The sequence below is a fragment of the Hyla sarda genome, chromosome 3 (genome assembly GCF_029499605.1).
Source record: "Hyla sarda isolate aHylSar1 chromosome 3, aHylSar1.hap1, whole genome shotgun sequence".
Classification (NCBI taxonomy): Eukaryota; Metazoa; Chordata; class Amphibia; order Anura; family Hylidae; genus Hyla; species Hyla sarda.
This window is the reverse complement of record NC_079191.1, coordinates 422,111,864-422,256,042: the sequence shown is the minus strand read 5'-3', so window position 1 is coordinate 422,256,042 and position 144,179 is coordinate 422,111,864. Positions and strand designations below refer to the sequence as shown.

The 144,179-nt window shown below is 45.7% G+C and overlaps 1 long non-coding RNA gene across 2 annotated transcripts; it reads right to left on the bottom strand.

Annotated features, from left to right (window-relative positions):
* Positions 1-27,909: 27,909 nt before the first annotated feature.
* Positions 27,910-109,614, bottom strand: LOC130363054 (uncharacterized). Of its 2 annotated transcripts, none has more exons than XR_008891704.1 (3): positions 109,442-109,614; positions 70,979-71,135; positions 27,910-28,516 (listed from the first exon to the last, which is right to left on the bottom strand). It is a non-coding gene; the product is annotated as an uncharacterized LOC130363054 (long non-coding RNA). The 2 variants fall into 2 exon arrangements; XR_008891705.1 differs by lacking the exon at positions 109,442-109,614 and adding an exon at positions 74,986-75,292.
* Between the last annotated feature and the right edge of the window lie 34,565 nt (positions 109,615-144,179).

The following is a 144,179-nucleotide window of genomic DNA, read 5'->3' as shown; positions in this document are numbered from 1 at the left end:
GACTATAATACTGCCACACACTGTACCTATGAATATAATACTGCCACACATTGCACCCTCTGAATATAATAATGCTACACACTGGGCCCCTGGTATATTACTGCCACACACTTGGCCCCTGGTATATTACTGCAACACACTGCACGCCCTGAATATAATACTGCCACACACTGGGCCCCTGGTATATTACCCTCACACACTGTACCTCTGAATATAATTTAATATAATCCTTACAAACACTGGGCCCCTGGTATATTACTGCCACACACTGTACCCCTAAATATAATACTACCACACACTGTGCCCCTGAATATAAAACTGCCACACACTGTGCCCCAGGTATGTCACTGCCACACACTGTACCCCTGAATATAATACTGCCACACTGTACCCCTGAATATAATACTGCTACACACTGTACCCCTGAATATAATACTGCCACCCACTGTACCCCTGAATATAATACTGCCACACACTGTACCCCTGAATATAATACTGCCACCCACTGTACCCCTGAAAATAATTCTGCCACACACTGTACTCCTTGAATATAATACTGACACGCCCCTGGTATATTACTGATACATACTATGCCACTGGTATATTACTGCCACACACTATCCCCCTGCAATATTGCTGCCACACGCTATGCCCCCAAATACATTTTCTCTGTTCCCCAAAGAATTATTGATGCCAATGTGCCCCCAGAATTAATGATGCCGCTGTGACCTAAGAATGAATGATGTCCCTGTGCCCCCCACATGAACTTTGCCACTGTGACTCTCCAGCTGTTGCAAACTACAACTCCCATCATGCACAGACAGAAGGTCATGATGGGAGTTGTAGTTCTAAAACAACTGGAGAGTCACAGGTGGGGGAACACAAATTTTTACCTGAGCTTTGGCTTCTGTCCGAGGTCTCACACTGCTCTGTTGCTCTGGCCTCTTCTAGTCAGGCCTGGCCAAAGCAGATGATGCAGGCAGTGCTAATCGCGCCGCCTACATCACGGGAGAAGCGCCGGGCGGCCGGACAGGGAGCACAGTATTCCCTTGTTCCGGGCTGCGGCTATTCCTTTGTATCGGTGTCTTAGAGACATCTATACAAATTAATGAGAGGAGATCCAGTGGGAAGTCCTGGTGACTGGCGGACGCGGTCCGGATTTGGAACGTGGTCTACCAGTTGAATACCCCTGTCATATAGGAACACTGGGCCCGCTGCCATATATTAATGAAAGCTCCTAAAACATCTAAAAAACATCTGTCAGTGTTAATTTCCTAATGATTTACAGTAGGGGGCAGTGTCAGACTGGGGCACAGATAGCCCATCAGTAAATCTGATTACAAGGGCCCACAGTAAGGCATGGGAATTTATTAGCATTTTTAAAAGTATAACTAATATATATATATACATATATAACAAGATTAAATATAAAACAATAAAAAAAAATATATATATATATAAATATTTATATATATATATATATATATATATATATATATATATATATATACAGCACATACACACACATATATATATATATATATATATATATATATATATATATATATATTCTTTTTAATTTTTTATGGTTTTATATTTAATCTTGTGTTCATGTTTCAGACACTATATATAAGCATTCACTTACACTGAACTAACATAATAGTTGGTACCTACTTAACTAAGTACAGTGAAACCAGAGCCATAAACACATTGGCCAGTCCAGTGCAATGGGGTGCGCAATGACACAGTGCAGTGTTTCCAGACCAGGGTGCCTCCAGCTGTTGCAACACTACAACTCCAAGCATGCCTAGACAGCCAAAGGCTGTCTGGGCATGCTGGGAGTTGTAGTTTTGCAACATAAGTGGCTTCTAAAAAACAAAACACTAGAGGTCCCCATACCAGCCAGAACATAATCCTGTCCAGCTGCAACATCATCTTTGTCCCAGCTGAAGCACAGACTGGGACAAAGTCCAGGAAGTGAGGGCGGGACTAGCACTCCTGTGTGCTCACTCCTGTCCTATCAGACTGCATCATGAAAACAGAGAGGAGAGGGTTACAGAGCAGCCTGCAGTGATTGGATGAAGAAACCCAGCACAGCAGACTCAGGGATGAAGTGAATGCATGGTGAGTGAGGGCAGACTTAGTGTTGGCAGGTCAAAATGCAGCCAATCAGCTGTACTCTGCCTAGGTGACTAACAGCAAGTGTTCCGTTTCCCTGCAGCACCCCCGCAGGGCAAATGGAGTGTTACACAATTGTTATCAAAGTCAGTGGTCTGTAGGTGTAATGCATAGACATGGTGAGTCTTCCTGCTAGAACGAATTGAGGGAAGCCCCATTTATTTTTGTAGAATGTTGTAATGGGGTATTACAAGATGGATTTTCTAAACCAGACAACCCCTTTTAGAATTTATTATAGTGAACAATTGAATTTTGTTCTATGTAAGTGTTTTTATGTTTGTTTTTTACAGTTTCTTTTGCTGCGATCTACTTAAACTGCCTGGAATCCGGATATTAAACATTGCTCTCATCATCATATTTTAACAATGTAATGAAAAAAGATGGCCATTATTTGGCAGATTTTGTTCCCAGAATTCATGCTTCGTGTTCCAGCAGGATGTCATTAAATCCACAAAAGCCCAGCCTAAAAGTTTTCAGAAGGATTAACTAAAGCAGTTCTAACAAAACACTAATTTAAACATGAAAACATTGATTTTCTTTTTCTTTTTTTTCTTTTTTATTCTTTGTTTTTTAATGAGGCCATAAGGACGGCTGATAATGAATGTTATAATTGTTGCATACACGCAATGTCATTCCATCGCACGTACGCTACAGTTTGTATAGCTACGAATGCATTGAGAAAAAAGGATTTTTTTTTCATCCTAAGACCGGTTTGGTTTAATGGGGCACTCCAGAAAAAAATTACTTTGAAAATTACTTCTATGTAAAAATCTTAACCCTTCCAGTACTTATCAGCTGCTGTATGCCCTACAGGAAGTTGTGAAGTTCTTTCCAGTCTGACCACAGTGCTCTCTGCTGACACCTCTGTCTGTGTCAGGAACTGTCCAGAGCAGGAGAGGTTTGCTACGGGGATTTGCTCCTACTCTGGACAGTTCCTGACACGGACAGAGGTGGCAGCAGAGAGCACTATGGTCAGACCAGCCTACCTCCTTCCATGTACATCTTGGTCCTGTCCACACTGCGGACATTCCACTTGAACATACTCCTATTGTTTTCAATGGGATTCTACTGACTTGCGCACACTGTGGAATCTCCGTAGCGGAATGGATGTCCACCCAAAGAATAGACATGTTTATTCTTTGGGCGGAATGCCACCAGACTGCATTGTCGCTTATGAGACGGGACACGACCGCGAGGTCCTAGCATTGATGATTGGCGGCTGATGAAAGATTTGACCAACAGCTATTGTATTTGTATGATCATTTTTAGACAGAATTTGGAAGTGGTTGTATGAGACATAGTCTGCCATTCCAGAATGGGAGAGCCGGTAACAACGTTCTGAAGATTGCGGAGAGGATGATTGGTGGGGGTTGGTGGTTTGGATGGTCCTTAAAGGAGTAGTCCAGTGGTGAACAAGTGGTGAACAACTTATCCCCTATCCTAAGGATAGGGGATAAGTTTCAGATCGCGGGGGGGGGGGGGGGTCCGACCGCTGGGGCCCCCCCGAGATCTCCTGTACGGGGCCCCGACAGCCCGCGCGAAGGGGGCGTGTCGACCACCGCACGAAGCGGCGGCTGACACGCCCCCTCAATACAACTCTATGGCAGAGCCAGAGCGCTGCCTTCGGCAATCTCTGGCTCTGCCATAGTGATGTATTGAGGGGGCGTGTCTGCCGCTGCTTCGTGCGGTGGTCGACACCTGCTATCTGGCCGGAGGGCCTGGCCCCTGTACAGAGAGATTGCGGGGGGCCCCAGCGGTCAGACCCCCCGCGATCTCAAACTTATCCCCTATCCTTAGGATGGGGGATAAGTTTTTCACCACTGGACTACCCCTTTAACCCCTTAACGACATGGACGTATATATACGTCCCGTTATGTGAAGAACTCTCAGGAGCTCAGCAACCAGGACCCGCGGCTAATACCTGACATCGCCGATCTGGCTGATGTCCAGTATTAACCCTTTAGACTCTGCGATCAAACTTGATTGTGGCGTCTTAAACAGGAGAAAACGCTTGCCGGTTACCTCAGCGGGCTGTTCAGTAGCAGAAATGAAGGCACAGTGGTCGGCAAAATAAAATAGACTACACACCTGCGGAAGGATTCGCAGAGCACAAAGGTTCATACAGTTCCTTTAGAAAGCGCCGATAGAATACTGTATGTAACGGGTACTGAACCAATCAGAGAATACAGTCCATGCAAAATTCCGTAGAAGAAGAAGATGGCAGCACTCACCGATACAGTAGAGAAATATCTTCTTTATTTCAAAGTGCAGAAGTAAGCATTATGTGCGGCCGGACACGGACGCCAAACATCGATCAGCAGAATGGGTGACAGGCGGGAGCAGCAGAGCACCGATAACACTGATCAATGCTATGCTATGGCATAGCATTGATCCATATATGCAATCTAAGAATTAGATTAAAAATAAAGTTGATAAATGTGATTTAACCCCTTCGGTAATAAAACTTTTAATCACCCCCTTTTCCCATAAAAAAAATGTAAACAACAATAAAAATAAACATATGTGGTATCGCTGCGTACATAAATGTCCAAACTATAAAAATATAATGTTAATTAAACCGCATGGTCAAATGCGTATACGTATAAAGATTCCAAAGTCCAAAATTGTGTCTTTTTGGTCACTTTGTATACCCTAAAAAATCTATAAAAAGCTATAAAAAGTCCAATTAAAACAAAAAGGGTACCGATAAAAACTTCAGATCACAGCGCAAAAAAATTAGCCCCCTCATACATCCCTGTAAATGGAAAAATAAAAATGTTACAATTTTAAACATACTAACTTTGGTGCATGTGGTTATAATTTTTTTTAAAGTAGTAAAATAAATTAAAACCTATATAAATTAGGTATCCTTGTAACTGTATGAAACTACAGAATAAAGATATGGTGTCATTTTACCAAAAAGTGCACTGCGTAGAATCGGAAGCCCCCCAAATTTACAAAATAGTGTTTTTTTCCAATTTTGCCCCACAAATATTTTGTTTTTCTGGTTTCTCTGAAAATGTTGTGGTAAAATGATTGAAGTCATTACAAAGTACAATTGGCAGCACAAAAAACAAGCCCTTATATGGGTCTTTAGGTGCAACATTGAAAGCGTTCTGAATTTTAGAAGGTGAAGTGGAAAATACAAAAGTGCAAAAAATGAAAAAACCTGTGGCCCAGTGAAAAACTTTTTCATATTTTTTAAATCAACTGGTGCCAGAAAGTTAAGCAGATTTGTAAATTACTTCTATTAAAAAATCTTAATCCTTCCAGTACTTATCAGCTGCTGAATACTACATAGGAAATTCTTTTCTTTTTGGAACACATTGCTCTCTGCTGACATCTCTGTCCATTTTAGGAACTGTTCAGAGCAGCATATGTTTGCTATGGAGATTTTCTCCTACTCTGGACAGTTCTTAAAATGGACAGAGGTGTCAGCAGAGAGCACTGTGCTCGTGATGTCATCAGAGAGCTCTGTGTTCCAAAAAGAAAATAATTTCCTCTGTAGTATTCAGCAGCTAATAAGTACTGGAAGGATTAAGATTTTTTTATAGAAGTAATTTACAAATCTGTTTAACTTTCTGGCACCAGTTGAAAAAAAAAAAAAAAGTTTTCCACCTTCCTTCTCACCTTAAGGGGTTAAAGGGGTTCTCCGCTGCTCAGCGTTTGGAGCAAACTGTTCCGAACGCTGGAGCCAGCGTCGGGAGCTTGTGACATCATGGCGCCGCCCCTTCATGACATCACGCCCCGCTCCCTCAATGAAAGTCTGCATTGCATTGAGGGGTGGGGCATGACACCAGGAGGAGGCGGAGCTATGATGTCACGATCTCCCGGCGCCGGCTTCAGCGTTCGGAACATTTTGCTCCAAACACCGAGTAGCGGAGAACCCCTTTAAGGATTAACTTTCTTCTTTGGTTGTTTAGCTTAGTTATTGTTACACCAGGCAGCACCGTTCTGTATACACTTTATTGGCTTAGCCCACCACTATAGGTTGTTTTGTACGGTGGACCCCGGCCGATTGAAACTTTTGACATGTCCCTGCGTGCTGGAGGTGCAATTTTGCAACATCTTTAGGGCCAAAATATGGAGACCTCTGGTCTAGGGGGTTTCTTGGATTTCAAATACCTGGTCCCTTTGTTCTCGGGAAAATAATCCACCACTATAGGTGCCTGGCAGCAGCTTACTACTCCTCCTTTTATTGAAAACACGTGTACCCTTGGCTGAGCTGAGCATACTTGTACCTGGGCAACACAGCTGTTAGCTGAAACTCAACAGACCGACAGCTGTTTTGCCCACTTGTCCCATAGAACCAACAGCTTCTGTATCTAATCCGTATGGTTAGCTTTCGTGGTAGAAGCAGAGGACAATATTTTGGCTACTGTATCTAATGTCTATGATCTTTATTATTTGTAGAATATTGAACACAATTTTCGCGACATTCTTCGTTGCTATCAGTGCAGTCTCGCCCAAGATGGGAGGTCTTCATCAGATGGTAGAATAAAAGATAGGAAGAACTAGGATTCTTTCCAAGGGCCTCAAAAAAAAGTATGTACACCCTTACAAGAAAAAAAATGAATGACGGAGCGATTTGCTAGGCAAATGCCCACCGTGAATTTAATAGAAGGAAATAGCTGTATAGTAAATCTCCCATTAGAGGAATTCATACCCCTGTACATTAGAGGGCACTTTGCCTTCGCAGGAGTGTGAGATCCATATTTACTTGCTAAAACTTGGCACATTCCTGTAAATATTGACATAAAAATGTTTTGAAATGTTCAGAATTCTTGGAGATGAACCCATCTGGAGCTGCCAACTTCTTCAAGAATTTCGTGCAGCCTGCTCGTCCAGTATCTATGGTTTACATCCTCGCATAGCTGAAGTTCTAGGATCATCTCACACCATAGGTCCATAAATTACACCAAAAACAAACAAACTTATTTTTTTGGTATTTCTGAGATAAAAATAGCTCCTTAACTTGGGAAATTATTTAATTAAATTTTTTTAAGCAAAAATATGTGATATATTTGGAAATCTGAATCTCAAAATGTCATGTCCGCTGTATATTTCATTAAATAATTTTCCTTTAAAGGGGTATTCAATCAACTGGTGTCAGAAAGTTAAACAGATTTGTAAATTACTTCTATATAAAAATCTTAATCCTTCCAGTACTTATCAGCTGCTGTATGCTCCAGAGAATGTTGTGTAGTTCTTTCCAGTCGTACCACAGTGCTCTCCGTTGTCACCTCTGTCCATGTCTGGAGCTGTCCAGTGCAGGATAGTTTTGCTATGGAGATTTGTTCTCCGGACAGTTCCTGACATGGACAGAGGTGTTAGCAGAGAGCCATGTGGTCAGGCTGGAAAAAACTACACAACTTCCTCTGGAGCATACAGCAGCTGATAAGTACTGGAAGGATTAAGATAGAAAGTTATACAGATTTGTGTTACGCCGAGCGCTCCGGGTCCCCGCTCCTCCCCGGAGCGCTCGCTACACTCCTCTCACTGCAGCGCTCCGGGCCCGGGGCGCTGCGATACCGCCTCTGGCCGGGATGCGATTCGCGATGCGGGTAGCGCCCGCTCGCGATGCGCACCCCGGCTCCCGTACCTGACTCGCTCTCCGTCAGTTCTGTCCCGGCGCGCGCGGCCCCGCTCCCTAGGGCGCGCGCGCGCCGGGTCTCTGCGATTTAAAGGGCCACTGCGCCGCTGATTGGCGCAGTGGTTCCAATTAGTGTTTACACCTGTGCACTTCCCTATATCACCTCACTTCCCCTTCACTCCCTCGCCGGATCTTGTTGCCTTAGTGCCAGTGAAAGCGTTCCTTGTGTGTTCCTAGCCTGTGTTCCAGACCTCCTGCCGTTGCCCCTGACTACGATCCTTGCTGCCTGCCCCGACCTTCTGCTACGTCCGACCTTGCTTCTGTCTACTCCCTTGTACCGCGCCTATCTTCAGCAGCCAGAGAGGTTGAGCCGTTGCTAGGGGATACGACCTGGTCACTACCGCCGCAGCAAGACCATCCCGCTTTGCGGCGGGCTCTGGTGAAAACCAGTAGTGACTTAGAACCGATCCTCTAGCACGGTCCACGCCAATCCCTCTCTGGCACAGAGGATCCACTACCTGCCAGCCGGCATCGTGACAGTAGATCCGGCCATGGATCCCGCTGAAGTTCCTCTGCCAGTTGTCGCTGACCTCACCACGGTGGTCGCCCAGCAGTCACAACAGATTGCGCAACAAGGCCAACAGCTGTCTCAACTGACTGTTATGCTACAACAGTTACTACCACAGCTCCAGCAACCATCTCCTCCGCCAGCTCCTGTACCTCCTCCGCAGCGAGTGGCCGCTTCTGGACTACGACTATCCTTGCCGGATAAATTTGATGGGGACTCTAAGCTTTGCCGTGGCTTCCTTTCCCAATGTTCATTACACTTGGAGATGATGTCGGACCAGTTCCCCACTGAAAGGTCTAAGGTGGCTTTCGTAGTCAGCCTGCTGTCTGGAAAAGCCCTGGCTTGGGCCACACCGCTCTGGGACCGCAATGACCCCGTCACTGCCTCTGTACACTCCTTCTTCTCGGAAATTCGAAGTGTCTTTGAGGAACCTGCCCGAGCCTCTTCTGCTGAGACTGCCCTGTTGAACCTGGTCCAGGGTAATTCTTCCGTTGGCGAGTATGCCGTACAATTCCGTACTCTTGCTTCTGAATTATCCTGGAACAATGAGGCCCTCTGCGCGACCTTTAAAAAAGGCCTATCCAGCAACATTAAAGATGTTCTGGCCGCACGAGAAATGCCTGCTAATCTTCATGAACTTATTCACCTAGCCACTCGCATTGACATGCGTTTTTCCGAAAGGCGTCAGGAGCTCCGCCAAGATATGGACTCTTTTCGCACGAGGCGTTTCTTCTCCTCGGCTCCTCTCTCCTCTGGTTCCCTGCAATCTGTTCCTGTGCCTCCCGCCGTGGAGGCTATGCAGGTCGACCGGTCTCGCCTGACATCTCAAGAGAGGACACGACGCCGCATGGAGAACCTCTGCCTGTACTGTGCTAGTACCGAACACTTCCTGAGGGATTGTCCTATCCGCCCTCCCCGCCTGGAAAGACGTACCCTGACTCCGCACAAAGGTGAGACAATCCTTGATGTCCACTCTGCTTCTCCACGTCTTACTGTGCCTGTGCGGATGTCTGCCTCTGCCTTCTCCTTCTCTTCTGTGGCCTTCTTAGACTCCGGATCTGCAGGAAATTTTATTTTGGCCTCTCTCGTCAACAGGTTCAACATCCCAGTGTCCAGTCTCACCAGACCCCTTTACATCAATTGTATAAACAATGAAAGATTGGACTGTTCCATACGTTTCCGCACGGAGCCCCTTCTAATGAGCATCGGATCTCATCACGAGAGGATTGAACTTTTGGTCCTCCCCAATTGCACCTCGGAAATTCTCCTTGGACTTCCCTGGCTTCAACTTCATTCCCCAACCCTGGATTGGTCCACTGGGGAGATCAAGAGTTGGGGGCCCTCTTGTTCCAAGGACTGTCTAAAACCGGTTCCCAGTAACCCTTGCCGTAACTCTGTGCTTCCTCCAGTAACCGGTCTCCCTAAGGCCTATATGGACTTCGCGGATGTTTTCTGCAAAAAACAAGCGGAGACTCTACCTCCTCACAGGCCTTATGATTGTCCTATCGACCTCCTCCCGGGCACTACTCCACCCCGGGGCAGAATTTATCCTCTCTCTGTCCCAGAGACTCTTGCCATGTCTGAATACGTCCAGGAGAATCTAAAAAAGGGCTTTATCCGTAAATCCTCCTCTCCTGCCGGAGCCGGATTTTTCTTTGTGTCCAAAAAAGATGGCTCTCTACGTCCTTGCATTGACTACCGCGGACTTAATAAAATCACGGTTAAGAACCGCTACCCCTTACCCCTCATCTCTGAACTCTTTGATCGCCTCCAAGGTGCCCACATCTTTACTAAATTGGACTTAAGAGGCGCCTATAACCTCATCCGCATCAGAGAGGGGGATGAGTGGAAAACAGCATTTAACACCAGAGATGGACACTTTGAGTATCTAGTCATGCCCTTTGGCCTGTGCAACGCCCCTGCTGTCTTCCAAGACTTTGTTAATGAAATTTTTCGTGATCTGTTATACTCCTGTGTTGTTGTATATCTTGATGATATCCTAATTTTTTCGGCCAATCTAGAAGAACACCGCCAGCATGTCCGTATGGTTCTTCAGAGACTTCGTGACAATCAACTCTATGCTAAAATTGAGAAATGTCTGTTTGAATGCCAATCTCTTCCTTTTCTAGGATACTTGGTCTCTGGCCAGGGACTACAAATGGATCCAGATAAACTCTCTGCCGTCTTAGATTGGCCACGCCCCTCCGGACTCCGTGCCATCCAACGTTTTTTGGGGTTCGCCAATTATTACAGGCAATTTATTCCACATTTTTCTACCATTGTGGCTCCTATTGTGGCTTTAACCAAAAAAAATGCCGATCCCAAGTCTTGGCCTCCTCAAGCGGAAGACGCCTTTAAACGACTCAAGTCCGCCTTCTCTTCGGCTCCCGTGCTCTCCAGACCTGACCCATCTAAACCCTTCCTATTGGAGGTTGATGCCTCCTCAGTGGGAGCTGGAGCTGTCCTTCTACAAAAAAACTCTTCCGGGCATGCTGTTACTTGTGGGTTTTTTTCTAGGACCTTCTCTCCGGCGGAGAGGAACTACTCCATCGGGGATCGAGAGCTTCTAGCCATTAAATTAGCACTTGAGGAATGGAGGCATCTGCTGGAGGGATCAAGATTTCCAGTTATTATTTACACCGATCACAAGAACCTCTCATACCTCGAGTCTGCCCAACGGCTGAATCCTCGTCAGGCCAGGTGGTCTCTGTTCTTTGCCCGATTTAATTTTGAAATTCACTTTCGGCCTGCTGATAAGAACATTAGGGCCGATGCTCTCTCTCGTTCCTCAGATGCTTCTGAAATTGAACTCTCTCCTCAACACATCATTCCTCCTGACTGCCTGATTTCCACTTCTCCAGCCTCCATCAGGCAAACTCCACCAGGAAAGACCTTTGTTTCTCCACGCCAACGCCTCGGAATCCTCAAATGGGGTCACTCCTCCCATCTCGCAGGTCATGCGGGCATCAAGAAATCTGTGCAACTCATCTCTCGCTTCTATTGGTGGCCGACTCTAGAGACTGATGTGGTGGACTTTGTGCGAGCCTGCACTATCTGTGCCCGGGATAAGACTCCTCGCCAGAAGCCCGCTGGTTTTCTTCTTCCTCTGCCTGTTCCCGAACAACCTTGGTCTCTGATTGGTATGGATTTTATTACTGACTTACCCCCATCCCATGGCAACACTGTTATTTGGGTGGTCGTTGATCGATTCTCCAAAATGGCACATTTCATCCCTCTTCCTGGTCTTCCTTCAGCGCCTCAGTTGGCTAAACAATTTTTTGTACACATTTTTCGTCTTCACGGGTTGCCTACGCAGATCGTCTCGGATAGAGGCGTCCAATTTGTGTCTAAATTCTGGAGGGCTCTCTGTAAACAACTCAAGATTAAATTAAATTTTTCTTCTGCATACCATCCTCAATCCAATGGACAAGTAGAAAGAATTAACCAGATCTTGGGTGACTATTTACGACATTTTGTTTCCTCCCGCCAGGATGACTGGGCAGATCTTCTACCTTGGGCCGAATTCTCGTATAATTTCAGAATCTCTGAATCTTCCTCCAAATCCCCGTTTTTCGTGGTGTACGGCCGTCACCCTCTTCCCCCCCTCCCTACCCCCTTGCCCTCTGGTCTGCCCGCTGTGGATGAAATTTCTCGTGATCTCTCCATCATATGGAGAGAGACCCAAAATTCTCTCTTACAGGCTTCTTCACGCATGAAGAGATTCGCGGATAAGAAAAGAAGAGCTCCTCCCATTTTTTCCCCTGGAGACAAGGTATGGCTCTCCGCCAAATATGTCCGCTTCCGTGTCCCTAGCTATAAGTTGGGACCACGCTATCTTGGTCCTTTCAAGATTTTGCGCCAGATTAATCCTGTCTCTTACAAACTTCTTCTTCCTCCTTCTCTTCGTATTCCTAATGCCTTTCATGTTTCTCTTCTTAAACCACTTATCATTAACCGTTTCTCTCCCAAATCTGTTCCCCCCACTCCTGTCTCCGGCTCCTCGGACATCTTCTCCGTCAAGGAAATTTTGGCATCTAAAAAGGTCAGAGGGAAAACCTTCTTTTTAGTGGATTGGGAGGGTTGTGGTCCTGAAGAGAGGTCCTGGGAACCTGAGGACAATATCCTGGACAAAAGTCTGGTCCTCAGGTTCTCAGGCTCCAAGAAGAGGGGGAGACCCAAGGGGGGGGGTACTGTTACGCCGAGCGCTCCGGGTCCCCGCTCCTCCCCGGAGCGCTCGCTACACTCCTCTCACTGCAGCGCTCCGGGCCCGGGGCGCTGCGATACCGCCTCTGGCCGGGATGCGATTCGCGATGCGGGTAGCGCCCGCTCGCGATGCGCACCCCGGCTCCCGTACCTGACTCGCTCTCCGTCAGTTCTGTCCCGGCGCGCGCGGCCCCGCTCCCTAGGGCGCGCGCGCGCCGGGTCTCTGCGATTTAAAGGGCCACTGCGCCGCTGATTGGCGCAGTGGTTCCAATTAGTGTTTACACCTGTGCACTTCCCTATATCACCTCACTTCCCCTTCACTCCCTCGCCGGATCTTGTTGCCTTAGTGCCAGTGAAAGCGTTCCTTGTGTGTTCCTAGCCTGTGTTCCAGACCTCCTGCCGTTGCCCCTGACTACGATCCTTGCTGCCTGCCCCGACCTTCTGCTACGTCCGACCTTGCTTCTGTCTACTCCCTTGTACCGCGCCTATCTTCAGCAGCCAGAGAGGTTGAGCCGTTGCTAGGGGATACGACCTGGTCACTACCGCCGCAGCAAGACCATCCCGCTTTGCGGCGGGCTCTGGTGAAAACCAGTAGTGACTTAGAACCGATCCTCTAGCACGGTCCACGCCAATCCCTCTCTGGCACAGAGGATCCACTACCTGCCAGCCGGCATCGTGACAATTTGTAAATGACTTCTGACACAAGTTGATTTAAAAAAAATATAGGGGGATATTTATCAAAGGATTTAGACTGTTTTTTCCTGTCTACATTTGTCGCACAGAAAGTCGCAGTCTAAATATGTGCAACTTTTCTGCGACTTTTGCACTAAATGATTTTTAGAACATTATGCATTGGTGCTGAATTTATCAAAAGCGACTTTTCAGCGAAAAGTCGCATCGGCTGAAAGTACGCCGAAATGTCAGACCATGTTGGAGCAGGTATAAATACAGTCTAAAGCATAGATCTCAAAGTCTGTGCACAGAATTTATCAAGAACATTGCGCCTTTTGATAAATTAGGCGCACAATAGATTGGCCAAACACTCTGTAGTTTGGTCTATATTGATGCGAGACATAGACAGCTTTGATAAATACAGTAACCCCCCCGACATGCGATGGCCCTGACATATGATCAAATCGACATACGATGGCCTCTCAGAGGCCATCGCATTTCTATGTCAGCATCGACATACGATGCTTTTATATGTCGAGGCCATCGCATTAACTGCTATCCGACAGTGCAAAATGCTTAAGCTTCTGTCGGAAAGCAGTTTAAGCATCCCAGACAGGTTCGCTTACCTATCCCCCCTGCTCCGGGTCCACTTTGCGATCCTCCAGCGTTTTCTGCATCTTCTCCAGGGTCCGGGCCTCGCTTTCCGGCACCGTTATTACGTCGCTGCACACGCCGTCCCGGCGCCGCAACGTAATAACATCACCAGAAAGCGAGGCCCGGACACCGGAGAAGATGCGGAAAAAGCCGGAGGATCCCAAAGAAGATGCCGGAGCAGCGGGAAAGCATCTGGAGCCCCTGGGACAGCATCGGGAGCGGTGAGGATGCGATCCGGAGCGGCGGGGACAGGTGAGTATAACTTCCTATACTTTACATTGCACGAATCCCTCAACATACGATGGATTCGACAAACGATGGGTCGTTTGGAACGAATTACCATAGTATGTTGAGGGACCACTGTATCCCCCACATAGTTTTCCACTGGAGTACCCCTTTTAAAGGATTTACAGTACTATTACCTTTAAATATGAATTATGAAGTTTATCGGACAGTCGTAGGAAATACGTAAAACTCAATTGTAAGGATGGAGAGCTTTCATTAAGGGTAGGGTCACCTGGGGCTCATCCACAGCGTATTTGATGATGCGGATGCACCTACAGCAGTCACAGAGGGACTGCAGAGCAAGCTCCCGGCCTTGGCCAAGTGCTGCCATCGGCGCATCCGCAGCATCAAATATGCTGCAGATGCGCCCCATGTGACCCTGCCCTAAGAAAGACTATTGAGGGAATAATTTGTCTTATCACCGGTGATAGGGGGCAATTCACTCCAGTGGGGCCAACTATGCTGCTGTACAAATTTATGGCTCAATATATTTTTTAAGAAGAATCAACAGACCCTTGTATGCCGTAAAAGAGCCGCTTTGTAAGCAGGGAAAACCCAGGCCAACATATGGTGCCCCACAAAGAACTATGTGGCCTACAACACTCTCCAATACAGTTCCTGTACTTACCAACAGTCCTGATTTTTGGCTGGAGATTCCCACAAAGCAGGGTAGGGTTGATTAAGCTCCTCCCAAAAGTGGGTGTTTTGGGGGCATTTCCAGGATCATTCTAGGGGCAGGGCTTAAATGTCCTGAATTTGGTGACTAAATGTTGGTTGGTCAAAATGTGTTTCAATTCTTTAATGTGTTTTCTACTTCTACTAATGAAACTGTATGTGCAGTCCTATAATGTTATAGTGTGATATATGCTTTAGTTTTATGTCAGTAAATTTTTAGTATAACTTTTATTTTTCCAATACACAGAAGCAAAAAAGTCCTTGTTGGCACTGCCACAGGAATCTATGTGGATATCCAGCACTTAGACAAAGCTACTCACGGACCCCCGCTGGTTCCTGGTGCTCTTCCAGATGATAAGAGATCCATAAAACAAAGAAGATACGGAGGCACTCTGAGCATTGCTGTATGACCTACGCACAATAAAACATTCTTTATGTTTAGGAGTACAGTGGGAGGCCCCACTTAGTGATTGACAGTCTTTCCTATATTACCCCACATTCAGAGATAAATGTCTGTTACCAATAAGACCAAACCACTGGATTCCTAAGCATAGAAAGGAATTTAATGGGTGGTCTTATCAGTGATTGACAGCTATCTTTTTATTCAGACTTAGATAGAAGACTGTCAATCATTGATTAGGACATCCCACTGGACTCTTAAGTAGGGATGAACGAATCGAATCTTATGAATCTGAATTCATTACGAATTTCAGGAAAAATTCCATATGTAACGAATGCAAAAATCCCCGGGATTTGATCACGCAAATCGCTTCATTAATCTCCATTTAGTGCGGTCCAGGCTCCAGGGCATCTAAAATGACGGATCCACATGTGAGGACATGGGCCAAGGAATCCAGGGAAGGCAGGAACAAGGGTCGGCGGGATGACCCCAAATCACATGCAGCCTATCAGCAGCCACCCACCCAAGTGATGTCACAGACCTATATAATCGGCAGCCATCTTGCGGCCAGTCACATCAGCATTCTATAACAGAGAGAGAGGGACAGACAGCAGTGTGTGTTGCACAGAAAAGCATTTTTACAGCAGCGATTCACCTCAAACCAAAATCCAGCCTAGAAGCACTGATAGGGAAGGAGAGAGATTGAGAGAGAAAGTGCAATTTTGGGTGTAGTACACAGTGACTGTGTGCGGCAGCACTGGTGTGTACAACAACTGAAAAGCTTATAGTAATAGCCAGATAGGGCGAGCAGAGCACTAAAAGCATATTGTCCTCTAATAAGTGTAACCTGTGCGTACATCTAAGTGGTGTACCATTTTGTTCCTGTTAAAGTCTTAAGGGCCTAGATACTGTGAAAGGCCAGGCAAGAGTAAACACCTGCTGGTGTTGTAGGCAAATACTGTTTTAAGCGTACTGGAGCGTATTGTCCTCCGCTCATAAGTGCGTACCACATATGTACATCTAAGTGGTGTACAATTTTGTTTCTGTTAAAGTTTTAATGGCCTAGATCAGGGGTCGGCAACCCGCGGCTCCGGAGCCGCATGCGGCTCTTTTACACCTTTGCCGCGGCTCCGCGAGTCTGTCCCGGGTCCCAGTCACCCTCATTCCGGGACAATGCAGTGTCCCGGTATGATCTGAGCCCGTGAGCCGCCGTCACGGCGTAGTTGGTTTACTTACCTGCCCTGGTGCCATCGGAGCGGAGTCTCTTCTTCCGGGGCCGCGCAGATCCTCACTGTCATGTGACAATGTAACGTCACATGACAGTGACGTCGCCGGCCTGCGCCTCAGTCAAGGAGCACCGCCAGGAGAGTAAGGCGCCACGCGAGGAGCTGGTGAGTATGTAAAGTACATTACTCACTTGACAGCGGGGCGCTAACCCCTCATCCTGTGGCAGCGTTAATGCTGCCAAGGGGTGAGGGGTTAACGCTACCGCTGCCATGGGGTGAGGGGTAACTTAACTCCTCACCCCATGGCAGCGGCAGCGTTATCGCTGCTGTGGGGTGAGAGGTTAAAGCTGCCGCTGCCATGGGGTGAGAGGTAACTTAACCCCTCACCCCATGGCAGCGTTATCGCTGCCACGGGGTGAGAGGTTAACCCTGCCGCTGCCATGGGGTGAGGGGTTGAGTTACCCTTCACCCCATGACAACGGTAGCGTTAACCCCTCACCCCGCGGCAGCATTAACCCCCCTGTCCCCAGTGCATTAACCCCCCTCTCCCCAGCCCACCCCAGGCCTGGGCCCAAAAAAAGCCCACCCCAGGCCTGGGCCCAAAAAAAGCCCACCCCAGGCCTGGGCCCAAAAAAAGCCCACCCCAGACCTGGGCCCAAAAAAGCCCACCCCAGGCCTGGGCCTCCAAAAAATTATGATTTATGGTACACTGGGGCCCTGATTAATTTTCTATGGCATTTTGGGGCATTGATTATTGGGCATAGCAAATTTTGCTATGGGGCCCTCTGATTTCTAATTACGTCCCTGTTTTGGACCCCTGTAGGCCAGCCATGGATTTCTTCAGATTGACAGCTGACTGCACGATCCTGTATATATAGCATTAAGGTAAGAAATAATATATGCAGTGTTATATTTGTTTTAAATGTTGCAATGGTTTTGCGGCTCCCAGTTTTTTTTTTTCTTCAGAAACGGGTCCAACGGCTCTTTTTGTCTTAAATATTGCAGACCCCTGGCCTAGATACTGTGAAAGGCCAGCCAAAAGTACACACCTGCTGGTGTTGTAGACAAATACTGTTTTAAGCATACTGGAGCACATTATCCTCCCCTCATAAGTGCATACCACATACGTACATCTAAGTGGTGTACCATTTTGTTCCCGTTAAAGTCTTAATGGCCTAGATACTGTGAAAGGCCAGGCAAAAGTCCACACCTGCTGGTGTTGTAGACAAATACTGTTTTAAGCGCAGTGGAGCGTATTGTCCTCCCCTCATATATGCAATAAGTATGTCAGGCAGAGAAGTGCCAGGACATGCACAGTTGAGTGGCAGAGTCCTAAATTCATTAGATGCAGGCAGAGGTCGCAGCAGACTAGGGGCGAGTGGCAGCAGGAGTCGCAGCGAGAGGCTTTAGTTCCCGGTATCAGCTAGCGGTCGTGTCTCGACCAGCAACCCATCTGCCATCGTTGATTGGTTAACACAGTCATCCACTTAATCACAAGTGACATCTGACACCCCCTGTCAACAGTCGGTGGGTTCCTCAGGCACTACCCTCAGTTGGCATGGCCTTGGAGCAGTCCCTGTCCTCCCATTGCCTCTGTCCTATGCTGTTCCCTCCCCCACAGAAGTATCTTATGCTGTGGGTTCAGCTCCTCTATTTAGTGAGGACGATCTACTAGAGGACAATCCGCAGCTACTGCCCAGGCAAGAAGTAGAGGAGACATCCGCCGCTTCCTACGCTAGGCGGACAAGTAGTGATGAGGAGAGTGGCGAAGGTTCATCTTTTTGAAATCTTCAATTTAAATGTTAAAAATATCTTTAATCTTTTCAATTGTGAGGCCCTATGGTCTCGCCAGGCTGTTGCCACCTCCAGGCTGAGTAATTCAGCCACTATATGGTCTCCTCATGCTGCTGCTACCTCCAGGCTCTGTCATCCTGCGGCTCTGCGACGGTGATTCTAATAGCAACGCCTCTAATCTCAATGTCATACTGAATGGAAGACTGTTAGTCATTGATTATGACTGCACACTGGACTCCTAAGCATAGAAATAAGTTTAAGACCACCCACTTAACTCCTAAGCATGTAAAGGTTTAATGGGTGGTCCTCCTAGGGATTGATAGCAATCTCTTTATCCAGACTTATATAGAAGATTGTCAATCAGTGATTAAGGCTACCCACTGGACTCCTAAGCATATAAAGAAAGAACATGGTGCCATGTTCAACCAGCCATATTCCCTTTAAGGGGAAATGCTTTTTATAGGTGAGTTGTAAGTTTTACTTAGGGCCTATTGAATCTCTGAAAAAAAAAAAAAAGGTAATTTATGATAATTATTATTTACATCTTTATATATTTGCTAACACCCATGCTATGAAAAGTTTAAAAAATAAAAAATAAATCTAACAAAAAATAAATAACTAATTAAAAAAATGAAAGTAATGAAGGAAGTAGGGTAAAATATACTACGGAAATAATATAATACAAAAATTATATAATATTTTACAACTTTTGGTATATTTTACTTTTTACAACTTTTATTATTTAGATATTTTATTATTGTTGTTATTATTATTATTATTATTGTTTTCTTTGTATTAATATATTTTTATTATAAACAATAATAATAAATAATGATGGGGGCGTGGCTTGGCGCGCTCGCGGGTGGATGTAACTGTGCTGTGCTCTCCACTCCCTCTCCTGACATGCCTTCTTTCAACCGCACTGCCCCGACTCCCGCAAGACACTATCCTCGCCGTTGAAGCCCCTTTTTCACAGGAGGAACTAGACTCAGCTATAACAACATTACCCTCGGGTAAGAGCCCTGGGCCAGACAGTTATACGGCCAAATTTTATAAGACTCTTAAGACGGAACTACTGGCCCCCCTCCTCAAGACATTTAATATGATATCTCATGATTCCCATCCCCCTCCCTCATTTCTACAAGCATATGTGACGGTCATATCTAAGGAGGGTAAGGACTCTTACTTTGTCCGAGCTACCGCCCCATATCATTGATTAATGTCGATGCCAAACTGTTTGCAAAATTACTGGCGAACAGGCTGGCGGACCATCTGGGTCCCTCATCCACCCCGATCAGGTGGGCTTCGTCCGGGGTAGAGAGGCGAGAGATAATACTTTGAGGGCGTTTTCTTCGGTCCATTGTGCCCGTCGCCTTGGAACTCCCCTCTTACTTCTCTCCCTGGATGCAAAAAAGGCATTTGATCGGGTGGACTGGGGCTTCCTAGAAGCCACGCTTTCCCAGATTGGCCTAGGTATGAACATCATGGGGAAGATCATGGTGCTTTACTCTTCACCTAGAGCGCAACTCCGAATCAACGGCCAATTATCTAGGCCCTTCCTCATCCGTAATGGCACGAGGCAGGGATGTCCCCTGTCTCCACTTCTATATGGTCTATTCATGGAACACCTCCTTTCAGACATAAGGCATAATCCTGACATACGGGGGTTATCCCTGTCCTCGTCCCATTTTAAGTGCTCGGCCTTTGCAGATGATCTGCTCCTGTTTCTCTCCTCCCCTATGACATCCCTACCCTCCCTTATGGCTACTATACGGACCTTTGCTGCCTATAGTAACTATAAGTTGAACACTTCTAAATGTGAAGCCTTGCATTTATTGCTACCAACCCGAGTCCAAGACTCCCTTAAAGCCTCCTACCCATTCCGGTGGCAATCACAATCACTGAAATATCTGGGAGTACAAGTGCCCAACAACCTTACAGATACTTACCGCCTTAACTTCCCCCCTTTCTTACAGACGCTGCGCTCGGACTTGGCCAGGTGGGAACGCAGAGACTTCTCGTGGCTGGGCAGGATTAACATATTTAAGATGAACGTCCTCCCTCGTCTGCTGTATCTTTTTTCTGGTATACCAGTATTCCTGCCATGCTCCTTCTTCCGGGAGGTATCTGCGGCTCAGACTGGCTTTGTTTGGGCGCAGCGCCACCCACGCCTGGCCAGAAGGACGCTATACAGACGTAAATTAGACGGTGGGCTAGCCCTACCGGACATCACTTCATACTGTCACGATGCCGGCTGGCAGGAGGTGGATCCTCTGTGCCAGAGAGGGATTGGCGTGGACCGTGCTAGTGGACCGGTTCTAAGTCACTACTGGTGTTCACCAGAGCCCGCCGCAAAGCAGGATGGACTTGCTGCGGCGGTAGTGACCAGGTCGTATCCACTAGCAACGGCTCAACCTCTCTGACTGCTGAAGATAGGCGCGGTACAAGGGAGTAGACAGAAGCAAGGTCGGACGTAGCAGAAGGTCGGGGCAGGCAGCAAGGATCGTAGTCAGGGGCAACGGCAGGAGGTCTGGAACACAGGCTAGGAACACACAAGGGAACGCTTTCACTGGCACAATGGCAACAAGATCCGGCGAGGGAGTGCAGGGGAAGTGAGGTATACATAGGGAGTGCACAGGTGAACACACTAATTAGAACCACTTGCGCCAATCAGCGGCGCAGTGGCCCTTTAAATCGCAGAGACCCGGCGCGCGCGCCCTAGGGAGCGGGGCCGCGCGCGCCGGGACAGGACCGACGGAGAGCGAGTCAGGTACGGGAGCCGGGGTGCGCATCGCGAGCGGGCGCCACCCGCATCGCGAATCGCATCCCGGCTGGAGGCAGTATCGCAGCGCACCCGGTCAGTGGATCTGACCGGGGCGCTACGGGAGCGAGAGTGTAGCGAGCGCTCCGGGGAGGAGCGGGGACCCGGAGCGCTCGGCGTAACAGTACCCCCCCCTTGGGTCTCCCCCTCTTCTTGGAGCCTGAGAACCTGAGGACCAGACTTTTATCTAGGATATTGTCCTCAGGTTCCCAGGATCTCTCTTCAGGACCACAGCCCTCCCAGTCAACCAAAAAGAAGGTTTTTCCTCTGACCTTTTGGAGGCCAGTATCTCCTTTACAGGAAAGATGTCTGAAGAACCGGAGACAGGAGTGAGAGAGATAAGTTTAGGAGAGAAACGGTTGATGATGAGTGGTTTAAGAAGAGAAACGTGAAAGGCATTAGGAATACGAAGAGAAGGAGGGAGAAGAAGTTTATAAGAGACAGGATTGATCTGGCACAAAATTTTGAAAGGACCAAGATAGCGTGGTCCCAATTTGTAGCTGGGAACACGGAAGCGGACATATTTAGCGGAGAGCCATACCTTGTCTCCGGGAGAAAAAATGGGGGGAGCTCTTCTTTTCTTATCAGCAAACATGCGTGATGAAGCCTGTAAGAGAGAATTTTGGGTCTCTTTCCATATGGTGGAAAGATCACGAGTTATTTCATCCACAGCGGGCAAACCAGAGGGTAAGGGAGTAGGGAGGGGGGGAAGAGGGTGACGGCCGTAGACCACGAAAAATGGGGATTTGGAAGAAGATTCAGAAACTCTGAAGTTATACGAGAATTCGGCCCATGGTAGAAGATCTGCCCAGTCATCCTGGCGGGAGGAAACAAAATGCCGTAAATAATCACCCAGGACCTGGTTAATTCTTTCTACTTGCCCATTGGATTGAGGATGATAAGCAGAAGAAAAGTTTAATTTAATCTTGAGTTGTTTACACAGAGCCCTCCAGAATTTTGACACGAATTGGACGCCTCTATCCGAGACGATCTGCGTGGGCAACCCGTGAAGACGAAAAATGTGTACAAAAAATTGTTTTGCCAACTGAGGCGCAGAAGGAAGACCAGGAAGAGGGATGAAATGTGCCATCTTGGAGAATCGATCAACGACCACCCAAACAACAGTGTTGCCACGGGATGAGGGTAAGTCTGTAATAAAGTCCATACCAATCAGAGACCAAGGCTGTTTGGGAACAGGCAGAGGATGAAGAAGACCAGCGGGCTTCTGGCGAGGAGTCTTATCCCGGGCACAGACAGTACAGGCCCGCACAAAATCAACAACATCCGTCTCCAGAGTCGGCCACCAATAGAAACGAGAGATGAGTTGCATGGATTTCTTGATGCCCGCATGGCCTGCGAGATGGGAGGAGTGACCCCATTTGAGGATTCCGAGGCGTTGGCGTGGAGTGACGAAGGTCTTCCCTGGAGGAGTTTGCCTGATGGAGGCTGGAGAAGTGGAGATCAGGCAGTCAGGAGGAATGATGTGTTGCGGAGAGAGCTCTACTTCCGAGGCATCCGAGGAACGAGAGAGAGCATCGGCCCTGATGTTCTTATCGGCAGGCCGAAAGTGAATTTCAAAATTAAATCGGGCAAAGAACAGAGACCACCTGGCCTGGCGAGGATTCAGCCGTTGGGCAGACTGGAGATAGGAGAGATTTTTGTGATCGGTGTAAATAATAACTGGAAATCTTGATCCCTCCAGCAGATGCCTCCATTCCTCAAGTGCTAATTTAATGGCTAGTAGCTCTCGATCCCCGATGGAGTAGTTCCTCTCCGCCGGAGAGAAGGTCCTAGAAAAAAAACCACAAGTAACAGCATGCCCGGAAGAATTTTTTTGTAGAAGGACCGCTCCCGCTCCTACTGAGGAGGCATCTACCTCCAATAGGAAGGGTTTAGATGGGTCAGGTCTGGAGAGCACGGGAGCAGAAGAAAAGGCAGACTTGAGCTGTTTAAAGGCGTCTTCCGCTTGAGGAGGCCATGACTTAGGATTGGCATTCTTTTTGGTTAAAGCCACGATAGGAGCCACAATGGTGGAAAAATGTGGAATAAATTGTCTGTAATAATTGGCGAACCCCAAAAAACGTTGGATAGCACGGAGTCCGGAGGGGCGTGGCCAATCTAAGACGGCAGAGAGTTTGTCTGGATCCATTTGTAGTCCCTGGCCAGAGACCAAGTATCCTAGGAAAGGAAGAGATTGACATTCAAACAGACATTTCTCCATCTTGGCATAAAGTTGATTGTCACGAAGTCTCTGAAGAACCATGCGGACATGCTGGCGGTGTTCTTCTAGGTTGGCAGAAAAAATCAGGATATCGTCCAGATACACAACAACACAGGAATATAAGAGATCACGAAAAATTTCATTAACAAAGTCTTGGAAGACGGCAGAGGCGTTGCACAGGCCAAAGGGCATGACCAGATACTCAAAGTGTCCATCTCTAGTGTTAAATGCCGTTTTCCATTCATCCCCCTCTCTGATGCGGATGAGATTATAAGCACCTCTTAAGTCCAGTTTGGTAAAGATGTGGGCACCTTGGAGGCGATCAAAGAGTTCAGAGATAAGAGGTAGAGGGTAGCGGTTCTTTACCGTGATTTTGTTAAGACCGCGGTAGTCAATGCAAGGGCGTAGGGAGCCATCTTTTTTGGACACAAAGAAAAATCCGGCTCCGGCAAGAGAGGAGGATTTGCGGATAAAGCCCTTTTTTAAATTTTCCTGGATGTACTCAGACATAGCAAGAGTCTCTGGGGCGGACAGAGAATAAATTCTGCCCCGGGGTGGAGTAGTGCCCGGGAGGAGGTCAATAGGACAGTCATAAGGCCTGTGAGGAGGAAGAGTCTCAGCTTGTTTTTTGCAAAACACATCCGCAAAGTCCATATAGGCCTTAGGGAGACCGGTTACAGGGGGAACCACAGGGTCACGGCAGGGAGTACTGGTAACCGGTTTAAGGCAGTCCTTGAAACAGAGGTACCCCAACTCTTGATCTCCCCTGTGGACCAATCCAGGGTTGGGGAATGGTGTTGAAGCCAGGGTAGTCCAAGGAGAATTTCGGAAGTGCAATTGGAGAGGACCAAAAACTCAATTTTTTCGTGATGAGGTCCGATGCACATTAGGAGGGGTTCCGTGCGGTAACGCACGGCACAGTCCAATCTTTCATTGTTAACGCAATTGATGTAGAGAGGTCTGGCGAGACTGGTCACTGGGATGTTGAACCTGTTGATGAGAGAGGCCAAAATAAAGTTTCCTGCAGATCCGGAATCCAAGAAGGCCTTAGTGGAGAAGGAGAAGGTAGAGGCAGATATCCGCACAGGCACAGTAAGACGTGGAGAAGCATAGTTGACATCAAGGACTGTTTCACCTTTGTGCGGAGTCAGCGTACGTCTTTCCAGGCGGGGAGGACGAATAGGACAATCCTTCAGGGAGTGTTCGGTACCGGCACAGTACAGGCAGAGATTCTCCATGCGGCGTCGTGTCCTCTCTTGAGGTGTCAGGCGAGACCGGTCAACTTGCATAGCCTCCACGGCGGGAGGCACAGGAACGGATTGCAGAGGACCAGAGGAGAGAGGAGCCGGGGAGAAAAAACGCCTCGTGCGAACAAAGTCCATATCCTGGCGGAGCTCCTGACGCCTTTCGGAAAAACGCATGTCAATGCGAGTGGCAAGATGAATGAGTTCATGTAGGTTAGCAGGAATTTCTCGTGCGGCCAGAACATCTTTAATGTTGCTGGATAGGCCTTTTGTAAAGGTCGCGCAGAGGGCCTCATTATTCCAGGAAAGTTCTGAAGCAAGAGTACGGAATTGCACGGCGTACTCGCCAACGGAAGAATTACCCTGGACCAGGTTCAGCAGGGCAGTCTCAGCAGAAGAGGCTCGGGCAGGTTCCTCAAAGACACTTCGAATTTCCGAGAAGAAGGAGTGTACAGAGGCAGTGACGGGGTCATTGCGGTCCCAGAGCGGTGTGGCACATGACAGAGCTTTTCCAGACAGAAGGCTGACTACGAAAGCCACCTTAGACCTTTCAGTAGGAAACTGGTCCGACATCATCTCCAAGTGCAGGGAACATTGTGAAAGAAAGCCACGGCAAAACTTAGAGTCCCCATCAAATTTATCCGGCAAGGATAGTCGTAGGCCTGAGGCGGCCACTCGCTGCGGAGGAGGTGCAGGAGCTGGCGGAGGAGATGATTGCTGAAGCTGAGGTAGTAGCTGCTGTAGCATCACGGTCAGTTGAGACAGCTGGTGGCCTTGTTGCGCTATCTGTTGTGACTGCTGGGCGACCACCGTGGTGAGGTCGGCGACAACTGGCAGAGGAACTTCAGCGGGATCCATGGCCGGATCTACTGTCACGATGCCGGCTGGCAGGAGGTGGATCCTCTGTGCCAGAGAGGGATTGGCGTGGACCGTGCTAGTGGACCGGTTCTAAGTCACTACTGGTGTTCACCAGAGCCCGCCGCAAAGCGGGATGGACTTGCTGCGGCGGTAGTGACCAGGTCGTATCCACTAGCAACGGCTCAACCTCTCTGACTGCTGAAGATAGGCGCGGTACAAGGGAGTAGACAGAAGCAAGGTCGGACGTAGCAGAAGGTCGGGGCAGGCAGCAAGGATCGTAGTCAGGGGCAACGGCAGGAGGTCTGGAACACAGGCTAGGAACACACAAGGGAACGCTTTCACTGGCACAATGGCAACAAGATCCGGCGAGGGAGTGCAGGGGAAGTGAGGTATACATAGGGAGTGCACAGGTGAACACACTAATTAGAACCACTTGCGCCAATCAGCGGCGCAGTGGCCCTTTAAATCGCAGAGACCCGGCGCGCGCGCGCCCTAGGGAGCGGGGCCGCGCGCGCCGGGACAGGACCGACGGAGAGCGAGTCAGGTACGGGAGCCGGGGTGCGCATCGCGAGCGGGCGCCACCCGCATCGCGAATCGCATCCCGGCTGGAGGCAGTATCGCAGCGCACCCGGTCAGTGGATCTGACCGGGGCGCTGCGGGAGCGAGAGTGTAGCGAGCGCTCCGGGGAGGAGCGGGGACCCGGATCGCTCGGCGTAACACATACTATATAGCTACGGCACTCAACAGAGTATTAGATGAGTTCCACCATAGGCAGACCAAACAATGGGTATCCCTTGAATCTGCTACCTCTGAGCTTGACATTAAGTCTATCCTCTGGATGCCGAAGGGCACCCTGCCTAGAAACCCAAAACCAGACACCCCCCCAGTTACATCTACCCTTATCAGGATATATCACTCTTACCTTGCTCGGGGGTCGATTGTGTCTCCCTCAGGCCCGCTTTCGTAATCCAGTTTTTCTGCCAGCCTTCCGGACCTACACCTTCCTTTCCTTCCGACAGGATGATGCCCCCTCCTTCAGGGACCTCCTGACCCCTGAAGGATTACTACCCCTCCCTGTCCTGGTCAACACCCCTGCACCTACTCCTACGAATACATTCCAACATGCACAGCTCAATCATTTCTACAGAGCGCAGCGAGATCACTTAGACCTCCACAGACAATTGACACCCTTTGAGAAGCTCTGTTCCTCTTCTGCTCCAGTTTCTAAATCTATAAGTAAGTTATACTCACTCCTCTTAGAGAGGCACTCTGCTGAACCCCCAATGTTCTGTGCAGCTTGGGAGAAAGAACTAAATACCCACATCTCACTGCCGGAGTGGAATCAGGCCTTCTCTTGGTGCCACAGGTCCTCCACCTCTTGCAAAGCCCAAGAGACAAATTATAAAATCTTGACCAGGTGATACCGGGTACCTTCATTACTTGCTCACATCTACCCGAATGGTTAGGATGTGTGCTGGAGATGTTGAGAACCTGGAGGCACAATGTCCCACATCTGGTTAGACTGCCCCCACCTAGCCCTGTTCTTGACCCAGGCCCTAGACATCATCTCCCGACTGACCTCGACATCGATCCCCAAGTCACCTAAACCGATCCTCTTATCTATCCTCCCCAGCAATAAGCCACAACCCTCTACACGCCTAACACACTTTCTCCTCTTGGCAGCTAGAACAGTGATACCAAGATTGTGGAAATCCTCAACGCCTCCCTCAGTCTCCTCTTGGCTTAAAGAAGTTACCTACCTTTGCAGAATGGAGGAACTACTTGCAGATTCCCGGAAACAAATTGATAAGTTTTATGCAGTTTGGCGCCCTTGAATGGAGTTCGTGTCGACTAGCGACTTTGAGACCCTGCACTTGAGTGATTCATCACTATAACCCAAGATAACTTGCTCTCCTATGATTAATTGTGGTGGCCCATATCGCCCAGGGGTTGCGGACATCAACCTTACTATGAGGTAACTGCGCTGTTTATCCTTGACCTATGACCTCTCTCTTTCCTTTCTCCTTTCTCTACTTCTCTTTTTTCACCTACCTACATGTCCGCCCCGCTAGTTGTGAGATTGTCCGACCACACTTGTAAGATGGACCTTAGGTGACCATACACTCAAAGACCCGCATTGGTGTTCATTAGTAATCCATTGTCACCTTTCTAACCACCCCATACATATTAATCCCTGTACCTACTTGATTCAGCTCTATTTGATAGGAATATGAATGCTGGGCTTGAATTTAGCTTTATACTGTACAGCCGATCATCTATATGGTCGCATTCCGACCCCTTGATTTGTATTCTACTGTTTCATAACCACGGATTGTCTTAACAGTGTTAACGGTACTTGATGTCCAATTTCACGTCTATATTTTGATTGGGGTCATGTACCCACTCCTAATTGTTTGTGTGAAAAATTTCAATAAATTTGACTTTGAAAAAAAAAAATGATAATAATAAAAATAATAATAATAACAATAGACAGAATAGTAACAGTTAATTTATTAATTTATTTTTACTTATATTTTTACACTTAAATGTCAATTTTTTTTTCTTTAACGCAAATAAGTAATAAAAAAGCTCACGCCTGAGAGAGACTGATTGGTAGCCGTCTCCTATGTCACTGCCTCATCTCTTTATATAATAAAGTAAATTCTATACCGTACATCTGTAACGTGTTAGGTTGGCAAATTTTTTGTTTTTAAACATTATTAGCAAAAATTTTAATCTTTTTTTGGCCACGTGTCGATTTAATCCTTCCAAGTGTAATCATGTTCTCCTTTTATCTCTTTTTTTTCTAGAGATTTTATATTTTTTCAGTGTGTTTGACAGAAATTCCCAAAGACGCAGATTAATTTATAGCTTCGTGTCCTCTTCTCCCCTTAAAATATCTATGTGATGATATCATATACTGTGGGTCATTTATGTCTTTCCAGCTATCCTGGGGAGCGATGCTTATCATTCGGTCTCATCTTCGCATGGTACTTGTGAGAACTGCGTTGCACAGAAAGATTTGGACATTTTACGCTGTATAAGTGCAGGTCACGTCAGGTGAATTCCTGTTCGCATTGTCCGGGATTGAGAGAGAAATAAAATCTTGTTTTCCTGCCGGATTCTGTAAAACAAAGTCAGGAAAAATATTAGATTTCCGTTGAAGAAAAAAGGATTGTGCAACATGGATGTTTTCTTTCAAAAACAGCGCCACACCTCCCCATGGGTTGTGCTTGGTATTGCAGCCCATTGAAATGAGTAGCTTAAAGGGGTACTCCATCCCTAGACATCTTATCCTCTATCCAAATGATAGGGGATAAGATGTATGATCGTGGTGGTCCAGCCGCTGGGATCCCCCGCAATCTCCGTGCAGCTCCCGGCGTTCTGAACAAACGCTTGGTGCCGGTGACCTTTTTATTGTCAGCCTCAGTGTATAGTCTTTTTTCCACCATGGAGACCTTGTTGTAGTGGTTGGAGAAAAAGTATCTGGCAGCCAACTGGTTCACAAAAGTTTTGGAAGGCAAGACCAACTCATAGGGTTGAGTTCATGGTTGCATCTGACCAAAACAGGGTCAGGATAAATCAGGAGGGTATGGGACACTCAGAAGCCCATAAGAAGTTTTCAGTTCAACCTCCTGATTTCTTTAATCTGAGCATCAGACAAATGTTGGAATTCTTCACTTGTTGCATCACCGTTTCACAAATATTGAAACTTGCATACTGCGTGCCACCCAGCTTTCCTAGTCCCCTGAAGCCCCATCAGGGAAAGACTGCTCCTCCCCCCTCTCCCTGCCCCAGCTCTGTTGTCTCCTCTCCCTCGTCTTTCTTCTCTTATCCCGCAATAAATCTTCTCTCCCCCACCTAGCCCATCCCCTCTCCCTGCCCCCACACTAACTATTCTCTGTACCTGCCTGACAGACAGGAGATGTTCCTGTACAAGTGGAACAGCAGCCAGCACTGGTTAAAACTCGGGATTATTGATACCTTTAAAAATCCATATGGACAGCAGTAAAAAGAGAGTATACTAGGGCAATCAACTGTGGTTGCAGCATAAAGAAAATCCTCGTATTTCCAACGCGTTTCAGGTCTACTGACCTTTACTCATTGCCATGAGTAATCCATATGGATTTTTAAAGGAATCAATAAACTCGAGTTTTAACTAGTGCTGGCTGCTGTTCCACTTGTATATGAGTTTGTTCTGAGGATTGCCGTGCACCGTTGACCTGGTGAGCTGATTTAGCTTTTTCCTTCTCCTTGGTCAGGAGATGTACTGGAATTCCAATAGACTTGCATGGGCCTTCTGGTACATCTTCTGATCCCATTACTCTCAGGCTATGGAGATTGTCTGAAAGTTTTAAACATCCTGCTGCCAGACCAACATCATGGTAAAGTATGATTTAACTGTCCAAGCTCTGCTGATTTAATCTCAGGCAGAGAAGATTGTCAGTATTGATACATCCCTGAACTGTACTATATTTTTAGTTGACAATTAAGTAACATGTACCATGTTTAATCAAAGTATATCCAGCCGTTCAGAAATTTAGCTGGAACGTACATATGCACGTACAGTATACATACACATACATTGATGATGTTTTTTTGTAGCTCACAAAGCTTTACTTCATAGACTGAGACAGTATGAGCAGAGTCATCTCATTATCATAAAACTAAGTCCAAAGTGTGGAAGGCTTTAAAGATGGCGAAGCATTACACAATGATTGACGTTCATATTGATCCAATCTGTAATATAAAACTAAATTTCTTCTAGTTCATTGAGGAGACATCCAAAAATCTGTGTAAAAAAGAAAAAAATTTGAATAATTTGTGAAGTTCACACATGTAACCTGCTGATTTTCCAGCTCGCAGTGCAGCTGAGTTGACATAACCCTGTACAGTTTATACATAGATAACAGTTACAGCTTTATATTGTTTTGTGGGAAAATATGGTATTGAACCCCACTGAGTCTAATGATGATTAATTGCTGGAATGTTGCTTATTTTTTACAGTCTAGATCCGGTTTCTTCGGTTTGCACATACATTGAGGTTCTATGAGTTTCTGTCATTAATATTCATAAATCATCTCACTGTTTATCACCATTATAGGACTGTCCTACGATCAGTCATCTTGAAGTATCATGAAATGAACGTTTCTAAAAATATCCCAAATTATTTTAGTGTCATGGGATGAATGGTATGAATTAGTTATTCACACTGGGGGGAAACACTTCCTATTCTCATGTATCCTGCGCCTTCACATTTCCTCACTTGGGAAGAAATGGAGAATAAGCATTTATGATGGAGAACTCTACTTATTAGGGATATTTTTCTGATAACTGACTCAAATAGTTGGAAGCGCAAATTTATCATCCTGAAATAGATGGGAACCTTGGGATTTAAAGGGTAGCTCCCACCATACTATATATTTTTTTTCTGTCTCATCTCTCCCTATCCCCCTCCCTTTTTTTTTTACTATATTAAAAAAGGTCTTTTTGTCTGCCTGGTTGTGTGCTCACTACCAGGCAGACTTTCCCAGCAGGCAGACGTCACTGATGCCTGCTGGGGCCGGCACTTCCGCCCTTAGTTCACTATACAGGGTGCCTCCAGCTGTTCACCACTACAAATCCCAGCTTGCCCTGACATCTATTGGCTGTCAGGGCATGCTGGGAGTTGTAGTCGGGAAACAGCTGGAAGCACCCTGTGTTGAAAACAATAAGTTAGGGCCATGGGCGCAGTGCGGCGCTACCCCGTTTCCTCCAGTGCTAAGCAGCCCCCCCACCGTGTTGACACCCCGATCCTCACAACCCCCGTGTTGAAACCCCAAGCCCCACTCTCCCCGCAACCCCCGTGTTGAAATCCCGATCCCCATAAGCACAAACTGCAGAGTCCTGCAGCATCAGCGGCGTGCAGGGGCAGTATCAGCGGCGTGGTGTGGGAGGAGTGGCCGGCGTCTGAGGCCAGGGGGCCAATGCGCGCGCTCCCTGCCTGTCTGATTGACAGGCAGGGAGCGAGCGCAGGCTGAATGAATTAGGACCGATGCCCGGCCGGCATCAGTCCGAATTCAGGCGTGACGTCACGCCAGCCTGCAGCCGGCCACTAGGAGGGAGACCCCTAGTGGCCGGTTTTCAAACGTTAATTTAAACATTTTAATAAAAATAAAAAAATACTGAAAATATATTAGAGATATGTTGTAGTACATATGTACTACAACATATCAAATAAAAAAGTTGATGACAGTTCCCATTTAAACACCAATGTGTCAGAAATGTTATGTTGATATGTGTCTGTTATGAATGATCTTACATTGATATCTGTGGTAGCGCCCCCTGCTGTTCCTTGTCCTGTTGATTTGTATGACTGCCTTCTGCAGTGTACAGTGGTCAAACACGTTCCATTGCTGACTTTCTCAATGTGCATTGATACCAGGATAGGAAGAGAGAAGGGAAAGAGAATGCATCTATATGTAGTACTATTTTCTCTCTATTTACTTATAAAGGCTTATAGATTTCCATGAGGGCCCATGCACACTGCTGATATTCCCAGTGAAATTCTGCTTGGATATTCCAGTGGACGTCCCATTGCTGACTGCACAGTTCACACTATTGAAAGCGGAGGAGCTTTCTGCTGCTGAACTTTATCTTCTTTTGGTTTAATAACAGGCTAAATGCATTGCCGGCTATGTGGACTGGCAATATCCGTGCGGTCCTAGCGCTGGCTGATTCAGTCAACTCCAGCTGCCCTTGAAATCACAAAGCACAAATAATAAAAAAAGAAGAATAAATTGGTGGGGACAGTGGAGAAGAAAGTACAGGGGATACGGTAGTATTATTTCATAGTGAGATCTCTAGAGTTCAATTTGGAGGATAACTTTCTGTGCAGCTTAGTGGAGGAAGACAAGAGAACTGCTTGATGGTCACATGGTTCACACTGGTGCCGCCCACAGGAAGGGGAGAGACTAGTGCTGCAGAGGGGAGGGGAAAGCTAATAAGAATGAAAAAAGACAAAGTCCACTCATGAAGAGATCAATGTGGACTTTGCAAAGTAAAAAGTCTGAGCGACAGCCAAAAGAGGTCCAATGATGGACAACCAGTAAACCAGGGACAAGACTGGGAGAGCCCATTGTTTTGTTTATTGCTGCTCATCGGTACTGAAGGCTAGGTTGTCCGGTCTGATCCCACAAAAAGTGATACTTTAGCACTAGTGTTGCTCGCGAATATTCGCAATACGAATTTTATTCGCGAATATCGCATATTCGCGAATTCGCGAATATTCGCGAATATAGCACTATATATTCGTAATTACGAATATTCGTTTTTTTTTCCACAGTACACATAACAGTGATCATCCCTCTCTGATTCCAGCTTGTGTAGTGTAAAGAAGGTTCTAATACTACTATGTGAGACTGGTGTGCGAATTTTCGCATATGCGAAAATTTGCATTTGCTAATTTTCGCAGATGCAAATTTTTGCTTGTACGGGTTTTGTATATGCAAATTTTCGCATATGTTAATTTTCGCACACGCGAATATTTGCATATGCGAAAATAAAACGCGAATATTCGCGAATATATGACGAATATTCGTCCATATATTTGCGAATATTCGCGAATTCGAATATGGCCTATGCCGCTCAACACTATTTAGCACAAGAAAAGCCTGAGCTGACTTTAATAGAAAGATGTTAGGCTAGGTTCACATTGACATTTGCATCCGACCCGTTCAGGGACCATTCGGCTCTTTTTTTTGGGGGGGGGGGGGGGGGGTCAAATGGAACATTAAACGGGTCAGATGCAAACGGCTACTACCGGGTCCCAACGGAGCCCATTCATTAGCATGGGGTCTGTCAGTGATCCGGTAATTTTACAGGAGTTTAAGGAAGAAAAAAATTGTGCTATTTTTCTCCGTTAAACTTGATGAAAGTGCCGACGGAGCTCCACCTAATGTAGCCGAATGGCAGCGTGAACGAGGCCTTAGATTATACAGAACAGGTGAGGCTTTCACCTCTGTGGGATGAGGTGGAGAAACAAAGTCCGACCAATGAAGGATGCACATCACAGCTTACAGGACTTACTGTATAAGGTTCTGCTGGTAATGTCTTGGCACCAGATACAACTGGAGACCTTCACATTCTAGAAAAATTGGGAGGTCCATCTCTAGATGAGTCAAAGCTGTTTTCCTGTCACAACAGAGTTGGTTTCAAGGAGTACTCCGCCAAAAAGGAACTTATCCCCTAGGATAGGGGATAAGTTGCTGATCGCAGGGGGTCTGACCACTGGCCCCACCAAGATCACCTGGATGTAACCCTGGTGCTCTCAGTGAGGAGCACATGTTATTTACTGGTAGATGGCATGCTCTCCATTCATTTCTATGGGAGCACCGATGATGCCCGAGAGCTGTACTTGGGTCCTTTCGGCACTTCTATGGAAATTATTGGAGTGAGTGCAAGCTGCAGCTCGTGCTCCTCACTGACTGCCGAGTCCCATCCCGGTATTTCGGGGGGGGAGGGGGAGGAAGCAGCCCGGACCCCCCGCGATCAGCTACTTATCCCCTATCCTATTGTCCACCACCATCAGCTCCAGGAAACAGCTAAATAGTGCTATATCATTAGCTAATGCATAATTTAGAGCAGGGGTCATTGGCTGTCCGGCATGCTGGGAGTTGAAGTTTTCCACCATCTGGAGGGCCACAGTTTGAGACCACTCATAGGCTGCATTCACGCTGTGGTTGGAGCGTACAGCTGACTCCGGTCGGCTGACTCCAGTGACTCCGGTCGGCTGACTCCAGTGATTCCGGTCGGCTGACTCCAGTGACTCCGGTCGGCTCATTTTACCCTTTATCCGGTTTTTGGACCAGACCTAAAACCACAGTTTACTGCGGTTTTATGTCCGGTCACAAAAATGGATACGGGCCAGAAATGAGCCGACCGGAGTCACTGTTTGACTCCGGTCGGCTCATTAAAATCAATGGTGTTCGGTGCCGGTCCAGCTGGGGTACGGGAGTGCCTGATTTTCCTCCCCCCCAGCCGGATCCGGCAGCCGTATGCTCCAACCGCAGTGTGAATGCAGCCATATAGAGTATACATTACAATACAAATCCCTAAGTCCTGCTGGGAAATTCCTACATTTTTCTGGGGTTTTACATGTTTACAACTTTTGGCCAGGAGTATAAATACTTTGGAAAATGAAGTGAACAAGAACCGTGACCTTTTCACACATCTGCAGTAAAAAAAAAACGTTCTGCTAACCCCCTGACCCCTACGAGATTAACTATCTCCATTTACTCGCAGAGCCATATTTGCACTTTTTTTCCAAAAACTTTTTTAACTGAATTATTTTGTTGATCTCGAAAAAGAATTTTACGCTGGAAATAACAAACACGGTTTTCAGTAAATGTGAACCACCGAGCGGCCTGAGCAAACAGCCCATTCCTCGCACATACGTACTTCAAAGGGCGTCCTACATGTTTTCATTTCAGAAGTTATAAATGACTGTAGCTCCGGAGCGGCAGATGTGGTGAGGAGGAAATTTGTCTTCTTCGCTTAAAGCTACATGCTCGCCGCTATTCCATTTTCTCCTACATTCTTATATATATGATATTTGCTCTTAAAAATTGAGAAGGCTTTATTGAAAATGTTATGTGCTGTAGATTCACCAAGAAGTCCCTAAAAAAAAAACAAAAAAAAAAACTATATATATATATATATATATATATATATATATATACATATATATACTGTATATATATACAGTGACCCCCCAACCTACGATGGCCCCGACATATAATGAAATCGACATATGATGGCCTCTCAGAGGCCATCGCATGTCGATGTCAGCATCGACATACGATGCTTTTTTATGTCGGGGCCATCGCATTAAGTGCTATCCGGCAGCGCCAAATGCTTAAGCTGCTGCCGGATAGCAGCTTAATGTTCCCCGTGTGGTGCGGTAAGTATTACTTACCCCTCCACGATGCTCCGGGGTGCCCTCCGGGTCCAGAGCTTGTCTTCCAGTGTCTTCTCGGCCCTCTCCGATGACGTCAATACGCTGCTGCGCACGTCATCCAATAGGAATGGCGTACGCAGCGGCGTAATGACGTCGCTACGCAGGCCCAGTAAGGCCTTGCGGAAGAAAGCAGAGGACCGGAGAAGAAAGCAGAGGACCGGAGAAGACAGCAGAGGACCGGAGAAGACAGCAGAGGACCGGAGAAGACAGCGGAGAGCCCAGCGGAGGCCCGGGTTCACCATCGGGAGCGGCGGGGACACCATCTCGAGCGGCAGGGACAGGTGAGTACAGCTTCCTATACTTTACATTGCAAGAATCCCTCAACATACGATGGATTGGACAAACGATGGCTCGTTTGGAACGAATTACCATCGTATGTTGAGGGACCACTGTACATGTATATATTAGATACAGTGTATATCTATATCTATATATATATATATATATATATATATATACATATATATGTATTAATTTATTTCTTTATATATTTAGTCTACATAAAATGTCTAATAAGAAAAGAAAATTCTGAAAAAATCTAGAAATATATTTAGAAAAATAGAAATAATTCTAAAATAAATAAATAATAAAAAAGTAATGGGCCAGTGACCACTGCACAAACCTTTATACCTATGTTGGATTTATATACCTATGATGGATTTATGGGGAAGATTCATTAAAACCTGTGCAGAAGAAAAGTCGACCAGTTGCCCATAGCAACCAATCAGATTGCTTCTTTCCTTTTTGAAAAGGCCTCTGAAAAATCAACTCTCAGAAAAGTGCTGTTAATCTCTGCCAACGACATTGCAGGCGACTTCTACGAGCCCCAGGGGCACCATGGCGACTTCGGACAGAAAGAGGTCCAACAAGCCGGGGAAGAATGAAACCCTGAAACAGTTCTTTGCTCCAGAGTCACTGACCACGCGAGAGGCCAAAGATGGCGCGGCCCCCTCAACACTGCAGAACACCGCTGCATACCCATCGCTTTCACGATCATCTTTGCCGCAGAGTACAGCTAACTATGCCGCAACCCAGGTAGGAGCTGTGACGCTTAATTCTAAGGCCGTTACTGAATGTCTCCTACCTGCACACTGGGCCTCCCCGGACCACACAATGAAGCCGGACATGGCGACTGCGGAGGAGGGGGACTACACGATGCCGTTACACCCAGGGGATATTACCGGACTCTTGGGGGATGTCGATGAGTCCTCCTGACACCACTTTACCTAATCTCCCCACATTAGCCCCGTAAAGCAAAAAACGAGACTCACCACTGAGGTTGCTGACACTTGGGATGCGGATCCTGCTGGGGCTGCTAGTGGCCAGGGAGATGAGAGGTACATGTTCCCCTCATACCAGACTTCTGACAAGGCAGTCTCAGAGACGGCACTGAAAGAAATGTTGCAGCTCCTCCGTTCTTCCCTACATAAGGACTTCTCCTCTCTGTTGGGACCGGTTGGGTCCTCTGTTGCGGCCCTGGAATGGAAAGTTGAACATGTTGAATCCAAAATGGCGTCTTTTGCTGCAGCGCATAACGGCCTAGTAGATGCTCATAATGCTCTTGATGACAAGGTTGCTGCAGTGCAGGAGAAAATGGTGGCTCTGAGCACCGCAATAGACATAGTAATATTAAATTCCACTGCATTCCGGAAACGATCCCTAACTCTCAGCTTGCCAAATATGTGAAAGAGCTGACCCGCCACTTCTTACCTGACCTGGTGGTGTTTGAATATAGCATCGATCATGCACATAGAGTGGCGAAGCCTAAATCTCTACCTGAGGACCTACCGAGAGATGTCCTTGCGCGCTACACCTTCTACAAAACCAAAGACCTACTACTACAGTTTTAAAGAAAGCATGAATCATTACCCACACCATATGAGGAGGTACAGCTTTTTGTGGACTTATCAGCGGCGACGCTACAAGCGAGGTGGAATCTCCATCCCATCACTCAGGAACTGAGATGCCTAGGGATTCCATATAGATGGGATTTCCCTACAAAAGTCCTAGTGCTACGCCAGAATAAAATGCATGTCGTCACCTCTCTTACTGATGGCTTTGAAGCTCTCCACAGATGGGGATTCTCGGTCCCAGACCACCGCAGACCTTTTGATTGTTCTTCGGAGTCGGGGTCACCCGCGCCCACCTGAGCAGAATAGCTGGAGTGGACTCTCCCGGTTTGTTTAACCTGATAAGTATGGTACATTCTGTGTATTCTGCTGCATATTCCTTTGCTGAAGTTTACTTTCCATGTTCCCAAAGAAAGGTGTTATTTTCTGATATGCACCAATTTGTTTATTTTTATACTAGTTAAGTATTGTGTATAGCCTTCCATGTACACACATATTATTGCACACTACTAGTCTACTGCTAAGGGTATAGTGCTTCTTACTCTCTGAGTCAGTGACTCCCCCTTCTTTCTCTGTTTCTCTCTCTTCCTTTTTCCTCTTCTTTTTTCTCCTCTCTACTTTGGATTTCAGCAAAGTCCGATCATGGGCATAGACATTCTATCCCTGAATGTGAATGGGCTTAATAGTCCGCAGAAGCGGAGTTTCATGTGGCGTGAGGCGTTGCAGAACCATGTAGATGTCTTGTGTATTCAGGAAACTCATCTGTCCTCAGTCAATCCCCCCTATTGCTCCACAGGAAATTCCCGGTTGTTCTCTTATTAAGGTTTCCTAAGAAAAAAAGAAGGGTTATGGTGGTGTTTAGCGCTAAGGTTGCCCTCACTATTACTGCGCAAGTCATTGATACTCAAAGCCACTAAATTATAGTTGTGGGTTTGATAGATAATGCCGAATATACCATTGTCAATCTCTATGCTCCTAATACGGGTCAGAGGCAGTTCTTGGGGAAAGTGATGCGAAAAGTGGAAGCTGTCAGAAGGGGAGCCCTAGTGGTTTGTGGTGATTTTAACACTGTGATGTCGCCCTCTATGGACCATTCATCCCCAAACACTAGACACTCTTTCAATTTGGAAAGTTTCTTGCCTGACTATGATCTCTTTGACATTTGGAGTCTGCAACACGCTTCCGAGCCTGACTACACGCATTGCTCGGCGAGATTTCACATCTTTTCGAGGATTGATCTGATTCTGGTGGATAGCTATCTAATCGAGAGGGTTGTGAGTTCTGACATTGGTCTCTGGACATGGTCAGACCACGCTCCGATACACATAACTGTGAAAGATGAGTTCCCAAAATATACTGATTTTGTATGGCATGACAACACGCATCTGATAACAAATACTACGCATGCAGCCTTCCTAGAAGGTGTTTTATCTGAATATTTTGCCCTGAACGTGACTCCTGATGTTAGCCCCAGGACCACCTGGCTGGCATACAAGGCGGTTGTGAGACGGTCCTTTATTCAACTGGGAGCTACCCTGAAAAAGCGTAGGACTTTAGCACTCACTGAGTCTCTGGAGGCCATCCAGAAGACAGCTTACTCCATTGACACAGACAACCATTTACGTTCTGAAAGACTACATATGAGACGTTTGTTGTTACATGACAATGAGAAGACTCATAAGCGGTCTAGGTTGTCCTTCTATCTTCAGGATAAAAAAGTGGGCTCACTTCTTGCTAGGAAGCTAAAACCTGCATTCTATAAGCAACTGTGATAGCCTGGGGGATGTAGGGTATGGGGAGTGTAGCTGTGCGGTAATTAAAGGGTGCTTGTGAACCCTTGCTATTCCTGACGCCATAGTGAGGGCTCCTCAGTAATGCTTGTCCTATCGACACCCTTCCCAAGAGCGATAGGGAGGTAGAGAGTAATAGAATGTCCACAACCGGAGAGTTTTCTGAAACAGGTATAACTTTTACTGAAGGTTTTCTGCAAGCTTCAATAACAGAACAGTCTCTATGCATACAAGTGCTTTCTTTGGAGATTGACAAAGGTTGGGACTTTAGCAATTTATAGTCTTTAGGTATTATCTGCTGTTCCACTGGATTTAGGGGATTATTTCCGGTCCAGTAGTCACGCTAGCTTTAGCGGGGGTAGATTAGAACTCATGGTTTTAGTTCTGCTGAGGCCGGTAGGTTTTTGAGGCCTAGCGTGTCTTTGTAAGTTGCGCAGATTCGTCCTGCTAGTCCGGCATCCACGAGAGCAGCAACCCAAGAGAGCGATAATTAGCTATAGCTCCCTTATATGGGCAGGGGCTGCACTACTGCTAATTGGTCCATTACTGATGTTAATCACCATTACAAAGATTTAAGGCCCTTCAACATACCATAGAGGAGATTATCATGGTCACATGACCGAAGGTCCTGCGCTGCTAAACAAGGTAAGTACTATACATTATCCTAGATATATACTATTATTAAATATATACATGTATTAACATTACACAATTAGACTTGAGAAGAGGTGACTAGGGGCTGCCCCACCTGAGGGACCCTACCTGAGCATAGTTACTCTGACTTTGGGGACCTCTACACTAGGTACGGTATGTAATACGGTACCGGGCCACCACAAACCCCCTTACTTAAAATAAGTCAGCCTCGACGTCTGTCCCCTAAGACAGAGGGACGAAGTGAAGGTTGGGTAACAACATTATAAAGCTACTTAACATTTTTTTTTAGGTACATACATTTGTTTGGGTAAACTCATGAACAGAATTGGTTGGTTCATGAATTTAGTAACAGGATGAAATTATTCACATGAGATACATCCTACTTAACATTTTTTTCTAAGCTCACTAGACAATTTAAATCTCACTATACATTTTGGACAATTTAAATCTCACTATACATTTTGGACAATTTAAATCTCACTATACATTTTGGACAATTTAAATCTCACTATACATTTTTGTGCCAAGTTAGCTACCTGTTTAGTACACTGGACACTTGCCTGAGGCTTTTTACCAATAAAACTGGCTACTAGGGTCTATTGGCTTCACGCTCTTATCCCTAGGTAACCTTTTAATTAAGTGTATTATGTAATATTATGACACCCTGCATAATTTGAACAGGGATTGCCTCTGTCCCCAACTATCCCAGGAAGCTATTGAATCCTTCCTTTCCTCTCTAGATCTTCCAAAGCTTCCTCCTTCTGCTCTATCTGTTCTAAACTCTCCTATCACTGCCCAGGAGATCACCGATGCTGTCAAATCCATGCCCAACAAAAAAGCCCCTGGACCGGATGGTCTTCCCAATGAATATTACAAGAGGTTCCTTCCTATAGTACTGCCACATTTGTTGCCCATGTTTAATGCTGCAGTTGACTCAGGTTCTCTCCCTTCTGATATGTTGGACGCCCTTATAACCACAATTTTGAAACCTGGTAAATCCCCAGATCTTCACCACGGTCCGCTCTCCAGCCGGTTCACTATGTCGAACTGCACCAGACAGGGCTGCCCCCTGTCGGCACTGATTTTCCTTATAACTATTGAACCGTTAGCTCAGGCAATCCATCTACAGGACGACATTACAGGTGTATCCAAGCAAGATACAGCTCACTCCTGCAATGCGCACACCTGTGTCTCGGACCCGCCGGCACCGCCCCGGCTTCCACAGTAAATCCAACACAAACGAATGTCCAGCACTGGGTATGCGAATAAGAATTTTTTCGTTTATTAAAGTTGCACAGGACAAACAGGTACAAGTGGTCTTTCTGACGCGTTTCGCGCTTAGATGCGCTTAGTCATATGACTAAGCGCATCTAAGCGCGAAACGCGTCAGAAAGACCACTTGTACCTGTTTGTCCTGTGCAACTTTAATAAACGAAAAAATTCTTATTCGCATACCCAGTGCTGGACATTCGTTTGTGTTGGACATTACAGGTGTCTCCGTTGGAGGGAAGGAGCACAAATTAGCTCTCTTCGCAGACTTCTCACTTTGACGAATCCCACCTCCTCTTACTTCCCTCTTCTATACTCTAGATTCTTTTAGCCGACTCTCCTATTACAAACTGAACATTACTAAGACCCAGACCCTCTCGGTAGGGATTTCCCCATCCTTGTTGGACTCCCTTCGCCCCAGTTTTCCCCTGGATTGGCAGCCAGTCAGTCCAATTTATTGACATTTTTATCTACTTTACCTCTCTTTCCACTTTTGGGAAACACATACTTTCTTGGTTTGGACATCTTGCAGCGTTTAAAATGTTGCTTTTGCCGAAATTGCTATATTTGTTTCGGACCCTACCCATAGACATACCGTCCTCGTTTTTCAAATCTGTTGACAAGATAATAGACGACTTTATCTGGCAACATAAACGGCCTAGAGTCCCTAGGAGGGTCATGTCTCATAGCAGAGGTTCAGGGGAGTTGGGTAAACCTAACCTTGAAGATTACTATAGAGCATCCATCTTAGACCAGAGGAGACATTGGTGGTTGGGGGAGTCCAGTAAATTATGGATGGCCCTAGAGGCATTTTACAGTACAGAGTGCTCCTTACAATCTAGAATTCTAGCGCCGCTATCTAACAGGAAACTGGCTCCCACCTCTTTGTCCGCTATTGATGTCACGGACAAGATATAGAAGTCTAGCCTTAAAAAGTTCCCAAAACTTATCAAGCTCCCTCCTAGGAACATTCCCTTAGAACACCTGATCCTCTACATCCTGGGCTTAGACCTATCGACCTGGAGAGCTGATGGTATTTTCACGGTACAAGATGTTTTAGATGACTCTGGCACTGTTCATTTCCCAACTCTTAGAGACCGTTTCCATCTCCCCCACAGGGAGTTCTATAAGAACTTACAGATTAGGAGCCTGCTTAATACAGGCTGGTTAGAATCCTTCAAGTTACCTGCGTGACTGCTCGGTACCCTGAATGCCTCGGGATGCTTGATATGGGGCATCCCCTTTTTTTATGACCTCTTAGGTGACAAATCCAACATTGAGACATTCCCCTACATGTTAAGATGGGAAAGGGACTTACACATCATTATCGCTTTGGAACAATGGCAAACTGCCTTACAAAATATATGTTGCCTTTTCAAATGTGCAAATCACTAAGAGGCAATGTTTAAAACTATCCATAGATGATATTTCACCCCTCACAGGCTGCATAAAATGGACGTCTCTTGCTCCAACTTGTACTGGAGGGGATGCGGACAAGCAGGTACTACACACACTCTGGGACTGCCCCGCATTGCAAGCGACCTGGAAGGGGATTGAGCTGCTCATCTGTAGACTACTAAGTGTAAATTTCACGTTGTTCCCAGCTGTGGCATTGTAGACCTGGATGAGTTTTGTTATTGCACATCTCCTAATGACCACTAAATTGTTTATCACTAGGAAATGGAAATCTCCAGTAGTTCCGACACTGTCGGAAATCCTGGCATCTGTGATTCTTACGTGTGATTATGAGCACACATTTGCCTTGTCAAACCACTGTGACCTTTATTTTTTGAAACATTGGGATGTGTGGGTCTCACTGGAGGTTCATGCCTTCTGACTGCTCTCTGTTGTATTTCTTTTCTTCTTTCTTTCCCTTTTTCTCCTCCCTCCCTAGGGTCCTTGGGGGAGTTTACTGACTCTACTTAATCCACTGTATCCACTGACAATGCTAATGCCACTAATTATCCTTTAGAATAGCTATATGTTACATTGCATTGTGTGTGCTGTTCTCTTCCACTCAGAGATCACTAGGGTACTGGAACTCTCTTCGTCAGATGTCAATTCTCCGTACCCCTACATACTGGACATGGATCGCGTGATCTGTTAAGTGACTTTGTTGAGTGACTTTTATTGATAACCATTGTTTCCTGGACGTTGTCCTCATTTTGTTTGTTTTATGTTGTTTTCTGTACCCCCTGCGTGGGGCCTATGAGTCCCTAGGGACACTTTTTGTTTACTGATATGGTAACACTGGAACTGAATTGTACGTATTCTTTATTTAAAAATCCAATAAACCATTTCAAATTAAAACATTTTTTAATTTACAGCAAATCTTTTTGTTGGCATTTTTCCCAGAACTTTGCCCCGAATTCACGAACTCTCATCGGCTGAGCCCCTTTCTGCATGCCTCCTATGCACAAAGCTGAACCTTAGTAAAGAAACCATTTAGTAATGGACAATTTCCTGCAAACACAAAGTTAAATGAGTTGATCAAATAGGACGTAACCCTTAATGTTTTTTAAATAGTTAATTTCCTTTTTGACGAAAATGGTTTCCTTTGTGTAATTAAAAGAGCAGGAAGCAGTTCTGTACTCCGACCGATATGTATAATTTCCTATTAGCGGCCAGTGTATCCTGTGTTAACTTCAACTCTTCAGTAGGGGGTAGATGAGCACGGGCGGTATTGTTTTTGAGTATTTAAAAAAAAATTTTTGCGTTTGTTTTTCTAATACTCCAAAAGTATAAATAGTGTTAGTGTAGTACTGTATATAATAAATAATCATATTGATATATTAGTTTATAGCAGTGGTCTCAAACTGTGGCCCTCCAGTGGCTGTCCGGGCATGATGGGAGTTGAAGTTTTGCAATATCTGGAGGGCCACCGTTTGAGACCACTGGTTTATAGTTTTCACTGATTTAGAAAATAAGGAAATTAGGAAAGAATAGTGCCACTCTTATATGCAGGCTGTGTTTGGTATTGCAGCCCAGCGCCCCCCCCCTTTTTTTTTTTAGATCAAAATTGGGCTGTGCTGCAATTCCACACACCTATGGATAGTGGTGGTGCTGTTTCTAGGGGGGGGGGGGGGGGGTGTATTACTTTTAGCCTAGTCCCTCCCATTCTATAGATCCACGGAGGTCTTCATACAGGTAGATCCTCACCGCCACTCTGTTGTTCAGCTCCCAAAAAGGTTTTAATTTGCTGTGGAACCTAAAAAGGAATTAACTCCTCTCCAAAAGATTATTTTACTGTAATCAAAGAATTCTGTCCTGCATTTTTCTTTTTCCTTTTTGTCCCCTCCCATGAGGAACTGCATTGCTAGCAAGCAAAGGGTCGTGTAACGCTGCTGGTTGGAAACCACCAGAGTTCAATGTCTCCTGGTTCTTCGTCTTGCTGGTCTGGAGTATCTCCTGCTGCAGTTCCTGCTCTGTCCTCTAGGGTCCGCGTGCGAGCACTGACTTAATCCTATAGAGACAGCGTGCACTCAATAATGGATCCTCTTCCTATCTCTGCCTGACACTCCCTATATAAACCTGCTCCATCTGATGCCTCAGCAAGGTTGTGTTTCCCGTTTTACTAATCCCGTCTTCTGAACCTGAGTTCCTGATCCTGTCTGTTTGCTGTACCCCTGTTCCTGATTCCATCCTGCACCTGTAGCCATCCTGGCTAGCTTTTTACACAGAATCTGCTCAGCTAATAAACACCTGTTCAGCTCTGCTGCGTCTGATGCTATCTTTAGTGTCATTTTTCCCTATTCTGCCTGTCTGACCGGCTGCCACTGGTGGGTCCACACCCATGGGGAGTTACAAGTTGTTGACTTAAAGGGGCATTCCAGCTCTTAAAGGCGTACTCCGCCCCTAGACATCTTATCCCCTATCCAAAGGATAGGGAATAAGATGTCTGATCGCGGGGGTCCCGCCGTTAGGAAACCCAGCTTTTTCCTGCATTTGTTTAGAGCATCGGGTGCAGAGCCGGGGGTTGTGCCTCGCTTGTGATGTCACAGCCACGCCCCCTCAATCCAAGTCTATGGGACGGCCGTCATGAGCAGGCGTGACCGTGAGGTGACGAGCCTCTGCATCGCCAGTCATCCGGCACGGAGCGGAGTTCGCTCCATGCACCAGATGTCTGGGGTACCGCAGCCGAGATCACGGGGGTCTCAAGTGGCTGGACCCCCGAGATCAGACATCTTATCCCCTATCCTTTGGATAGGGGATAAGATGTCTAGGGGCAGTGTACCCCTTTAAAAACATATCCCCTATACACAGGATAGGGGATAAGTGTCTGATCACAGGACATCCAACTTCTGGGACCCTGGCTGTCCCCACTGCATAGAGAGGTGGGCCAGCATTTGCTCCATGCATTGTCTATGGAAGTGCTGGAGATACCCGAATGGTCGGAATCCCCGCGATTAGACATGAGATAGAGGATACGTTTTTAAGTGCTGGAATAAAGGAAAGGCTGTGGGAGTGGAAACACCCAACCCTTACGTCCCAAGTAAAGGCCCATTTTGATCTCTGCTATGGGCTCCCCTGTCTTCTGTAAAAAAAAACAAAATAGTAAAATCAAACAAAAAAAAGTAATGTTTCTCTTTTTCTAAGAAGTCTTTTGACTATTTTGTGAAAGTCCTTTGGTCTCGGGTCTGCACCCCCTGCTGCCTGAGAGCACACAGTGGGCACACGCCATCTCTGATGAGTGCACTTTGATCTCCGCTTGTCCTTGCAGGGGGCTGCAGGGGAATTAGCTGGAGAATTTTTCGCTGCCGCAGCAAACAGTTCTCTGTTTTTTTTTTTTATTACATTTTGTCTTAAGGAAGGTGAATTGAGTTACATGTTCATTATGCTGCCGCCACTATTATCTGCAAGACTAGAAATAATGCCAGAAATGAGGGGAGGTGAATGAGTCACCTTCCATGATGAATCCCCCCTGTAGAGACAAGTGGGCTCCGGGGAACAAACGTCATCACCAGAGTTCATAGAAAATTATGAAGATGATATTTTCCTTTTCTTGACACATTGAAAGACCGGGGTTATTCTTCAACTTGTATCTATCTATATATCACATATCTATCTCATATCTATCTATCTCATATCTATCTATCTATATATCTCATATCTATCTATCTATCTATCTCATATCTATCTCATATCTATTTCGTATCTATCTGTCTCATATCTATCTATCTCATATCTATCTATCTCATATCCTTCTATCTCATATTATATCTATCTATCTGTGGTGTCCCGGTACTGCATCTTATACGATACCAGTGTATAGGTCCCCATAGCCAGAGTCCCTAGGACGTCAGGGTCCTTCTTATTTAGTCCACCCCTTGTCACCTCTCATCTAGATAGTCATTAAACTAATAGTTTATTCAGGATTTATATAAATATAATAGTACTAATGTATATAATTAGTTAATTACCTGTACGGAGCGTAGCAGGACCTGCGGGTCACGTGATCAGGTAAACTCTATGGTTTTTGGTTCAAGGACCTTTGGGAGGAAGTCAGGTGATCACCCACCATGCTTGACAGTGAGTGACAGTGAATGACAGCTGATTGGACCAATCCAAAACGGCTCAGCCCCTGCCAATATAAGGGAGCTGCAGCCATTAATCTCTCTCTTGTTCCTGTGCTGCCAGGCAGTAAGCATCTCTTTCCTCGTGGGCTGTTGACAGGGAAGGATCTGCACTGCTGTCATCAGTGAATTTAGGCCCTAGCCTTGCAGTGACGGCTGATCTCTTCTTAACCGTGAGTGTATCAATCCCAAAGCATTCTGCAAGATCACCGGACCTTATCTATCCCCTAAATCCGGACGGATCTTCAAAATTAACCCTAAATTCAGAGACTTATAATACAATTCAAGGTCCGCAACAACTGCCAGTCACCGAACTGTATAGAGACTGTTTGAATGAGACTGTTACTGTTTATTGGATGTACCGCAAGCCTTTAAGTAAAGTTATCCAAGTTCAAGTTCAACTATCTTGTGGACCTTCAGTCATTATTCATATGCACCTGTCGTTACTGGGAAGGACGGCGATAGGCCTGGAGAATTATCTCAGCATACTAGCCTTCAGCCTAGCGTCACGAACTATAGGGTTAACCTTAACCCCTGATATACTGAAGCAATACCCTGACTACCTTACTGCTACCCAAGAGGCCTACCACAAAGCCTTTTTGGCGTCGCACGAACATGATTCGGGTGTGTGCCTACTACAGTCGCCACTAGTGAAAGTGTACTCCCCCCCCCAGAAAACAAACTTTATTCATGTGCTGTAAACTGTGTTGCTGTGTACGGGAGTGGTGCTTGTGGTGCACCATACAAGGGGGCCACGAGAAAAGTAAGGGGGAGGTGAAAATTAATCTACAACTAAGATGTGTAAACTGCGCAATGAGTTCAAGCTGCGATCCTCTGGTCACAGACGGAGCCGAACTGCTGCCGGAAAAGCGCGTGAAGAAAGCCCGCGCTGCACCACGCCCCGCCCCTGGGCAAGGCTGCCAAGTTGCTGTGTCACAGCCGAAAGGGAACTTGGAGATGCAGGAGTCGTCTCTGGAGGGACCGGAAGTCGGGGCTGCACCAATAACATCCTTCCGGCCGGCCGCCATTTTGGGGAAGCCCACTACAAAGACGCCATGCACAGCAACCGCTTCAGTCTGCACAGAGAGCTGGAGAGTACAGACATGGCAGAGAGCCGCGTTCCACGTGGTGAAGTTAGCAAAATGGCACCGGAAAAACGGAAAGTTGTGGCAGTCGCAGCCTGACTTTTCCAAGAACATGCTGACCATCTGCAGCGGTTGTCATTAGACGAAGAGGGGGCCTGCAATCTTCCCCCACTGCCTGATGATGATGACGATTGGTCAGACACACCTCCAGCGGAGAGCGCAGGGACACCTGGAGGTGCATCGCCAGGGAGACTGTCCCCTCACCACAGAACTTGGGGCTCGTGGGCCGAGATCCCATCGGAGGAGTCTGCAGTGAGTACCCCGCCAGAGGCAGCCTATTCTTCCTCCTCCATGTTACGCCGAGCGCTCCGGGTCCCCGCTCCTCCCCGGAGCGCTCGCAACATCCTCGCAATTGCAGCGCCCCGGTCAGACCTGCTGACCGGGTGCGCTGCGATACCTCTCCCAGCCGGGATGCGATTCGCGATGCGGGAGGCTCCCGCTCGCGATGCGCACCCCGGCTCCCGTACCTGACTCGCTCTCCGTCGGTCTTGTCCCGGCGCGCGCGGCCCCGCTCCTTAGGGCGCGCGCGCGCCGGGTCTCTGCGATTTAAAGGGCCACTGCGCCACTGATTGGCGCAGTTGGCTTAATTAGTGTGTTCACCTGTGCACTCCCTATTTATACCTCACTTCCCCTGCACTCCCTCGCCGGATCTTGTTGCCATTGTGCCAGTGAAAGCGTTTCCTTGTGTGTTCCTAGCCTGTGTTCCAGACCTCCTGCCGTTGCCCCTGACTACGATCCTTGCTGCCTGCCCCGACCTTCTGCTACGTCCGACCTTGCTCTTGTCTACTCCCTTGTACCGCGCCTATCTTCAGCAGTCAGAGAGGTAGAGCCGTTGCTGGTGGATACGACCTGGTTGCTACCGCCGCTGCAAGACCCTCCCGCTTTGCGGCGGGCTCTGGTGAATACCAGTAGCAACTTAGAACCGGTCCACCAGCACGGTCCACGCCAATCCCTCTCTGGCACAGAGGATCCACCTCCTGCCAGCCGAATCGTGACAGTAGATCCGGCCATGGATCCCGCTGAAGTTCCACTGCCAGTTGTCGCCGACCTCACCACGGTGGTCGCCCAGCAGTCGCAACAGATAGCGCAACAAGGCCACCAGCTGTCTCAACTGACCGTGATGCTACAGCAGCTACTACCACAGCTTCAGCAATCATCTCCTCCACCAGCTCCTGCACCTCCTCCGCAGCGAGTGGCCGCTTCCGGCCTACGACTATCCTTGCCGGATAAATTTGATGGGGACTCTAAGTTTTGCCGTGGCTTTCTTTCGCAATGTTCCCTGCACTTGGAGATGATGTCGGACCAGTTTCCTACTGAAAGGTCTAAGGTGGCTTTCGTAGTCAGCCTTCTGTCTGGGAAAGCTCTGTCATGGGCCACACCGCTCTGGGACCGCGATGACCCCGTCACTGCCTCTGTACACTCCTTCTTCACGGAGATTCGAAGTGTCTTTGAGGAACCTGCCCGAGCCTCTTCTGCTGAGACTGCCCTGCTGAACCTGGTCCAGGGTAATTCTTCTGTTGGCGAGTACGCCATCCAATTCCGTACTCTTGCCTCCGAATTATCCTGGAATAATGAGGCCCTCTGCGCGACCTTTAAAAAAGGCCTATCCAGCAACATTAAAGATGTTCTGGCCGCACGAGAAATTCCTGCTAACCTGCATGAACTTATTCATCTGGCCACCCGCATTGACATGCGTTTTTCCGAAAGGCGTCAGGAGCTCCCCAAGGATATGGACTTTGTTCGCACGAGGCGTTTTTTCTCCCCGGCTCCTCTCTCCTCTGGTCCTCTGCAATCCGTTCCTGTGCCTCCCGCCGTGGAGGCTATGCAAGTTGACCGGTCTCGCTTGACGCCTCAAGAGAGGACACGACGCCGCATGGAGAATCTGTGCCTGTACTGTGCCGGTACCGAACACTTCCTGAAGGATTGTCCTATCCGTCCTCCCCGCCTGGAAAGACGTACGCTGACTCCGCACAAAGGTGAGACAGTTCTTGATGTCAACTCTGCTTCTCCACGCCTTACTGTGCCTGTGCGGATATCTTCCTCTACCTTCTCCTTCTCTACTATGGCCTTCTTGGATTCCGGATCTGCAGGAAATTTTATTTTGGTCTCTCTCATCAACAGGTTCAACATCCCGGTGACCAGTCTCGCCAGACCCCTCTACATCAATTGTGTTAACAATGAAAGATTGGACTGTACCGTGCGTTACCGCACGGAACCCCTCCTAATGTGCATCGGACCTCATCACGAAAAAATTGAGTTTTTGGTCCTCTCCAATTGCACTTCCGAAATTCTTCTTGGATTACCGTGGCTTCAACGCCATTCCCCAACCCTTGATTGGTCCACAGGAGAGATCAAGAGCTGGGGTACTTCTTGTTTCAAGGACTGTCTTAAACCGGTTCCCAGTACTCCCTGCCGTGACCCTGTGGTTCCCCCTGTAACCGGTCTTCCTAAGGCTTATATGGACTATGCTGACGTGTTTTGCAAAAAGCAAGCTGAGACTTTACCTCCTCACAGGCCTTATGACTGTCCTATTGACCTCCTCCCGGGTACTACTCCACCCCGGGGCAGAATTTATCCTCTGTCCGCTCCAGAGACTCTTGCTATGTGTGAATACATCCAGGAAAATTTAAAAAAGGGGTTTATCCGCAAATCCTCCTCTCCTGCCGGAGCTGGATTTTTTTTAGTGTCCAAAAAAGATGGCTCCCTACGTCCTTGCATTGATTACCGCGGACTTAATAAAATCACGGTAAAGAACCGCTACCCCCTACCTCTCATCTCAGAACTCTTTGATCGCCTTCAAGGTGCCCACATCTTTACCAAACTGGACTTAAGAGGTGCTTATAATCTCATCCGCATCAGGGAGGGGGACGAATGGAAGACTGCATTTAACACCAGAGATGGACACTTTGAGTATCTGGTCATGCCCTTTGGCCTGTGCAACGCCCCTGCCGTCTTCCAAGACTTTGTTAATGAAATTTTTCGTGATCTCTTATATTCCTGTGTTGTTGTTTATCTGGACGATATTCTGATTTTTTCTGCCAACTTAGAAGAACACCGCCAGCATGTCCGCATGGTTCTTCAGAGACTTCGAGACAATCAACTTTATGCCAAAATGGAGAAATGTCTGTTTGAATGTCAATCTCTTCCTTTCCTAGGATACTTGGTCTCTGGCCAGGGATTACAAATGGACCCAGATAAACTCTCTGCCGTCTTAGATTGGCCACGCCCCTCCGGACTCCGTGCTATCCAACGTTTTTTGGGGTTCGCCAATTATTACAGACAATTTATTCCACACTTTTCCACTATTGTGGCTCCTATCGTGGCTTTAACCAAGAAAAATGCCAATCCCAAGTCCTGGTCTCCCCAAGCGGAAGACGCATTTAAACGGCTCAAGTCTGCCTTTTCTTCTGCTCCCGTGCTCTCCAGACCTGACCCATCTAAACCCTTCCTATTGGAGGTAGATGCCTCCTCAGTGGGAGCTGGAGCGGTCCTTCTACAAAAAAATTCTTCCGGGCATGCTGTTACTTGTGGGTTTTTTTCTAGGACCTTCTCTCCGGCGGAGAGAAACTACTCCATCGGGGATCGAGAACTACTGGCCATTAAATTGGCGCTTGAGGAATGGAGGCATCTGCTGGAGGGATCAAAATTTCCAGTTATCATTTACACCGATCACAAGAATCTCTCCTATCTCCAGTCTGCCCAACGGCTGAACCCTCGCCAGGCCAGGTGGTCGTTGTTCTTTGCCCGTTTTAACTTTGAAATTCATTTTCGCCCTGCCGACAAGAACATTAGGGCCGATGCCCTCTCTCGTTCCTCGGATGCCTCGGAAGCAGAGGTCTCTCCGCAACACATCATTCCTCCTGACTGTCTGATCTCCACTTCTCCAGCCTCCATCAGGCAAACTCCTCCAGGGAAGACCTTTGTTTCTCCACGCCAACGTCTCGGGATTCTCAAATGGGGACACTCCTCCCACCTCGCAGGCCATGCGGGCATCAAAAAGTCCTTGCAACTCATCTCTCGTTTCTATTGGTGGCCGACTCTGGAGACGGATGTTGTTGATTTTGTGCGGGCCTGTACTGTCTGTGCCCGGGATAAGACTCCTCGCCAGAAGCCTGCTGGTCTCCTTCATCCTCTGCCTGTCCCCGAACAGCCTTGGTCACTGATTGGTATGGACTTTATTACAGACTTACCCCCATCCCGTGGCAACACTGTTGTTTGGGTGGTCGTTGATCGATTTTCCAAGATGGCACATTTTATTTCTCTTCCTGGTCTTCCTTCAGCGCCTCAGTTGGCAAAACAATTTTTTGTGCACATTTTTCGTCATCACGGTTTGCCCACGCAGATCGTCTCGGATAGAGGCGTCCAATTCGTGTCTAAATTCTGGAGGGCCCTCTGTAAACAGCTCAAGATTAAATTAAACTTCTCTTCTTCTTATCATCCCCAATCCAATGGGCAAGTAGAAAGAATTAACCAGGTCCTGGGTGACTATTTACGGCATTTTGTTTCCTCCCGCCAGGATGACTGGGCAGATCTTCTACCATGGGCCGAATTCTCATACAACTTCAGAGTCTCTGAATCTTCTGCTAAGTCCCCATTTTTCGTGGTGTACGGCCGTCACCCTCTTCCCCCCCTCCCTACTCCCTTGCCCTCTGGTTTGCCCGCTGTGGATGAAGTGACTCGTGATCTTTCCACCATATGGAAAGAGACCCAAAATTCTCTTTTACAGGCTTCATCCCGCATGAAAAGGTTTGCCGATAAGAAAAGAAGAACTCCCCCCATTTTTGCTCCCGGAGACAAGGTATGGCTCTCCGCTAAATATGTCCGCTTTCGTGTCCCCAGTTACAAACTGGGACCACGCTATCTTGGTCCTTTCAAAGTCTTGTGCCAGATTAATCCTGTCTCTTACAAACTCCTTCTTCCTCCTTCTCTTCGTATTCCCAATGCCTTCCATGTCTCTCTCCTTAAACCACTCATCATCAACCGTTTCTCTCCCAAACTTGTTTCTCCCACTCCTTTTTCCGGTTCTTCTGACGTCTTCTCCGTGAAGGAGATACTGGCCTCCAAGACGGTCAGAGGAAAAAAAATTTTTTTGGTGGATTGGGAGGGCTGTGGTCCAGAAGAGAGATCCTGGGAACCTGAGGACAACATCCTAGACAAAAGTCTGGTCCTCAGGTTCTCAGGCTCCAAGAAGAGGGGGAGACCCAAGGGGGGGGTACTGTTATGCCGAGCGCTCCGGGTCCCCGCTCCTCCCCGGAGCGCTCGCAACATCCTCGCAATTGCAGCGCCCCGGTCAGACCTGCTGACCGGGTGCGCTGCGATACCTCTCCCAGCCGGGATGCGATTCGCGATGCGGGAGGCTCCCGCTCGCGATGCGCACCCCGGCTCCCGTACCTGACTCGCTCTCCGTCGGTCTTGTCCCGGCGCGCGCGGCCCCGCTCCTTAGGGCGCGCGCGCACCGGGTCTCTGCGATTTAAAGGGCCACTGCGCCACTGATTGGCGCAGTTGGCTTAATTAGTGTGTTCACCTGTGCACTCCCTATTTATACCTCACTTCCCCTGCACTCCCTCGCCGGATCTTGTTGCCATTGTGCCAGTGAAAGCGTTTCCTTGTGTGTTCCTAGCCTGTGTTCCAGACCTCCTGCCGTTGCCCCTGACTACGATCCTTGCTGCCTGCCCCGACCTTCTGCTACGTCCGACCTTGCTCTTGTCTACTCCCTTGTACCGCGCCTATCTTCAGCAGTCAGAGAGGTAGAGCCGTTGCTGGTGGATACGATCTGGTTGCTACCGCCGCTGCAAGACCATCCCGCTTTGCGGCGGGCTCTGGTGAATACCAGTAGCAACTTAGAACCGGTCCACCAGCACGGTCCACGCCAATCCCTCTCTGGCACAGAGGATCCACCTCCTGCCAGCCGAATCGTGACACTCCAGCCCTGAGGTCATACCTCGATCAAGCTTGCCAAGTGCACGACCGTGCTCACCAAAATTGCCGCAATGGGTGTTCGGAGATGAGCTGGAGCTGATCTAGTACATGCACAGAGTACTTCAACCATTACCTGGGAAGCCACTCCCACCATTCCCAACTGCAGAAAAAGAAAGGGCCCGTCGAGAAGCCGAGCTAGCCGAATTGATGGAAAAGCTAAAGGCCCGACACAAAGAACTCTATGTCCCCAAGCACGTGCCTTTGCCCCATGAAGAGAAAGTACAGTGGAAAGAAAACACCAAAGAAATGGAGGCATTGTACATTCGTAAATGGGATCACCCCCAAAAAGGGGAGAAGCCATTAGAAAGAAGAAGAGCAACTGTGGCCAAGTTCGACAAGGTCATAGGTTATGGGACACTCCTTGACTGCCACACTGGGCAGACCATTCTCGTAAACCGGCAAGCAGTGCAAAGGCCATATCTCCATAAGAAGTTCTACACCTTGGAGGTGGGTGAAATTGTGGAGTACACCCCCGTCCAGAGCCTTCGTGAAGAATGGGCTGCAGCGGTCACCAGACCAACAGCCCCAACACAGCTTCCCTTCAAGTATTTTCTGTCAACTGATTGTGAGTCCAATCCCTTCAACTTGAGGCCGACAAGGTCTGCTCCTAAAGCCTCCACCAGCGTACCCAAGGAGGAGGAGCTTCAACAGCCAAGTTCATCATCTTCTATGTACAGCAAAGAGCCAAGTTCTTCATTTTCTACATACCGTCAAGAGTCAAGTCCTGCTCAAGTCCAAGAAGGTAAGCCCAAAATTGCGGGCACCAAAGACCGTACCTAGACCCACTCGGAGCAATGAGAGTTTGTCTGTTCCAGAGGTACCAACGTATGTACCAAGGCCCTCTTCTGACATGGAGAGTTTGCCTGCTTCCAGGGTACCAGCGAAAGAGTCATGGGTCCATCCTAGTTTGGAGATAGTACTCAAGCCCTATTGCCCCACTTTGATCCCGGCTAGAAAGCCTGTGTCCCCTTCTAATGCTGCTTTACACCACTCCATCCTCACCAATGTGGTGTGGCAAAGCTATGTCAATACCAATCCTGCCCCTGATGTTGGCAGATACAGAGGAACCCAGAGAGGAACTATAAGAGTAAAGAATAATATTCTCTAAAGAGACTCTAAAGTAATGTCAGATTGTTTCTTGTGTTAACCACTTTTGTTTTGCAGCAACCAAGTTCAAGAATTGTGCCTAGCAGGATTGTGCTAAGATTGTTCCAGTTCAAACTTCAGCAACATAACCACTAAGCTTGTGCCTGACTATTAAGTCAAGAGACTCCTAGCCTGTAGGAGATTCATTAAGGACTGTACCCAGCTGATTTGTGGTAAGGCCGTGTTTACCTTTCCCTTCCATGAACTCTTAGTGTAGGTGGACTGCTGATCCTTACACGCCACTTTGTATATTCCCCTTTAATTGGACTCCTAGTGTAGGTGGACTGCTGATCCTTACAAGTCTGTTTTATGTATATACCAGCAGCTTCATAAGAACTCTTATGCTAAATGTTGCACTTATCAGGTGAATGCGCTTGAACCATGTTGGAGTGTTGATAAATGTATAGTAAAAATATATATGGTTCTTGTACACAGGAAGATATCCTTGTGTCTGTGTACATAAAAAATAAGTAAGGTTTGTACATAGAAAGATAGTCTAATGTCTATGTACATAAAAAGTGAGTCAGAGCTGTACACAGAGAATGTCAGTGTGTTGCACGTGTACACAGTGTAGTATTTTGCTGTCGCCAATCACTAGCACCTCTCTCAACAAAAATAGTAGGGAAGATTGCCCTTAAAATAGTACTTACATACATAGTACTTTAACTTACTGACTTAAATGTACTACCTCAATTTCTAGTACATACACCAAAATAAATATCTCACTTAAGAAAACACTTTAGGGATTGTAGCCTATTGAAATTCAATTCCTGCCACTGTTAGGTACACTTCTTCTTCTCCTTCTTTGCGTGTGTGAGACGTTCTACCTGGCCAGTAGGTGTTCTTGCAAATATAGAATTAAACACGTAATTTTTAAAGTAACCTAGGTAGGTTATGTGAAGTGCTCGAGGGGTAAGTAGCGTGTAGCCGATAGACCCTAGCAGCCAATCTTACTGTGACCTTGCTTCCGGCTAGCCAGTATACCTTATGTGTACTAACAGGTAACTCATTGTTGGCGAATAAAATGTGTGAGATAAGAAAAATGTCTAGTCAGCTTGACGCTAAAGGTACATAGAGCTGTACTAATGTCTAGTTAGCCTCATAAAAATGTGTAGAGAGCTAATAAAATGTCTTAGGAGCTAGCAACTACATGTCAGATAGCTGCCTAATTATCTAGTAAGCTTTAGAATGTAAAGTAAGCTTAATAAAAATGTCTAAGAAGTTAGAAACTAAAGGTTAGATAGCTTCATTAATGTCTAGATAGCATTATTGTCTAGATAGCGTCAATGTCTAGATAGGTTTCTATTGTCTAGTCCAGATACTAGTAAGAGTATCAGAGAATGTAAATGTGTTCAATGTTTACTTAGGATGTATAGCAAATTTATAGATCATCCTGTTCTAGTCCTAGTCCCTCTGTCTTAGGGGACAGGCGTCGAGGTCAACTTATCTTAAGTAAGGGGCTTTGTGGTGTCCCGGTACCGCATCCTATACAGTACCAGTGTATAGGTTCCATAGCCAGAGTCCCTAGGATGTCGGGGTCCTTCTTATTTAGTCCACCCCTTGTCACCTCTCATCTAGATAGTCATTAAACTAATAGTTTATTCAGGATTTCTATAAATATAATAGTACTAATGTATATAATTAGTTAATTACCTGTACGTACCTGCGGGTCAAGTGATCAGGTAAACTCTATGGTGTTTGGTTCAAGGACCTTTGGGAGGAAGTCAGGTGATCACTCACCATGCTTTGTAACAGTGAGTGACAGCTGATTGGACCAATCCAAAACGGCTCAGCCCCTGCCCATATAAGGGAGCTGCAGCCATTAATCTCTCTCTTGTTCCTGTGCTGCCAAGCAGTAAGCATCTCTTTCCTCGTGGGCTGTTGACAGTGAAGGATCTGCGCTGCTGTCATCAGTAAATTTAGGCCCTAGCCTTGCGGCGACGGCTGATCTCTTCTTAACCGTGAATGTATCAATCCCTAAGCACTCTGCAAGATCATCGGACCTTATCTATCCCCTAAATCCAGACGGATCTTCAAAATTAGCCCTAAATGCAGAGACATATTACAATTCAAGGTCCGCAACAACTGTCAGTCACCGAACTGTATAGAGACTGTTTGAATGAGACTGTTACTGTTCATTGGATGTACCGCAAGACTTTAACCCCTTAAGGATGCAGGACGTAAATGTACGTCCTGGTGCGGTGGTACTTAACGCATCAGGACATACATTTACGTCCTGTGCATAACCGCGGGCATCGGAGCGATGCCCGTGTCATGCGCGGCTGATCCTGGCTGCTGAACGCAGCCAGCGACCCGCCGGCAATGGCCGAAGCCCGCGATCTCGCGGGCGTCCGCCATTAACCCCTCAGATGGCGGGATCAATACAGATCCCGGCATCTGCGGCAGTAAGCGATTTCAATGAATGATCGGATCGCCCGCAGCGCTGATGCAGGGATCCGATCATTCAGAACGCCGCACGGAGGTCCCCTCACCTTCCTCCTTCCGGCTCCCGGCGTCTTCTGCTCTGGTCTGAGATCGAGCAGACCAGAGCAGAAGATGACCGATAACACTGATCTGTTCTATGTCCTATACATAGAACAGATCAGTATTAGGTGGGAACTAATCAAGTGTAAAAAAAAAAAAATTTTATAAAATGTAAAAGTAAAAAAAAAGTGAAAAATCCCCTCCCCCAATAAAAAAGTAAAACGCCAGTTTTTTCCTATTTTAACCCCAAAAAGCGTAAAAAATAAATTTAATAGACATATTTGGTATCGCCGCATGCGTAAATGTCCGAACTATTAAAATAAAATGTTAATGATCCCGTACGGTGAACGGCGTGAACGTAAAAAAAAAAAAGTCCAAAATTGCTACTTTTTTAATACATTTTATTACAAAAAATTATAAAAAAATGTATTAAAAGTTTTTTATATGCAAATGTGGTATCAAAAAAACGTACAGATCATGGCGCAAAAAATTAGCCCTCATACCGCCGCTTATACGGAAAAATAAAAAAGTTATAGGTCATCAAAATAAAGGGATTATAAACGTACTAATTTGGTTAAAAAGTTTGTGATTTTTTTTAAGCAGAACAATAATATAAAAGTATATAATAATGGGTATCATTTTAATCGTATTGAACCTCAGAATAAAGAACACACATCATTTTTACCGTAAATTGTACGGCGTGAAAACGAAACCTTCCAAAATTAGCAAAATTGTGTTTTTCTTCTTAATTTCCCCACAAAAATAGTGTTTTTTGGTTGCGCCATACATTTTATGATATAATGAGTGATGTCATTACAAAGGACAACTGGTCATGCAAACAACAAGCCCTCATACTAGTCTGGCAATGAAAATATAAAAGAGTTATGATTTTTAGAATGCGAGGAGGAAAAAACGAAAACGTAAAAATTAAATTGTCTGAGTCCTTAAGGCCAAAATGGGCTGAGTCCTTAAGGGGTTAAGTAAAGTTTAACCAAGTTCAAGTTCAACTATCTTGTGGACCTTCAGTCATTATTCATATGCACCTGTCATTACTGAGAAGGGCGGCGATAGGCCAGAGAATTATCTCAGCATACTAGCCCTCAGCCTGGCGTCACAAACTATAGGGTTAACCTTAACCCCTGGTATACTGAAGCAATACCCTGACTACATTACCCCTACCCCAGAGGCCTACCACATATCTATCTATCTCATATCTATCTCATGTCCATCTATCTATCTATCTCATATCCATCTATCTGCACCCATAGGAGAAAAGCAGAGCGGAGCGGAGCATCGAGGAGGACGCGCGTGCATGGTAGGTCACCAGCGACACATCATCTTCAGTGTTCCAACCTCCGCTCCCCGTGTCGGGACCTACTGCTATGGCCCATAGGCCATGGCAAAGGATCGTGACCCCGGTCCCCGGGGTCCCCGGACCGGAGAAGCGGTGGTTGGCACACTGAAGTGGGGCAGTATACAGGCATACAGCCTCCAGCCATACATGGCTGAATGCTGTATGTCTGTAACATAGTAACATAGTTCATAAGGTTGAAAAAAGACCAGAGTCCATCAAGTTCAACCTATACCCCTAATAAGTCCCTACTGAGTTGAGTTGATCCAGAGGAAGGCAAAAAACCCTCATACTAGAGGTAAAAATTCCTTTCCACCTCCAAATATGGCATCAGAATAGATCCCTGGATCAACGTTCTGTGCCTATAATTCTAATATACATAACCAGCGATGTTCTTACTCTCCAAAAATGCATCCAGCCCCTTTTTGAACTCTATTACAGAGTTCACCAGGACCACCTCCTCTGGGAGAGAATTCCACAGTCTCACTGCTCTTACAGTAAAGAATCCCCATCTGTGCTGGTGTAGAAACCTTCTTTCCTCTAAACGTAGAGGATGCCCCCTTGTTATAGATACAGTCCTGGGTATAAATAGATCATGGGAGAGATCTCTGTACTGTCCCCAGATATATTTATACATAGTTATTAGGTCTCCCCTAAGCCTTATTTTTTCTAAACTAAATAACCCCAATTCTGATAATCTTTCTGGGTACTGTAGTCCTCCCATTCCCCGTATTACTCTGGTTGCCGTCTTTGAACTCTCTCAAGCTCCACTTTATCTTTCTTATACACTGGTGCCCAGCACTGTACACAGTATTCTATGTGTGGTCTGACCAGTACTGTACACAGTATTCTATGTGTGATCTGACCAGTACTGTACACAGTATTCTATATGTGGTCTGACTAGTGATTTGTACAGCGGTAGAATTATTTCCTTGTCGTGGGCATCTATGCCCCTATTGATGCCCCCCATGATTTTATTTGACTTGGCAGAAGCTGCCTGACACTGGTCCCTACAGCTAAATTTACTGTTAAAGGGGTTATCCAGCATAAGGTGATTTTAGTACGTATCTGGCAGGCAGTAATGGACATGCTTAGGAAGGATCTGCGCTTGTCTTGGGCTAAATGGCTATGCTGTGAGATTACCATAACACTGTGGCTAGCTTTTTGTGAATTTGTATTTCCTGTTTTCAGTTTTCTTGTTTGCCTACAAATCCCATTATACCATTTTCCTCCCTCCCACACATCAGCCACCCAACCCATTGAAACATAAATGAGCTGCATCCATTCAAAAGACCTGTGGTTTTCAATCATGGTGCCTCCAGCTGTTGCAATACTTGCAGATTGCTCTCTCCACCCATTTAAGCAGACATGCTCCCTGTAATCAGCTGACTAGTGAGTCAGGTCTTGACCGCATTGCAAGCTTGGAATAATCTGAGACAACAGTAATTTTGTATGCTGATAAAAATAAACATTGGGGTGAAAATCACAGAAGAATTGTGAGAAAACCGTCACACACAGGTACAGACACTATATTATGAACTACACTAATTTTACAGACCCTATAGCATAGTCAAATAAAAAAAATTCCTGGAATATCCCTTTAACTAAGACTCCCAAGTCCTTTTCCACGTCAGTCATCCCAAGTGTTCTTCCATTTAATACATAATCCCAGTCCGTATTTTTCTTCCCCATGTGCATTACCTTACATTTATCAGTGTTGAACCTCATCTGCCACTTCTCAGCCCAAACCACCAACCTATCCAGATCCATTTGTAACAGTGCACTGTCCTCTATTGTGTTTACCACTTTACAGAGTTTAGTATCATCTGCAAAGATTCCTACTTTACTATTCAACCCCTCTACAAGGTCATTAATAAATATAATAAATAGAACTGTACTGCACCTAATGTGGGGAACTATACTGCACCAAATGTGGGGAACTATACTGCACCTAATGTGGAGAACTATACTGCACCTAATGTGGGGGAACTATACTGCACCTAATGTGGGGGAACTGTACTGCACCTAATGTGGGGGAACTGTACTGCACCTAATGTGGAGAACTATACTGCACCTAATGTGGAGAACTATACTGCACCTAATGTGGGGAGCTATACTGCACTTAATGTGGGGGAACTATACTAGACCTAATGTGGGGAGCCATACTACACCTAATGTGGGGGAACTATACTGCACCTAATGTGGGGAGCCATACTGCACCTAATGTGGGGGAACTATACTGAACCTAATGTGGGGGAGCTATACTGCACCTAATGTGGGGGAACTATACTGCACCTAATGTGGGAAGCCATACTGCACCTAATGTGGGGGAACTATACTGCACCTAATGTGGGGGAACTATACTGCACCTAATGTTGGGGAACTATACTGCACCTAATGTGGGGGAACTATACTGCACCTAATGTGGGGGACTATGCTGCACCTAATGTGGGGGAACTGTACTGCACCTAATGTGGGGGAACTATACTGCACCTAATGTGGAGAACTATACTGCACCTAATGTGGGGGAACTATACTGCACCTAATGTGGGGGAACTGTACTGCACCTAATGTGGGGGAACTGTACTGCACCTAATGTGGAGAACTATACTGCACCTAATGTGGAGAACTATACTGCTCCTAATGTGGGGAGCTATACTGCACCTAATGTGGGGGAACTATACTGCACCTAATGTGGGGGAACTATTACTGCACCTAATGTGGGGAACTATACTGCACCTAATGTGGGGGAACTATACTGCACCTAATGTGGGGGAACTATACTGCACCTAATGTGGGGGAACTATACTGCACCTAATGTGGGGGACTATACTGCACCTAATGTGGGGGAACTGTACTGCCCCTAAAGTGGGGGAACTGTACAGCCAACCTAATGTGGGGGAACTGTACTGCCAACCTAATGTGGGGGAACTGTACTGCCAACCTAATGTGGGGGAACTGTACTGCCAACCTAATGTGGGGGAACTGTACTGCACACCTAATGTGGGGGAACTGTACTACCAACCTAATGTGGGGGAACTGTACTGCCAACATTATGTGCGGGGACTTATACTGATTATGAGTGACAAGGGACTGAGTAATAAGAACATGGTACTGGTGAAGGGGGGGGGGGGGGGTCTGAGTCTGCTTAAGGGGGACTGGTGAAAATATTTGTTACAAAGATTTTTTTCCTCTTTGTGTATGTTTATGGGGTAATAGGGGGGGGGGGGGCGCCACAAGGTTAGCTCGCACAGTGCGCCTTAACACTTAAGGACGGCCCTGCTTACAGGAGGTGAACCGAGACTAGAGAATGTGTAGAACTTCACTCCACTTACTTCTTATGGACAATACTGAGACCCCCCCCCCCCCCCTGAAAAGGAACATCTAGTACAGTGGTCTACAACCTGCGGACCTCCAGATGTTGCAAAACTACAACTCCCATCATGCCCGGACAGCCAGTGGCTGTTGGCAGTTGTAGTTTTGCAACATCTGGAGGTCCACAGGTTGTAGACCATTGATCTAGGAAAACTTACCATAACTTAAAGGTGAGGCACTGGACCAGGAACTGAGGCAAAATGCATCCAGTGTAGACAACACGTAGCCCTTGGGAAAACGTATTTTTACGTTAAAGGGATATTCCGGCTTTATACATCTTATCCCCTATCCAAAGGATAGGGGATAAGATGAATGATCACAAGGGTCCCGCCACTGGGGACCCCGCTATCTTAGTGCAGCCCCCGGCATTCTGTGCCAGGCGCTGCCTCCGAGACGGGGGCGTGACATCACCCAGAAACGCCACACCCCTTCCATCCATGTCTATGGGAGGAGGCGTGAGGCGTGTCAAAATGCGAATATTCGCACTTATGAGAGTTTGGATCAGGAGGTTTGAAGTTTAAAAAAAGTGGTATTATACCCTGTGTAACATATCTGTTGGATGTTGTGGTAGGTGGCTGGTAGTAAGCCACCAGTATAGACAGAGAAATTCTGTTTTATTTATGCCAGAGTGTGAAGGCTGTATTTATGTTTTTGTTGCTTTAAAATATTGGCAGTGCTACTTCTGTGCTGCTATTTGACTGGTTCTACGGACTGGATCTCCCACACTTGTTAATAATTTTTTTGATTTCTAGTACTACATCTTTCTATTATAAATTTAATTATTGGATATAAAAATAAATTAGCCCAAATTACAAAAAAAAAAATAATGTATAAATCTAAAAAAAAAATTATGTATAATTCATATACATTCTGGGTTGTCCAAATTCAAACTTTTTAACATTTTTCTCCTGTCCTTTGTTCTCCTGCTTCTCTTCTCCTGAGGTTATGTTCACACACAGTATTTTGGACCTCATTTTGGTCACTATTCTTTACCAAAACCACGAGTAAAACCAACAAGGGAAAAAAGATGCAAATATTTCCATAATTTTTTTTTCTCTGTGTCATTTCCACTCCTGGCTTTGGTAAACAAATGTGACCAAAATGAGACCCGACTATTGTGTGTGTAGATAGCCCTAGGGACCATTCACAGTAAGGAATCTCTAGGCATAGATTTCATTTGTAATCTATAATGGGAGGCGGCATAACAAGCCGCAGTCTACTGTTAGCGCCTTATATTGATGAAGAACTCTTGAGTATCAGGGAGTATTGTATAAGCATTGGGGGGAGCCTGCTGTGGAACAGCATCTTTGGGGCAATTGTTGGTTAAAGGGGCGGTGTATCGGGGTGGGCCACAGCCTGGCTGAATGATGATCCAAATCACATAATGGCAATGCTGGTGATGTCGGTATCCTATACTATGTTGGTGTCTATAGTCCTATGCAGGTTTGAGTGGAGGGCTGTTGGCAGAAATGATGTTCCCTGGTTTGCCCTGATACCATGACATCCCTGGTGGTCATATGTAGACCAAGTAAGACCACTCAGTCAATGCACAATAATAAAGCTTTGTTCCGTGTACAGTGGTCCCTCAACATACGATGGTAATTCGTTCCAAACGAACCATCGTTTGTCGAATCCATCGTATGTTGAGGGATTCGTGCAATGTAAAGTATAGGAAGCTGTACTCACCTGTCCCCGCCGCTCGCGATGGTGTCCCCGTCGCTCCTGATGGTGACACCCGGGCCTCCGCTGTGCTCGCCTGGTCATCTCCGGTCCTCTGCAGGGCTCTCCTGGTCTTCTCCGGTCCTCCGCTGTCTTCCGCAAGGCCTTACTGGGCCTGTGTAGCGACGTCATTACGCCGCTGCGTACGCCATTCCTATTGGATGACGTGCGCAGCAGCGTATTGACGTCACCGGAGAGGGCCGAGAAGACACCGGAAGACCAGCGCTGGACCCGGAGGGCACCCCGGAACATCGTGGAGGGGTAAGTAATACTTACCGCACCACACGGGGAACATTAAGCTGCTATCCGGCAGCAGCTTAAGCATTTTACGCTGCCGGATAGCACTTAAGGCGATGGCCCCGACATAAAAAAGCATCGTATGTCGATTTGATCATATGTGGGGGCCATCGTAGGTCCGGGGGTCACTGTATTTCTATAGGCTCAGGTTTCACATAGGTAATCAGGGTACCAACAACAGGTATCAAGCCATCCGTGCAAATGGGGGTCCCCTTTAACAATGACCAGTTATGTGTTCTTTCTAGTTGGGTTCTCTGTATTTCAGCAATACCATATTAGTAGCTGTTAGCAACCCCATTGATTTCCTTTTACCTATTTTGTTTTGTTTCCCATTCCCAATAGTCGAACTCTTGCTTCTTTCTATGTTTAAAGTTTACAATAAAAAAATAGTCCAGAAGGTGAAAAGCTTAGGACAATGTATCATACTAGAAATTTAAAGTAATATGTTGGCAAGGTCGCTCCGCTAAACCCCAAACTACGGAAATTTGGAGAGCAATTTCTTAAAATGTACATGAAGGAACACCCAGATAGCTGCGCTGTTCTGCAGATACATGAAATTGGATGGAAAGGGGGGTTTTCATTTCGAAAATATTTTCACATGGCAGCGAGCGGGAGGAGGGGGCGCAGAGATGTAATTTGGGTTTTACAAAACAATTGTAAACGCAATGATTGATAGCTTGATTTTCAAGTACAACAAAGACATAAAGATCCATGTACTGGGGAGAAGTGTGTGAGATGGTGCCGCTTAGTGTTCATCTTCCTTCCAATTTTCTGATTTTAACCCCTTCCCACCTGGCCTATATTTTACCAACACAGCTGGTATTTTGACCATTCTGCCGGTATTTTTATATTAAAAAAACGGCAATGCAATGGCCGGTATTTATCCAACTAATCCTCCAACTTCCGCAATCTTGCACCATATACTATACCAGGGTTTCCCAACCAGAGCACCTCCAGCTTTTTTAAAACTACAACTCCTAGCATGCCCAGACAGACGTTGGCTGTCTGGGCATGCTGGGAGTTGTAGTTTAGCAACAGCTGGAGGCACCCCTGGTTGGAAAACACTGACCAATACTATATACTACTATATAGTCCAACATGCTGGGAGTTGTAGTTCTGCAGCAGCTGGAGGCACCCCTGGTTGGAAAACACTGACCTATACTACATACTACTATATAGTCCAACATGCTGGGAGTTGTAGTTCTGCAGCAGCTGAAGGCACCCCTGGTTGGAAAACACTGACCTATACTATATACCACTATATAGTCCAACATGCTGGGAGTTGTAGTTTTCGTTTTGGGGCAGCTGCTGAGCCACAGACTGTATCAGGGCAAGCTGGGAGTTGTAGTTAGTAACTAACTGCACCCCCCCCCCCCCCCCCCCCGCATTTAATAAAAAAAATAAAAATGATCAAAAAGTCACATCAAAATAAAAATGGTTCTGTTAAAAACTTCAGATCGGGGCGCAAAAAATGATCCCTCATACAGGCCCCATATAAGGAGGAATAAAAAAGTTATGGGGGTCAGAAAAGGACAAAATGTCCCCCGCATATGTGTATCCTGTGATTTTACGCATATATAATTTATTATGCAAATTAGCATGGGCGGTGCTTTTTTGCAAGAAAGGTGGCAACCCAACCCTGCCACTGGGATAGGGGATAAGTAGCTTATCAGACCCAGCAGTCTCTGGAACGAGACCACGGCTCTCAATAAGAGCATGTGCGGTAGACAGCACGTGCTCCATTCATTTCCATTGAAGTGGCAGAGAAGCCCGAGTACAGCACTCAGACATCTCTGGCACTCCCATAGAAATGAATGGAGTGCGTGCTGTCTATTGCATGCACTCTTTACTGAAAGCTGGGGTTTCGATCCAGAGATCCTGGGTGGGGGGGAGGGGGGATAAGTTAGTTTTGATGGAGTTCTTCTTTTTTTAAAAAAAAATACTTTCTTTGACATTTTTTTGCAGTTTAAATTTGTTTCTTTAATGCATGGGAAAAGGTTGAGATTTGATTTTTTTATTGGGGACGATTTTTTAAATATATTTTTCTAAACATTTTTTTTAACACTATGTAAAGAAACTTTTTTTAAACACTTGTTCTGTTCCCCTTAGGAGTCTTGTAAAAGGGATCTTATACAGTACTCTTATACAGGGATCTTATAGCAGGCTGTAATGCTGGAACTGAAGTGACCGCCGTAACAGCTGATCTGCACCCTATTATTGCTTTGAGGGGGGGTGTTTTTTTTTTAAACCTTGACATGACCAACGCCTGTCAGGTAACTACCTAGATCGGTGTTTTCCAAACAGTGTGTCTCCAGCTGTTGTAAAACTACAACTTCCAGCGTGCCCGGACAGCCGAAGGCTGTCCAGGCATGCTGGGATTTGTAGTTTTTGCAACAGCTAGAGACACACTGTTTTGAAAAACACTGACCTAGATGATGCAGTAGCCACATCAGGTGAATGACCGACAGCGGAGTTATCTCTTACATCGGTCATTGCAGATGGAAACTGGCACACACTGGATATGAAGGAGGCTCAGCTTCCCCACCTAACGAATGTTGTGCATGTATGTCATACGATCTCCTGATCTATATATCTCTATCTATCTATCTCTATATATATATATATATATATATATATATTATACATTAATATTTATAAAAATATATTTATAAATAAATAAATATAAATTTATTTATATATTTACTTTCATTTAATTTTTTTTTTAAATGGGTCCGGGCTCTGTTTATCCATTACAATGCTCCATAATCCCTGTGTTATTGATAATTCCGTCTGTCTGTACCCACCCCTAAGGGGATATTTACGTGGGGCCTCCCTCAGCACTTTTTACATTTTATTTTGCCCGGTCACCAGTAATGAACCCTTCTAAGGTGTGGACCCCACCATTTGGTCGCAGGATTAAAGGAGGTCAACAACTGAAATAAAAGATGGGTGTGACTTAATGTACACCATATGCAGTAGGGAAATGATGTCATCATATTCTTACAGCAATGTGACGGCAATCGTAAGGGCAAAGGGTCTATGATACCAATGGATATATCTGTATATACCTATACAGGCCCCTCAGGACACTTATCATCACAATAGATAAATTACAAGTACAATGCTAAGTACTCTCTTATCATGTGACACGGACACATGATCACATGATCTGGTTTCCTATGAGCCATCGTCAGTGCGCGCGCCACGGCGCGCGGCTGATAACATCACATGCCAATCGCAGTGCTGGGTATAGTCTGTACCTAGCTAATAGGTAAGGGTTTTTTAGCTGTATATGGTGGGTGTCTCCCAAAGTATGATTGGGGGGCAGTATTATCAATCTTAGGTGAATGTTAGGGATTGGATGTTTCCCCAAAAATAAGACAGTGGCCCTCATTTACTAAGAAAATCGGGTTGTAAGTCTATCTTGCTATCTTACCCGATTGCTTTTTTCCCCTGATATTTATTATTATGTCGCATCCTGTTTGTCGCACGTGGGTTTTGTTGGTTTTGGTTTCCAACTCCTCTGAGCTGTCGGGAAAAAATCCACAACAATTCAACAAATTCGGTTTGGAAACCTTAATAAATACGTGGGAAAGCTCAGAAATGTCGGGTTACGCCCCTTTTTCGGGTTTGGGAGAATCCACATCGGGTCCGTTGGGAAAAAATGTCGCATCGTGTCGCAGACTGGCGCAAGATGTCTGCGACATGGCGCAAACAAATATGCGACAAAAAAACCCGACAAAAGAGGTCGGGTTTAGAATAGTAAATGAGGGCCAGTGTCTTATATTAATTTTTGTTTCCAAAGATGCGCTAGGTCTTATTTCCAGGGGATGTCTTATATTTCCATGAAGAAGAATTCACATTTATTGTTGAACAAAAAAAAATGTACATTTATATAAGGGCTGTAAAGTACCTGACTCCCACACACTGTCTGGAGACTGTAACGATTTCCCACAGCAGTTCATGGACCACTTGTAGATCAGGGACGGTATTACAGCTTCCAGTCACTAGGGGGAGCTCATCAAAGCAGACTCGCACAGCAGGGACAGAGCGTACAGTATGACTGCTTCAGGCCACCAGGGGGAGCTCACTACAGCACACTCGACGGTATAACGGCAGACTGTTTGCAGATCTACATCTGGCGATAGGGGACAACGGGGATGGTGGCAGGCGACAGGCCTCTTGATGCCTTGCCTGCACATTTACAAGTGACGGCCGTGGAAGGGAACATTGGGGTTGGCGGCAGGTGACGGTCTTCATGTCCTGCATGCAGCTGCTCTGCAATGGACGGTAAAGGTAGGGGACAACAGCAGAAGGCTAAAAAGAATCACAGGCGCATGCTCTGGTATTCTGTTCGGCGGGCATGCTTCCAAACAAAAATTTTGCTAGGTCTTACTTTCGGGGAGGCCTTATATTTAGCAATTCAGCAAAACCTCGACTAGGTCTTATTTTCAGGGGATGTCTTATTTTCAGGGAAACACTCAATCTAAGATTTTGTAATTAGTTTAGGCTACACAAATGCTGGATATCTACCCCACAGACCACTATCAGACCAAGTATCAAAAAAGAAGTATAATTTAAGGGGTGTTTCTTTCTGCATGCATAAATTACTCCCAGCATGGGGACGTCCTCAGGGGAACCTACGTGCTACCAGATCAAGAAATCACAATCAGTGTCAAATTTATGCCTTGTTCTAATACGTGGTGCCAAATATATCTAAAAGATTAGATGCATGTTCATATACAAATATAACCATGCCCAAATGCGTCACATAGCCTGGGAATTATCCAGTCAGGATCCAGCAGTGGCATCCAGCTATTAAGACATATGTCACGATGCCGGCTGGCAGGTAGTGGATCCTCTGTGCCAGAGAGGGATTGGCGTGGACCGTGCTAGTGGACCGGTTCTAAGTCACTACTGGTTTTCACCAGAGCCCGCCGCAAAGCGGGATGGTCTTGCTGCGGCGGTAGTGACCAGGTCGTATCCACTAGCAACGGCTCAACCTCTCTGACTGCTGAAGATAGGCGCGGTACAAGGGAGTAGACAGAAGCAAGGTCGGACGTAGCAGAAGGTCGGGGCAGGCAGCAAGGATCGTAGTCAGGGGCAACGGCAGGAGGTCTGGAACACAGGCTAGGAACACACAAGGAAACGCTTTCACTGGCACAATGGCAACAAGATCCGGCGAGGGAGTGCAGGGGAAGTGAGGTATACATAGGGAGTGCACAGGTGAACACACTAATTAGAACCACTTGCGCCAATCAGCGGCGCAGTGGCCCTTTAAATCGCAGAGACCCGGCGCGCGCGCGCCCTAGGGAGCGGGGCCGCGCGCGCCGGGACAGGACCGACGGAGAGCGAGTCAGGTACGGGAGCCGGGGTGCGCATCGCGAGCGGGCGCCACCCGCATCGCGAATCGCATCCCGGCTGGAGGCGGTATCGCAGCGCACCGGGTCAGTGGATCTGACCGGAGCGCTGCAGTAGCGAGAGTGTAGCGAGCGCTCCGGGGAGGAGCGGGGACCCGGAGCGCTCGGCGTAACAACATAGATCCCACAGGCTGCATGATAACTCCAAACGATGACGCTGAGCGGCGTGACTGGCAAAGTCCTGCAGGGGCAGGATGCCGGGTGCGTGTCCTGGCGTTAGATGCGGCTCATGGTAATGCATGCGGACAGAAACGCGTTGGGATTGCCTGTGTTTTGTATATTTTATTATAAAACTTGCTTTCCAGATTTGTAGCTCAGCCTCATAGTACACTCCAAATAAATAATACATAATAGTTTCAGGAAAAGAACTCCATAGGACCCTTCCCTTCCTTCTTGCTATACCCCCATCTATATATGCTGCCTGTAGGGAACAAGGGAAACTTACAATTTAGAATGTAAATCTTATATCCTATAGTCCTTTCAGCAGCACAAGACTATCTTCCTTTTTTCTAGACAGTCTGTAATCAATATTTGACACAAGGGGTTGAAGTTTAGGGGGGGTCCTTTTATATTATGGCTTAAAGGGGTTAGTCACATAAGGTGACTTTACTAATTACCTGTCAGCCAGTACAGACACCCAGGCATACTTACTAAGGATCCATGCTTGTGTTGGTGGTAAATGGCCGTGTCCTGTGTCTCCCATCACGCTGCTGGCTTGATTGTGTGAACTGGATATTTCCTGTTTCTGTGTCCTCCCTTCAACTACAATTCCCAGGATCCCTTGTTTCTAGGTGGGAGATGACTGACCATTGCAGCACAGCTAGGCTCCCTTCCATGTGGGCTGTGCTTCAAACTACATTTCCCAGCAGCCCTTATGAGGCTGATCTTCCTCCCACCCATTGGTCCCTCCATCCATTGAAGCCCAGACATGCTCCCTTTCACCACCTGACTAGTGATGTAATGTCTCGGTCTGCACTGCAACCTGGGAAAGGTCCAAGATGACACTTATTTTGTATGCTGCTAAAAATAAACACCGAGAATGAAGAATTGTGAGACCAGCCATGAAACACAGGTACAGACACTATATTATGAACGACACTAACTTTACAGCCCCTGTAGCATAGTCACATAAATAAATCCTGGAATACTCATTTAACCTTTAAAAGTTCCATCTGTCCTATCAGTTCACAGGCCGGAGATATCCCCACTACTTGTGCTGCTGAAAGGACTAAGGGAAAACAGATTTATATCCTAATTCGTAAACTTCTAAACTACATAAAAAACTATGTAGAAACTTTTTAGGAGCAATGCACTAAATAAGGAAAATGGCACAAAATGTTCCTAAGACAAATTGGTATAAATACTTGCACACCTCAGCTTGGCAGCTTGGTTTTCCTTTAATGCTTCCAAACGGATTATGTTCTAAAATATAATGTGAGCTACATGGAACGTCCATACATGATTATTATTCTTTTGTGTTTTTATTATAATGTCGTCCAAAAGCCCAGAAACCACATTAGCTCGTGTCACTCCTCACCTCCAACACTGTCTTTTATTGATGGTTCCAGTGCCCGACTCTGTTTAGTGATCCTGCTAACACATCGTCTGACACCTCACGACAGCCATCATTCACCTGCTATCAACACCTCCGGGCTTCCTTACAATAGAAAACTGGCCTTATTCCTCTGCTGTCCCTGTAACATTAGAAAATTATTTTACTTTAGCTCTTTGTTTAGCCTGTGTACACATTCAGATGTGGCATTGAATGGAAATAATCATCATTAAATAGCATTTCAATTAAATCAAGTTTTTATAGTAAATATGAGTAAAAAAAAAAAAAAATAATAATAATAATAATAATAAATATATATATATATATATATATATATATATATATATATACACATATAGACAAAAAAAAAAAAGATTTGACTGCAGCACACCAGCGTATCCAGTAAAAAGTGTGTTAGCTCTATTCCATAGATACAAGGACTATGTTTGGGAAAAGACCAAAATCTATTCCCGAATTCAATTGGATAGATGTTGGTATAAAGAATCAAGGAAGTAAATGATTGGAGCATCCAAGGTAGGAGGGGTTCCCTATGGTCTATATAAGTACTAACAATTGGCCCCGCGCACCATATGCCTCAGACACCCCTGATGACGTGACTGGCATCACGAAACATGTAGGGGAGGCAAGTTAAATATATTTTAAATAACAGCAGTTTCCTCATCTAGTGGCCCTGTAGTACTGCAGGTACAAGGCCATATACAGACCTCCAACTGGAGGTCAATTTATAATCAATAGTGTGTGGCAACAACTGCTGGGTTTTTAAAGCATCTTTTTTCCCTCACAAGTTTGATAATTTTAAGCAAATCAATAAAAGTGAAGTTTTAAAGGGAGGGTGCACTATAAAGGGGTTTTGCACCCCCATCTGGAATTTATTCCAGGTGTGGGGTTTGGATTTTTTATGCATAGTGCATAGCACTGATCAGTGTTATCGGTCATCTTCTGCTCTGGTCTGCTCTCAGGCCAGAGCAGAAGACCCATGGAAGGTGGTGGAGGCAGGTGAGGGGACCTCCGTCTGCCGTTCTGGATAATCGGATCTCCGCGGCAGGGCTACATTATCTGTGTTGATCACAGCATCTGAGGGGTTAATGGCATCTGAGGGGTTAACCTGCCACGCATGACCCGAGCATCGCTCTGATGCTTGTGGTCATGTATAGGACATAAATGTGCGTCCTGAGTCGTTAAGGGGTTAAAGGGGGGGGGGGGATATGATCAACGTATATAAGTATATAAATGGCCCAAACAAAAACTATAGGGAAAAGCTGTTCCAGGTTAAGCCCCCTCAAAGGACAAGGGGACATTCCCTCCATCTGAAGAAGAAAAGGTTTAGTCTCAAGTGGCGACAATCCTTCCTTGCCATATGAACTGGGAATTTATGGAACAGTCTACCTCAGGAACTGGTCACAGCAGGAACAGTTGAAAGCTTCAAAACAGGGTTAGATACTTTCCTTGAACAATACAGTGATCCCCCCAACCTACGATGGCCCCGACAAACAATCATTTCAACATACGATGGCCTCTCAGAAGCAATCGCATGTTGAAGGCAGCATCAACATATGATGCTTTTGTATGTCGGGGCCATCGCATAAACGGCTATCCGGCAGTGATGACAGCTTCAGCTGCCGCCGGATAGCCGTTTAATGTGCCCCATGTGCTCCGGTGAGTGTCACTCATCTGTCCCCGCCGCTCCGGACCATCCTCTTCATGCTCCACTGCATGGCCGTCGTTCTCCTTTGTCGCCATCACATCCGTCCTGTCATCCAATAAGAGCAGCGTGCGCAGCGACGTGATGACGGCGATGGAGAGCGACGATCCAGGGCAGCGGTGATGGTCCGGAGCGACGGGGACACCCCGGGGACGTGATGACGGCGATGGAGAGCGACGATCCAGGGCAGTAAAACTTTGTATATTATTATTGCACGGATCCCTCAACATACGATAAATTCAAGTAACGATGGTTCATTTGGAACGAATTACCATTGTATATTGAGGAACCACTGTATAACAATGCTTGTGCAGAAATATAAAATCACATCCCTTCCCCTTCATCCAACCACACCCCTTCCCTTCAATTCCTTGGTTGAACTTAAAGGGGTACTCCGGTGCTTACACATCTCCGCCGCTGGGGACCCCCGGGATCATGCACCCGGCACCCCGTTTGCAATCAGTCCCCGAAGCGTGTTCGCTACGGGTCTGATTACCGACGACCACAAGGCCGGCAGCGTGTGATGTCACGCCTCCGCCCCCGTGTGATGTCAAGCTCCGCCCCTCAATGCAAGCCTACGGGAGTAGGCTTGATTGCTGTCACGCCCCCTCCCGTAGGCTTGCATTGAGGGGTGGAGCGTGACTGATTACAAACGGGGTGCCGTGTGCATGATCCCGTGGGTCCCCAGCGGCGGGACTCCCGCGATCAGGCATCTATCCTTTGGATAGGGGATAAGATGTGTAAGCTCCGGAGAACCCCTTTAATGGACGTATGTCTTTTTTCAGCCATACTATGTAACTATGTACCAGGTGTGATACTGTTTGGAGAATAAAGCAGCCATGTTTTTTTTAAATCCTGGACAACCTCTTGAAATGAGCTGTGTGGAGAACACATTTTGCATCTAAATGTGTACAGGCTAAAAAAAAAACTGTACTTACCTCCCCCTGATCCCCCGCCAACAGCATTTTACTGATGCCTGGTCCTGCTGCTCAGCACGTCCTAATCTCAGGCTTAACATGGACATAGATACTGAGTCAATGTAGAGATAGAAGAGATGGTCTCGGCACGCACTTCTTTAGAAGGCTTTAAAATGTATTAGTAGAAATCAGGGTACATGAAAACGCAGAACGGGTGAATGGACACTTCTCTTTGTCGCGACTGAAATCAGGAAATGCTTAGCGTAAGAGTGGCACCAGAAGAATGATATTGGTGTGGGATAAGGGCAGGTGAGTACAGATTTTTTTTATTTCAGTTACTTAGCGTAGCTGAACATCTGCGACCAGGGATTCATTTCCTACCGGTTGACATAATCTGTAAAAGCAGAAGTTTGTTTCCGATGGATGAGTGATGTCCTTTCCTATCCCATAAGTGCAAAATCCAAGAAAACCCCTTAAAGGGGTACTCCGCCCCTAGAAATCTTATTCCATATTCAAAGGATAGGGGATAAGATGTCTGATCGCTGGGGCTAGGGGACCCTGCAAGCTCCAGCGTGGCACCCTAGTTAACCGGTGCACGGAGCAAACTTTGCTCCGTGCCGGATGAATGGTGATGCGGCGCCCGAGGAACCTGATGTCAGCGTCATGCCCCCTCGTGATGTAACAGCCACGCCCCCTCAATGCAAGTGTATGGGAGGGTGCGGGACTGCCGTCAAGCCCCTCCCATAGACTTGCATTGAGGGGGCGTGGCTATGACATCACGAGGAACGTGACTGTGACATTTCGAGCCCCTGGTGCTGCACTCGACATTCTAAACAAATACCAGGCTGCAGCAGGGAGATCTAGGGAGGTCCCAGCAGCGGGACCCCCGCGATCAGACATCTTATCTTACCTTTGGATAGGGGATACGGTGCCTACGGGGGGAGTACCCCTTTAAAGACCCGCATCACCTTTTCATAGCAGAATTTCTGTCCAGAATTTTGTATTTTATTTACTGGTATGATAACATTCAACATTTTGACCTCTGAATTTAAAATGTAAACAAAGAAAAGAAAAATAATTTTATACCTAGGCATCCACAATGTCACTTTTCATATACAGTGAATGTTTTAAGACTTGCACACGTATTGTGAAACTGAGTATAGCTTATTAAAGACAGCGAGATGTTTGGGAAATGCAAATAACATAATATCTACAAACATTGTACTGGAGTTCTGTTTAACATTTGGCATCGATTCGTTTCCACTGAGGAGACCACACAAGGAATCGGTGGCAGCCCCGGGACTGGATCGTAAATGTCTTGTATAATAGTCTAAACATAAAATGACACTTACTTCTCTGTTTCATCCAAGTATATTCGAAATATGTGTGGGGGTCTCTCATCTACCAAAAAGGCTTCGAGTGTCCTCCAACTTCTCATCATGTCCTATTCTACTAGCTGGAGGAGCGTTTGGCACCTACTCCACAATTATGATCTGGGAGATTTGTGATGTGGAAACAGTGAGGAGAGCGAAGAGCCAAAACCAAGAGAAAACAAATTTGGTACAAAGTAAATACTCCCAGCTACTAGCAACGGGTCTGTGTATAAACTTCTACGTCCTCCGTGGAGGGCTCTCTAAGAAATGTGATGGATACAGCAAATAAATCCCTTGCAAGGACTTCACTTGCCAAAACTGTCATGATTTATGGGTTTACAAAGATAAGTTCCCGAATGTCATGTTTAAGTGTCCAGCACTTATTCCCATGATGAATTGGGGTGTGAACTGCAGAACGTGTTGTGTAATGAGTTTTATAGGACTCCTTTACTAATCTCATAGAAACGACCCTTCGGCAAAAGCTAAATTTTCATCTATTGCTAACAATGCAAAAAGCTCAAGTGGACTTGAAATTTCATTGATCATCTTCTTAAAACCTCTCCTGTCAAGCCGACGCATTTCAGACAATAAGACGCCCTTACTCATGGCCTAAAAATGTTAACCAGTTATTTATAACTTATCCCTTATGGACAGGACAGGGGAGAAGTGTCTGATAAGTTAAGGTATTCCGGCTTTATACATGTTATCCCCTATCCATGGCATTCTGTGACGGGCGTTGCCTCCGAGACAGGGATGTGACGTCACGGCCACACCTGTAGTGATGTCAAGACCACGCTCCCCTAGTGATGCCACACCACGCCCCCTCCATTCATGTCTATGGGAGGGGAGTGACGCCATCATGCCCCCTCCCATAGACATGAATGGAGGAGGCATAGTGGGACGTCACTAGGCGGCATGGCCATGACTTTAGGTGTCTTATAAGAGTTTGATCTCCTGAATGGGGTCCAGCTCTCCTTGCTGAACGCCTCAGCCTTCACCTGCCGAGACTTACTATTCTAAGCAGTGATGGCTCTCTCATCCAGGCGTGACACTGTGCTGAGGTTAGTGATTGGCTGAGTGGGCCATCACTGCCAAGACAAGTACATCTAAGAAGATGGGGGTCAGAGCGATCATTGGGGAGAGCCAGGCCCCATTCTGGAGATCACGGGGGTCCAAGCAGTCGGACCACCCACGATCAGACAAGACAACTTGTGATCTGAAGGTGACCTCTTGTGTTCCGCACCTATGAGGGTCTACAGTAATTTATATAGCGGCTTTGCTGGACTTTATCATTTGTTGCGTATTATAAATGGTGGACTAATAGTTTTACCTACCTGGTTTGTGGGGGTCTTTTTTCAGGTCACACATGCAGCCTTTGTAACTACGCCAGCTGGTCATTAGATGGCCAAACTGGGTTTCTCCTATAGCAGTCACCTTTCCTGGGTCCTAACCAAGGCTCCCAGTACTCAAATACCCCAGGACTTACAGGAGACTTTTGCTAATAATAACCTTCTATCAAGCTCAGGGCCCAGGTAGTGATTGTCATGACCAACCCTGTAACCTGTGCAGACTTCCTGACGCTGTTGGATGGTGCCTGAAATTGGCTAGGACTGTCCCACTGGATCCGGGTTGGTTTGGGAAGCCTGTATTTTTGCATTGTTGAGCTCACTGGCCCTACTTTTATAATATACTACTCTGAGATAGGGCAGCAAATAGGAAACCTAAATGATATGCCCTTCAGTGGGTCACCCGTCTTCTGAATTTTACCTAATATCATCTGGCCTCTGCCGCTGCTTATCTTCCAGGTTTTTTGTTCACACTTACTAGATTGATGGGCTTGGACCATTTGGCAATTATATTATGGTATAACTACCTGTGAACAGTCATTTGCACGTCTGTGCTGTAATTTTTTGCTGTATAATTCCTTGATGTAACCTGGGGGGGGGGGGGGGTATGTTTCCTTGCTAACCCTCTTGCCCTAATTTTTAAATGATTTTATTTTTGTATATGCCACTTTGTCTATTAGTTTCTAATGAATGAAAATTATATAGTGCCCATTCAATTTCAGGAGTGGGTCCTGTCGGGTAAACATTGGCTGAGGTACCTGTGCTGGGCCCCACTGCCTAGGCGATGTCTTGATATGCATTACAGTTATGACTGTTGGTTTATGGTGTTTTTGCACAGTATCTTTAATAAATGCGAAGGATGCCCAATGGGAGGCCCCCTAACTAGCCCAGATATAGTGTAGGGGGGAGGAGCTGTTCAGTTTTAGTCTAGTCTAAGAGTTAGGAGTAAGGAGTCTAGGGTCTGTGTGCAGAGCTCAGTGTGGGCTGCAGTGGGGAGAGGATACAGCAGAAGTGTGAGGTGATTCATGAGAAGCCTAAAGAAAATCTTCAAGTGAGCATGCGCGCCATTCTGCTAGTGTTCCCCGCCAAGGAGGAGTTGGAAATTTCTAGCTGTGGGTACAGGAGCCGGTGAGTTGACGGGCTACACAGTGCTAGTCCGGGATAGATACGGTAGGAAGCCTCAGGCAGCTGGATCCCAATGACTAGTCCATACCCTGGCGGTGTTGCTTTAATTGGACATTAGTAGAACCTAAATCAGCATGGGATATCTCAAAGTCGAGTCTAAAGTCCCAGGTCTTCAGTACCTGAAAGCCAGTAAAATTAAGTGGGTGTAAAGCACCACAAGTCTCAGTAAGGCAAAAGGGCTCCCAAGGGTTACACTGCATCTCCATTGTTCTAATCTGAACTGTGAGGATTTTAACAACTACTCCTACCTTAGGTAAGATATCTGTAACCTTGCATCAGCATCATCATTGTCCCCGCACTTGGACCAGGAGAAGGTATCTCAACCTTGGACTGTGAAGATTAATGGTGCCCTGGCGTCATGAACTGACCACTACACCTTACACCCCATGGACACCACATTAATACATGGCCTTGTTTAGTTTACCATAGTGGGGATTGATCTTTGTTATGGCTCATATTGGGACATCTATAATGTCATAAAATACATATGTACATTTTATTTAATTTTTGTACAAGTTGAATTTGATGCATTTCCAACGTTTTTCCAGTCTTAATGTTTTTTTAGTTTTTTCCTTGAAAGTATTTGAGCAACCATTCCTTTCTGCTTCTCTTTGCTGCTAAGTTTGCTAAACCTTTTAGCTGAGGAAGCACAACAACCACATTTCATTACCACAGTTCTGGAATAGAATTTATGAAAGAGGAAGTGTAAGAAGCCAGTGGAGCGCACAGGAGCGTATATTAAGGGCATTGCTGGTCAGGGTGAGGAAGCGGCAGACCAATGCCAGGCCAGAGGCCTGCTGAAAGCAAATGAAAATTAGCTGTTGACCCTTTTACTTCCTACTATTCAACACCTTCCTCTCGGCTCAGAATGTACATGCTGCCTAGGCTTGGACTGTCTTTCAATGCTTTGATAGGTCTTTGATATTGGACATGCCAATATGGTATGCCAGTGTATCTGGTTGCCAGTATAAAATACTATACTAGCCTGAAGGATATTAGAAATAACCAAAAATATGTATTTGGTTCTGGGTTCTTGTAATCCCAGCTTTCCTTTAACCCCTTAAGGACTCAGCCCATTTTGGCCTTAAGGACTCAGACAATTTAATTTTTACGTTTTAATTTTTTCCTCCTCGCCTTCTAAAAATCATAACTCTTTTATATTTTCATCCACAGACTAGTATGAGGGCTTGTTTTTTGCGCGACCAGTTTTCCTTTGTAATGACATAACTCATTATATCATAAAATGTATGGCGCAACCAAAAAACACTATTTTTGTGGGGAAATTAAAACGAAAAACGCAATTTTGCTAATTTTGGAAGGTTTTGTTTTCACGCCGTACAATTTATGGTAAAAGTGACGTGTGTTCTTTATTCTGAGGGTCAATACGATTAAAATGATACCCATTATTATATACTTTTATATTATTGTTGCGCTTAAAAAAAATCACAAACTTTTTAACCAAATTAGTACGTTTATAATCCCTTTATTTTGATGACCTCTAACTTTTTTATTTTTCCGTATAAGCGGCGGTATGGGGACTCATTTTTTGCGCCATGATCTGTACTTTTTTTTGATACCACATTTGCATATAAAAAACTTTTAATACATTTTTTATAATTTTTTTTTTAATAAAATGTATTAAAAAAGTAGGAATTTTGGACTTTTTAAATTTTTTTTCGTTCACGCCGTTCACCGTACGGGATCATTAACATTTTATTTTAATAGTTCGGACATTTATGCACGCGGCGATACCAAATATGTCTATAAAAAATGTTTTTTACGCTTTTTGGGGGTAAAATAGGAAAAAACGGACGTTTTACTTTTTTATTGGGGGAGGGGATTTTTCACTTTTTTTTTACTTTTACTTTTACATTTTTTTACATTTTTTTTTACACTTGAATAGTCCCCATAGGGGACTATTCATAGCAATACCATGATTGCTAATACTGATCTGTTCTATGTATAGGACATAGAACAGATCAGTGTTATCGGCTATCTTCTGCTCTGGTCTGCTCGATCACAGACCAGAGCAGGAGACGCCGGGAGCCGCACGGAGGAAGGAGAGGGGACCTCCGTGCGGCGTTATGAATGATCGGATCCCCGCAGCAGCGCTGCGGGCGATCCGATCGTTCATTTAAATCGCGAACCGCCGCAGATGCCGGGATCTGTATTGTTCCCGGCACCTGAGGGGTTAATGGCGGACGACCGCGAGATCGCGGGCGTCGGCCATTGCCGGCGGGTCCCTGGCTGCGATCAGCAGCCGGGATCAGCCGCGCATGACACGGGCATCGCTCCGATGCCCGCGGTTATGCTTAGGACGTAAATGTACGTCCTGGTGCGTTAAGTACCACCTCACCAGGACGTACATTTACGTCCTGCGTCCTTAAGGGGTTAAAGGGGTACTCCGGTGGAAAACATTATTTTTTTTTTTTAAATCAACTGGTGCCAAAAAGTTAAACAGATTTGTAAATTACGTCTATTAAAAAATCTTATTCCTTCCAGTACTTATCAGCTTCTGTATGCTACAGAGGAAATTCTTTTCTTTTGGGATTTTTTTTTTGTCTGGCCACAGTACTCCCTGCTGACACCTCTGTCTATTTTAGGAACTGTCCAATGAAGCATCTTTTTGCTATGGGGATTTGCTCCTGCTCTGGACAGTTCCTGACATGGACAGAGGTGTCAGCAGAGAGCACTATCGACAGACAGAAAAGAAATCCAAAAAGAAAATAATTTCCTCTGTAGTATACAACAGCTAATAAGTACTGACAGGATTAAGATTTTTTAATAAAGGAATTTAAAAATCTGCATAACTTTTTGGCCCAGTTGATTTTAAAAAAAGTTTTCCACCGGAGTACCCCTTTAAATTTATCTACCTGTTGTGCCCCTGCAGCCTGCAATAGACATTTGGTATTGATTAAAATTGTAATGTCTTAGGGTCCTGGCAGAACCTTGGCTAAAGTCATCAACATGAAGAAGGATCTCACAGCCAGTCATTCTTGGGTTATCAAAATAACTTCAATAGTCAATCAAGTAAAGTCCCACTAAGTATATGCGAATAATAGATGGTCCTTATTACCGATCTCCCAGTCACTTTCTGTGGCCTCTTCTGCTCTCCTCTTTATGGACGTCCTCTTTTTGGCATCCTGACACAGCAGTCAGCCTGGCATTGCCTTCCTCCTGCAAGGACCTCTATTGCTGCCAAGCATGCATGCATGTTAAAGCCCAGCCTTATAAATGGCCAGTGTGTGCCAAAGTTCTTTATCCTCAGCCAATGTCTTGTCAGTCCAGGCTACTTAATCATCTACGTAAGCATAGAAGTGGATGAAAGCGTGAAACAGTTGTAGCCCAAGCATGAAACAGTTATAGCTTACAAAGCGTGATACAGTTGTAGCCCTTCCTTAAACTTCTCCCCTGCACCTGTCTCGTTACTACCTGCACTATTTGCATCAATAGAATAAAGTACATTTTGGAAGCTACAATGGGTGAGTGCCCCATTACTGTCATCTGCTTCTATGCTTACATTTTGGATATCTCAACATGATGTGTAGCACCACATTTTCTGACTTTACAAGACTAGTGTTAAGTTAGTTGCTTTGCATTGTCTGAACTGCCTCTAGGGTCAAGCAGTGTTGGAGCTGTTCTCTATTTTGTTGTTTTCTTAATCATCTATTTACTATGACTGAAGTTCCTTGGTTCGTTCAACTTTTCTGGGTGCTTGGTTTCTGCCCAGCTTGTTTCCAGACCACATCCGCCTAGATGCCACCTATCCTAACCTCCTGTTTACCAACCTCATCCAGTCTGACCACAGTGCTCTCTGCAGTCCGGAGCAGAAGATGTTTTTCTATGGCGATTTTCTCCTACTTTAACCCCTTAAGGACCCGGGCTTTTTTTCATTTTCAATTTTTCCTCCTTAACTTTAAAAAATCATAACTCTTTAAAATTTTCACCTAAAATTCTATATGATGGCTTATTTTGTGCGTCACTAATTCTACTTTGTAATGACATTAGTCATTTTACCCCAAAATCTACGGTGAAACAGGAAAAAAAATCAATGTGCGACAAAATTGATGAAAAAAACACTATTTTGTAAGTTTTGGGGGCTCCCGTTTTTACGCAGTACATTTTTCGGCAAAAATGATACCTTATCTTTATTCTGTAGGTCCATACGGTTAAAATGGTACCCTACTTGTATAGGTTTGATTTTGTATCACTTCAGAAAAAAATCATGAATACATGCAGGAAAATGTATACATTTAAAATGGTCATCTTCTGACCCCTATAACTTTTTTATTTTTCTGCGTATGGGGCGGTATGAGGGCTCATTTTTTGCGCTGTCACCTGAAGTTTTTAGCAGTATCATTTTGTTCTGATCAGACTTTTTTTTTATCACTTTTTCTTCACTTTTTTGTGGTATAAAAAGTGACCAAAAATACTCTATTTCGAACTTTAGAATTTTTTTGCGCGTACACCATTGAACGTGCGGTTTAAAAAGTGGTATATTTTTATAATTCGGACATTTCCTCACACGATGATACCACATATGTTTCTTTTTATTTACACTGTGTTTTTTTTATTCTTGGAAATGCCGGGTGATTCAAACTTTTATTAGGGGAAGGGATAATTGAAAGGGTTAATGATTTTTTTACACTTTTCTTATGCAATATTATAGCTCCTATAGGGGGGGCTATAACATTGCATGTACTGATCTTTTACACTGATTGATCCATCTCCATAGGAATGGATCAATCAGTGTTTTCGGCGATTGAATGCTCAAGCCTGGATCTCAGGCTTGAAGCATTCATTCGGCAATCAGACAGCGCAGGAGAAGGTAAGAAGACCTCCTCCTGTGCTACAGCTGTTCGGGATGCCGCGATTATACCTCGGCGATCCCGAACAGCTCCCTGAGCTAACCGTCAACTTTCACTTTCGTTTTTAGCAGCGCGGCTCAGCTTTGAGCGCGCGGCTAAAGGGTTAATAGCACGCGGCACAGCGATCAGTGCTGCACACTATTTGAGGCGGGTCCCGGCTTCACTATGACGCTGGGCCCGCCGCGATATGATGCGGGGTCACCGTGTGACCATGCGTTATATCGCAGGAACGGGACCCAGGACGTACCCATACGTCCTGGGTCCTTAAGAGGTTAAACAGTTCCTTACAGGGACAGAAGTGTCAGCAGAGAGCACTGTGGTCAGACTGGAAAGAACTACACAACTTCTTCTGGAGCATACAGCAGCTGATAAGTACTGGAAGGGTTAAAATTTTTAAATAGAAGTCGTTTACAATTCTGTATAACTTTCTGGCACCAGTTGATTAGAAAATATTTGTTTTCCACTTGTTTTCCTCCAGAGTTCCCCTTTAAGGCCAGATTTTTGTATTGGGGTTAAAGGGGTACTCCGCCCTTAGACATCTTATCCCTTATCCAAAGGAAAGGGGATAAGATGTTTGATCGTGAACTTCGCTCCATGCTGGATGACTAGCGATGCGGCGCAGGAGGCTTGTGATGTCATGGCCATGCCCCCTCCCATAGACTTGCATTAAGGGAAAGTGGCGTGACGTCACAAGGGGGCATGGTCGTGACATCACGAGCCTCTGGCGCCGCAACTGGCATTCTAAACAAACACCGGATGCTGCAGGGGGATCACAGGGGGTTCCAACAGCCGGACCTCCACAATCAGACATCTTATTCTCTGGATAGAGAATAAGATGCCTAGGGACGAAATACCCCTTTAAGGGCTGAACTTGTGGAAATCCTTTAGACTCTGCTCCTCAGTTTAGCCCTAAAATAATTTCCAAAATATATTGGAAAATTTGTCCCAAGCTACAGAACTATACCAGTGGCAAAAAAAGGTTAATAAATCGGGGGTTCAAAAAGATGATGTTCAGCCTAAAATCTGGATTATTGCCTTGATGGATCTATTCTAAGGCTAAATTTCCACTTGTTTTTTTTAGGCAGTTTTTGGAAAATTGCCACTGCAGTTTTTGAGCCAAAGCCAGAAATGTATTCAAAAGGAATAGGACATATAAAGGAAGAACTTACACTTCTCCTCCCTTATGGATCCACTTCTGACGTTGGCTCAAAAACTGCAGTAGTAGATATCCAAAAACTGCCTGAAAAAAAACCAAATGGAAACTTAGCCTAAGGGTTCACTTAATTAAAATGAATAAACAAACTTAATTCATATAATCTCTGTTTTAAATTCATGTAATTTAAAAGAAGAAACATTCCTGTGAGTCATCGAAAATTATCTAATTTGGCCTTTTGGGTTATTAAATCACACATGACTTTCTCCGCCCCATTGTGGATTCTGTAAAATTGTGACTGTCCATAAGATCCCACACAAGTTGTTCTCACATAAGACATAAGGGAGAAGCAATGTGAAGAGATGCACTTAGCATCAGCATTCGTGGAGGTTTTATTTTGTCCTAAAACATTTTGGATAGGTGATATGTCTTAGATTGGTGGAGGTTAGACAGCCGAGCCTGACAACAATGTCTAAAACGTGGAAACCTGGCCCATCCGCCAGCTACATGATAAAGGTGAGGACTGAGGAGTCTCTAAAGAGCAATAGTCAAACATGTTCCAATTAAAGTTTCTAGGATCGACGGAAAGAGACCAAATTTTTTTAGGGCAAAATAATCCTTTAGTTCACAGTTATGTCCACTATGGGATGCTTAGAGTACCAGAGAGTACAGAAATTTACAGAGGGGTACACACGTTAAAATATAACTTTTAATCAGACACGTCTAAAAGCAATCAATGGCACAGGCCCCACAACAGATAGCCAGTACAATAGAGTTGACACCAGATCTATAGTGTACAAAACAGACCACAATGGATGGAAGTATGTCTGTAATGGGGGATTATGGAGAGAGCAGGGTCCCAAACGGTGCACTAATCACCCTAGAATTCCCTATCGGGGAGATGTAGTGATGACTACTCCTGCTCCCACAGGGACTGTCGGGGCACTCGCCCTAAAAAGGGCGACCCCTGCCCCGAACTATCCCTTGGACTCCGCCCTATAAGTCCCTGGCAATATTGCACATGCCCTTGCTCTGGTATACCCGACGCGTTTCTACCACATCGGTGGGTTCCTCAGGGCAAAATACAGTACAAGAATATATGTAATCAATATTACCAATAAATTGTTACAATAATATCAAAAATATCAAAGAAAGGGCTATCACCAGATAAATATTACAAAAGTATTTACAAACTTGGCAATACCATGAGTATACCTGCAGCTGAGCACCTATCCAGTTTAGGCGATACTGGTGCTAATAATATCTGTTGTCTACTGGCAAAAAATGCCAGCATATGGCTACTCACGGTTACCATGGGTTGCCGCAGTGGCGGTATCCCCAGGTGCACTTCCCCAGTGGTGGGTAGCGCACTCAGCCGATCGGTGTCCTGACAAAGTTTTAGCAGTAACTACCATTTTTAACCCCTTAAGGACCGGGGATTTTTCCATTTTAGTTTTTTGCTCCCTGCCTTTAAAAAATCATAACTCTTTCAATTTTGCACCTAAAAATCCATATGATGGCTTATTTTTTGCGCCACCAATTCTACTTTGTAATGACATCAGTCATTTTGCCCAAAAATCTACGGTGAAACGGAAAAAAAATCATTGTGAGACAAAATTGAAAAAAAAAACGCTGTTTTATAAATTTTGTGGGCTTCCGTTTCTACGTAGTACATTTATCGGTAAAAGTGACACCTTATCTTTATTCTGGAGGTCCATACGATTAAAATGATACCCTATTTATATAGTTTTGATTTTGTCGTACTTCTGGAAAAAATCATAACTTCATGCAGGAAAATTAATACGTTTAAAATTGTCATCTTCTGACCCCTATAACTTTTTTATTTTTCCGTGTATGGGGCGGTATGAGGGCTCATTTTTTGCGCCGTGATCTGAAGTTTTTAGCGGTACCATTTTTGCATTGACAGGACTTATGGATTGACAGGACTTTTATTCATTTTTTCATGATATAAAAAGTGACCAAAAATGAACTATTTTGGACTTTGGAATTGTTTTGCGCGTACGTCATTGACCGTGCGGTTTAATTAATGATATATTTTTATCATTTGAACATTTCCGCACGCGGCGATACCACATATGTTTATTTTTATTTACACTGTGTTTTTTATTTATGGGAAAAGGGGGGTGATTCAAACTTTTAATACGGGAGGGGTTAAATGATCTTTATTGACTTTTTTTTTTCCACTTTTTTTTTGCATTGTTATAGCTCCCATAGGGACCTATAACACTGCACACACTGATCTTTTACATTGATCACTGGTTTCTCATAAGGAACCAGTGATCGATGATTCTGCCGCTTGACTGCTCATGCCTGAATCTTAGGCACTGAGCAGTCATTCGGCGATCGGACAGCGAGGAGGAAGGTAGAGACCCTCCTGCTGTCCTTTAAGCTGTTCGGGATGCCGCAATTTCGCCGCGGCTATCCCGAACAGCCCACTGAGCCAACCGGCATACTTTCACTTTCACTTTAGACGCGGCGTTCAACTTTGAATGCCGCGTCTAAAAGGTTAATAGCGCGCGGCACCGCGATCAATGCCGCGCGCTATTAGCCACGGGTCCCGGCCGTGTGTCCTTAAGGGGTTAAAGGGGTACTCCCCCCCTAGACATCTTATCCCTATCCCAAGGATAGGGGATACGATGTCTGATCGCAGGGTCCCACTGTTGGTGACCCCTGCGTTATCGGCTGGAGCACCCCAGACATCCAGTGCACAGAGCGAACTTCGCTCCATGCCGGATGACTGGCAATGCAGGGCGGAGGCTTGAGATGTCACGTTCACGCCCGCTCGTGATGTCATGGCCACGCCCCCTCAAAGCAAGTCTATGGGAGAGAGCGGGACAGCCGTCACATCAGGAGTGGGGTGTGGCCGTGACCTCACAAGCCTCCGGTGCTGCACCCGACCCTCTTAACGAATGCCGCAGACAGCAGGGAGAGTCCCCAGTGGTGGAACCCCGACGATCAGACATGTTATCCTTTGGATAGGGGATAAGATTTCCCAAGGGCAGAGTACCCCTTTAAGCAGATTTATTCTGTTAAATTGAATTCAATTTATTTTATCTGAGAGGACCACCAAAAATGTTCTTCTAGAGGAATCATTAGGGTTAAAGATGAATGGGGTATTTCCATCTGTACATTTTTGGCATATCCACAGGAAAGATGCAGGGCCTATCTGACAAGGGTCCCCTGACCCCTCCAGTGTATTTGGAATCTAAAAACAGCCATAGTTGTTATATGCAGTTTGCATTACTTCCATTGATGTTTATGGCACTTGTATAAACAGTATAGCGGGTTACGTAACTACACAAGCTACAAAAATAGAGTTGAAGTATGAATACACTGCTTACATATCTCCTGTTAACCTCTATGGGAGTTACGTAAACGGCTTAAAAAATCCCATTATAATTTTTTTGGCTTCCTAACCACCTCTGGCAAGTTGAAGAGGACTGAAGGACTCTCGATCTTGAGATAGGTGCAGGCACCTATGGGCATTTTTGTCATGCCTTGTGGATAAGCCATAAATGTTTACATGGGAATACCCCTTTAAGGGTGGGTTCACACCATGATTTCACTTTACGGCTACCGGATCCGGTTGGGGAGAGTAAAAACCGGGTGCTCCCGTATCCCAGCCGGACCCGGCCCGTATCTAATTCACTTTAAAGAGCCGTATCCGGTTTTCTGACCATACCTAAAATCGCGGTATACCACGGTTTTAAGTCTGGTCAGAAAAGCCGGATACCAAAAACGTGCCAACTGGAGTCACCGTTTGACTCCGGCCGGCTCATTGACATAAATTAGATACAGGAGCGCCCGATTTTCAATCCCCCCAACCGTATCTGGCAGCCATAGAGTGAAATCGTGGTGTGAACCCAACCTAACCCTAAGTTTGTGGCCTCCACTTCCTGCTGTTCTTTTTCTACTTTTCTACATGTTCCAATACTACTATGTCAATGTGAGGTTGAGGAAAGATGTTCCTTCATTTACTGACTTTTTGCTGGAAGTCATTTTGAGTCTTAACTCGACCAATTTCACTACTTTTCAAAGAACGTTTTGGAAAATCTAAAACTGCAGAGTGTTGTTCCATTGGGCCCATTGGATCCTGAGATTCAGTCATTACTTACACAGAGCATTGTTGTTATCATCACCCATACACAGAACTTATCATCAATAAGATAGGTCGTTTGTGAACCATTCTATGCAGGGGTCAAGTCCTGGGAAAAAAAGTGTGGGAACTCACCCAAGATTTCCACTTAAAGGGGTACTCCGCCCCTAGACATCTTATCCCCTATCCACCCCCGCCTTCTTCCTGCTGCACCCGGCATTCGTTTAGAGCATTGGGTGCAGCGCCGGAGGCTCGTGATGTCACGGCCACAGCCCCTCAATGCAAGTCTATAGGAGGGGGCATGACGGCCGTCACGCCCACTCCCATAGACTTGCACTGAGAGGGCATAGCCGTGACACACAAGCTTCTGCCCCCCTTCGCCAGTCATTCGGCACTGAGCGAAGTTCACTCCGTGCACCGGATGTCTGGGGTGCCGCAGCCAAGATTGCTGGGGTCCCCAGCGGTGGGACCCCCGGGATAAGATATCTAGGGGCGGAGTGCCCCTTTAAGGGCTGGTCCTGCAGGACTTCTGCTAATGGAAACTGCATTCCTGCTGTGGAAAAAGTGCAGGAACTACGTTCCCATGAGTTCCTGCAGGACTTGAGCCCTGATTCTATGAGAAATAGCCCCTAATGGCAACTGGTTGCTCCAAATTTATCTCCACATGGGGTTGCCTTCTGCTGAGGCCCATTATTGTGTTAAAGGGGAACTCTGGTAGAAACAAGTGGAAAACAAATGTTTTCAAATCAACTGGTGCCAGAAAGTTAAACAGATTTGTAAATTACTTCTATCAAAAAATATCAAGCCTTCCGGTACTTTTCAGCTGCTGTATACTACAGAGGAAGTGTGTGTTTTTTTTTTTCCAGTCTGACCACAGTGCTCTCTGCTGACACCTCTGTCCGTGTCAGGAACTGTCTAGATTAGAGTCAAATCCCCATAGAAAACTTGTCCTGCTCTGAATAATTCCTGACATGGACAGAGGTGTCAGCAGAGAGCACTGTGGTCAGACAGAAAAGAACGTGACAAATTTCTCTATAATATACAGCAGCTGATAAGTACTAGAGGGATTAAGATTTTTTTCATAGAAGTAGTTTATAAATCTAGTAGAAAAGGAAACGATCAGCTCACCTGAGCCTCCAGTGCACGGCAATCCTCAAGACAATCAGCACAATAGACGAATGTAGCCAGCACATAAAATTCAGAGTTTATTGATATCTCATTAAAAGTTCCATAGAAAGGCAGGTAGGGGAGTACATCAGGCAATATCATGTACAGTTACCAGCTTGGAGATGGGTCCCTTCACACCAACGTGTTTCGGGTCAAGGACCCTTAGTCATGGCATGATATTGCACTCCTTATGGTATATAAAAAAAATCTTTCTAATGGACTTAAAATTTTTTTTTTTTAAATTAAGCTTTCTATGTTTTATTTGTGTTTAAAGAAGTTGCCACTAGGCATCTTCCTACTTGTCCAGAGCACATTTCCCATGTCTTTTGCACAGACTTTGGTTTCCCACTGGCCTGGCAGAAGTCCAAAAGCAGGAAATTCTAAGGGGTGTGTGTGCAGCTGTGGTGTCCTGGTACAGGACCTTGTCCTGTCCCTGTCTGGAGACCCCTAAGCTAGAGCCCCTCCATTTCCATAGGGCTCTCCTGTAGGGCTTACCCCTGGTTGCCTCATGCAACTTATGTTAATATATTATTTAATGTATAGTAAATAACTATGTATAGGACCTTTCCCGGGTCACATGATGTACAGCTGTAATGTATAATTGCTTAAGGACCTTACTGGGTCATGTGATGTACCCAGAGTTCACTGGGTTCAGGACTTACAGGTTTGCTGACCAATGAGCTTAGTCCAGCCCCTTATTATATAAAGGACTGTAGCCACTAAATTCTCTCTCTTAGTTCCTGCTCTTATCTCCTGGATATCAAGCAAGCACAAGCAGCATAACTTCATTCAATTCATCTGGGCCAAAGCCTAAGAACCTGCAGCCACTAAACCGTGAATTACAAAGCTCAATCTACCAAATCCTGTGTGACTACTACCAGCTAAAATCTTATAATTAGTAGCACAGTGGCCTGCATAAACAGCTCATTGTTTCAAGTCCCAGCAAAGCCTGTGAGGAGCCTGTATCCCAGTTACCTCTAAAGAGACTGTTTCTGTATAAATACTGTTGCATAAAATCTGCAAGTAAAGTTCTCCATTTAATTCATAAAATCTGCTGTGGACATTCCGTTTATTCCCTACCGTTTCTGGGCCGGTTGGCGGTAGGACCATTAACTCTAAACAAACCGCACCCTGGCGTCACAACATTCAAGGGTTAATACCACCAGACCCTGTAACATTACCGCAACACCCCAGACACCACAACTCTCCTGGTTCACCACACAGCCTTAGCCAATTATAGCTCATCTCACACTGGTTTATCATGACTGGGAGGATTATAAAATTTAACAAGGTCATGGGAGGTACTCTTTAACCATGGCTGCCTGTCCAAATCCCAAGCAGTGGTTCTCCTAAATTGCCTGGGAATGTGCACAATAAATAACTTTTTGGGCATCCACAGAGAGTTATTTCCTCCACAGGTTCCTGGACAGCTCATGGTAACCGCTGCATGGAACCTCAATGTGCAGCTGCGATGAAGGAGACACCCATACGAAGACCCCCATGGTTCCCCCGGAATGGCGAGGATCAGATAAATATAACTTTGGCGTCGGGCATTAATTTTTTTTAAAGCATGCAGCATAGAACATAACCAACGTTCTCTTTGTTACTATAATATTAACATGAAAATTCAAGAACACAAGGACTAGAAGGAGTTAACAGGAGGGTCACACAGGACAGATGTTCTTTGACCACATCTGTGTCTTTTTTTTTTTTATGAAAAAACATATGAAAAACAGGCGCTTTTCAAAATACATAAATATTCTGGTCTACCAAATCAAATGAAAATCCTAAAGTGTTCCCGGTGGAAGCGTCAGAAGCCCTACGGAGAACCACACCCATTTGGCCCAAGAAAATTCTTGGATCCTTCTGTACTGCAATGTATCAACCACCCTCATTGCTCCAGATTGTGCATCAGTGTTAATAACCATAGGAACCGTTCCCTTATGTGCTAAATCCATCCCCTCCCAATATGTGACTGAACTCCATTATTTCGTATGAAATACAAACATTAGAGCTAAAGCCGATGCAGCTGCCAACACATGTGTCCCGCAATGTCAGAGATCCCTCCATTCAGTAAACAAGACACAAAACCAGCACAAGCCATGAGATGTTATTCTCCGTATGTTCTCCTGCTCCCTGCAAAATGATATTTATCTAATATCCTCTAATAACTGCTCCCTTTGGGCCCGGCCACAGGAGTCCTGCTTTAAAGGGGAACTCCGGTGGAAAAAAGTTTTTTCAAATCAACTGGTGCAAGAAAGTTAAACAGGTTTGTAGATCACTTTTATTTAAAAATCTTAACCCTTCTAGTACTTATCAGCTTCTATATACTACAGATATACTACGGAGAACGTTCTTTCCAGCCTGACAACAGTACTCTCTACTAGAGATGAGCGAATTTACAGTAAATTCGATTCGTCACGAACTTCTCGGCTCGGCAGTTGATGACTTATCCTGCGTAAATTAGTTCAGCTTTCAGGTGCTCCGGTGGGCTGGAAAAGGTGGATACAGTCCTAGGAAAGAGTCTCCTAGTACTGTATCCCCCTTTTCCATCCCACAGGAGCACCTGAAAGCTGAACTAATTTATGCAGGAAAAGTTATCAACTGCCGAGCCGAGAAGTTCGTGACAAATCTAATTTACTGTAAATTCGCTCATCTCTACTCTCTACTGACACCTCTGTCCGTGTCAGGAACTGTCCAGTAGGAGAGGTTTTCTATGGGGATATGATTCTACTCTGGACAGTTCTGACACGGACAGAGGTGTCAGCAGAGAGCACTGTGGTCAGACTGGAAAGAAATTCACACATTTCTCTGTTTTATACAGCAGCTAATAAGTACTAGAAGGATTAAGATTTTTTTAATAGAAGTAATTTACAAATCTGTTTAACTTTCAGGCACCAGTTGATTTGAAAACATTTGTTTTCTACTTCTATCCCCCGGAGTTCCCCTTTAATACTCATGTTGTGGTTATTTTTTTTTTTTATATTGAAGAAACACAGATATTCAAAAATTCATTCATCTATGATACTGTTTTGTAGTCCCTATGATGGGCATTCCTGGGCCACTGTAACTGCAAATCCCAATCAGTTTATGGTGCCCGATCCAATCGGCAAGGGCATTGACTGGTAAAATGGCTATGAAACAACGTGTGATATTCAGAGAAAGTAGAACAAAACATTGGGTTTTGTAAGTAAGTGACAAAGTCATGCACTGTATTATTCTATCTGTACAGTGACCCCCCCCCCCCCCCCCGACCTACGATGGCCCCATCGCATAAACGGCTATCCGGCAGTGCAGACTGCTTCAGCTGCCACCGGATAGCCGTTTACGGTGCCCCGTGTGCTCCGCTGACGATCACTTACCTGTCCTCGGGGCTCCGGCGCGTCCTCTTCGGGATCCCCTGCATCGTCGGCGCTCTCCATCGTCGTCATCATGTCGCTGCGCACGCCGTCCCGTCATCCAATAGGAGTGGCGTGCGTAGCGACGTGATGACGACGACGGAGAGCGAGGATGCCGGGGAAGCAGAGGCCTTGCCGGAGCGTCGGGGACACCCCGGGGACGCAGCGACAGCGATGGACGGCGACATCCAGGGCAGCGGTGACGAGCGGTGACGGTCCGGAGCGGCGCGGACACGTGCGTATAACCTCCAATGCCAGTGGTCTTCAACCTGTGGACCTCCAGATGTTGCAAAACTACAACTCCCAGCATGCCCGGACAGCCGTTGGCTGTCCGGGCATGCTGGGTGTTATAGTTTTGCAACATCAGGACGTCCGCAGGTTGTAGACCACTGTCCTATATTTTACATTGTACTGATCCCTCAACATACGATGGTTTCAACAAACGATGGTCCATTTGGAACGGATTACCATCGTATGTTGAGGGACGACTGTACTTAATTTACTGTACTGTTATCTACCTGTGCTATATGTACTGTACTGCTTTTTAACTTTACTATCTGCATTCTAGCTGCTCTATATGTGAGCTACATGAGCTGTACTGCTCTATGTCTGTGCTCCATGGACTGTACAGCCCTCTACATGTGCTATATAAACTGTGCTGCTCTCTACCTGTGCTATGTGAAGTGTACTGCTCTCTACCCATGCTGCATTAACTTAACTACTTTACCATCTGTCTACCCTCAGTAAAGCTACCATTGTCCGCAACTTGGCGTCAGAGTCTTTATTGCCCCCGTGCCTAGCCCAGGATCCAGAGGTATACCTTCGGGTGGTCATAGGCTAAACCACGCCCTGGAGTCATGAATACAAAGGGTTAATGCCATCTGCCCATAGGGTATCAACATCTGCCCTGCATCACACACCCCGCCGCCACAACTTTTGGCATCACGAACAGGATACAGGTGTGCTCCTTATACCACAAGTCCTACCCCCTAATCTGAACTGTGTCCAATATTGTCTGCAAAAATCGCATGTCAATGTGATTTAAGTCTGCGCCAAAAAGTGTACGGGACTTTGCAAGTGAAATGTGTTTTACCCGAGGCGCTTGTGAAATAGAGGGGGAGGTGAAGAAAAGTTTGTTGCCTGCAATTTGGAACAGTATGGAAGTCGTGAAAACCATGTGCAAGATCAGATCAGAAAATATGTTACCTTGCCAAGTATTGCCTGTACCTGCAAGGGTTAAAGATGTGGCGGAGAAGCATGTGAAAATGTCCCGCGCTGGTAAGCATCCCGCCCCTGGGCATGGAAACCATGTTGTTGTGTCAATGCCGAAGTGGAACTGTGAAGATCTGCCTCTTGTTCCCAGGGAAGCGGAAGTCAGCACTGCACCGCTGATGCACTTCCGGCCAGCGGCCATTTTCCCGAAGCACTGCATAAAAGGAGCATCGCCGCTGGAACCTCTCAGTTTGCCGGAAGTCAGTAAGAGGAGCAGCAGGTGGAACATGTATGGTACTGATCTCTACATGTGGTGTACTGATCTCTACATCTACTTTATAAACTGTGCCACAGTTTTCATAACTACGTGCTAACCACGGGGGTGTTAGGAGAAATACCTTATCACTTTGTGACGCCAGGGCACCGTTATCCTATACACGCTCCGAGGTTGGAGAAAGCATCTCCTGGGTCAGACACGGGGAGTAAAAGAAAACTCTGAGGTCAGGTTACGGATAACTGTCTTTATTGAGCCTGATGTGGATGGTAATACACCGCCAGTTGGTTTCGGTTGAGAGAATTCAGCGTAAACCCTTGGGAGCCCTGATGCCTTGCTGGGACTTGTGGTGCTTTCACCAAACGGATTTATACTGACTTGTAAGACGGGTAGATGAATCCTGGTAGGTAGGGTTCTGTCAAGGTATTGAAGCCTTCTCAGCCGGGGCATGAACTTTCACCGTATGTGTGATCCTTGCAGAATGACCAGATTAAGTAGATTTGATCTGGGCCTTCCCTTCGAGCACACGACACACCTTACACCTTTACAACCATGGAGCTCACAGGGATCTCTGCTCAGAGGCCTAGCTTCATAGGTCTACACAGAGCAACAACTGAAACTAAACTGGGGTAACTCCTCCCCCACTACACTTTATAGGGAAGAATTTAGGGTTCCCATTGGCAGGAAGGGTCACATGGGGTTCACTGCTCTCTCTTAAGGGTACAGTAACAGAGGAATAACATATATACACATAACAATAAAATTAATTAGAAAAATATATTACTCCTCACCAAAGTGCAAAATCAACAGTACTATAAGTCATTTGATGGGCCAAACACTTTGTGCTGCAAAGCTGCCCAAAACAGTCCGAAGCCACAGGACAGCCATTGGTGCTGGGACACCACAACTACTTGCATGTAAATTTGTTCCTCATCACAACAATCTGAAAAATAGATATCACATGTATGTAACCATTTACTGACAGTAGGTTTGATTGTTCATTTCATAATTCTTGAAAAAAAAAAAAAAAAAAAAAGAAACAAAAAGAAACCATATACGTGTGATATAGGGTAAGAATGTGTGATGTGAACAGAATCTTAGTTCCATAGACTTCTATTTAGGTTTAGCCATATAATGAAATCAGTATTGAGCCCGTTCTTGCCGGACCCCGAGAGACCAACCCACGGCCGAGCACACTTGGCTTTTAAGTTGTTGACATGAAAGTTACTTATTGCCGTTGACATTGGAGTGATCCAAGAGTTATTTGAGGTCAAAGGGTAATGGCAAAGCATGGTCTGTGATCTGAAAGCAGGAGGTCAAATGTTGAAAAGGGGCCTCATTATTATTGGAGTATTCTTCAATAGGGCTTATTCATGCCACAAGGCATTAGGATCACACTGGGCATTTGTTAGTACAGAGCTGTAATTCGCAGGTGTTTGGTATTGTGCAAAGCTGCCAGCGATTAGTCAGCAAGAAGCCACGTACGGAATGAAAAATAGCAGAAAACGGGAAAAAGTTAAAAAATAATTATTCTGTCATTTGCTAAAATCCTCGTTCGAAATCAACAGCATTTTATTGTTTATTGTTAGAAAGAATACACAAGTGATTGTACCTGGATACATAAAATTTTAAAATGTGTAGTGCAACAAAAAGGAAATGTCGGAATTCTGTAAAACTTTATGGGGGAGATTTACTGAGACCAACCGTTTAAGCCTGCTTGAAAGCGTAAATTGTAATAGATGTTGTGGCCTCCATACCAAACCCTGACCATCGTTGGATCCTAAAGGGGTACTCCACCAGAAAACATATTATCCCCTATGCAAAGGTCCTCGCGATTTCAGGTGCGGCACTCCAGTCATCCTTGCATGGAGTGAACTCCGCTCCATGCCGGATGGCTGGGGCGACTACAGCTGCCACACCCTCCTCCATTCATGTCTATGGGAGGAGTAGCCTCCCACTACAAAGTAGCCGTTACGCCCCCTCCCATAAACACGAATGGAGGGGGCGTGGCATGACGTCACAAACACAAAAGCTCCAAGTTTCCATGTTCTGGACTCCTCCGCTGCTGGCCTTTGGATAGGGGATAAGATGTTTTTCGTTGGAGTATCCCTTTAAACAGAACCTGATCTGGCACTAAAGACGATACAGTTGCAGTCTGTAGGAGAGCACATTGGCCATTAAAGGGGTACTCCAGTGCTCCAGCGTTCTGAACATTTTGTGTTGGCCAACATGCCCCCTCCCATAGAAATGGATGGAGGGGCATGGGATGATGTCACAAGGGGCACAAGGGGGCGTGGCCACTTCTGCAGGAACCCAGCATTTGTTTAGAACGTTGGGTGCTGCGAGAGATCATGGGGGCCCCATGAGCAGGACCCCTGCAATCAGACATCTTATCCCCTATGCTTTGGAAAGTGGATAAGATGTCTAGCAGTGAAGTACCCCTTTAAAGGGGTACTCCGGCCCTAAGAATCTTAACCCCTATTCAAAGGATAGGGATAAAATGTCTGATCGCGGGGGTCCTGCCACTAGGGACCCCTGCTATCTCACATGCAGCACCCACCTCTTTCCCAAGAGAACAGTGGACTCCATTATTCTTACATGGAAGAAGTTTGGAACAACCAGAAATCTTCCTAGAGCTGGCTACCCCACTGTACTAAGTAATTGGGGAAGAAGAGTCTTGGTAAGAAGTGACGAAGAACCCAATGGTCACTCTGGCTGAGCTCCAAAGATCCTGTGTGCAGATGGGAAAAAGGAGGAGGAGAGGAGGTCTAGAACCATCACTGCAGCCTCCACCAATGTGAGCTTTACGGTAGAGTGGCCAAAAAGAAGCCTCTCCTCAGTAAAATACCTATGAAAGCTGCCTGGAGAATGCAAAATAGCACATAAAGAGCTCACACACCGTGAGAAATAAGATTCATCACCTACCCAATACCATTCCTACAGCAAAGTATGGTGGGGGCAGCATCAGTTCCCGGTGAATTTAGCATGTTCGCGTTTGCATCGCCGGGCGAACATATGTGAAGTTCGATCTGCCCCAATACTTTTTTTTTTTAAAACTTTATTTATAAATTTTCATATAACACAAACCAGTACAGTTATGCACCTATTAAAGGAGCAGAACCAACAGAACAACAGTAAGGTCCTCAATATATAAAGTATAAAACAAGGAATGAGAGACCACCAATACAATCATAATCATAATACACATATCATAATACACATATCAGAGTGAGATACATCGTGCATATACGATTAGCTAATCTACGACCCTAATTGAGGTCGAACAACTGTCCGTCCACTGGGACAGAGTAGCTATACGGCTATTAGAAGCCCCACACCTCTTCGCTATCAATCCCTCCAACACGAGGTTACTATGCACCTCCGCCAGAATGGCAGGAAGACCCGGCACCTCAGTCGACTTCCACCTCCGAGCAATGTGAGCCCTCACAACTGTCAGAATATGATATAAAATGGTCATGTAATGCGGGGGAACTTGTTCTAGGGACAGGAATAGTAGTGCACTCTCTGGGCCCCACGAGAAGGGGCAATCCACTAGGTTGTCCAATAACTTTTTAATTTCGGTCCAAAGAGGTGCAATTAACGGGCAAGTCCACCACACGTGTAGCAAGGTACCACTTTCCCGGTTACATCGCCAACACACTGGGGAGGTGGTAGGGTATATTTTAGCCAGACGAACCGGCGTGTAGTACCATCGATATAGGAGCTTCCTAGAAGCTTCGAAATGATTAACACATTTAGAATATTTTTTGTGCATGTCAAAGACAAAGCTCCACTGCTCAGCCGTGAATCTGCGTGCCAGGTCCTCCTCCCATCTGGACTTAAACGTACTGTCCATTTCCCCCTCCTCCTCAGTCAAAGCTACATAAGCAAGGGAGATACCCCTAGTAAAGGAGTCCTTGCACAGGAAATGATGTTCATACGCAGTGCGAGGCCGAGAGCTATCCCAAGGGAGGGATCTCAAAAAATGTCTAAGCCTCAAATATTTGTAAAAGTCTTTCTGTGATATAGAGAACATGCGTACAATATCAGTGAAAGGCATCAACCCATTAGCATCGCTAATCAATGCCACAGTGAGGATGCCCGCATCTATCCAGGGCTTAAAATCTATATCTAAAATATAGTCACCTATAGCCGCTAAAGGGATATCCTTCACTCTAGGCAGACAAAGACTTTTAATTCGCGCCACCTTACTCCACAACCTGATAGCAGCCGCAATAGTAGAGAAAGGAGAAGAGGGAGCAAAGGTAGGGTTAAAGCGCAATGCCCAGAGAAAGTTATTAAAATTAGAAACATTGAGGACAGCAGCTTCAATATCTACCCACAGGGGGGGAGCGTCCTGCCACCACCATTTTTTAAGCTGATCGAGTAGAACAGCGTGATAGTACATTTTGAGGTTCGGCACCCCCATACCCCCTTCATGCACAGGGCGATACAATATATTCGCACCAACCCTAGGGTGCTTACCATCCCAAATAAATCGTAAGAGCATTCTCTGTAGTTGTGAGAGGAAGGAGGCGGGCACTATCATCGGCAGGCATCTAAAAAAATATAAAATTTTAGGGAGCAGCATCATCTTAGCAGTGGCAACACGTCCCGCCCATGAGACAGGAAGCTTGGAGAAGTGATCAATTTCTTTGGCAAGCAGGGACCGCACAACAGCAAAATTAGAAGCAATTGTCTTATCAGGCAACGCAGTAAGGACTATGCCTAGGTAAGGAATCTGGTCAGTGACCCATTGAAAGGGATATTTGGCTTGTAGTACTCGCTGTTGCTCAGCGGGTATCTGCAATGGTAAGATACACGACTTTGCGGGGTTAATCTTATAAAAGCTAACTCGACTAAAGCTGCCCCAATACTTTAACATTGCGGTAAACTTTGACCCTGTGAGTCAGAGTCAGCAGACACATTACAGCCAATCAGCAGCAGTCCCTCCCTTCCAGACCCTCCTACCTCCTGCACGGATGCCATTTTACCCTCATTCAGCATGCTGAGCTAAACTGAGGCTTAGGAAGGGGAGGGTCAGAGAAGCTGCTCCTGCTGTATAGGGAAAGCGATAGCTATGTTGCTGCTAGGTGGTGTATTCAGGGTCCAGTTTACTTCTAAAGCACTAGTGTAACATCTGCTTTAAGGACAGCACCCAAATAAGCCCTTTTTAGGGCTGAAAGATATCAGTCCGTGTGTCTTGCAACAGCTGGAGGCACCCCGGTTGGGAGGGAACCGCTGGTTAAAAGGGGTACTCCAGTATAAAACTTAAGTTCTTTCAAGCAACTAACTACTACAGTATTCAAAGGGCTGAAATATATCAGTCCATGTGTTTTGCAACAACTGGAGGCACCCTGGTTGGGGACCACTGCTTAAAAGGGGAACTCCGCTGGAAAGCTTTTTTGCTCATTGTCACACTAGTGCAAATCACATTTGGTGTGACAGCTGTGCAAATAAAAAAAATACCTTTTTTGGCTGTTAAATAAAATCAGTCGTCACTGTCAGTTCATGTCACAGCTGCCATTTTTTTTGCCTGCAGGGCAAATTGTGTCACCCTAGTGCAAAGCCCATTAGGTGTGACAGTTGTGCAAATTAAAAAAAAAATTCCTTTTTTGGCTGTTAAATAAAATCAGTCGTCACTGTCAGTTGACGTCACAGTTGCCATTTTTTTTGCCTGCAGGGCAAATTGTGTCACCCTAGTGCAAATCACATTAGGTGTGACAGTTGTGCAAATAAAAATAAAAATAAAACTTTTTTAGCTGTTAAATAAAATCAGTCGTCACTGTCAGTTCACGTCACAGTTGCCAATTTTTTGCCTGCAGGGAAAATTGTGTCACCCTAGTGCAAATCACATTAAGTGTGACAGTTGTGCAAATAAAAAAAAAATAAAAAAAAACTTTTTTGGCTGTTAAATAAAATCAGTCGTCACTGTCAGTTGACGTCACAGTTGCCATTTTTTTTGCCTGCAGGGCAAATTGTGTCATCCTAGTGCAAATCACATTAGGTGTGACAGTTGTGCAAATAAAAATAAAAATAAAACTTTTTTAGCTGTTAAATAAAATCAGTCGTCACTGTCAGTTCACGTCACAGTTGCCATTTTTTTGCCTGCAGGGCAAATTGTGTCACCCTAGTGCAAATCACATTAGGTGTGACAGTTGTGCAAATTTTAAAAAAAACAACCTTTTTTGGCTGTTATATAAAACCAGTTGTCACTGTCAGTTCATGTCACAGTTGCCAGTTTTTTTGTCTGCAGGGGAAATTGTGTCACCCTAGTGCAAATCACATTTGGTGTGACACTTGTGCAAATTTAACCAAAAAAATGACAGGCAGAGGAAGGCCACCACGCAGGGGTCGTAGTGGTGCTGGGATTCCCTTTGGCCCTAGAATGGCCAGTGTTCAGAGGCCACGTACCCTGAACCCCCAAAATTCTGAGTTGACTGGCCATCACAAGACACCCAATCTACTACAGCTTCCGCTCGGAACCTTGACGCACCGTCCTTCTCCTCATCTAGCTTAGCTTCGGGCACCTCTCATGCTACCACTTGCCCACCTGCCGCCACCACCAACACTAGCACCACAGCAGCTTTACTTGATCCGTCAGAGGAGTTATTTACACATCAGTTTGAAGACATGAGTGATGCACAACCATTATTGCCAGAGGATGTAGTTAACAGGGATATGTCTCAGTCAGGCAGCATTACACAAATGGACGTACGGTGTGATGATGATGTTGTACCCGCTGCTGCTTCCTTTCTTGAGGTGTCAGATACCGGTGAAGGTGTTGATGATGACGATGTGTCCGTGGATGCCACGTGGGGGCCCGCTAGAAGAAAAGAAGAGGGGGAAGTTGAGATGGGGAGACAGAGAGGAGGAGGAGACGAGTTGGAAGCAGGGGGAGGTCGTCGCAAGGAGCTAGTGGCACAGTCAGACAGCATGCATCGGCACCGGGGGTCAGCCAGACGGGACGCCAATCAACGCATGCTGTTGCCACCACCAGAATGCCGTCATCGCAGAGCTCAGCAGTGTGGCATTTTTTTTGTATGTCTGCCTCTGACAACAGCGAGGCCATTTGCAACCTGTACCAGAAGAAACTGAGTCGTGGGAAGTCCAACACCCACCTAGGCACAACTGCTTTGCGAAGGCACATGATGTCACATCACAAACGCCTATGGGATCAACACGTCAGTACAAGCAGCACACAAAGTCAAAGCCGCCATCCTCCTGCTGGTCCAGCATCTTCAGTCAGGTCAACCACTGCTGCCCTCCTTGCCCCCTCTCAACCTTCCGCCTCTCCGTCTCTCGCCTTGAGCAGTTCCTGCTCATCTGCCCACAGTCAGGTGTCTGTCAAGGAGATGTTTGAGCGCAAGAAGACAGTGTCTCAAAGTCACCCCCTAGCCTGGCATCTGACAGCTGGCTTGTCGGAACTGCTAGCCCGCCAGCTTTTGCCATACAAGCTGGTGGAGTCTGAGGCCTTTAAAAAATTTGTAGCCATTGGGACACCGCAGTGGAAGGTACCCGGCCGAAATTTTTTTGCACAAAAGGCAATCCCCAACCTTTACTCCTTTGTGCAACAGGAAATTATGGCATGTCTGGCACACAGTGTAGGGGCAAGTGCCCATCTGACCACTGATACCTGGTCTGCAAAGCATGGTCAGGGCAGGTATATCACCTACACTGCGCATTGGGTAAACCTGGTGACGGCTGCCAAGCATGGAATGCGTGGCTCTGCCGAGGAGTTGGTGACACCGCCACGACTTGCAGGCAGGCCTGCTGCCACCTCCTCTACTCCTCCTACTCCATCCTCTTCCATAACATCCTCGGCCGAGTCCTCTTCTCCTGTTGCGTCTTGCTCCACATCACCGGCAACCCCCCCCCCCCCCAGCTCCCCAGGTGCTATTCCACATCCCGGATACGGCAGTGTCACGCCATCTTGGGGTTGACTTGCCTCAAAGCGGAGAGTCACACCGCACCAGCGCTCCGGTCGGCCCTGAACGCACAGGTGGACCAGTGGCTGACTCAGCACCAACTGGAGATCGGCAAGGTGGTTTGTGACAACGGAACAAATTTGTTGGCGGCATTGAGGTTGGGCAAGTTGACACATGTGCCGTGCATGGCACATGTGTGTAATCTGATTGTACAACGCTTTGTGCTCAAGTACCCAGGCTTACAGGATGTCCTGAAGCAGTCCAGGAAGGTGTGTGGGCATTTCAGGCGTTCCTACATGGCCATGGCACACTTGTCAGATATCCAGTGGCGAAACAACATGCCAGTGAGGCGCTTGATTTGCGACAGCTCGACACATTGGAATTCAACACTCCTAATGTTCGACCGCTGGCTCCAACAAGAAAACGCCGTCAACGAATATTTGTATGACCGGGGTGCTAGGACATCATCTGCGGAGCTGGGAATTTTTTTGCCACGTTACTGGAGGCACATGCGCAATGCCTGTAGGCTCATGCGTCCTTTTGAGGAGGTGACAAACCTGGTCAGTCGCACCGAAGGCACCATCAGCGACATCATACCATTTGTTTTCTTCCTGGAGTGTGCCCTGCGAGGAGTGCTGGATCAGGCTGTAGATGAGTGTGAAGAGGAAGAGTTGTGGACACCATCACCACCAGAAACGGCCTTATCAGCATCACTTGCTGGACCTGCGGCAACGTTTGAAGAGGATTGTGAGGAAGAGGAGTCAGAGGAGGAATGTGGCTTTGAAGAGGAGGAGGAAGACCAACCACAGCAGGCATCCCAGGGTGCTCCTTGTCACCTATCTGGTTCCCGTGGTGTTGTACGTGGCTGGGGGGAAGAAAATTATACCTTCCCTGACATCACTGAGGACAAGGAACGGGACATGAGTAGCTTGGCATCTGTCCTTGTGCAAATGGGGTCTTTCATGCTGCCGTGCCTGTTGAGGGACCCTCGTATAAAAAGCATGAAGGAGAACGACCTGTACTGGGAGTCCACGCTACTAGACCCCCGGTATAAACATAAAGTGCCTGACATGTTACCGCATTACAGCAAGGCGGAAAGGATTCAGCAGGTCCAAAATAAATTAAGAAGTATGCTGTACACAGTGTATAAGGGTCATGTCACAGCACAACAGGGATCTAACAGGGGAAGAGGTGATAGTAATCCTCCTCCTCCTCCCACGAACATGCCGGCAAGGACAGGATGCTGTACAGACATGCTGTTGATGGAGGACATGCAGAGCTTTTTAAGTCCTACGCATCGCCACAGCCCTTCGGGGTCCACCATCAGAGAACGACTTGACCGACAGGTAGCAGACTATCTGTGATGATCCCCTTGACTACTGGGTGTGCCGGCTTGACCTGTGGCCTGAGCTATCCCACTTTGCGCTTGAACTTCTGGCCTGTCCCGCTTCAAGTGTCCTGTCAGAAAGGACCTTCAGTGCAGCAGGAGGTATTGTCACTGAGAAGAGGAGTCGCCTTGGTCAACAAAGTCTGGATTACCTCACCTTTCTTAAGATGAATGAGGGATGGATCCCGAAGGGACTGACACTGGGCGATACATTTGACTGAACAAGGCCTGATCAGATGACCTGCCTTGGCCTAAAAATGGTCCACACGGTGCTGTATTTGAACTCTGAATGCCGGATGACTTGCGTGACTTATCCACCACCAACTAGGGTTCAAGCCGCAATGTTTTAGGGCACTTTCTGCTTGGCGAAACAAACAGAAATCTTTCTGGCCGCTGCTACAGCAGCGGCTGCGACAATACCAAATTTTCCAGTCAGGTGTACATGCCTAATTTTTCTGGCCTCTGCTGCTGCACTTGTTATGGTGCTGCAATTTTTATGGCCGCTGCTACAGCTGCGACAATACCAAATTTTCCAGCCAGGTGTACATGGCTAATTTTTCTGGCCTCTGCTGCTGCACCTTTTCTGGTGCTGCAATTTTTCTGGCTGCTGCTACAGATGCGGCTGCGACAATTCCAAATTTTTCCTCCATGTGTACATGCCTAATTTTTCTGGCCTCTGCTGCTGCACTTGCTATGGTGCTGCAATTTTTATGGCCGCTGCTACAGCTGCGACAATACCAAATTTTCCAGCCAGGTGTACATGCCTAATTTTTCTGGTACCCTCTGCTGACATCTCTGTCCATTTTAGCAACCGTGGATATTAGATCTATGCTAAGGGTAGCATGGTGGCTCAGAGGTTAGCACTGCTGCCTTGCAGTGCTGGGGCCTTGGGTTCAAATCCCACTATGTGCTGCCTAATATGGGGGAATCTTATGTGCTGCCTAAAGGGGGGATCTATGTGCTGTTTAAAGGCCAGAATCTAACTTTGTGCTGCCTAAAGGGGGCTAAAACACGTTATTCCAAACCAGGGAATAATAGGTGATTTATGCTCTTTATGGATTAAAACTAGACTCTGCATCAACTATGTAATTTTCCATGGGAGTTTTGCTATGGATCCCACTCAGGCACGCCACAGTCCAGGTGTTAGTCCCCTTGAAACAACTTTTACATCACTATTGTGGCCAGAAAGAATTCCTGTGGGTTTTAAAAGTCGCCTGTCCATTTAAGTCAATGTCGGTTCGCAAACTCTTGCGGAAAATGTTATGTTCGCGACATCACTACCCATTACCTGCCCAATATCATCCCTACAGTCATCATGGTGAGGACAGCATCATACGTATTTAAATAATCAACCTGGTATGTCACTCATCTTGTGATTGTGTACTCCCATTCCCCCATCATTGCATTGTCATGTATATTTATTACTGTAATTTGGCTAGTGTTTCTATTTTGTTTGATCACAATTTATTTCCCGAGTCATCCCAAACTGTTTATTTTTTCTTAACTTTATTCCCCAAACTTTATTGCTCCCCACCCTGTTTCACACCTGAATGCACTCCTCTGCCAATTCTCTGGCTTATCCTAGCACTATATATCAGAGGCTATAGGTCTGTTAGACCTTAGGTCTGAAGACATTAAAATATTCCATCTAAAGTGTTTTTTAAGTGTGACATCAAGAATTATACCAGAATTGAACCAGAAGGGAACAAACTCAACATTATAACAACCAAAGTAAGTCAGTCACTCTTTTTCAGACAAAAAACAAACATGCACTCCCTTATTACTTACATCATTGCGATACATTTTCTCTTATATCCCCCACCAATTTCTCCAGTGGACTCTATATACATCTGTCCATGCCTCCTTCCCTCACCTATGTATTGCTCGCATGTACTGCTCACCATCATAAACCACCCAAAGTCACCTCATTCCATGGTACAGCACCGAAGTTGCTCCATCACTTCACCCAGCCATCTGCTCTCCCTCTTCTTTCTTCTGCTTTTAGCTGCTGGGGACATTGCTCCTAACCCTGGCCCACCTTTCATGAATATTTGCTCTTCACTACCTGCCTCTTGCGGAACCACTATAAACTTTAACTGCGCTCTTCTAAACTCTCGATCTGTGTGCAATAAGCTCACCCAGATTCATGACTTATTTCTCACTAATTCTCTTAATCTGTTGGCTCTCACAGAAACATGGATACAACCTTCTGACACTGCTTCTCTCGCTGCTTTATCTTATGGTGACCTTCACTTTTCCTATACCCCCAGATCTGACTCCAGGCATGGTGGAGGAGTTGGGGTGCTTCTAGCCCCACAATGCACTTTTCAAGTCATCCCCCCATTACCCTCACTCACATTTCCCTCTTTTGAGGTCCACACCATCAGGCTCTTCTGCCCATTGTCTCTCAGAGTCGCGGTCATCTATCGTCCTCCTGGTTCTCCCCAAATGTTCCTGGATCATTTTGCCACCTGGCTCCCTCACTTTCTTTCCTCAGAAACACCTACACTCATCATGGGTGATTTTAATATCCCCATTGATACCCCAATCTCCTCTTCTGCCTCTCGGCTTCTGTCTCTAACCTCCTCCTTTGCCCTTTCACAGCTTACTGACTCTCCCACACACAAGGATGGGAATACACTGGACTTGATCTTCTCTAGACTTTGCTCTGTCTCTAAATTCACGAATTCTCCTTTTGAGCTCTCTGACCACAACCTTCTCTCTTTCTCTATCAGTAACTCCTATCCTCTTCCAGACACTCCAACCTTGTACACTTACAGAAACCTGTCTGCCATAAACACTAGTCAATTTATAGACATTCTACAATCTTCACTATCCCCAATCTCTTCTCTCTCCTGCCCTAATCTAGCAGCCAAACATTACCATGACACCCTAAAGTCTACCCTGGATCAAGTGGCACCCTCTAAAACACGAACCTCCCGACACAGACGGCAGCAACCCTGGCACACGCTAACAACCCGCTTTCTCAGGCGATGCTCTAGGTGTGCTGAACGTCTGTGGAGGAAAACTTCTTCAGACTATGTGCACTATAAATTCATGCTTAAATCCTATTACTCCGCTCTTCATCTCGCCAAACAAACATATTTTACCTCCCTCATCTCCTCTCTGTCTAACAACCCAAAACGCCTTTTTGACACGTTCAACTCTCTCCTTCGGCCTAAAGTACAGACCCCAATCACTGATCTCTGTGCTGAAGATCTGGTCAAATACTTCAAAACTAAAATCGATGACATTCGTGATGAAATCCTCTCCCAGTCCCCTAAAAGTTCTGATCCAATTCCCAGCCACGTCTCTTCTTCATCACTCTCAGTTTTCGAGCCTGTAACGGTGGATGAGGTTTCCAGGCTCCTCTCCTCCGCCCGCCCCACTACCTGCTCTAGTGACCCCATGCCTTCACACCTCATCCAGTCTCTCTCTCTCTCTCCTGCTATCAGCTGTCACCTAACTAAAATCTTTAACCTCTCCCTCTCTTCTGGGGTCTTTCTCTCCTCCTTCAAACACTCTATCATAACCCCACTATTGAAAAAAATATCTTTGGACCCGTCCTGTGCAGCCAACTATCGACCAGTCTCAAATCTCCCCTTTATCTCCAAACTCCTGGAACGCTTGGTCTACTTCCGCCTTATCCGCTATCTCTCCGAGAACTCTCTCCTCGACCCCTTACAGTCTGGTTTCCGCTCCCTTTACTCCACAGAAACGGCCCTAACCAAAGTCACTAACGATCTTCTGACAAATCAAATGGCAATTTCTCTTTACTGATTCTCTTGGACCTCTCTGCGGCTTTTGACACTTTGGATCACCAACTCCTCCTCAGTAGTCTCCGCTCCATCGGTCTCAAGGACTCTGCTCTCGCCTGGTTTTCCTCCTATCTCTCTAGCCGCTTCTTTAGCGTCTCGTTTTCTGGCTCTACTTCTTCTCCTCTTCCCCTTGCTGTTGGGGTTCCCCAGGGATCGGTCCTGGGTCCTCTACTCTTTTCACTCTACACATCCCCCATTGGAAAAACTATCAGTAGATTTGGTTTCCAGTACCACCTCTATGCTGATGACACCCAACTCTATACCTCTTCCTCCAACATCACCCCTGCACTCCTACAGAATACCAGTGACTATCTCTCTGCTGTCTCAGACATCATGTCCTCTTTATATCTGAAACTAAATCTTTCTAAAACAGAACTTCTTGTTTTTTCTCCATCAAATGATACTGTACCTAACCCTGACATTTCCATCTTGGTATGTGGTACTACCATAACTCCCGGGCAGCAGGCTCGCTGTCTTGGAGTTATACTTGACTCTGATCTGTCTTTCACTCCCCATATTCAGTCTCTTTCACGTTCTTGTCACCTGCATCTCAAAAACATTTCAAGAATCCGCCTGTTTCTCACTATTGAAACTGCTAAAACTCTCATTATTGCTTTGATTCACTCCCGCCTCGACTACTGTAACTCTTTACTAATAGGCCTTCCTTTCTCCAAACTCTCTCCTCTTCAGTCCATCTTTAATGCCGCAGCCAGACTCATCTTCCTCTCCAGCCTCCTCCCTGTGCCAGTCACTACACTGGTTACCAATTCAGTCCAGAATACAGTACAAAATCCTCAGTCTCACACACAAAGCTCTCCACAATGCTGCACCTCCCTACATCTCCTCTCTCATCTCTGTCTACCATCCTACACGTTCTCTCCGATCTGCTAATGATCTCACACTAACATCTTCTATAATCCGAACTTCTCACTCCCGTCTCCAAGACTTCACTCGTGCTGCACCGGTTCTCTGGAATGCTATCCCTCAATCCCTCAGACTCAACAACAACATCCATAGTTTCAAACGTGGCCTAAAAACACATCTCTTCAGACAGGCCTATAACAGTCTCTAATTGTCCTCAACATATCCTCAACATATCCTCAACATATCCTCAACATATCCTCAACATATCCTCAACATATCCTCAACATATCCTCAACATATCCTCAACATATCCCCACACCTCTTGTTTGAATAGTTATTGTGTAATATTATGTCTGATACTTGTCTTTGTTTGTACCCCATAATTGTAAGCGCTGCGGAATCTGTAGGCGCTATATAAATAAATAAATAATAATAATGTCTGGAGGAAACAAGGCACTGCCCATCACCTGCCCAATACCATCCCTACAGTGATCATGGTGGGGGCAGCATCATGTCTGGAGGAAACCAGACACTGCCCATCACCTGCCCAATACCATCCCTACAGTGATCATGGTGGGGGCAGCATCATGTCTGGGGGAAACCAGGTACTGCCCATCACCTGCCCAATACCATCCCTACAGTGATCATGGTGGGGGCAGCATTATGTCTGGAGGAAACCAGGCACTGCCCATCACCCACCCAATACCATTCTTACAGTGGGGACAGGGAGACAGCTTTCCCTCAACCCTGACCAAAGTACAGAGATATTATTAATTCATATAACCTGATCCAGAGCTCTGGACCTCAAACTGGGCCAAAGGTTCATCCTCCAACCAGACCATGCCCCTAAGTACACAGATATGAGCACGCAGGAGCGGCTTAGGGACACCTCTGTGAATGTCCTTGAGTGGCCCAGCCAGAGCCCGAACCCAATGAGACCTAAAAATAGCTTGCTACGATGTTCCCCATCCAACCTAACAGAGCTTGACATGATCTGCAGAGAAGAATGGGAGCAAATACCTAAATGCAGTTGTGTAAATATTGTGGCCTCATTTCCAAGAAGACTGGAGGCTGGAATCACTGCAAAGGGGCTTCAGCTAAGTCCTGAGTAAAGGGTATATATACTTAGGTCCCTTTTCAATAGATCAGCAAAGATTTCTATCATTCTGTTCACTTTGTCATTATGGGGTATGGAGTGAAGAATGAGACAATTGGTCTATAAGGTTGTCTACGACTAAGTAAAACCGAATCGTGTGCCGCCATGTTGGCTTCGTACATGAGGCCTTGACCAGTTTTTGTAGGTCCTTTTCCCACCTCAGCAATCGGCTATTCTATTCTGTAGGATGATCACCATCCTATGGTAAAATGCATAGGGAGAGATTTATCAAAACCTGTCCAGAGGAAAAAGTTGCTGAGTTGCCCATAGCAACCAATCAGATCGCTTCTTTCATTTTTGAAATGAAAGAAGCAATGTGATTGGTTGCTATGGGCAACTCAGCAACTTTTTCCTCCAGACAGGTTTTGATAGATCTCCCCCTATAGTCTATACTGTATACTTGGTAGAATTTCGTTTCTTGTGTCTCTGAAGGTAGATTGGCTATCGGTGGCAATCGTTCTATGCAGGTTTCTGGTAGTGCCAGCCTCGGGTTCTGCTATAGATCTGCAATATAATTGCACGTTTTATGGGGAAAATCAGTCAATTATGTATAATATTTTACCTCATTGTTAATTGCTCTCCTTCCTGTGTTCCCGTTCTTCTGCTCCCTTTAACGCAGTATCTTGAGCCCCATAGAGGATCATTAAAAGAACTTTCTGGAAAGAGTCAGCAATTAATACATACTTTATAAAAGAGAGAAACAATTGTCATGGTTCCTGGGGGGACTGCTTTATAGTCAGATTGTTTTGCAGGTGCTCAACACAGTAAAATAGGTTTTAAAGGCTCTTCTGGGGCAATGCCTGCAAAAGGAACGTGTATGATTGCATCCCAAGAAGAAATAAGGACATGGCATTGGTGTAGAGCAGTGGTCTCCAAACTGCGGACCTCCAGATGTTACAAAACCCCAACTTCCAGCATGCCTGGAAAACTTTCATGTTTTATCTGTATCTTTGTGCTAGCAGTGTGCTGCTGTATTCTTCTGTTTATGTATATTCAGCCTAGCAGCATGCACCTTTATGCCAGGTCCATGCAGTAGTTTTGGTATCAGTATGTGCTGGCCAACTTATCCTTGTTTGTGTTATACATATGGGGGAGGGGCTACCTCCATGTTGGTTCTTGCACCCCACCTACCTCTATTAGGTGATATATAAGGTGCGGATATCTCAGACCTTGCAAGCCTGTTTAACTGATTGCACAGAGGCACATTCACAGTGTAGGGTCCGTCCCAATGAGGTGACCTTACCGTGGTGGGATGGTCCAAACTATTTGGCCGCCAAATTGTGAGCTAAGTACCTCACTTTTTCATTTTTTCATTTTTTGCATCATACCTATATAGCATATAGCATTTCATGTTTTATCTGTATCTTTGTGCTAACAGTGTGCTGCTGTATTCTCCTATATATATATATATATATATATATATATATATATATATATATATTTTTTTTTTTTTTACATGTAACCTAAATTTGCCACCCAAAACCCATATACCCATGCTGTAACTCCATGTGCCCATGAAAGTACATGTGTGCCTCCTATTGAGGGACATTGTGGGTCCAAAGTAGGATTTGAACACCATATTTAGTAGTATACATTTAATACAGGAAATACCTATAAAATCCATGCCCATAATGCCTAAAGAGTATTTTAGAATAAACCAAAAAACTAAGTTGCTGGGTTAAAATAGAAAAAAAAATAATAATTATACTCAACTTCACCTGGTCCTCTTCTTGTCCGAGATAGGACACTTTTGCAGCTAGTGATTTTCTAAGCAGGAAAGTCCTGCATCGTGCACTCATCTCAGAAGCAGGAAGAAGAGAGAAGATCAAGTAACTGGACCAGGAAGAACAGGAGCTGCAGGGGACCAGGGGTAGGTAAGTATAGGTTTGCTTTCTATTTTAACACTGCTCCAAAAACAAAATCCTGAAATATCCTTTTAAGCTTCTCATTTATGTATATTGTTCAAAAGGTTTATGAAAATCAGTGCCTTAGAGGTCTGTGTGCTCTGTCTATCCTCATTCCAGGCCTACTATTACATTGGCAGTATGTACACACTACCGTTATTTGTACCATATTTTACACTGTAGCCTAACATACAACAAATGCAATGTATACCCACGTGGAACACTAGTAACAATGGGAGATCCTGTCACGATTCGGCTGGCAGAAGGTGGATCCTCTGTGCCAGAGAGGGATTGGCGTGGACCGTGCTAGTGGACCGGTTCTAAGCTGCTACTGGTTTTCACCAGAGCCCGCCGCAAAGCGGGATGGTCTTGCAGCGGCGGTAGCAACCAGGTCGTATCCACTAGCAACGGCTCAACCTCTCTGACTGCTGAAGATAGGCGCGGTACAAGGGAGTAGACAGGAGCAAGGTCGGACGTAGCAGAAGGTCGGGGCAGGCAGCAAGGATCGTAGTCAATATGGCAATAGCAGGAGGTCAAGTACACAGTAAGGACAACACAGTAAACGCTTTCTCAAGGCTCTAAGGCAACAAGATCCGGCAGGGGAGTGCAGGGGCAGTGATAAGATATAGTCTGGGAGCAGGTGGAAGCCAATTAAGCTAATTGGGCCAGGCACCAATCATTGGTGCACTGGCCCTTTAAATCTCAGAGAGCTGGCGCGCGCGCGCCCTAGAGAGCGGAGCCGCGCGTGCCAGCACATGACAGCAGGGGACCGGGACGGGTAGGTGACCTGGGATGCGATTCGCGAGCGGGCGCGTCCCGCTGTGCGAATCGCATCCCCGACGGCCATGACAGTGCAGCGCTCCCGGTCAGCGGGACTGACCGGGGCGCTGCGGAGAGAGAGGCGCCGTGAGCGCTCCGGGGAGGAGCGGGGACCCGGAGCGCTAGGCGTAACAGATCCAGGGTACCGCCGTCTGCGACGGGTTTTGGTGATGGAATCTTCTTCTGGGAGTCGAGAAAAAGAAGGCTCCAATGCCAAATCATGCTCCAAGGTAGGAGACGGGCCTCATCCTGAAGATCCCTGTGATCCGACACTTATTCCTTTTCCACAGGATAGTGACTAAGGAATATGTTTGGGTAATTTCCAGCACATATATGTTAAACTGGACTGAAAACGCAGCATGTCCACATATATGTGCAGAAAGTGACCTGAGCTTAGTAACTCATTAACTATGTTGGGGCCAATAAAGTTAATGTTGCCCATGCCAGTACATTGCAATACCATTCTGACCAGTTTACAATGTATATGTTTAGAGCAGGGTACATTCTTGATGTAAATGATTCTTTCCACTGTAACTTCCCCTAGTGGTAATGCACCTTAAGGAAGCATATTGGCACTATAGAAAAAACGATATAACACCTAGGCCCTGGTAAAATAGAAAAAAAAACTATACTTACATACCCCCAGTCCCCATTCTGGTCCTCTCATAGTTCCAGTTCTTCTCCCCCCCCCCACTACTTGTCTCTTTAATCTACTTCCAAGACAAATGTTCAGAGAAGCACCTTTCAATCACTGGTCGTAGTAGTATCCCATCTCCAGCGGGGGACAGAAAGAAAAGTACCTGAAGCTGCAGTGGGACCAGCAGGAGACTAGGAATAGGTAAGTATAGTTTTTTCAATGTTAGCAGTGCCCTGAAGCTATATAGGTATTTTTTTTTCTACAATGTCCGAATACCCTCTTTAAGGTGCATCACCACTAGGGGGAGCAACAGAGGTTAGGGCTTGTTTACATCACGATTGTGCCCTTCACGCAACGTGTATGTTGACAACCCATCAAAATGGGATACTGATATACTAGTATGGGCAACATTCACTTAAATGGTCCTACTGGACATAACCAATTAGGAGCTGCGGGATACCAGAGGTAGGTAAGTATAGCTTCTTTTTTTCTTATTTAACCCAGCAACATGTGAATATTTGAAACATGCATTTTATTTCTACAGCATTGGAATACCCCTTTAACATGCTCCATATTTATTTACATCTTTTGGTGGTCTTACTAATTTTGATAATTCAGCCCCGGTGATTTATTGCCATTTCATTATATTGTATAAATTTCTTTCTTTTCTTTTAATTTTCTACTTAACTTTATGGAGTTATTTGTGGTTTTCAATTTCCAGAAAGCGAGTCCATGTCGTCATGTTATTTTAAGCTCAGCTATGTTTTTATCTTGATCTCCTCCGCTCCGCTTTCCCCCTATATAATTCCATAAAACAAATACAGGATAAAACAAGCCATGAAATAAAGAATTAAAGTCCGAGCAATCAACAGAGCTTCTGATACCAAACCCATTTCTGTAAATATTTAAAGTGGTACTTGTTAAGTATAAGCAGGAACAGATGTCGGAGTGTATACTCGGTTTCGGTAATTTATTTAATGTTTATTGTTTCTCATTTTCTTCCCAATCTCCGTATTTTCTCCTTCATAAACTGCTCCTTAAAGTAGTCATTTCAGGTGCCTTAATAGTTTTTTTTTTTTAGTTTTTTTTACAGGAAACTTTTTGGCTTTCAAATTCAAAAATAAATTAATAATAATAATGAAAAAAAAATTACGAAAAAGTTTAATGTAGTGACCATAACAATCGGTTGTAAAATGAATTGCCTTCATATCCGCTGTTAACGCTGACACGCAATGTACGTCCCTGTGGGAAGAGATAATAATGGTTTAATGTTGCTGAAAAAAAAAGGAAATAGGTCACCGCTGACACAACAGCTGCTCCTTTCTTTCTGGATTTTTAAGAATGCCAATGAATTACTAAACCCTCACAATGCCGTGTGTAGAGACCCATATTGGGATATAAAAACATATGGGCAGGGCCCTCATAAAAGGAGACTAGGCCAATATTAGTTGTTCAGCTATTAAAACAAGGAATAATGTCAGGCGGCTGCTCCAAAGCCCAGTTTAATTTAAAGTTTCAACTACATACAGTAAATGAACACTCGCTGGCCCCTTTCGTAAGTACACCTCTCAAGTCCCAGGTCTGTCCCCCTTTATACTTTCTGCAAGGTGCTGCAAACATTCCACAGAGATTTCCCTCCATATGGACATGATGACATCACACAGTTCCTCCATATAGACATGATGACATCACACAGTTCCTCCATATGGACATGATGACATCACACAGTTCCTCCATATGGACATGATGACATCACACAGTTCCTCCATATGGACATGATGACATCACACAGTTCTTTCATATGGACATGATGACATCACACAGTTCCTCCATATGGACATGATGACATCACACAGTTCCTCCATATGGACATGATGACATCACACAGTTCCTCCATATATACATGATGACATCACACAGTTCCTCTATATGGACATGATGACATCACACAGTTCTTTCATATGGACATGATGACATCACACAGTTCCTCCATATGTACATGATATCACACAGTTCCTCCATATATACATGATATCACACAGTTCCTCCATATAGACATGATGACATCACACAGTTCCTCCATATGGACATGATGACATCACACAGTTCCTCCATATGGACATGATGACATCACACAGTTCCTCCATATGGACATGATGACATCACACAGTTCCTCCATATGGACATGACATCACACAGTTCCTCCATATGGACATGATGACATCACACAGTTCCTCCATATGGACATGATGACATCACACAGTTCCTCCATATGGATATGATGACATCACACAGTTCCTCCATATAGACATGATGACATCACACAGTTCCTCCATATGGACATGATGACATCACACAGTTCCTCCATATGGACATGATGACATCACACAGTTCCTCCATATAGACATGATGACATCACACAGTTCCTCCATATAGACATGATGACATCACACAGTTCCTCCATATGGACATGATGACATCACACAGTTCCTCCATATGGACATGATGACATCACAGAGTTCCTCCATACGGACATGATGACATCACACAGTTCCTCCATACGGACATGATGACATCACACAGTTCCTCCATATGGACATGATGACATCACACAGTTCCTCCATATAGACATGATGACATCACACAGTTCCTCCATATCAACATGATGACATCACACAGTTCCTCCATATGGACATGATGACATCACACAGTAGCTGTAGATTTGTCGGATCCATGATGAGAATCTCCGGTTCCGCCACATCCCAGCGGTGATGTATTGGATGAGATCTGGTGACTGTGGAGGCCATTGGAGTCATGTGACCTCATTGTCCTATATGAGATGATGTCATGTGACCTCATTGTCCTGTATGAGATGATGTCATGTGACATGGGACATTATCCTGCTGGAAGTATCATCAGAAGATGGGTCCACTGTGGTCATAAAGGGATGTACATGGTCAGTAACAATACTCAGGTAGACTGTCAGGTTTATGACAGGATTAATTGGTACTAAGGGGTCCAAAGTGTGCTAAGAAAATGTCCCCCACACCATAACACCACCACCAGCCTGAAATCCTGATACAAAGCAGGAGGGATCCATGCCTTCGTTATGTTGTTTATGCCAAATTCTGTCCCTGTCATCTGAATGTCACAGCTAAAATGGAGACTCATCAGACCAGACAATGTTCTTCCAGTCTTCCATTGTCCAGTCCTGGTGACCTGTATGAATTGTAGCCTCAGCTTCCTGTTCTTAGCTGACAGTAGTGGCCCCTGTGTGGTCTTCTGCTGCTGTAGCCCATCTGCTTCGAGGTTAGACATATTGTGCAGTCATAGATGGTATTCTGCAGACCTTGGTTTTAATGAGTGGTTATTTGAGTTAGTGTTGCTTTTTCATCATCTCGAACTAGTCGTTTTAATCACTATATTCCTTTCCAGCGCTTACATATAAGCCTTTTTGCTGTTATTCAAATGAGTCTGAAGTGCCCAGGGGGTGTCGCTTGCATGGAAAAGAGTCCAGGTATGTCCAACCAATCTCGTCTTTATCACAGCCCACTGGCCCCCTTACATCTGTCTACCCCTTTTGACTGACAGCCACTAGATGAATAGGACATGGGCTGGACTTTACTGGGCTCATGTCAATATGGGAAATGCTCCCTGAGCTCTTAAGCCTCATTTGCATAATAACAAAAAAGGCTAATATCTCGACTCCGGGTAGGACTATAGAGATAAACAAGGTAAGCATGGAATCAGGATGATACGCCCTATCCAGCCATATGCTTATTTACTCCCTTTTATTCCGCAATCCACAAAAATGTGATTATGGATGTTAATACGCACACATAATAAAATATGAATTTTACGCTGTGTGAACATGACCTAAAAAGTTCTGCCAGGGCCCTGTGCAGGTGATTGCAGGGGGTCTCAGCGCTCAGACCCCCCACGATTTATAACTTATCCCTTATCCATTCGATGGAGGATAAGTTATTCAGTGACCCCCCCCGACCTACGATGGCTCTGACATACGATAATTTCAACATGCGATGGCCTCTCAGAGGCCATCGCATGGTGGAGGCAGCATCAACATACAATGTTTTTGTATGTCTGGGCCATCGCATAAACGGCTATCCGGCAGCGCAGACTGCTTCAGCTGCCACTGAATAGCCGTTTACGTTGCCCCGTGTGGTCCGGTGATGTCTCTTGCGTCCTCTTTGGGATCCTCTGCATCGTCGGCGCTCTCCATCGACGTCATCACGTCGCTGCCCACGCCTTCCCGTCATCCAATAGGAGCAGCGTGCGTAGCGACGTGATGGCGACGACGGAGAGCGCGGATGCCAGGGAAGCAGAGGCCTTGTCGGAGCGTCGGGGACACCTCGGGGACACGGCGACAGCGATGGATGGCGACATCCAGGGCAGCGGTGACGAGCGGTGACGGTCCGGAGCGACGGGGACAGGTGAGTACAACTTCCTCTAACAGTGGTCTACAACCTGCGGACCTCCAGATGTTGCAAAACTACAACACCCAGCATGCCCGGACAGCCAACGGCTGTCCGGGCATGCTGGGTGTTGTAGTTTTGCAACATCTGTAGGTCTGCAGGTTGTAGACCGCTGTCCTATACTTTACATTGCACTGATCCCTCAACATACGATGGTTTCAACAAACGATGGTCCGTTTGGAACGGATTACCATCGTATGTTGAGGGACCACTGTACTTCACTGCACTACTCCTTTAATAAAAGAAAAAGCACAGCTTTATGCCGTTGCTATACATAGTAAGGGGATACCATGTTGATAAGTCCAGTGACAACTCCTTGTGCAGCGATGAATCGGCAATAGAAAACATATGGCAGAATCTTCAAGATCTCAGACTGATTCAATGTTTTTTTTTTCATGCCCTGTGATTATCCTGTATACCATAGAGATGCAGAGCAAGACAAGCATGGAATAATGAGGAGGAATATATGACAGCTCATCCGCACATCATGCTACACTAAGTTTTATTTAGACTTGGAGAATACTGAAGATAGGGGGGAGGGATGGGGGGAGGCAACGGGGCAGCTGCGCCGGCAATGGGTGCCGTAGCCCCTTTTCTCCCCCTGGCTGTCGGCGCCGGCAGTGGGGCGCCGGCACCGATAGTCAGGGGGACAGAACGGGCAGCGGCGCCGATAGCCAGGGGGAGAGAAGAGCCGGCAGCAGGGCTCTAGACCCCAGGAAAGGCAGGGGGAGAGAAGCGGGCAGCGACGGCCTCTCTCCCCCTGCCTTTCCTGGGGGTGTATCGGCGTATAACACGCACACAGACTTTAGGCAAAAAATTTTAGCCTAAAAAGTGCGTGTTATACGCCGATAAATACGGTACTCACCGGTTGGAAACTTATAGAAATGTAATCTGCCCAGAAATCCTAAGGTTTGATTATTTGGAATATATATATATATATATATATATATATATATATATATATATATATAGAGTTGGTACCATGTTGACCTTAGAAATAAAGATATCGGGGGAGATTTATCAAAACCTGTGCAAAGGAAAAGTTGCCTAGTTGCCCATAGCAACCAATCAGATAGCTTCTTTCATTTTGCAGAGGCCTTGTTGAAAATGAAAGAAGCGATCTGATTGGTTGCTATGGGCAACTGGGCAACTTTTCCTCTGGACAGGTTTTGATAAATCTCCCCCTTCATCACTACTCCACTTATCTCCTGTACTCTATCAGGCAGTTCTGATTTAATAGGACGATCCCTTCATGGGAACTGTGTAATGCTTCATTTCTCCTGTAGTGGTGCTGTAGAGAAATCATACACTTACTACTAAGTTTATCTCTCCATCTATCTCATATCTATCTAACACAAAAACTGTGGTTTGGGTGTGATGAGGGCAGAAGGAATTACCCTATGGGCAAATGGCTTTAACCCCTTGTGTTCGTGACGCCAGGGTGTGGTTTATCCTCTACACCACCCGAAGGTATACCGCTGGATCCTGGGCAAATAATGGCAACTTTATTGAGTCAGATACATGTAACAGTCTATACAGCTTGGTTAGGCCCATGGAGGTGACCAGTGACTTCAGAGACCACAGGGCTTACTGGGACTTATGGTGGACTTGGACAATTTGATGCAGAGCCACGCTGACTTAAGACAGATTGACTTGGACTGACTTGTTGAGACTGACTATGACAGACTTTACCCTGTTTGTAGCTCACCAGGTTTTGACTTGGACCTGGGGGGTAGTGGACTTGTGGATCCGTGGCTGCGTGGTAGACGTTAGGCCTCTTTAGGACACCAGACTCTCTCCAGACTTGACCTCACTGTAGCTCAGAAAAGACTCAAAGAGCCTGAACCACACAGGGTTTATATGGGGAAGACCCTGGAGGGGTCCCATAGGTCACCTTGTAGGTCACATGTCACTGGTACCTTCCTTGGTTACAATGCATAGCAACATTATTTAAAGGAATATAACAATATATGTACATTACACCATTTAACATAGGCACTTAGGGGAATACATAAGACACAAGTACAGGGGGGCCCAGGGGTCAAGGAATGGAGTCTGCCGGACAGGGCAGCAAAGGTACAGGGGCGCAACTCCTGTACTGGGCCACCACAAAAAGATGACCGTGGCACTCCAGGTTATCAAAAATGAAAAATTTACTTTATTCCATAAACAGGCAAGTGTGAAGTTTCGGTGTTCTCACAGCACCGTTCTCAAGCCAAATGATAGTGATCACATCAAGGTATATACAGGGTGAACATGTCAAATATAATTACAAACAATCAAGTAAGTGCATAAAAACATATAAAGTGCCGTGCATTCAAAAGTGCATTACAGTTCATTTAAGGGATGTCTAAGACAATCCAGGTTAGAGTGATTGACAATAAAATCAAATGCATGTAAAAAACACACATACATAAAAAATAGAGAATGGATATCAATACTTAATGTTTATGTGGTGTCCCGGTACCGTATTGTATACGTTACATTTATAGAGGTCCCCATAGTCAGAGTCCCTAGGACGTCGGGGTCTCTCTTCTGTAGTTATCCCCTTGTCACCCCTCAGTTAGTCAATAACTGTGTGGAAGTTCTTATCAATATAGATGTAAATATAAGTATATAACTATGTATATGTTTAATTGCCTACCTGTTCAAGCGTAGCAGGACCTGCGGGTCACGTGATTAGTTCAGAACTCTATGGTTTTGCTACAGGACCTTTGGAGGTTCCCGTGACGTGTTCACCCACAATGCACTGTAACGGTGAGTGACAGTTGTTATGGACCAATCCAAAATGGCCAGGCCCTGCCCATATAAGGGACCTGCGCCATCTTGATCCCTCTCTTGGGTTGCTGTCTCTGGAAGAGGTAGGACCTCTGCAGCTTACAAGACGATTTACTAGGCCAAAGCCTTGCGACCTCGGCCTCTAACATAGCGGATAGACTAAGCAATTCCCCGCTACTTATCGCAAGATCACTGGACCTAAACGCACCCCTAAATCCAGCGGATCTCTACTATACAATCCCTAAGAAGCTAAATTGAGCTTATCTGATCCCAACCAACTGTCAATCGCTGCTCAAGCTATATGTATAGAGACTCTGTTATCTGGACTGTTACTATTGCTGCATGTACAGAAATTCTTCAGTAAAAGTTCCAGCAAGTTTTCAGATAACAGTGGTTGTGGACAATCTTTTATTTCTGCATCACCTATTGCTCTTAGGAAGGGTGACAATAGGCCTATCAAGAATACAGCATTTAACCCTCACCCTGGCGTCACGAGTGACAAGGGTTAACAGCGCCCTTAACAAACCCGAACAGCAACACCCTAGTTACCCTACACCCCCACAAGGCTTTATCCCAAATTCAGCCACCACATTTACAATACATCAGCTGTTAATCATCTTTCATTAGTGGGCAGGGCGGGTGTATGGCATGACTCTCCGAGGCTGCTAGTCCATAGTATCGTGAAGGTGTCATGGCGACAAACGCCAGTGTGCAGGAAATGTTACAGAGATAGAAGGACCAATCATAGTGTGAGAATTGTAATCAATTGTAAGAACACAGTCACGTGTGCCGGCAGTCTCCGCTAGTGGACATGCACAGGACAGATAAGGAGCACTCGGCCGGCCATATTAAAGCAGGGCAATTCATATTCCGTTCTTCAAAGTATATGGCAACATAATTAAGTAATGTGGAGTCTCAATTATAGATAAATAAATATAAAGATATAAGTGACTCAAAATACTCAAGTTCACCCCAGTCCATCCATCCATAGTGCAATCCTACCAGGCACTTCCCCCCACCCACCAGAGGTGTCCACTGATCAATGACAAGACCCAGGACCGGGTCTATGGCAGACATCCCCATACAGCGGTCCAGAATCATGTTTGATCACAGTTCGCTGTCCTTTGGGGACCCTCCGGTCTATGGGTTTCCAATACAGTGGATGGGGGTGTCAATAAGTCAAGGCACTCAGACACACTGGGGGTATTAATTCATGCAAAGTAGATTTAGAGTAATAAATTAGATAACAAATGAAAATATCAAGTGAGCAAAAACTTAATAAAATATAATGAAAAATAATAAAAATAAATAAAACATTTAAATAAATAAAAATATGTGTATATAAAGAAATAAAAATAAAAAAATGTATAATATAAAAAACCCCCTCAAAAAATGAAATAAAATCTAGCAAAAATCTGACAAAACATATATCAAGCAAAAAATGTAGATTGGTCCCACACTCTGCAAAACTTAAAATAAATTTAGGGATATAGTGTAAAATATAATAGTATACCAAGAAACGGAGCACCCACATTCATGACCTGTATCCAAAGGCAGGAAAAGCCGACTTCAGTCGCGGTCTTCCATAGCGGGGAGGCGGTAGATGGTACGGGGGGAGTCTCAGACGCTGGCCATGGACCGTATCACGCCCACTGGCGCTTTGTCAGGCCGTGTATGACCTGTTGGCCTGACGAAGCGCCAGTGGGCATGATACCGCCTCCCCGCTATGGAAGACCGCGACTGAAGTCGGCTTTTCCTGCCTTTGGATACAGGTCATGAACGTGAGTGCTCTGTTTCTTTTTTCTTCCTTTTGCTACATGGTATACAAAACTTTACAACGAGAGCACCTTCAGATACCCCCCTTTTTTGGTTTCCTCTAGCCTATACAGGGTTTGGCTTATCAGCAACACCTGGTTCATTATTTTGCTCCAGCTCACACAGTGCGGTTTTCCATAATACCGGTGCCGTCTCCCCCTTCTGTTTCTTGTTCTATTTTCTTTTTACTGGATATAGAGTATAATAGTGCTTAAGGGACCGCTGCATTTTCAGACATTATCTTTAGCCACCAGCCTGACCAGTTGCCTGTAACACATAAAGAAACATAATGAGTAAAGAATAAAAATAATACTGATCACTATATCTAATATCTGTTGTGGATGATAATATCTATAATGACACTTATGCGGCAGTGGAACAAGGAAAACCAAAGTCACATTATAACCTGTATCTACATTCAGGCCCTTTGGCCGAAGGTTCTATAAGTCGTAGATCCATTTCAGTTCCCTTGGCTTTAGCAAACTTGTCTGGTCACCCCCACGTTTCAAAGGAGGAATGCAATCCACCAACATAAATTTGAGATCCTTCTCAGTATGGTTTGCCTCGGCATAATGTTTAGAAACTGGAAGATGCAGCCTACGTTTTCAAATACAGTAACGGTGTTGATTGAATCTAGTCTTGTTATATGTTATGTTATGTCTTGTTATGTTATGTTATACCACTAACACCATCAGCTATTGAAAAAGGGGACCTGACTCCCCGAAACGCGTCTAGCTCAGTTATATATAGTTGCATCCCATCTCTGGCATAATCAGAAGGATATACACCACATCAATCCCCACCGTGAAAGAAGCGGAGCGTGCACTCCACAAAGCATCTTCCACTCCGCTGGCCAGCCAACAAGCTAACCCCGAGGAGACTTGCTTAATAGTGTTGGGCGCGAATATTCACATTTCAAATTGTTATAGCGAATATCGCAAAATGACGAATATTGCAAATATATTCGCTATATATTCAAAATTACGAATATTTACTTTTTTCCGCATATGCGCATAGAAACATAGAATGTGTCGGCAGATAAGAACCATTTGGCCCATTTAGTCTGCCCAATAATCTGAATCATATCAATAGTCCCTGGCTCTATCTTATATGAAGGATAGCCTTATACCTATCCCTATCTTATATGAAGGATAGCCTTATACCTATCCCTATCTTATATGAAGGATAGCCTTATACATATCACTATCTTATATGAAGGATAGTCTTATATCTATCCCTAACTTATATGACGGATAGGATTATACCTGTCCCTATCTTATATGAAGGATAGCCTTATACCTATCCCTATCTTATATGAAGGATAGCAATATGTCTATCCCTATCTTATATGAAGGATAGCCTTATGTCTATCCCTATCTTATATAAAGGATAGCCTTATGCTAATCCCTATCTTATATGAAGGATAGCCTTATATCTATCTCTATCTTATATGAAAGATAGCCTTATACCTATCCCTATCTTATATGGAGGATAGCCTTATACCTATCCCTATCTTATATGGAGGATAGCCTTATGCTTATCCCTATCTTATATGAAGGATAGCCTTATGCTTATCCCATACATGTTTAAACTCCTTCACTGTATTTGCAGCGACCACTTCTGCAGGAAGGCTATTCCATGCATCCACTACTCTCTCAGTAAAGTAATACTTCCTGATATTACTGCAGAAACCTTTCCCCTCTAATTTAAAACTATGTCCTCTTGTGATAGTTTTTCTTCTTTTAAATATATTCTCCTCCTTTACCGTGTTGATTCCCTTTCCATATTCCTTCATACTCCTTCTTTTCACTTGTGGGCTAAAATGATGCAAATACACTTGTCAGAGGTTATCAACAACATCCCTAGCAACCAATAGTAAAGTTGCCCACCCCCTCACTGTTTTCTTCCTTGAATATGCGAATATAAGGAATACGCGAAATTCGCGAATATAGGACGAATATTCGTCTATACATTTGCGAAATATCGCGAATTTGAATATGGGCAATGCCGCTAATCACTTGCTTAATACTGGCAATACTGGTAAAGAGGCACCTTGTGCCAAACTCCTACCCTACCTGGAACAATTGTCACAATATCCCTGTGCCACCAAAGTAAAAGTGGGACTGCAATAGGGGGATTCCAGTGCTGCATAGTGCACCTGCCTGTCACTTACATCCGATCCCCATCCCACTCAAGATCGTCATTGCACGTAGACCTGCGCCGTCAGGGTACAGTGGGACTAAATCAGGGGGACTACAGCACTGCTGAGCGCACCTGCCGGCACCCACTGAGCCGGCACCGAGCCATTGCATTGCAATAATGCAGCCACATCACGAGCAATCAAACATTATAGTGTAAAGACATCATCCTATTACTACATGTGGTGGAGGGACTTTAAATTACCATAACATCTCCAGCCCTTCTAGTGAGACCTTATGCCGATGGGAAGCAATTTTTAATTTACTTTTTAGTAATACTTTTTCATTTACTATCCTATGTCTGATGCAAGGGCCCTGCAGATGACATTATATTGTATTTTAAGTGTATAATAAACTGTAATTTATTGGACATATTTTCTCTCTTCTCATTTTTCTTCCTGATCTTCTCTGTAAAAGGGGTACTCCGGTGCTTAGACATCTTATCCCCTATCTAAAGGATAGGGGATAAGATGTCTGATCGCGGGAGTCCCGCCACTGGGGACCCCCGTAATCTTGCACGCGGCACCCCATTTGTAATCAGTCCCCGGAGCATGTTCGCTCTGGGTCTGATTACTTGCGATCACAGGGCTGACGGCGTGTGACGTCATGCTCCGCCCCTCAATGCAAGTCAATGCAACCACTCGGAGCTGCTTTTCATATCTTTTCTTTAAAAATAAAAATAAAAGATCCTCACTGACTAATCCCTTACCACTGCCATTCTGTTGTTGTCTGGGTCCCTGCGGCCATGTTCCTCTAAAATCACTTAAAGAGGTACTCCGGCACTAAGACATCTTATCCCCTATCCCGTGATCTTTCATACAGCACCCCGTTACCATCAGCCCCCGGAGCATGTTCGCCCTGGGACTGATGACTGCCGATCACGGGGCCGGAGTATTGTGACATCAAGGCTCCGTGTGACGTGACGCCCCACCCCCTCAATGCAAGCCTATTGGAGGGGGCGTGACAGCTGTCATGCCCCCTCCCATAGGCTTGCATTGAGGGGGCGGAGCGTGACATCACACGGGGTGGAGCTGTGACGTCTCAATACTCCGGCTCCGTGATCGGCAGTCATCAGTCCCAGGGCGAACATGCTCCGGGGGCTGATGGTAACGGGGTGCTGGGTGAAAGATCACGGGAGGTCCCCAGCGGCAGGACCCCCGCGATCAGGCATCTTATCCCCTATCCTTTGAATAGGGGATAAGATGTCTTAGCGCTGGAGAACCCCTTTAATACTGATCATGGCATCTAAGAGTTTAAATGGCCGGGATCAGTGGTTTCTCCAATCCCAGCCATTAGAGACGGAGTCCTGTTGTCGAAAGCCAACCGACCCCCTGCGAAACCCCCGTTGAGCTATCCCTGGCCTTCCTCCAAAAAGATGTATAGGCAGAAATAAGGCCCCTTAGTGACCCCTATAAATTCTTGGGGATTAATAGAGTTTCCAAGCTCCTTCATAAGGATTTTTTTTACAGCATTCACCTTTTTGAATCATTTTTTTTTATTTATTTTTTTTTTTTTTTTAAGGCAAGTGACCAAAAAATGTATAAAAATAAATAAAATCTGCCAAAGCAGAATGATGTCAATGCTGGATTATCAGACTGACTGCAGTTTATTGTGATGTTATTTCAGAATCCCCTGTAATGCTTTTGACTATGTCTTCTTTTATACTTCTAAGATTTACGCGCTGTGTCGTATTTTACTCCTATGTCAGATTGGGCAATTATGTGTTTATAGTAATCCTGGGTAACAAAGTGGGTCCTGAGGAACGGTCTGATGCATCGGCTGAAGTTTATATTCACCTTAATGGGCTGTAATAGGTAACCCTTTAATCTGCTTCCTGTCTTCATTTACGCATCGCCGTCATCACACGGGCGCGGCGCTTCAAAGGCCAATGTGACCCGCGTGCTCTTTGATCTATGGAGATGCGTCACAATCATTTTCTTTCACATGAGCAGCTGCGGCTTTAACATTGTAAAACACCCACATTTATGGTCTTGTTTTCGTGTTTCTGATCTGTCCAAATGTGAGCACATGCTTCGCTTTAACTCTTTATGTGGATGGAGCAGGGTTTGGCGTTGGCGTTCATTACTTCGGGTTTATGCATTGAAGCCCTATGGAAAACCACAAAGAACATTAGAACTACTGAATGAATGATTTTTATTTACAAGGGGTAAGTATACCTTAAAGGGGTACTCCATTGGAAAACATTTTTCTTTTTTTTAATTAACCGACGCCAGAAAGTTAAACAGATTTGTAAATTACTTCTATTTAAAAAAAATATAATCCTTCCAGTACTTATCAGCGGCTGTATGCTACACAGGAATTTATTTTCTTTTTGAATTTCCTTTCTGTCTGACCACAGTGCTCTCTGCTGACACCTCTGTCCATTTTAGGAACTGTCCAGAGCAGGAGAGGTTTGCTATGGGGATTTGCTCATGCTCTGGACAGTTCCTGACATAGACAGAGGTGTCAGCAGAGAGCACTGTGGTCAGACAGAAAGGAAATCCAAAATTAAAAAAGCTTCCTGTGGAGCATGCAGCAGCTGATAAGTACTGGAAGGATTAAGATTTTTAAATACAGGTAATTTACATATCTGACTTTCTGGCACCAGTTGATTTAAAAAAATATATTTTCACAGTGGAGTACACCTTTAATGGCCATATGGACACGATAGAGGTGAGTCTCCCACTCAAGACTTCTTTTTCTGACCCACTGGCCGCAGTGGGTCAGAAAAAGAAGTGGGTCAAAAAGATCCCTTGAACAGCTGCCACAGACTGACAAAAGGATGGTCCATTAAAAAACAACCATGACCCAAAGTACCATGATCAGGTTAAACATCATACCCCATTGGGGGAGAACCAGAATATATTTATGTTGGATTGCAGACTCGTGATGAACACAACAGAATTATATGAATCAGTGCTTCACTATCAGGAAAGGGATTTTTTGGTGTAGAAAATATGATGACTATTAAAAAAATTGCTTATCCAAAGGATAGAGGATAAGATGTCTGATCGCGGGGGTCCCACCGCTGTAGACCCCCCGCGATCTCAGCTGTGGAACTCCAGACATCCGGTAAACACAGCGAACTTCGCTCCGTGCTGGATGCCTAGCGATGCGGGCTGGAGGCTCGTGACATCACAGCCATGGCCCTCAATGCAAGTCTTTAGACTTGCACTGAGGGAGTGTGGTCACGGCATCACGAACTGGGCGTGGCCGTGATGTCACAAGCCTCTTCCGTAGCACCCGACACTTTAAATGAATGCTGGGTGCAGCAGGGAGATCACAGGGGTCCCCAGTGGCAGAACTCCCCGGAATCAGACATTTTATCCCCAATCCTTTGGATGGGGGATAAGATGTCTTATGGCGGAGTATCCCTCAGGCTAAGTTTCCACTTGGTTTTTTTTCTGGCAGTTTTTGGAGATCTGCCACTGCAGTTTTTGAGCCAAAGGCAGAAGTGGATCCATATGGGAGGAGAAGTTTAAGTTCTACCTTTATATGTCCAATTCCTTTTGAATTCACTTCTGGCTTTGGCTCAAAAACTGCCAGAAAAAAAAACAAGTGGAAACTTAGCCTAAGGGGAACTACGGTGGAAAACAAGTGGAAAAAAAAGGTTTCAAATCACCTGGAGCCAGAAAGTTGTACAGATTTTTTAATTACTTCTATTTAAAAATCTTAATCATTCCAGTTCTTATCAGATGCTGTATACTCCAGAGGAAGTTGTGTAGTGATGTCGCGAACATTAAATTTTCGGTTTGTGAACCGCGAACGCGAACTTCCGCAAAAGTTTGCAAACCCCCATTGACTGAAATGGGCAGGCGAATTTTAAAACCCACAGGGACTCTTTCTGGCCACAATAGTGATTTAACAGTTGTTTCATGGGGACTAACACCTGGACTGTGGCGTGCTGGAGGGGGATCCATGGCAAAACTCCCATGGAAAATTACATAGTTGATGCAGAGTCTTGTTTTAATCCATAAAGGGCATGAATCACCTTACATTCCTAAATGGGTTGGAATAACGTGCTTTAGCCCCCTTTAGGCATCACATAGATTTCCCCATATTAGGCAGCACATAGTTAGATCCCGCCTTTAGGCAGCACACAAATTCCCCCATGTTAGGCAGAACATAGTTAGATCCCCCCTTTAGGCAGCACATAGATTCCCTCATATTAGGCAGCACATAGTTAGAGCCCCCCTTTAGGCAGCACATAGTGGGATTTTAACCCAAGGCCCCATCGCTGCAAGTCAGCAGTGCTAACCTCTGAGCCACCATGCTACACTTACCATACATCTAATATGCACGGTTGCTAAAATGGACAGAGATGTCAGCAGAGAGTACCAGAAAAATTAGGCATCCATACGGTATAGGTCACAGCAAAAAGTAAGCGGACTCCCATATGCAAAAGGCTGTGGTCTTTATTCAGGTCATCAGCATCTGCTGATGACCTGAATAAAGACCACAGCCTTTTGCATATGGGAGTCCGCTTACTTTTTGCTGTGACCTATACCGTATGGATGTTGTGATTCTGGACTGGTTACCCAGATGGTCATGGGCATAGGAGCTGGGACCGGTGCTGTCTGGATTTATTAGAAAAATTAGGCATGTACACATGGCTCAAAAATTTGGTATTGTTGCAGCCGCAGCTGTAGCAGCGCCCAGAAACATTGCGGCAGCATAAAAAGTGAAGCACCACAGGCCAGAAAAATTAGGCATGTACACCTGGCTGAAAAATAAGAACAAGCGCATATCCAAGAGTCCAGAAGACTCTATGATGCAGGACGGAGAAACAGACAAAGAAATTATTTTCTAAATGAATTTTTCATCAAATAAAGAAACAGAGTTCTTCCCTCTCTGTATTTTACTTTTGAAAATTTAAGATAAAAAATCACACGCAACAAGCGTTCCTTTGTGTAATGGTTAATACTCTTGAAAATTCAAGTTTAAATTATCATAAAGTCCAGAAGACTCTATAATGCAGGACGGTGAAAAACACAAAGAAATCCTCTTCAAAAGTGCGCCATGGCCGTGTAAGAACGCCGCCTGAAATGGCCACACACCTACCTGGACTGCTTCAGGACATCCTGTAAGCCTGGGTACTTGAGCACAAAGAGTTGTACAATCAGATTACACACATGTGCCATGCACGGCACATGTGTCAACTTGCCCAACCTCAATGCCGCCAACAAATTTGTTCCGTTGTCACAAACCACCTTGCCAATCTCCAGTTGGTGCGGAGTCAGCCACTGGTCCACCTGTGCATTCAGGTTCGACAGGGGCGCTGGTGCGGTGTGACTCTCCGCTTTGAGGCAAGTCAACCCCAAGATGGCGTGACACTGGCGTGATGTGGAATAGCACCTGGGGAGCAGGGGGGGGGGGGGGTGCCGGTGATGTGGAGCAAGACGCAGCAGTGGAAGAGGACTCGGCCAAGAAGGTTATGGAAGAGGATGGAGTAGGAGGAGTAGAGGAGGTGGGTGCAGGCCTGCCTGCAAGTCATGGAGGTGTCACCAACTCCTCTGCAGAGCCATGCATTCCATGCTTGGCAGCCTTCACCAGGTTTACCCAATGCGCAGTGTAGGTGATATACCTGCCCTGACCATGCTTTGCAGACCAGGTATCAGTGGTCACATGGACCCTTGCCCCTACACTGTGTGCCAGACATGCCATCATTTCCTTTTGCACAATGGAGTAAAGGTTGGGGATTGCCTTTTGTGCAAAAAAAAATTTGGCCGGGTAACTTCCACTGCGTCCCAATGGCTACAAAAGACTCCACCAGCTTGTATGGTAAAAGCTGGCGGGCTAGCAGTTCCAACAAGCCAGCTGTCAGACGCCGGGTTAGGGGGTGACTTTGAGACACTGTCTTCTTGCGCTCAAACATCTCCTTGACAGACACTTGACTGTGGGCAGAGGAGCAGGAACTGCTCAAGGCAAGAGACGGAGAGGCGGATGGTTGAGAGGGGGCAAGGAGGGCAGCAGTGGTTGACCTGGCTGAAGATGCTGGACCAGGAGGAGGATGGCGGCTTTGACTTTGTGTGCTGCTTGTACTGACATGTTGATCCCATAGGCGTTTGTGATGTGACATCATCTGCCTTCGCAAAGCAGTTGTGCCTAGGTGGGTGTTGGACTTCCCACGACTCAGTTTCTTCTGGCACAGGTTGCAAATGGCCTCGCTGTTGTCAGAGGCAGACACACACAAGAAAGCCACACTGCTGAGCTCTGCGATGACGGCATTCTGGTGGTGGCAACAGCATGCGTTGATTGGCATCCCATCTGGCTGACCCGGGCGCTGATGCATGCTGTCTGACTGTGCCACTAGCTCCTTGCGACGACCTCCCCCTGCTTCCAACTCGTCTCCTCCTCCTCTCTGTCTCCCCATCTGAACTTTCACCCTCTACTTCTCTTCTAGCGGGCACCCACGTGGCATCCACGGACACATCGTCATCATCAACACCTTCACCGCTATCTGACACCTCAAGAAAGGAAGCAGCAGCGGGTACAACATCATCATCACACCGAACGTCCATGTGTGTAATGCTGCCTGACTGAGACATATCCCTGTTAACTACATCCTCTGGCAATAATGATTGCGCATCACTCATGTCTTCAAACTGATGTGTAAATAACTCCTCTGACGGATCAAGTAAAGCTGCTGTGGTGCTAGTGTTGGTGGTGGTGGCAGGCAGGCAAGTGGTAGCATGAGAGGTGCCCGAAGCTAAGCTAGAGGAGGAGAAGGATGGTGCGTCAAGGTTCCGAGCGGAAGCTGTAGTAGATTGGGTGTCTTGTGATGGCCAGTCAACTAAGTCCTCAGAACTTTGGGGGTTCAGGGTACGTGGCCTCTGAACACTGGCCATTCTAGAGCCAAAGGGAATCCCAGCACCACGACGGCCCCTGTGGGGTGGCCTTCCTCTGCCTGTCATTTTTTTGGTTAAATTTGCACAAGTGTCACACCAAATGTGATTTGCACTAGGGTGACACAATTTGCCCTGCAGGAAAAAATGGTAACTGTGACATGAACTGACAGTGACAACTGGTTTTATTTAACAGCCAAAAAAGGTATTTTTTTTTTATTTGCACAACTGTCACACCTAATGTGATTTGCACTAGTGTGACAATGAGCAAAAAAACTTGCCAGTGGAGTTCCCCTTTTAAGCAGTGGTCCCCAACCAGGGTGCCTCCAGCTGTTGCAAAACACACAGACTGATATATTTCAGCCCTTTGAATACTGTAGTAGTTAGTTGCTTTAAAGAAAAAAAGCTTGCCAGCGGAGTTCCCCTTTTATGCAGTGGTCCCCAACCATGGTGCCTCCAGCTGTTGCAAAACACATGGACTGATATATTTCAGCCCTTTGAATACTGTAGTAGTTAGTTGCTTTAAAAAAAAAAAAAGCTTGCCAGCGGAGTTCCCCTTTTAAGCAGTGGTCCCCAACCAGGGTGCCTCCAGCTGTTGCAAAACACACAGACTGATATCTTTCAGCCCTTTGAATACTGTAGTAGTTAGTTGCTTGAAGGAACTTAAGTTTTATACTGGAGTACCCCTTTTAACCAGCGGTTCCCTCCCAACCAGGGTGCCTCCAGCTGTTGCAAGACACACGGACTGATATCTTTCAGCCCTAAAAAGGGCTTTTTTGGGTGCTGTCCTTAAAGCAGATGTTACACTAGTGCTTTAGAAGTAAACTGGACCCTGAATACACCACCTAGCAGCAACCTAGCTATCACTTTCCCTATACAGCAGGAGCAGCTTCTCTGTCCCTCCACTTCCTAAGCCTGCAGCATGCTGAATGAGGCTAAAATGGGGTCCATGCAAGAGGTAGGAGGGTCTGGAAGGGAGGGACTGCTGCTGATTGGCTGTAATGTGTCTGCTGACTCTGACTCACAGGGTCAAAGTTTACTGTAATGTGAAAGTATAGGGGGAGGATCGAACTTCACATATGTTCGCCCGGCAATGCGAAAGCGAACATGCTAAATTCGCCGGGAACTGTTCGCCGGCGAACAATTCGCGACATCTCTAAAGTTGTGTAGTTCTTTCCAGTCTGACCACAGTGCTCTCTGCTGACACCTCTGTCCATGTCAGGAACTGTCCGGAGCAGGGGAGGTTTTCTATGGGGATTTGCTCCTGCGCTGGACAGTTCCACAAGATATGACATCAATGATGATGGCTGGAGATATCACCTCAGCAAAAAGGTGTTTCCCAGTAACCGATTCACTAGAACAGACCCGTGGCCATATCCATAAAGAGACTGAATAGCAGGGCGGCCAACTATCTATGATGTTAGACATTCAGATTCCAGCTCCCATAGTTCGGAGGGTGTGGTTGTAGGATCTTCATTGCTTCGAATGGGCAGCTCCTCCACTTCCTTCCGGCCCACTAGTTTTTAAAAATATGTCCCATTAAAGGGGTACTCCGCTGCCCCAGTGAACATTTTTCTCTGAACACTTGGAGCGGGTGGCAGAGTTGTGAAGTCATGACCACGACCCTCGTGACATCATGGCCACGCCCCCTCAATGCAAGTCTATGGGTGGGCGGCCCCCTCCCGGGTGGGCGGCCCCCTCCCATAGACTTGCATTGAGGGGGCATGGCGTGACGTCACGAGGGGCGTGGCCATGATGTCACAACCCCTCCACCCGCACACAGGATTCTAAACGAACGCCGCACAGAGATCGCGGGGGCCCCAGCAGGTGGACCCTCGCGATCAGACATCTTATCAGAGTAGGAGAAAATCCCCATAACAAACATATGCTGCTCTGGACAGTTCTTAAAATGGACAGAGATGTCAGCAGAGAGCACTGTGGTCATGATGGCAGCAGAGAGCTCTGTGTTCCAAAAAGAAAAGCATTTCTGCTGTAGTATTCAGCAGCTAATAAGTACTGGAAGGATTAAGATTTTTTAATAGAAGTAATTTACAAATCTGTTTAACTTTCTGGCACCAGTTGATTTAAAAAAAAAAAAAAAAAGTTTTCCACCGGAGCACCCCTTTAAGCATCACAGATACTACTGGAACTATGTTCCCTATCGATGTCCCTGGAGTATATATATATATATATATATATATATTAGGAAGTAGTTGATGCTGACCATCATTCCATTTTTGAGCTGGGATTTTCCGTGGAAGATTTGCTGACATGTATTCGGGGTGTGTAATATTATTGCTTTTTCAGGTGGAAGGATTTAAAACAGATCAAGCACCAATTACGGGGAACTTAAATAGCTTGAAAGAAGAAGCATGACAAATGCTACATCAATACCAGCCTTTAACCACATTGGATGCATTACATTTTCCACCATTTTAGTGTTTTCTATGTGTGACTTTTCATTTTATTTATTTTTTGTTAGTTTTAGTTGCTTTCTATGCTTTGTACTCCCTAATCTGTTCTGATTTATTTCCTGTAAAATGAAAATATTTGCTTAATATTCTTTATTTTCATTTGTATTTTAGTATGCTTGCATATTAAAGAACTTTTTTTTTTTTTTTTTTTTAGCATTAAGCGTACCTGTGATATCATAGGAATAATAATACTTCTATATGTTACTCACTAGGTCATGCAGATTCTTTATATGCCATTTTTTTTATGTGTCTAGCTTCTGTATTTGGCTCACAAATCCCTCCGTTCTTCTGCTCACTAATTCTGACATCCACTGCTCAGGAAGGGGGCGTGTCCAAGACAAGCACTGAGCACATTCTCACTCACCATGCATTCACTTCCTCCCTGAGTCTGCTGTGCTGCGCTGGGTCTTTTCATTCAATCACTGCAGGCTGCTCTGTAATCCCCTCCTCTCTGTTTTCATGCTGCAGTCTGATAGGACAGGAGTGGGCACAGAGGAGTACTAGTCCTGCCCTCACTTCCTGGACTTTGCCCTGGCCTCTGCTTCAGCTGGGACAAAGATGATGCTGCAGCCAGACAGGATTATGTTCTGGACAGTTTGGAAATCCCTAGTGGTCATTTTTTATATGCCATGATTTCTATAAAAAGAAAATTAAATTTTAATTTAACAGTTGTCACGCCCCCTTCCATAGGCTTGCATTGAGGGGGCGGAGCGTGATGTCACATGGGGGCGGGGCTGTGATGTCCCAATGCTCCGCCAAACCCCCCCCCCCCCCCCCCCCGTGATCGCCAGTAATCAGCAAACATGCTGAACATAGGGGATAAGATGTCTTAGCGCTGGAGTACCCCTTTAAACTTTCTGGCACCAGTTGATTTATAAAAAGAAAAATAATAATAAAAATAGTTTTCCACCAGAGTACCCCTTTAAGACACCCAGCTTCTCCTAGATTAGCTATGTGCTTCCTGGAACCTGGTGTCCACGTACGACAGGTACCTTTTGGGAGATCCCCGACCACCATACTGTCAGGGGATTCCAGGATGATGTCATTGGCTTCTGCCATTGTCATGTGTGTGGTGTATGGAATCATAGTTCATTGCTCATCTCCTCCATCTTTTAATTGTGCATAGTGATCTTTTTGTTAATATTTTTGTGCATGTGGTTTGCTATTTTGTGGTTTAATGTCTCCTATGTGTCTGTTCAATCGTCTTTTATCTCTCCTACCTATTCATTTTTTCAGCTGTGACTAATTTTCAAGTTTTCCTTTCCAGACTGTATTTGGAGGGCTGAGGAAAAAAGAGAAGGGACTCACTGCCCCAGAATGTATTTGGCGATGGCTGTGGGAATGGGTCTCCTATGCATTGGATTTTCCTGAAAGCTCACATGTCTACCATTGCTTTCTAAAGAGATAAAATCAGACATATGACTCCGGTGTATCCTGAGAGCTGATGGGTTTTGCAGCCACAGTTTTAAGTCTTGCCCTGTATTAGTTATTATTATTTTTAAATACATTTATGACATTCAAATGGGTTTTTCTATTTTGTTATTTTAAAGGTAGAATACTCTCACAATTTGAAAAATATACAAGCTGACTTTAAAGGGGTACTCCGCCCCTAGACATGTTATGATGTCTGATTGCGGGAGTCTCTCCACTGGGGACCCCCACGATCTCTGCTGCGGCACCCCAGGCATCCGGTACTTCGCTCTGTGCTGCTCTGTAATCCGAACTTCGCTCTGTGCCGGATGACTGGCGATGCCGGGCAGAGGCTCGGGATGTCGTGGTCACGCCCCCTCAATGCAAGTCCATAGACTTGCATTGAGGGGGCGTGGCCATGATATCAGGAGCGTGGCGTGGCCGTGACGTCTCAAGCCTCTGGTGCTGCATCCGATGCTCTAATAGAACGCTGGGTGCAGCAGGGAGATCGCGGGGGTTCCCAGCGGCGAGACCCCTGTGATCAGACATCCTTTGGATAGTGGATAAGACGTCCATGGACAGAGTACCCCTTTAAAGGACATCTGCAGCAATAACAACTTATCCCCTATCCACAAGAAAGGGGATAAGTGTTTGATCGTGGGAGGTCCGACCGCTGGGACCCCCTGCAATCACCCAAACAGGCCCCGGCATTGCCGCTCTGTGAGAGCAACTAATGCGCTTGGCATTAACCTCAGTGAGGTTGACAGTATGCCCCCTCCACGCCCCCTCCTCATACAGCTCTATGGAGGCACGAACGCTACATCCCCGCCTCTCCCATAGAACTACATGGAGGAGGCGTGTCGGCCGCAGCGTCATGCTGCGGCCGACACGCCTACCGGAACGGGAGAGCCACGGCAGAGCCGTGGCCCCATGCAGGAGATCACGGGGGGGGGGGGGGGTCCCAGCGTTCGGATCTGCCCGCGATCAAAGACTTATCCCCTATCCTGTGGATATGGGATACGTTTTTTTTTCTACAGATTTCCTTTAAAGGGGTACTCCGGTGGAAAACTTTTTTTTTTAAATCAACTGGTGCCAGAAAGTTAAACAGATTTGTAAATTACTTCTATTAAAAAAATCTTAATCCTTCCAGTACTTATTAGCTGCTGAATACTACAGAGGAAATTATTTTCTTTTTGGAACACAGTGCTCTCTGCTGACATCATGACCACAGTGCTCTCTGCTGACATCTCTGTCCATTTTAGGAACTGTTCAGAGAAGTATATGTTTGCTATGGGGATTTTCTCCTACTCTGGACAGTTCTTAAAATGGACAGAGATGTCAGCAGAGAGCTCTGTGTTCCAAAAAGAAAAGAATTTCCTCTGTAGTATTCAGCAGCTAATAAGTACTGGAAGGATTAAGATTTTTTAATAAAAGTAATTTACAAATCTGTTTAACTTTCTGGCACCAGTTGATTAAAAAAAAAAAAAAAAAAAAAGTTTTCACCAGAGTGCCCCTTTAAGGTCCCATTCAGGATTAGAGTTCAATATGCCAAATCTGTTTTCGATGTAAACTTTAAAAAAAATTCAGTTTGGCATGAACTAATTTTGGCTGAACCTGCTTATATGCAGAAAACTCAATATATATTTTTCAAACCTGGTGTCCGTGTCTTTTTTTTTTCTTAATTACTTTTTAATATAGCAGTGGAAGTGGCTAACGCTAATAATCACTCCAGAACCCACCAGCATCAGGGGTACTGGAAAGATCCAGGGCGGTAGCAGGCTGGTATTATTAGGTTGGGAATGGCCAAAATAAATTGCCCTTTCCACCCTGATAGTGCCAGACTATCGCTGCTTGTTTTTATATCTGGTACATAAATGGTTCCCTTCTGTTGATTTATGTACCTTATGAGAAAGCTGCTTTCTTTATATAGACTTATGGTCCTTCCTGTATTCCATGTATTTATGTGCCATTTGTACCATCTTCTGTCATCTGTATTTGTCACTGTATTTGCCAGTTTTTTTTCTATCTATTTTTAAATGTATGTCTATTTTGATATATGTCTAGATAATCTTATTATTTTACATAATTTGTTCTTTTGTTGGTATTTATCGTTCGAGTGAACCAATTGTGGCATCACTTAGATTAACAGGTATTTGGTTGGTGGTATTAGAGCTAGAGCAGTCCAAACCAAACTTTTTGTTGAAGTTCGGCAGAAGCAAAACTTTGAAATGATCACTTATCTTTACTTTCAATCATTGTAAATAGAGATGAGCGAATTTTGAAAAAATTTGACTCGGCCGATTCGCCAAATTTTCCCAAAAAAATTTGTTTCGGTTCCAATTTATTCACAGTGAATCACTATTAAAAACGGCTATTTCTGGTTTAGAGAGAGCCTCAATAGGGGTGTAGAACACTTTGCCTTGCTGTAACATGCATAGGGTGTGTGCTCGGTTAGTGAAATTATACTGTTATTCAGTATGACATGTAGAATAGAGGCTTCGCTATTAGAATCACTGTCACAGAGTGGCACAATGACAGAGCCTGGAGGTGGCATCAGTATGAGGAGACCATATAGTGGCTTAATGACACAGTGTGGAGGTGGCGGCAGCATGAGGAAACCATATAGTGACTGAATGACACAGCGAGGAGGTGGCGGCAGCATGAGGAGACCATATAGTGCCTTAATGACACAGCGTGGAGGTGGCGGCAGAATGAGGAGAACATATAGTGGCTGAATGACACAGTCTGGAGGTGGCAACAGCCTGACAAGACCACAGGGCCTCACAATTGAAAAGATTAAAGATGTTTTCTAACATCTAAATTGAAGATTTCAAATAGATGAACCTAAAAAGTTTTATTTAATGTGCCAGCAGCATGAGGAGACCACATGGCGGAACAGTGGAACAGCCTGGAGGTGGCAGAAGTAAGAGGAGACCATATAGTGGCTGAATGACACAGCCTGGAGGTGGGGGAAGCAAGAGAAGACCATATAGTGGCTGAATGGCACAGCCTGGAGTTGGCGGCAGCAAGAGGAGACCATATAGTGGCTGAATGACACAGCCTGGAGTTGGCGGCAACAAGAGGAGACCATATAGTGGCTGAATTACACAGCCTGGAGGTGGCAGCAGCATGAGGGGAACATATGGTGGCAGAATTGGACAGCCTGGAGCTGGCATCAGCATGAGAAGAACATATGGTGGCAGTATTAGACAGCCTGGAGCTGGCATCTGCATGAGGAGTACATACAGTGGCAGTATGAGACAGCCTGGAGGTGGCATCAGCAAGAGGAGAACATATGGTGGCAGAATGGGACAGCCTGGAGCTGGCAGCACCATGAGGAGAACATATGGTGGCAGAATGGGACAGCCTGGAGCTGGCAGCAGCATGAGGAGAACATATGGTGGCAGAATGAGACAGCCTGGAGGTGGCATCAGCAGCATCAGGAGTCCTGAAAGTTGACCCGGTGACATAGGGGGCGGTGGGTGGCAATACCATTACCCGATGGCGAAGGTGGGTGAAAAAAGGAGAACTTGGCATGAGATGTCTGGCATCAGGCGGGTGGCAGGATCAGAATGGTAGCTGAGGCAGGTAGGCAGAAGAAAGGGGTCTCTTTTGTATAAGTGTTAGTGTGCACAAGTAAGTATTGAGGATATGCATTACGTAAAACGTAACTTTTAATAATATTCTTAGGATGAAATATATGGACCAAAATTATTTTTTTAAATCAAACAAAAGGAAATGTGTGCAAAAAACACCATGGCCCTGATTTACTAATGTGAACCCGACTAGTTTTCTCTGGTTTTTTTTGTCGCATTTGTGTCTGCGACATGTCGCAGATATCGTGCGACAGTCTGTGACCATTTTCCCCGATTAACCCGACTTGGATTGTCCAGAACCCGAAAAGGGGCGTAACCTGACATTTATAACAATTCCCACTGATTTATCAAAATTTGCAATTGAGGGTTTTCAGGGTATTTTTTCCCGACTACTCAAAGCAGTTGGAAAATGACCATCAGGAATGCTTATCCATTTATGTAAAGTATTTCAGTAGAAATAAATTACATTTTGGTTTGCTTTTTTCAACTATTTCTTTAATTTTCAACTTGCTCATGTCAAACTTTTCATTGTTTTTCAGTTCACCTATTGACTTTATAAAAAAAAAAATCTTATATAGGAACAATTATGTATACATTAATATTACAATTAATATTGGAGTACAATTAATTGGTGTCCAAATATTGATTGGTCAGCTGTTGCCTTAACATCGGACCAGCATTGTCAGCTGGTAAATTATGTTCTAAATTTGTTTGGATTTCATGCCTTAGTTCCTTGGCCAATGGTGTCTCAATGATATATTGAGTCTTCTTCATTATCATCAGGATCATCAAATTCCCCCATTTCGGCCGAAATATTAGGTGCAGTTTGGGGGACATTTTCAGGGGCCACAACAACAGCAGGAACAGTAAAGTTAGGGGTAATTTCAGCAATGGAACAGGACGGCAGATTAACATTTTCTGCTAAAGGACCCTCTTCCTAAGGGAAATATGTATTGAGGAAAACTGCAAAGGCAGCCGAAATTTTATCCTTTTGACTGGCCATTGTGACACTACTTATTCAAAGCTTCTCATCACAAACTCCTGTGGTTTAAAATTAACCCTTAGTATGCTTGAAACCCACTGCGACAAAATTACGCACATGCGACAAAAAAACGCACATGCGACATACCATCTGCGACACAATGATAAATACCTATGGGAAAACACATTCGGATTGCAAGGGAAAAGATAAATGCAACCCGAATTTCTTTGTAAATGAGGGCCCATGTGTATTGATGTAATGGAAAGACCTCTAAAAGGTGGAAGAGAACAACGTATTGTTCATTGTAACCTGTGGGGGTAAAAACTTCCCCTGTAAGGCCCTGCTCTCGCAATATTAATTCCCTTCTTAGCAAGTGTTACTCGCCCTAAAATGGTCAGCCCCACACAGGAACCTCTCCCTATTTCCACCTACAAACACTGCCATTTCCCAGAGTTTTCAGGTGAAAATAGGGAGAGGTTCCTGTGTGGGGCCACCCTTATTAAGATGACTAACACTTTCCTTGAAAAGGTGGAAGGGAACAACGTATTGTCCATTGTAGCAGTTGGGGGTAAAAACTTACCCTGTTAGGCCCTACTCTCGCCCTATTAATTCCCTTACTCACCCTAAAAAGGGTGGCCTGACACAGGAAACTCTCTCTATTTCCACCTGAAAACCCTGGGAAATGGCAGTGTTTGTAGGTAGAAAAAGGGAAAGGTTCCTGTGTGGGGCCGCCCTTTTTAGGGCAAGTAACACTTGCCAAGAAGGGAATTAATAATGTAGGGCCTTACAGGGGAAGTTTTTACCCCCTCTGTTTACAATGGACCATACGTTGTTCCCTTCCACCTTTTAGAGGTCTTTGTATCACATCAATACTTGGTGGTGTAGGTGGCACATGGTGGTTTTTGCACACCTTTCCTTTTCTTAGATATAAAAAAAATTGGGGTCCATACATTTTATCCTAGGAAAAGATAAGTTTTAGCTAATGCATATCCTCAATACCTACTTGTGGTCTAATGCCGAGGAATGTTTGTAACTGGGGAGCAGCACCTTAAACATGTTTTGCACTATCCATATTTGGGAAGTGTTGGTGTGATTGGTGTGATTCATCTTCACAAAGGTCAGTCTCTCCACATTTTTCGTGGACAGACGAGTTCTCCTTGGGGTGACTATGATCCCCGCCCCACTAAACACCCGCTCTGATGGCACATTACTGGCCGGGCAGGACAGCTTTTCCAGGGCAAACTCTGCTAGTTGCGGCCACAAATAAAGTTTGGCTGCCCAGAAGTCCAGCGAATCTTCAAGATGTTTTGGCATGGGCATGTCAAGGTATGCCACCACCTGCTGGTTCAGGTCCTGCTCCAGGTCTACCAGCTGCTGATGAGTTGCTTCACTATTCGGGTGAAGAAAGCTACTCATCAGTGACTGTAGACTTAGGCTGCTGCTGATGGAGCTGGTACTGCTCCTGCCACCCCACCCCTCCCCTCCCCAGCAGCCATGGCAGTGGATGGTGAGTGCAGAGGACCCCCGAGTCAGACCTGTGAGAGGATGGACGATGACGCAGATAGGCATCGGCCAACTGACAACGTAAGATGTCTCTGTAGTAGGTCAGTTTGTCCTCCCTCTCAGTGAGTATAAAAAAGGCACCCATTTTATGCCGGTAGCGAGGGTCCAATAAGGTGGAGAGCCAGAAGTCATACCGCTGCCAAATGGTGATAATTAAGCAGTCAATATGCAAGCAATTGAACATGCATTGTGCCCCTTGTGCATGTGACTCGGAGGGACTCCCTGCCTCCATCTCCACTGCATACTGCCACAATGTGTCGGGGTCCTCTGTCTTGCCTTCCTCATAACCCTCTAGCTCCTCTGGCTTATCCTGCTCCTCCTCTCCTGTCAGATGACTAGAAAAACTGCCCATTTCGCAAAACCTAAACTGTGCTCCACTGTGCCCCTCCCCCTCCTCCTCCAGTTAAGCCCCCACAGGGCTCATGTGGCCGTGAGATGTAGGCGCCACGTCTCCATTGGCCTGATCAGTCATCGTTTTCAACACGTGATGTAGTAAATGAAGCAGTGGAATGACGTCGTTGACACTGTGTGTGACATTGGTTGATATTGAAGATACACAGGAGAGTCCCCCTACCCACATGGATCATCAAGAAATTGGTGATGGCTTTTCTCTGTTCGTATAGTCAGTCCAACATATGGAGTGTGGAATTCCAATGTGTGGAAACGTTGCAAATCAGACTATGTTGGGGAATACTGTTCTGACACTGCAGATCAAGGAGGGCGTGCTTTGTGGTGTACGAGTGGCTGAAGTGCATGCAAAGTTTCCTTCCCATTGTTAGGATGTCTTGCAGATGGGGGGAACACTTCAAGAACTGCTTGATAACCAGATTGAACATGTGGGCAATGCAGGACGCATGTCTCAGGCTTCCTTGTCGCAGCACAGACAAGATGTTCTTCCCGTTGTCAGTCACCATGGTTCCCATTTTCAGTTTTTGCGGAGTAAGCCATGATTCGATTTCTTGATGAATGACTTTTAGCAGTTCCTCCCCTGTTTGACTGCATTCACCAAGGCAAACCATGTAAAGAACAGCGTGACATGGCCGGCATGGCTGGAGGGGCACTGAGACTTGTCCGTGCAGTGGAGGACACGGTGAAGGATGAGGAGGCGGAGTTGCACACTGTCTCTAGTGTTGCTCGCGAATATTCGCAATGCAAATTTTATTCGCAAATATCGCATATTCGCGAATTCGTGAATATTTTCGAATATAGCACTATATATTCGCAATTACAAATATTCATTTTTTTGGTTTTTTTCACAGTACACATCACAGTGATCATCCCTCTCTGCTTCCAGCTTGCATGGTGTAAAGAAGGCTCTAATACTACTGTGTGAGACTGGCGTACGAATTTTCGCATATGTGAAAATTTGCATATGCTAATTTTTGCATATGCGCATTTTTGTCTATGTAAATTTTTAGCATATGCTAATTTCCACATATGCAAATTTTCACATATGCGAAAATATAACGCAAAATTACAAATATGCAAATTTAGCGAATATATGACGAATATTCGTCCATATATTCGCGAATTCGAATATGGCCTATGCCGCTCAACACTAACTGTCACAGGACCAACGGCCTGAGAGCATGGAGACAGAAGCGGCAGGACCTGTCCAAGTTGCTGTTGTGGTTGCGCAGGAACCACATTCAACCAGTGGGGCGTAAAAGACATGTATTGTCCCTGACCATAGTTACAGCTCCAAACATCGGCGCTGCCGTGCACTTTGGTACACACCGGCAGGCTCAAGGATTGGCCCACATTCTGTTCCACAAAATTGTGCAGGGCTGGTACAGCCTTTTTCGAGAAGAAATTACGGTTTGGGACTCTCCACCTCGGCTCGGCAGAAGTCATCAATTCTCTGAAATGTGCAGAGTCCACCACTTGAAAAGGGAGGGACTGCAGCACCAGCAACTTGGACAGGAGCACATTCAGCTTTTGCACCGTTGGACAAGAGGGCGCATACTGTTGTCTCTTGGACATGGCTTTGCCCATGGATTGCTGGCGGAATAACTCGAAGTAGGAGGAGCAGGAGCATCTGGAGCGACAGAAGATGGGTATGACAGACAGCTCCCTTCGGCTGAGGTAATGGAGCCTTGGCTGGCTGATAGAGGGAACGGTGTACACTGGGTGATGCAGCAGGCTGGACCAAATCGGAACCACGGTTCTCCAAGGCCACTTTATGGTGACGCTGCGTATGTTGACGCAGAGCTGTGGTGCCAACATTGGGACTCCTGCCATGATTCACCTACTGCCGACACATCTTGCATGTAGCCATGTTAACCTCCTCCGGATGCTTGATGAAAGACTGCCACACCGCCGAGTAGCTGATTTTCCCACCAACAGTCTGCACTGATTTACTGCTACTGCCGCCGTCTCCAGGAACCCCTGTTCCAATATCCTCCGGGAAGGTAGGCTGCCGCAAAGCAGGTGGTCTACCCCAGGCACGTTTGGCTCCCAACTTTCCACTTCTGCCACCATGCTGACTTCCAACCATGCTACCACCTTGCTGGCTCAGCTGCTGCCTCACGGGCAACCTGCAACCCTCTTCTCCTGATAATGATGAAGCCCCTTCTGCACCCGGCTCCAAGTGTGATCAGCTTCATCATCATCGAGTTGTGTCTGCACGTCACTGATGTCCTCCTCAGGTTCCTCAACAGTGTCTGCTTCAGGAGCTTGAACGCTCGCAACACCACCTCCCACGCTACTCTCCTCATCCCTACTGGCCCGCCTAGTGGAGAAAGTGGCGGATATCTCCTCAACTTCTTGGCTGGGCAGTAGTTGCTGACTGTCCTCTAGTAGATCGTCTTCACTAAATAGTGGAGCTGAACCCACAGCATAAGATAGTTCTGTAGGGGAGGGAACAGCAAAGGACCAAGGCAATGGGAGGACAGGGACTGCTCCCAGGCCATGCAAACTGAGGGTTGTGTCTGAGGAACTCACCGACTGTTGACTGGGGGTGTCAGATGTCACTTGTGATGAAGTGGATGACCGAGTTATCCAATCGATGACGGCGGATGGGTTGCTGGTGCTGATACCAGGAACTCAGGCCTCTGGCTGCGAATCCTGCTTCCACTCACCCCTAGTCTGCTGCAACCTCTGACTGCATGCACTTATGTGGGGAGTGGTATGCACTTATGAGGGGAGTACAATGCGCTTCACTACGCTTAAAACAGTATTTATCTACATCACCAGCAGGTGTGTACTTTTGGCTGGCCTTTCACAGTAACTAGGTCCTTAAGACTTTAACAGGAACAAAATGGTACACCATGTAGGTGTATGTATGTGGTATGCACTTATGAGGGGAGTTCAATACGCTCCACTACGATTAAGACAATATTTGTCTAGAACAGCAGCAGGTGTGTACTTTTGGCTGGCCTTTCTCAGTAACTCGACCCCTGAAGACTTTAACAGTAAAAAAAATAGTACACCACGTATGTACGCACAGGTTACACTTAATAGAGGACAATATGCTACGCAACCTGTATTAGGCACTAATAGCAGGTGATTATGGCTTTTAGTGCTCCCCCTATCTGGCTGATTACTAGTGTTGAGCGGCATAGGCCATATTCGAATTTGCGAATATTCGCGAATATATGTCATATATTCGCGAATATTCGCATATTCGTAATATTCTCGCTCTATTTTCGCATATGCGAAAAGTCGCGTATGTGAAAATTAACATATGCGAAAATTAGCATATAAAAAATTAGCATAAACGAAAATGCGCATATGCGAAAATTAGCATATGCAAATGTTCGCATATACGAAAATTCACACGCCAGT